The 141,520-nt window shown below is 40.8% G+C and overlaps 1 protein-coding gene across 1 annotated transcript; it reads left to right on the forward strand.

The window, feature by feature from the left end:
- Window positions 1-8,296: 8,296 nt before the first annotated feature.
- Window positions 8,297-111,409, forward strand: ASXL3 (ASXL transcriptional regulator 3). The gene is made up of 12 exons (XM_035125483.3): window positions 8,297-8,606; window positions 27,608-27,690; window positions 68,421-68,529; window positions 69,650-69,761; window positions 76,542-76,663; window positions 87,225-87,342; window positions 88,275-88,394; window positions 91,149-91,312; window positions 99,883-99,979; window positions 101,001-101,106; window positions 102,507-104,415; window positions 105,521-111,409. Exons 1-12 carry the CDS (start codon window positions 8,553-8,555, stop codon window positions 109,160-109,162), a joined length of 6,636 nt encoding a protein of 2,211 aa, XP_034981374.2. The 5' UTR covers window positions 8,297-8,552; the 3' UTR covers window positions 109,163-111,409.
- Window positions 111,410-141,520: the final 30,111 nt, after the last annotated feature.

Raw genomic sequence — 141,520 nt, forward strand, 5'->3', positions numbered from 1 at the left:
ATCACAGGAAAATGTTGTGTATGGGGGTGTTCTTCACAATGGAATTGAACGGTAGCTATGATAAACATTGAGCTTTGTGATTATAGATGACTTTGGAAATGGTGACTATGTCATCTAATTCCTGGATGAGAAACATTCAGGGAGTTAAAACATATAATCTTGATACAATTTCCTTATGTTTGTCATTGTATTGGCTTTTTTATTATGTGTTTCATTGTAAAGTTAATAATAATAACAACAATAATACAGTGGTACCTTGGTAGTCGAATGGCTTAGCTCCTGAACAAATCGCCTCCCAAACGCCGCAAACATTTTTTTGAAAGTCGCCAGTAGTAGTTGACACTGCGACAGTCTGCCTCCTAACTTTCCAAAAAATGTTAAGCGCCCTTTCCTAAAATATGTGCCCATGTTGTGAGTGGCTGCATAAGAGTAGCATGTAAATTAGAGCCGACCTGAGTCAAGAGCCCTTAAAAGCTGGAATATTGACCACATTCTATTGTCCCCTTTTGATCCGTCATCCTGCATTCAACTCCTGAAACTACCAATGCCAGAGAAGACCACAGAGAAAGTTTTTCTATGTTACTGTGCCTAGTGTAGGATCAGTTAGGCCACTATTCTAGTTTACGGGTTGTGTTTCAGTTTTTATTGTGCAGCATCTCTGTTTCTTTCTCTTATCTCATTTTCTATACACTGGTACCTCTGGTTACGAACTTAATTCATTCCCGAGGTCCGTTCTCAACTTGAAACCGTTCTTAACCTGAGGTGTGCTTTCACTAATGCGGCCTCCCGCTGCGCACGCCACGCTTCCAATGCGTGATTTCCGATCACATCCTGGGGCAAAGTTTGTAACCAGGAGCACCTACTTCAAGGTTAGCGGACCTCATAACTTGAAGCGTTCGCAAGAAGGATGGTTCATAACCAGAGGTATTACTGTACTTGTTTTGAATAGACTGCTTAATCTGATTTCTGAGCTGTCCTGGTTCCTAGGCTGGTGGTCCTCTTCCATTGCCACAAGGGAATGTTATACCCCTTGCCTTAGATGACAAATAAGTGAACGGTGGCAAGCAGTGAGAGAGAAATAGGATGGGCTGCCCATTACTAGTGGACTACCCTCTAGGAGTGTGATGCTTCCATCTGCTACACTGAGTGTATAAAGAAAAACCCAACAACCAGCAGCCATCTTCATGATAATGACTGTACTTTGATTAGTTGCAATAAAAATGGAACAACTGTACCTATAGCCATGTTCAGGCTGGTTGATAGTATTTATTTACCCATATGCATAGCAATGGCCAAGGGCAATTTCAAATGTATAGCCAGCATATAGTTGTTCGCTGTCTATGCCAACCATCATAATTCATTATCCTTCTCAAAGCAAATTACAGTGTTAACAATATTATTATTGAATTTGATATTCTGGAACTACAAATGAAATTGGGCAAGCATCTAATGTGACCTTTCAAACTTTTAAAGAGCGCTTTTTCTGACAGAGATTGCTATAATGGTGCTTAAGGGCCCAATGAGAACGGTATATGACCCTTCTCAGAAAATGGTGGTGGGGTCAATTCTTCTCATGGAATCTTTTCAGAAGGTCCTTGTTCTAGCAGTTTAAGCCCTACTGCTTGTTAATAGGGCTTCTTATGTTTGGCAGAGAACAAGTGAGGGATTGTAAAGCAATTTGGAGGTTAGTAGGGGCAAATCTCTGAAGAACAAATGTCTAGAACGCGCGCACACACCCAGAGGCAAAATTACATAAAGTAGTATCATTTAATCATAAACAGAGTGAGATAGAAAGTGATCAGGGAGAGGGCTGGGTGCTTTCGTGATGGGGAACTTGTTGACCACCAGACCTTGTTGGATTCCAACTCCCATCATTTCTGACCATTGCGAATGATGTCTGTGACTGATAGGAATAGTAGTTCAGCGACATCTGGAGGGTCAAAGGTTCCCCATCCCTGTTTTAGATGAAATATGTTTGTCACTTCTCTTATTTTAATCTTGTAGATTATGTCATTTCTTTAGAAGTGTCAAATCAGCACATGGAACTTACAATTCTGTTAGGCAGATACAGATCAAAAGTTAGAATGCTAAAGAAAAGAAACGTCAGCTATAATTAATACATAAATTACTCTGTGACAGTGTCACCTTTTATTTCGGAGCAACAAGAATATATTAGGTGATATTAATAATGTCTTCAGAAGAATAGCGTGTCAGCTGCAACCCCCACATTCCCAAATCAGGAAACTGTTTGGCTTTGAAATGAAATACATGCTTCTCTGAAACAGAGCTTTTCACAGTTTGAGTCAACAGATTCTGAAACATACTGAAGCAATTAAAGAGGGAGAAAATATACTGTGAGAATAAGATTCTGGAAAGCTATTAAAACCTAGGCTTTGGGTAAAAAAGAAAGGCAAAAGGGCAAAATCTTTATTTTCTATATGAAATATTAATCGGAGAATGGAAAATTGCCAGTGTAACAAATTGAGTAATGTTTGCAGTGCTAAAAGTAAACTGAGAGTCTGAATTTTAAACATAAAAGTGCCAAAATTTTATTGTGTATATTATTGTGGATCACATTTCATCTGTTGTGTTTTAGTACAAATTACAAAATAAAGGGGGGGAAATACCCATGAAAATGAATTGTTGCATTGCTGCCACATGCGCCTAACTTGCAGCTGTGCTGCATTCACTTCAGCAGCTTTGTAGTGGCATGGTAAGTGTAGGCGAAACTGCGCAACATGTGTCAAAAGTTGTGTGAATTCCATCACTCAGTCACAACAGTTTGGCCATGCAAAGTAGCTCTTACTTCCATCTAATGTTTTAGGGATTGGTATTCGAAAGAATACTGGTATGCAAAGGATCCTTGCACTCATTTTGTTTTACTTGCAGTATGGCATGGCAATAATTTACTATCTTAAGTTGATAACATTATATTAATAATTTATTATCTTAAGATAGCACACTATGAATATCTTAAATATTTATAAATATGTAAGAGAGTGATTTTAGTACTATTTTCTCCATAAGATACTCAATTTTGCATGCTCTTTCCTTGATACAGATAGACATTTGGTCTTAATGAATTCAGAGCAGACATGAACCATGAAGTAGATTATTTTTTTACTGTCCATTTTTAATAATTATGTCTGATACACTTTACTTATCATAAATGATAGCATAATTGAGGGATAACAAAATAATTTTAATAATTCCAACTTGCCAAATGAGTTGACAAAGCCAGGAGGCTATAAAAGCAATATTATCTTTTTTAATAGGCATTAGAAATCTTTTATTCCCCAAAACAGCCTTTCTAACAGGTTTTTATTCTAATTAGTGAGTCTAACCTAATAGCCAGTTGTTTGAATAATTGACCTATAAAGCCTACAGCCCACAAACCTTTATTACTTGTTATATACTCTCTTACAATATACCTTATAGTTTTGTCTTCCTGTCCTTGCTATAACCCCTAAGACCCTAGAAAAGGAATCATATAATACAATCACTGAATTGTAGCTTAAGCTGCTACATTTAAAAACATATTTTTACTGGCTGATATAAATTGTTACCATCAAAATTGTTTTAATAATTATTCCAAGTGAAAGACTAACTTTATACAAATGTATACAATTAAATGTTTGTATTTATATTTTCTTCGTGAAGCAGGTAATACACTAAACATGTATCATTTGAAGTGTAATTAAATAATGGGGTTGACTATACCCACGGCCTTCCTGCAGGGGATTTACTCTAAGACCCCTATTACTCAGCGTCTATGCCCATGCACAATGAATGAAATAGAGGACTTCATACATTTCTTTTTCTACTGCCCCATTTATGAGCCAATAAGATCTAAGCTCCTCCTCTTGATCCCGTCCACCATTACATCTAAGGAAGACTGTTTGAAATCGCTTCTTGTGGACGCTAATCCCCAAATTTCACGTGGGGTGGCAATCTTCATAGTGCAGGCTCTGAAACTCAGGGCTACCCTGACAGGGTAGTGTGTCCTATGCCTGGACCTGTTTTAATGCTCTCTTTTATATTTTTAACTCAATGTCTCGAGCCTATTTTGGGCTATTTTATGCTTCACATATATCCGCATATTAGATTTTTGGCGCTGGCACCTAAACCTTTGCATCATTGTCTTAGGGTAATTTAAATGCTATTACGCCAACAATACCGCCTTAAATTATGTTTCGTTGCTGGTCTCTGGCATGTTTGTATTGTTTTATTTTGCTATGGCTGTATGCTAACGCAATAAAGATTTGATTTGATTTGGGGTTGACTATACAAATATACAAAAATGATACTGTGTCTTCACAGGTACAAGAAGTATGCTTTCAAATGTAAGTTCAAGTTGTTCAATTATATTATATTGAACAACTGCTGAGGACTAAGGCATTGGTTCCCAACCCCTCCCCGCTCCCCAGTCCACTTGAAAATTGCTGAGTCTTGGTGGACCACTTAGTGTTTTCTTTGCCTGTTATAGCAATTGTAATGTGTAGTGCTAGGTGCTGTGTGATTTTTAATTGTATTTTTATTGCTTCTTTTATTTCTTACATTGTATTTTACTGTACTGCAACTAGAATTCCTTAGACTTCGTTAAAATTCAAATTGTAGCTGTTTTCATGAGACACATTGCGAACCACCTGAATAAAGCTTGCCATGAACCCTAGTTTGGAAACCCCTGGGCTAGGCCATACCAAGGAAGACTTGTAGAAGGTTGGGGGTAATAGTCACATTTCTTATTTACATCAGCAGACATGCTGCTTCTATTTTCTAACTTTTTGTCTGATATCTGAAGTAACGCAGTGGGGGCTCATTAGCCAAACAGGCCAATAATAATAATCACATGTTTAAAGGTAAAAGTAAAGGACCCCTGACTGTTAAGTCCAGTTGCGGACGACTCTGGGGTTGCAGCGCTCATCTCGCTCTATAGGCCGAGGGAGCCGGTGTACAGCTTCCGGGTCATGTAGCATGACAAAGCCGCTTCTGGTGAACCAGAGCAGCGCATGGAAACACTGTTTACCTTCCCGCTGGAGTGGTACCTATTTATCTACTTGCCCTTTGACATGCTTTCAAACTGCTAGGTGGGCAGGAGCAGGGACTGAACAACAGGAGATCACCCTGTCGCAGGGATTCGAACCGCCGACCTTCTGATCGGCAAGACCTAGGCTCAGTGGTTTAAACCACAGCGCTACCTGTGTCCCTTCAATAACATGTTTACACAACCAAATTAATAAAGACTTTTAGTTCATTTTTAATTGTATTTTTATTGCTTCTTTTGGTCAAACTCATGTTTGTAGCTTCGAGAACACTGTCCAACCATCTCATCCTCTGTCGTTCCCTTCTCCTAGTGCCCTCAATCTTTCCCAACATCAGGGTCTTTTCCAGGGAGTCTTCTCTTCTCATGAGATGGCCAAAGTATTGGAATGGAGGCAGTAAGAGATTTTACTTTCTTGGGCTTCTTGATCACTGCAGATGGTGACAGCAGTCACAAAATTAAAAGGCGCCTGCTTCTTGGGAGAAAAGCAATGACAAACCTAGACAGCATCTTAAAAAGCAGAGACATCACCTTGCCTACAAAGGTCCGTATAGTTAAAGCTATGGTTTTCCCAGTAGTGATGTATGGAAGTGAGAGCTGGACCATAAAGAAGGCTGAAGAATTGATGCTTTTGAATTATGGTGCTGGAGGAGACTCTTGAGAGTCCCATGGACTGCAAGAAGATCAAACCTATCCATTCTGAAGGAAATCAGCCCTGAGTGCTCACTGGAGGGACAGATTGTGAAGCTGAGGCTCCAATACTTTGGCCACCTCATGAGAAGAGAAGACTCCCTGGAAAAGACCCTGATGTTGGGAAAGACTGAGGGCACTAGGAGAAGGGGACGACAGAGGACAAGATGGTTGGACAGTGTTCTCAAAGCTACGAACATGAGTTTGACCAAACTGCGGGAGGCAGTGGAAGACAGGAATGCCTGGCGTGCTAAGGTCCATGGGGACACGAAGAGTCGGACACGACTAAACAACAAAAGTTCATTAACTAGGGTGCTTTAATTTATTACTATTTAGAAGACCAATTAAACAATTAAAGATTGAGTACTAGCAAATCTCATTTTTGGATATTTGTAATAAATTCTGACCCCAGAGATCTTGCTCTTCTTCATTCTTGAAGGACTGTATCCATATGGTGCTAAAACTATTTCATACTGGTGGGTGCCATATCCTCAACTCTCCCCATCTTTCACATAGGAAAAGTCAAAGCAGGCACAAAATATAATTTCTTCTGCCAGCCTGTTGAAGGTTGAAACAACTTCCAATAGGAGGAGCACAAAATCAAAGGAGCTTTGGTCAAGTCGTCCCAGTGAAAAGGTGCAGGGATATCCAATTGTCCACCCCTTATTAGAATAGGGTTGAAAGCATTGATCAGTTAATCAGTGAGATTAATGCTATGATTGGAATTTTAAATACAAACTCCAATCATAGCATTAATCTCACTGATTAACTGATGAATGCTTTCAGACCTAGCATAACCAACTTTTTTCAAAAGCTAACAATCAGTCCTTGCGATCCATTCCATTGAAATTATTATGCCCCCACAGCATTTGGCTGTGATCCTAAAAGCATTTACTCATAATTACAGCACACTTCCTCAGCACTTTTGTCTGACATGGATTTCCACACAGCTCAATTTTCATATATGTTTAATTTTTACTTACCTAGTCTTCAAGGCAATATATAAAAACAAATTGCAAAATTATCTAGCATTAAAATGTTTATGTAAAAGTTGCTGCTATAAATATATCTACGTATATAGAAATAACATTTATTGTGCAAATGTATAGGTTTGGATGTGCTGCAATTCCTTTGTTTACCAATTACCCTTGTATTGGGCTGTTGACTAGGCACCTTTAGGAAACACCTGGTGTATAAGGAAAAGCAGTGGGAAGCAACCACTAAACGGTGACTGGAATGGCACTGGAACCGCCTCTGATAAGTGAGTAACACAGCACTGCCTTGACACATGAGAATGCCCACTGAAATGTATTCATCACAGGAGGGCACTGAACTCTTTCAATGCAATACTGTACTGGGATGTATTAAGGCTTACTAAAAATAGGGGCAGGCAAGGGAGAGGAATAGAGATAAGCACAGTAAGGAAGAGTGAATGCCAAGAGAAAAAGGCTGGTTCCGTGCAAATAAGGTACGTACAGTAACTGACTTTTCCCTCCACTTTTGCTCCAAGGGACGAGGGAAATGTTTGTGATCTTACTCTTCCCACAAACACACTAAGCGACTGTAGGGCCGTTGGGGGAGGAAGCTGTGGCAGAGCATCTGCTTTGCGTGCAGAAGAAAAACCCCTGGTTCGATCCCTGCCATTTCCAGGAGAAAGCCCAGGCAGTGCGGACACAGTAGACAATACTGAGCAGAATGGACCACTGGTCTGACTCAGTAGAAGGCAATAGCTTCCTATGTTCCTAGAGTAGCTGGGGGCGGGGTAGGCACCAAGGCCTCCCCGGGTCTGCGTACGCGTGTCCCATGCCAATGTGGCCAGCAGCAGCCCCTTGCAGCTGGAACCTGCTCCTTGCTCCATCCCGCTTCTGCTCACCTGTCCCCTCCCTCAGGACGGGGTTCTCCGAGGGACCGCAGAATCGTGGCGGCTACAAGGAAGCTCCTGTCAGGGGCAAGGGGGGTAGCCCCCCGAGAGCTGTCCCAAGCGTCGCGCCACCACGAGAGAGCCAAGAGTGCCCAAGTGAGCAGGCAAAGGCAGCGGCCGCTCCTCGCAACGGCTCCTCGCAACGGCTACGAGGCGAGGAGCAGCCCCCCTGCCTCCGCCTTCTTGCCTGCGCTCGCTTTGTGGGCGGCCCGGCAGCTGGGACTACCAGGCTCGCGGCGCAGGGGGCGAGGACGGAGGGACAAAAACCCGATCCCGGCTGGGACTGGGAGCCGGGAGAGCTCGGTTTCTTTCCGACTACAAATCCCGGGATGCAAGATGCTGCCTTTAAGAACAAAAGGAAAGGAAAACGTACCAAGAGCAGCCGCGGTGCACCTTGGGACATGTAGTCTTGTTTCCCGCTCTATGTGCAAAGCGAAAGAGGGCGGGGGGAGCTTGAAAGGGAAAGCGGCGGAGGGGATTGGGAGTGGGTCGAAGCGAGGGTCTCCGGCAGCTCTCGCGAGATCTCGGGCAGCCCTTTCTTCCCTGTGCGCGTCTCGTGCGCTTTGCTCGCGAGCTCGACGGCCTCGGCTGGGATGTTTTGTGCAGTCGCCATTCCCTGGCGTGACGTCATAGTGCATTGTTGTGACTTGCGTAGCGGAGCATCCCTCAAGCTGTCAGCTGTGTCGCCGCCGCCGCCGCTGCGGGAGCGCGAGCCCGAGCCTGCCCAGCCCCCCGCCCGCTCGCCGTCCCCGCGCCCCTCCCTCGGGGGTTCTCGGACTCCACGTCACCGCCTCGTTGTCTGTGCGGGACCCTCGGGCTCCCCCGCCCTCCCCCCGCCCCGTCCCCGCACGTTCCGTCCCGCCCCCGCCCCCCCTAGAACCATCTCAATGAGATGCAAACATGAAAGACAAGAGGAAGAAGAAGGACCGCACCTGGGCCGAGGCTGCCCGCCTGGTAGGTGCGACCGGAGCTTTGTGCATGCGGGGCCGGCCCGTCCGGCTGCTGTTCCTGCGGGCGAGCCGGGAAGGCGCCTGGCGCAGCCAGCCAGCCAGCCCCCCCTCCCGACCCGAGCGCCTTCACATTGTTGCCGTCGGCGGCAGGGGATGCTGCGCTACGCGCGGGGAGTGTTAGAGACGCGGACGAGACGGGAAGCGGAGGCTGCGTTCTCGTGGAACAATGTTCCGTGCAGAAGAAGTCTCTGCGGAGCGGCTGTGCTCGGGGAGCTACTTTGTTCGTGGACTGCCTGACTGCATGCCACGTCCCGTAGTGAGTTAGTCTACCGCCAGCCTGGAGGGAAGACCCTCCTCCGTCCGGTGTAAGAAGGCCGTACGGCGAAGGGCCACAGGCGGGCGGAGAGGGGATCTACGAAACACGCACATTACCGGACTCATAGTTTCTGAATAGAGATGTCGAGCTTCTTCCGCCTGCCCCCTCCCCACCTCACTTGGTCAAGCCATAAGCACTCCTGGTTATTGATGTAATGTAACCTCACACTGATCTGGAAAATTGGGGAAGAAGGAGAATTTCTTCCTCACCTGGACAGTAACTAGAGCGAGGGGCAGTGTCTCTCACCCCGTTAGAACTCCTCCATAGTGCTTCTTTCATTCATTATCGTCGGGATTCGTGTGTGTCTCTGTGTAGTTGACAGCCTGCAATAGATGTACTCTACTTCATTCTTAATAATGGGTATGAAAGCTGTGATCATTTAATTTGTATGTATGTGCAAACAAAACCCGATATTTTTCGTGGGGCAACTCCCTTTGTACAGCACGTGTGTAACAGAGTAGTGTTTGTGTGTGTGTGTGATGGTCAGAATTTACTTCCATAGCATGTATATGTATTACAAGCAGTGTTTACTGCTATATGTGTATGTGTGTGACTTTGGTTAGAGAAATTTCTCCATGTGTATGAAAGTGAGAGGAGAATTGAGAGTCCTGTATGCACTTTTTCACTCTGTAGAAAGAGATAGTATGCTGCTGGCCAAAATGTTCCAAGAATCTTCCTCCCCACGTTATGTATTAATGAATTTAAGTATCAAATGATTGTACCTACATTTTGGCATGCTTGTGTTAAATGTGAGGGGTTTGCTTGTGCACCGTATAGTTTCCCATCCACCGCTCTTAGAAAATACCTGATTATACTATTCCTCAAAAGCCTACTGTGTTTCTAAGGACACCAGTATTCATTGGCAAAATAAATATTTCTATTCCTTCCCACCCGTTTCTGTGTCCACTGTACTGTTTTAGTGCACATTTTTAAAAATCCTTTCCAAGCTTTGAATTGTCTGTGTTTTGTAATCTTGCAAATTAAGACTGCATTTACCTGGAAGTAAGTCTCATTGGACTCGATTGAGCTTGCCTCCGAGTTGACATGTATAGGATTGCATTGTAAATTGGCTCTGCAACATTGCTGCATGCAGTAAGATGTGTGTTGCTGTACAGTATTGTGTATGTATTTTGTGAAGTTTCACACTCTGTTCAGTGCAGCAATGTAAATGTCTGTGTGGACTGCTTGAAGGACTGGCTGCTGGCTATATAGCTTGACTTTTGAATCTGTTTTGCTGCCTTCTATTCGATACTTAATTGGTAAATGTGTCTGCGACTATGTTCATTTTTTGTTGCTGTTTCATGTCTGCTGCAAAGCACATTCTTTTCAAAAAGGTGGTTTTGTACTGTGTTTGGTGGGACTATAAGGCACTGCCACTGTAGTTTGATCTTCTGCACATAACTCATATAAAGACAACAAAGTATTGTGACACTTTAAAAGCTAACAAATTATTATAGGCTTTCATGGACTCAGGTCTGCTTTGTCAAATATATGAGCAGTTATCCTGAACTGCTGGAGCGTAGTATCTCTCTCAGTGTGAAAAAGCAAACAATGAGATCAGAAGCAAATTAATTTTAAAATTGTAACTTATGCTAAAATTACTTATGCTATTGACAGTGACCATTCTACAAGGCAATGTTGGTGATTACACAAACACCCTAGCATTGGTTAACTAATTAGCAAATGTAGCCTGAGAGGAATCCCTGATCTTGATTTGAGCCAAAAGTGATACTATTGAACCTTCTGATAAATTAAATCAATGGTTTCACACTGTAGCCTCAGTTTTGAAGTTTCTTTGTTTGGGAGTAGCCACTTGGAGGTCAGTGGCAGAGTATCCTTGGAGACTGAAAGGTTCCTTTATTGGCTTTTGAATATTACCATATCTGAGGTCAAATTTGTGTCCACTTATTCTTTTGTGCAGAATCTGTAAATGTAACACTTTAGCAACTGGTGTTAATACAGTGTATACATCATGATATAAACTTGAGCTTTTGTATCAACCACAGTAAGTGTATAGAATAATTGCAGCACACCATTTGTTGCAACAGTGAAATACAGTAATATATGACGCCATAAAACATAGGAAAACAGGAAACACTTTGCTCAACTCAAAATGCTTAAGATTGCAGTCATACGCTCACCTACCTGGGAGTTAGCCCTGTTGAATGCAGTGAGATTTGTTTCCAAGATGGATAGGGTGGATTGTATCATGTGTTTTTCCACTATGATACTATGGATCCTTTCCCCAATGAGTGAATATGTAGTGTTCACTAACTGCCATCTCTAGACTAGGTGAAGCAGCCCCCAGATAGGGACTTTTGAAACCCTGTAACAGAGATAGGAAACACGTGGTCCTTCTTCAGAGTTTGCTGGTCTACAACCATTATTCCTGACCATTGGCTGTGGTGGCTGGGGCTGATGGGGGTTGTAGTTCAGCAGCCTCCTGTTCCCCATCCCTGCACTATAACATATTATCAGTATTTGGTATCTGAAGAAGTATGCATGCACACGAAAGCTTATACCAAGAACAAACTTAGTTGGTCTCTAAGGTGCTACTGGGCAATTTATATTTTTAAAAATACATTTCAATATTATCAGTAGAATAATAATAATAATAATTTATTATTTATACCCCGCCCATCTGGCTGGGTTTCCCCAGCCACTCTGGGCGGCTTCCAACCAAATATTAAAACAGTACAGCATTAAACATTAAAAACTTCCCTAAACAGGGCCGCCTTCACTTGTCTTCTAAAAGTAAAATAGTTACTTATTGCCTTGACATCTGCTGGGAGGGCGTTCCACAGGACGGGTGCCACTACCGAGAAGGCCCTCTGTCTGGTTCCCTGTAACCTCACTTCTCGCAATGAGGGAACCGCCAGAAGGCCCTCAGTGCTGGACCTCAGTGTCCGGGCAGAATGATGGGGGTGGAGACGCTCCTTCAGGTATACAGGACCGAGGCCGTTTAGGGCTTTAAAGGTCAGTACCAACACTTTGAATTGTGCTTGGAAACGTACTGGGAGCCAGTGTAGATCTCTCAGGACCGGTGTTATGTGGTCTCGGCGGCCACTCCCAGTCACTAGTCTAGCTGCCGCATTCTGGATTAATTGCAGTTTCCGGGTCACCTTCAAAGGTAGACCCACGTAGAGCGCATTGCAGTAGTCCAAGCGGGAGATAACCAGAGCATGCACCACTCTGGTGAGACAGTCTGCGGGCAGGTAGGGTCTCAGCCTGCGTACCAGGTGGAGCTGGTAGACAGCCGCCCTGGACACAGAATTAACCTGTGCCTCCATGGACAGCTGTGAGTCCAAAATGACTCCTAGGCTGCGCACCTGGTCCTTCAGGGGCACAGTTACCCCATTCAAGACTAGGGAGTCCTCCACACCTGCCCGCCTCCTGTCCCCCAAAACTAGTACTTCTGTCTTGTCAGGATTCAACTTCAATCCGTTAGCCGCCATCCATCCTCCAACCGCCTCCAGGCACTCACACAGGACCTTCACCGCCTTCACTGGTTCTGATTTTAAAGAGAGGTAGAGCTGGGTGTCATCTGGATACTGATGGACACCCAGCCCACACCCCCTGATGATCTCTCACAGCGGCTTCATATAGATATTAAAAAGCATGGGGGAGAGAACGGAACCCTGAGGCACCCCACAAGTGAGTGGCCAGGGGTCTGAACACTCATCCCCAACCACCACTTTCTGAACAATATTCTCCAGAGGGCTGCCTCCCAAAATGTTGCATTATTAGATCTCATACAATCTATGAATTCCACGGAAGCATGACTATTACTGGGTTCATCAGGGATTTGTATAGCTGAAAGGGAGTTGCATTGTAAGGCTAGAGGTGTTGCTATAACTTAGTGGTACAGCATGCCCTCGGCATGTATGAAGCTCACTTTGTCAACAAACTCTAGCTAGGGGATGTGAGTAGAAGAAAGGGGATGTACTTATATCAGAAGTACAGGAGCAGTCTGGGAGATTTTATGGCTTTAGGCACCTCATATGACCACCACTGCACCCTGCCATGCTGCCCTGCCCCCTCCTCCTCCACAGGCATGCCCTGCCACCACATCACCCCTGGTGCTGCCTCCTCCGTGGGTGCCCCCTTGCCAGGGGCAGTGGTAGGGCCCACCCATGGCACAGGAGAAGGCAGAGCAGCAGCAAGCAGTGTGTCCTTCCGGTCAGATCTGCTGTCTGCGTCCATCGCCTCACCTTGCCTCTGGCCCTGTAGAAGTATATCTACTGCTGCCAGTCAGGTTCAAAATTTGGGTCTAAATGTATGGTCTGCAACAAAACACCTAGTGATCTTCTATTCCCAGGTTAGTTTGAATCTACAGAACAACAAATAATGTGGTGTGGACTTCTAAACAGCAGTGTGTTACATGGAATTTAACAGTCTGATCTCTTATTCAACTCAAAGGCAAGATCCTTAATATGCAATACTTTAGACAGAAAGCAGGAACAACACATATCATCGCTTCCACTGGCTCTGGTATTGTAGTTGAATTAGAGTTTAATCTGAAATCTCTCAAGGCATGATGACGCCACAAAGTGTTCACTGGTAAGCATTTCGCCAGTTTGTTATTCTGCTCTCTTGGGATTCATCAATATTTTATTTCTGGCCTTACTGAATCAATTTCAGTGACAAGCAAACAGTTGAGACCTAATATGTTCTCAAGCAATGACTCCTGTGATAGCTTGATCAATGTTCACACTACAGAATTCCATGAGTACTGAGTTACCAAATGCTTAATCTGCCATGGGCAGGGCAGAGTAACACAAATATTTAAACCATTCATTGTGGCAATGTCATCCCTCAATATAAAGCCACCGTATACTATTAGAGTGTAAAAGGATGTACAGTAGAGTACTCAGAAATGGTAGTTAAAGTTGTCAGTGCAGGTATAACTGCCTTTTGAAGTGTGGCTATGCATATACATTTTAATACATATTTTAATATGCAGGTTTTTCTGCAGGATCTCTTACACAAATTGGACAACTGTTGAACATTAACTCTGTTTGTAGAGTAGAAGAAAGGGGATGTACTTATATCTTGTCTTGTTTGCACTACACCTCCCATTGACTAATAAATGTTTCCCTTTTATTCTCTTTCCCATTGTGCTATTTGAAATAGTATCAGTGCATTGCAGATAAAAATAGGTTTAGCTTTACAGCTTTATTTGAATTATTAGTTACATTTTGTATATACCAGAACTGAGGCAAAAATTATAGGCCTTGTATGAGAACACATCCCAGTCCTTAGAAGACTTCTGTATCTTTAGGAGGCACTCATATATTTACTTGGGGTGGGGCTGTAGCTCAGTGGGCACAGCTCCTGCTTTGCATGCAGGAGACTCTTGGTTTAAACACTGGCAATTCTAGGTAAGTTTAGGAAAGATGTCTTTCTGAAATCCTGGAGAGCCACTGTCAGTCCATAGACAATACTGACCCAGATTGGGGAATGATCTGACTTGATATAAGGCAGGCAGGCATGGCTATAATAATCACACATAACCCTAATGTTATGCTAATAAGAATAATTAGCTTCACCTTTAACTCCTAAGACATGAAGGAATCAGGGCTCAACAGGATGACAAATGGGGGAGGAAATTAAAAAAAATGTTTACGTAAACTAATGTTTATTAAAGATCCCAACGTGTTTCAAGCCCCCGTTCTTTTAGGGGACAAAAATCTTTTAAAATAATCTGTACATACGTACACCAGACATGTACATTAAGTGCAGCAGGCCTTACTTTTTGTACAAAGATAGTTTTGCTCTCTGGATATACTCAAAAAGGAGAAGCAGAGGTGGTCTGTTTTTAAACAAAGTGTTCTTCTTTGGGTTTGGGGTGTTAGGTTGTTTGTTTGTTTGTTTGTTTTGGTACAATATGCATCTCTGGATCATGTAGGGAAGCTTTTTAAATTATTTCCATGAAGAACAGCTGAGGCTTAAGGTCCTTAGGATCTTTTCATAAACATTAGTTTGAAGTATTCTGTATGACATTGTGATTCTCTATTGTCCCTTTCTCATATGTTAATTCATCAATTGGTGCTCAGCTCCACTTTATTCCGTCAGGCAAACATCCTTCAATTTGTATTGTTGAATGCTTTGGAAACATCATAGACTGTACATCCCAAACATACTATTGCACACCCTATATTTCTAAGGATTATGAAGCATCTGTCATTGGTGAGCTACTGTGTGACTCAGAATGCTCAGTTGCCAAAAGTACTAAACAGCTCAAAGTCCAATTTCTGTGAGGGAATGGAAGGTTGTCCATTTGACTGGCATTAAGAGTGAGACCATGGGGCCACGAAGAGTTGGACATGACTAAACGACTAAACAACAAGAGTGAGACAATTGGCCTCTGCTGGCTGATAGTCTTACCTACTCATGTTCTTCCAACATACCACAGACTATGCTATTGGGAGAGACAGCTGAATGAGCGAACAGGCAGAGATAATACTGGCAAAGGTCATGTGCTCTAGTACGTATTATGCAAGCACTACTAATCAACATGATGCATGCCAGTACTGCTTCTGCTCAATTGTACCATTTGTTTGAATAGGCAGAGAACAGGTGCCAGGTAGAGTGGTGAGTGAGATCAATGGCAACTGTAGGGTTTTTTTGTTTTGTTTGGAAAGGGGGTCTATCTAGTGTAAGCTAGACATTCTGACAGGGGGAATGTTAATGCTAAGATAATCAGCTTTTAATAAAGCTGCTGAGCAAACATACTTGTTTTCCATTCCATACAGTATTTTATGGGCAATCTATAGTGTTTTAAAAGGTTAACCTGTATATGCTGACTCAGGCAATCAGTTTGAATACATAACTAAAACTTGACTATATGCAATCTGCTGAACTGTGTCCATGAAATAACATTTTAAATATAAAATAAGATGGGTGCCTTAAGCTGTCTGTGTTTGCATAGGATGGTTAGGGGGGAGAGGCCATATTGGTGCAAGGAGAATGTAAGCCACATGGGACTCATGCACAATCTATATTGAGAGAATTATGGGTTGTGTGCTGACAAAACAGGCTGCTTGAAGGAAGGAGTAGCTCTATACATCATCATGTCTTTTCTTGTGGGTTGCTTTCTGCTCTTTTGGCATTTTGCTAAGGCTGGAATTGTGTGGGTAAACATACTGTGTGGTTACACCCTAATTGGTTGACTTTCCCTAGGGCAGTAGATTTTAACAGATTTACAATCCATTGTTCTCTTTAATTCTCAGTGTGGCTTGCAGTTCTGAAAGGTGACAATAAGACCAAACACTGAGCAATAAATAAAAGATATTCTAAAAGCAGCAGTAGGAGCAAAATATAAGTAAGCAGGTTTTAGCAAAGGCCCCATGCAGCAAAAATGCTTCTAACCTGGTGCCAAACAATAACAATGTAGGTGCCTGCAGTGGCGGACTTGAGGCTCTCAAATTTCAGTGGCACCCTGTGCAGCTTTAAAACTATTGTGATCTGTTTGACACCATTGTTGCAGTGCCCCCCTGTGGTACCCAGTGCAGCCAAACTACCCTAAAATGACCTCTGGTGCCTGGTAAATAATCACTGGGAAGGGTGTTGCAAGGTCTGACACCATTACATAAATGGCTTTGCTTCTAGCTGCTACTGGTGCCTAAATTCCAAAGCAGAGATGGGTGTGGGGCATCAGTAAGAAGAAGGTTTCCAATGGTAGTGGAAGGGCATGTTTATGCAAGAGATGACAGTTCAGACACCCAAGACCCAGATTTTTAAACACTTTATAGGTCAAAACCTGCAGTACTAATATTCTCCAGTAAGTGAAAAAGAAACAATGCTCGCATGTCAACCCCACACTAGTATGATATATTTGAGCTCCTCAGCTTAGGATCAGTCTAGTACCTACTGGAGTTGCTTATGTTGGTTTCTGAGTACATGGTGACAGCAGCAATTCCTGTCAAGACATCAACATCTGAAGTTATTGGTGTCCAAACATTCTTTTGTTGTCTCATCTTCCCAAGTATCTTTTGGCATCTTTGTTATTTGTTTGTTTCGCAGATTTTTGTTCTGCCTCTTCAACACAGGGGTTCCCCAAGTGGTTAAAAATCAGAATTGCAATAAAAGATTAGAATTGGTGAATAAAAATGGTTGAGAACAACCCAGGAACAAAAACAGCAGAATATGGTCATAGGAAGTAGGAAGCCCGAGGAAGTCATAGTGTTAATGACAGTGTGTCCATCAAATGAAGAATATCAGTTATGGGAAATTCCAGGTTGTATGTGTATGATTATTATTATTTTTGTGCCCCACCCCCAAAAGTACTTCTTCAAAAATAAAATAAAAGCTCATTGCAGACTATTTCTGCATGGCATTATAAGGCGGCCATTTGAAAACAGATGTATGCAGCCCCAGCTGCTCAGTGACATGGGTGGGGGTACAGCAGGCACCCCCAAACTTCGCCCCTCCAGATGTTTTGGACTATAGTTCCCATCTTCCCCAACCACTGGTCCTGTTAGCTAGGGATCATGGGAGTTGTAGGCCAAAACATCTGGAGGGCCGCAGTTTGGGGGTCCCTGGGGTACAGTATACCTAGATTGCAATAACTGCTTCTTTCCTCGTTCACATGGGGCATGTGTGAAGAGGAAAAGGCATGGATAACCTAATCAAAGATCTGGAATAAATCTGGATTCAAAGTAGCATGTTGAAGATGATCGTGAACGATTACAGTTTGAGTTAAAACTAGGTTGGGGGTTGTATTTGTATTTGTTTTTGCTATGAGTGGATTAGCAATTTAGGAAGAAAAGAGGGGAAATGGGTTGGGGGACGTCCAGTGAAGTTATCTATCCCTACAAGGCAGAGCAATGAAGATCTACAAAGCATGAATGGCTGTATGCATGCATGTGCTTCCACCTCTGCCCACCACACTTTATTTATACACCTTGAGATCTATCCTTGCACTGTGCTCAGTTTTGACAAATCTTGATGTACATACTAACAATAGTATCTCCTTCAGTAGACCATGAGCAACATTCCATGCAATGCAGCAGAAAGCATGTGATTTTCATTCATGATTAAAGTACAGTAACCTGTAACTTAAAGATACCCATTATGGTTGATAAGCAGTTTTTAAAAAACACTAATTGCAAGACAGAGAGACAGAGACCGGCACATTTACGAGTTAATATATCTAGCTTTTCAAACCCAAATGCAATTTCCTCCCTTCTCTGTTTTGCTGAGATAGTTGAACTAAATCATATAGTAGTGAGGGAATATTTCACGCTGTGTCTTCATATTTGAAGGCCACAAACGACACCAAAAATCAGTATCATAACTTATGTATAGCTAGAGCTTTGACTTTAATCCCTTTGACTTTTATCTCAAGTGTTGACTCTTGCTACTATAAATAGAATTTAAACTATTGTAGAAGAGTTTCATGCTGTTATAAAATAGGGATTTGATTTGACTTTGTTTAACTACACTAAGGACTTCTTTGTGGCTGGCTTAACACAGACCTTCCATTATTTCCATATTTGTTCTAAGTTAATTCTCTTTTAGACATGTAGAAACGCTGCTGCTTTAGGAGGTTTTGATGGCCTTTCTCTTTGATCCGCAATCAAGGCAGCTTTGAAGAGCTGTATTCTATTTTATTATTGTATTTTTTGCCTCAGGGTTTCCCCAGATTTGTTTTATAAGGCTATCTTTGTATTTGTTTGGCATGGTAGTATGTGTGTTATTTCTTTACAATGCATAGCTGAAGAAAGACAGAAATTCTTGTTTTGTAATAATTGAGTTTGGTTTGTGATGCTTTGAAGATATTTAATCTGAATTGTGACATATAAGTAGAAGGGCCATTGAATTTTGTCATCTGTATATGCGCTCCAGATCTTGACTGGGTAAAACTCACCTTCCAGAAAATAATCAGATCATGTCCTATTTCTTCTGTATGAATTTGTGAGATGCTGCTGTAGGTACGACTCTTTTTGAAACAGTAGTTCTCAAACATTCTTGTAGTGAACCATTTTCAGTTAAATGGGTTGGGGACACCCTGTGGTATTTTAAGCTAAAGGAGGAGGTACCCTGGTAAGGGGGATAACTAGAGCAAAATAATGATGTCTCATTAGCTGCCTAAGTTCACGTTTGTCCCATAGCTGGAGGCTGGCAACCTGAAAGCAAAGATAATGAGTTGGATCCTGTGGACTTTCCATATGATTAAAAGAACACGAATGAGGGATCACAGGAAACAGTCTGATCAACCCCCCCCCCATGGACTTCTGATTGGAAAGAGTGGGAAGGGATTTGAATCTGCCCTGCTTTGTGCCCCAGTTCAGACAGGAATCTTTCCCAGCCCTTTCTGCAGATGCCACATATTGAACCTTCCTTTTGCATGCAGATCATGTGCTCTATCTACTACAGAGCTTTAGCCCTTCTCTAAAAAGCACCTCCACCACACACTAGTTTCAGGGATGGTGCAAAGTATTATATGTAGTTTATTGCGCAAGATTTGTATCCCAATTTTCCATCCAAGCAGAAAAGTCAAAGTAGATTACACCCTTAGAAATCATCAGCATAAAACACAATGAAACAGTGCATTAAAACAAAAAACAGAAAACAAACTTTATAATAGAAATGCTACTTCCTTCTGCTCCTGGTCTTGGATATGTGAAATGTGTAATCAAATTTCATATCGTTGATTTTTTAAAAACAGGGACCATGATCTGAATTAGGGCTGTGATACAGGGAAGGGAGAGTTAAGGGGCCCCATGTCATTTCTGCTCCATGCTACTATTTGCTTCATAAGGAAATCTACTATTTGGGCCCATAGCAGTTCCAGTGTAAGGCAAATAACAGCTTTTACACACTTAGTGTTGTGATCTCAATCTGGCCCCTATACAGTTTGGAAATATTAAGAGATGAAAAAACAACTACACACTTTATGTACACACCAGTTTAACCCCTTGAGGTTTTTTTTATTAAAAAATCATTTTATATAGTGCCTTTTAAATTATCAGTCCAGTCCTGGAAAAACACTAGTTGTGTGGATGCATTGCATGCTTACATCTCTTCTACCTTCATAAACATTTATATTCATCAACACATTTAGAATCTGGCTATAAGTGGGTTTCTTTCCAAGATGTGCAGCCCTTGCCCATGTTTTATGTGCCATGCCATTCTACACAAAGAATGATGCATGTTTTGTTAGAATGATACATTTTAATGGCCTTCATTTCTATGATAAAAAACAGTTAAAAGGTTGGAAGAAGCATGAAAGGGATAAAAGAGCTGAACTGCACAATCATGCAAAGCCAATATACTTTGACTTTTTAAAAGTTAAGATGCTACTTTTATTCCTGCTTGAGAACTAATTTGAGTAGTTCACAGCTGTGTGTTTGTGGATAATGCATTGGTTGCAAACATAGCTACTTAGAGGGTATGGCTATGCTTTGGGATGCTGTCTCTCATTCCATGTACTGTAGATACTGATTTATCTCCTATGACATTAATCGTCTCATAGCAAGCGATGGAATAACTTGCAGATGCCCTTCCTCTCCTCATTTATGAAGATAAATGTCATAACATGATGGCTGATCTTTGTTATGACACTAACCATTATAACATTTAACAAACGTAGCAAAAAATACCACTGACAGCAAGCAAGAGCATCTGTGTATGTGCGGAGTGTTCTTGCCGCTCGTGCCTCTAGCTCAGAACCCTGACTTGTCATGTTTAGTTTCTGGAATACTTTTAAGTAATAGATTTGGTCTGAGTCAGCAAACAAATATAATTGACTGGCGATACAGTGTTACAATTATATTACTTAATGACCAATAGTTCAATGGTGCTGTGGCTCGAGGGCATAGGAATGAGAGAGAAGACACTCTAGGATACTGAAGAGAGGGGAGAACAGTGGGTCTGTGCTTTTGAGACATCAGAAGTATGGCTTCCATAGTAAGCAAAATCATGGCGCAGCCTTAGCTCAACACATCTGGTTGGAGATGAAATCCAGACGTTTGTCTCACAAGATAAGACAAGCAGAAGTGTAACCGTACGAAGAATCTGCGGGGAAACAGCAGCTATAGCCCTACATATTATATATGTGGAAGGGTCTCTAATTTTTTGTTTTGTGCTCAGATCCCTCCCACAAAAAAATGGCCATTTGCATCTGTCTCATTTTGGATGCCCAGAGAATACTTGGATCAGGCAAAAGGAGGAAAGGGAGTCCAAAGTGATTGTGAACCCTGCTCCTTTTATCCAGAGGGTCTGGGAACATCATAGCCTGAGCAGTTGCCAGGTCTGCATCTGGATCACTCCAAAAACTGTCTAGCATTCATGTTGTATGTTATGAAGCAAGAAACCAAAAGTATTCCCTCCTGCTGGTATTCCAAAATAGAACAACATCCTTTCTTAAACCGGAGGCAAATATTTCATTTCTTTGTGAGCAGATCTTCCTATTTTCTTCTCATGGTCCATGGCTAATGCCCATGAGAATAAAAAATGAAACATTTGTTATCATCATCATCATCATCATCCATAACAGGAAGCTTTCCTTCTAGTTTCAGTTTCTCTCCTCACTGTTTTCATATGTAAATTAGGCTTTTCATATAGACAACAAACATGCCTTGGATATCAGTATTTTCTGAGGTGTTCAAATTAAGTCTTTCTTCACAGTTCACTAGCAATATTCCTGCTAGAATTGATCAAGACACAGAACATGTCATGTTTTATGAATTAAGTGAGTAACCCCAGTCCAGAATTGCTATTCTAACAAGCCCTATTTGGACGTTCATTTTATACTGTACATGTGTAAACAAATGCATGAAGGGGGAGTGGTGGCACACTGCCAAGACCCAACCCTCTTGGTCCACCTTTTAACCCTTCACAAGGCTCAGGCAAAAGTCTGAAGCAGGGAGCCACATTCCCATGTGATTTAGAATTCTGTACATCATGGTTCTTCTGTACAGCACAGGGAACTTCCATGGATGGAAGAGGCTTCCTGCTTCAGACCTTCACCCTCCAATCTATGGAGTACTGAAAAGAGGGTGAAGGTTATGCACCTTAATGGGTGGTGCTTAGTAGCACTCCACCACTCTCCATCTGTTCACAAGTGAGTAAACTGAACACCAAAATAGGGCATATAGTAGGGCATTATTTGATATTGCAGGGATGGAAACTCCCCCAATTGCTGGTTATTATTATTATTATTTTAAATTTGTATACCGTCCTTCATCCATAGATCTCTGTAGACTTTTTAAAAAACAAACAAACCAAGATACAGTAAACTACGGATGTGTTAGCTTAACTTTAGGTGAATTTGTAGAAAGCCAAGAATGAATAGCATTTCTCCACTGAAGAGGAACAGTAGACAACAAAAGGACTGGGTCCCCTGCTAACATGTATGCAGAAGAGTAAAGGTGTGATTTATACATGTGCACTTTTATAATGATTACAAACCTTAATTAAGCAGCTTTACATTAATGATGACCTCTACATTCTGTGATCTAGAGATGTAATATATCCTGCAATTTCTGTCCGTGATCAGCTAGCAGCCCCCACCCGCCACTCAGGTGAACATTGCTATACTCCTGATTCCATTGCTGTCCTTAATCTTCTGGAAGTAGTAGCATATGGAAATAATTTTTGTAGGCATCCTCTGATTTAGTAGCCTGTGGCCCTTTCTCCCACATTCAGCACCATCATTATTGCATTTGATGCCTTCTGATTTGATGACTGCAAAGTTCTTAATGTGGGGAGTGCCCTTGAAGACTGTTCAGAAGCTTCAGATAATGTTGAACACAGCTGCCCTAATTTGGCAGGAGCACATTGCACTGTTGCTTCAGAAACTGCATGGACTTCATATGGTATTTGGCCCACACTTCTAAGTGCTGGTTTAAATTTCTGAAATCCTAAACAACTTGAACCCAATATACCTCTGAGACTGACCCCTTCCTTGTTTTCCATACTAAAGTGACATCTCAGTGGTAACCTCTGAATGGCAGCAGTCTGTTCTCAAATCCCCTTCCCACCCTCGCCCCAGATTCCTGTGGTCTTACACTAAATGTCTTCTGGAATTAATATAAAATCTTTTCTTCTTCTATGTGAACATTTTTGTGGGGGTGATTGGGGAGTTGGCGGGGGTTTTCTCTTCTGTTTCTTGTATGAGATGTTGTGTTTGGCTTTGGATAAGCATGCTGCTAATTGTTTCCTGATATATGACTTTCAGGAGAGAATAGGCTAAACATCCAAGTAATAAAGTCTATTGAGGTTGAATATAAGAGTTTTGGTACAAGACCCAAACTCTTACAGTTCAGCAGCGATGCCATGACAGTGCATTTGTGGCTGAAATATAAGGTGTTCTGCATTTTTAGTCATTATTCTCCACTGTGGTTCCTCCAGTTCTTCAAGAAAGGTCTGAAACCTAATGAGTCTTTTGGTAGGGACACCCTTGAAGTTTCAGGAATTACTTAATGTAGTACACTGTACTATAGACAGTGGCGGAGGAAGCCGCTTGGGCGCCTGGGGCGGCGCACCCAGGGTTAGGGCAAGCCGCCCATAGGGGGCTTCCGGAGTCTGCCTGCCTCCTCGCACTCAGCCACCCTACAGCTGAGGGGGGAGGGAGGCAGTGGGTGGACCGTTTGGGCAGTGCAGAGCCTGCGTTTGCCCAAGCCATTGGCTCGGCACGCTGCAGGCTCTGCGGTGAGTGCCGCCCGGCATTTCTTCACCCCCCTCAGTGGTGACACCCGGGGCAGACTTCACCTACCGCACCCTCTTTCCTCCGCCCCTGACTATAGAACATATAGGGCACAGACATGAGCACTGAAAACTGCCATCTCCTGTCCCTTAGGGAAAAATTATATTTACTGCTTGCCCTTTTAACACTAGTGACAAGATTTGAAGTTGTGAGGGTACTAATTTGTCTTGCTTTTTGAAACTTTTTATTTATTTATAAAAATTATATTTATTCAGCATTGTCAGGATTATCGTTATTTCATTTATATCCTCAATCTGACTGGGAAGCCTTCAAAATGGAAGTATGCTGGCAATTTTTTGAAAGTGGGGGATGCATATTTTTTCACTCTGTTTTACTAAATGTAGGGCAACATTTTCTTTATCTCACCAGTTTTTGTAGTCTAATGTGATGCATTTTAGCTAGTCATTCCTCATTTTAGATTCAATAAAATTGAAGGGAAAGGGTGCTGGAAAGGGGGAGGTAGGAAGTGCTGTGACTTTTGTTGTTGTTTAGTCGTTTAGTTGTGTCCAACTCTTCGTGACCCCATGGATCAGAGCATGCCAGGCACTCCTGTCTTCTACTGCCTCCCGCAGTTTGGTCAGACTCATGTTCGTAGCTTCGAGAACACTGTCCACGATTGTCTTTGTCCATTGAGTTTTCTTGGCAGGGATACTGGAGTGGCTTGCCAGTTCCTTCTCCAGGTGGATCATGTTTAGTCAAAACTCTCCACTATGACCTGTCCATCTTGGGTGTCCCTGCACGGCATAGCTCATAGCTTCTCTGAGTTGTTCAAGCCCCTTCACCACGACAAGGCAGTGATACATGACCGACTTTTAGTATCAGACATCTGGCCAATATTGTCCTGGTCTATCTTGCCCACTTCAACACCATTTGAAATATCACTGAAATGTCTTAAGCTTTTATTTTCTTTCATAAGCATCTTTTTAAGCTACGTAGATGTTTCAGTTCTCTTTAAAAAGCTGTCTCACTTAATGAATTATATGAGTTGGCTCAGATTACACACAACACTGAGCAAACCATGGGTTTTTTTTGGGTGTTTTTTGGTGAACATGTCAGTATGCAGGTTCCCAGGAAGATTCCCAGAAGTGTTCCCAAGTGGTTTACCCGCTGCCTCACTATATGAGACTAAGCCATGGTTTGTCTGAGTATGTCATCCTCATAAAACAATGAGCTGCAAACCAAACAAAATTTGGTTATAACTTATGGTTTGTCTGGGCTTAGTCTTGAATAGCTTGGTAGCAAGAGGACTGGGGGAAGAGGGCAGTGTATGATCTCTCCAAGAATCTGCACACTCCCATATTTGAGCTAAGCCATGCTTTGGCTTAGCATTACATGCAAACTGGGTAACCTTTGTTCTTTCCAAAGAAACTACATGACTCCAGGTTGTTTTTTAAAATGTTCAGAATCAAGAAATGACTCTTGCTGTGGGAAAGCAATGCTTCCCCCTTTCTTTCTTTCTTTCTTTCTTTCTTTCTTTCTTTCTTTCTTTCTTTCTTTCTCTTTCTTTGGCATGGGTGTGTGTGGAAACTTTTTTTTAAGGATTGGATGAATAAAATTCACAATTCAGCAAGATATTTGAAACTCCTGCCCACACTAGTGTATGCAATAACAAGTAATTGACGCAGCACGCTATTAATTTGCTCTTTCATATTCAGCCTTTGTGCATCCTGGGATACTGTTGAGTCCTGCCCTGTTTGTTTCCTACTGTAGTGGCTGTAATGGTGCCTTGTTTGATCAAAATCTGTGTGCCGTGTGTGTTGCTTTGTTAGCTTGATTTTTGTTTTGTGCTGTGTTTTTTTGTAATGATGCTATTCCGTCTCCATCCCTATGTCTACCCACTGTTTCCTGCACCAGTTCAGTGCAGCTTCTACCCTACTTCTCCCTTTTTCATGGCCAAGGTGGACATGAGATTGCCTTTCCCTTTCCATCCAAATGTGCTGTAACACCTCACATTACAACTTCCTCTAGAGAATAGGCTGTGATGTCATAGAGAAGGGGACAGGGCTACCCAAATTCTCTCAATTTCAGGGAGGAGCTGCCCAGGTGTGCTGAGGGCCCATACGCGGGAAGAGAAACAGGGAGTCCTCCACAGTGAGTAACCCCACCTTCGAGTGTACCCAATATCCTTCATAGCCTTGTCCAGTACAGTATAGTTCCCTCCCCTCCGTGACCATTTTGAAGTCTATTCAGTTTAAACTCTGGAATATTTCCAGTTCAGCTTGAGTTTCTTTCTTCTTGCCTTATCCTCCATTTCATCTTCCTTCTTCTTGTTTTTCTTCTTCTTCTAAATCTTTTTAAATTTTACTGAGGTCTTAAATCCACTTTATACGTTTACTGCCCGATCTGCAACTAACCTTTTTTGTTTTGTTTTATTTTATCTGAAATTTGTTTCTTTGGAAGCATGGTTTGGATCCCAAAGCTTCTTGTGGTTTTTAATCTCTGGATTTCACTCCTCTAATGGGTAAGGATCCAAACCGTGATGGGATACTATGATGGGCAGTGGATTGGTATGTGGTCTTGTGAGTTGAAAAGGGGAGAACAGGAAATTTTGAAAAATAAAAGAGTAGCTTTATATATCGGAATGGAATGAGACTGCTTTGTGGAGGGGCGGGGGGACTTTTACTGCAGCCAATATTAAGGGGGAAGTATTGTTTTCATCTGCAATTTCTTTGGTCTCTGATCTTCAAGTTTTGGAGCACAGCTGTTGCTGGGGAATTGCATTTGCAGCCTTAACAATTCATTGTATTGTAACATGACACACTTGCGAAAGCTCAGCATGATTGGCATGCATCTTTGTAAAATTGTTATACTAGGGCAGCAGTGGAGGACCTGTGCATTCCAACTCCCATCAGCACTAGTCAGCATGGCTAATGATCAGGAATGAGGGGAGGAACACAGATTCTGCATCTCCCGCCATGCAGGGACAACAGACATGACATCTGGAATATGGTGGTTGTGGTGGATCAGCAGCACTTCCTTGAGTAATTGGGGAGTCATAGTCAGTACTTGTTTAAAGAAATCCCTGACCTCTTCTCCAGTTATTAAAGTTCAGTAATTTTTGGTATGACACCATTTATTCCTGGTGGGCAGCTGTTCTAATGATTGTTGTGACATTCCCGGGAGAGCAGCTTAGGAGTGATTGGGTATGGATGATGAGCTAATTGCCTATTTCTCATTGTAGAAAGGCAAGTTATAAAAGTGCTAAGTTGGTAATATCCTTAGATACAGTCTATATGCTGTCACCATTGCCTGTACTTGGTTGATTGAATTCCTAGGACCGGAAGTATGACTAAGAAGAAAAATATGGAGGAGGGCACCAACTAGAAGGATAGTAAAAGAGGCAGAAGCCTTCATACCAGTTAGACGAAATGGAAGAATATTAATTGGGACTTCATAAAAGGCAAAGGAGTGAAAAACTTAGCTGAACTGGAAAGTATATTTCAGCAACCAATTATGATGGTTTCTGACGCCTCATTTTCCCATGTTAAGAATTTTTTCATTCTTTAACATTCTGAAATCTAGCATGTTCTTCTAAGAGCTCTACAAATGGAAGGGTTCCCTGAAAGTGCACTATTAGTGACGATAAACAGTCCAAACAGTAGCAAAATTTACCACCCTTCTCTCCCCACCTTACAGGAAATTGTTTCTTGCATTTGTAATAATAAATAATAGGACTTGTTCTTCTAGTTCTCTGCCATGTAAGAGTCTGTGCATTTTGTGAGGTTTTCACCCATGATTATCAGTTTAAACCTGTTGTTAGCTAAGGTTGCTTGTTCGGCAGTTGATAAGAGACCCCAGTCTTGACATGACAACTTCCCACTTTTTACACAGCATTATGCAAAGTGCATGACACAAAATCATTTAAATGTATGCAATAATGATTTTTTTACCTTCTTACACATATATTTCTTTTTAGGCACTGGAAAAACATCCCAACTCACCAATGACTGCAAAGCAGATATTGGAAGTTATTCAGAAAGAAGGGCTGAAAGAAACAAGGTCAGTATTTATATGATATTTGACTTTACAATATTTGCCTTTACAGAAACAAAATTTAAGGAAAATATCTAAATTGAGGTTGGTATGTTGTTCATAATTCAGTAAATAGCACTCTGTGTTTGAGCCTATGATTACAGAGGAAACCTAAATATATAATAAATAGATATTAGGAGGGGAAATCAGAGAGAACAATATGGCTGCAATGCTATACATTGGAGTGGAGAAGCATTTATTTTGTCACCGTACCAGATTCCAATATAGTCAACACTTAGGCCATTTTTAACATTCTGCCACTTTTGTAAATTTAAACTAATTTTAAAACAGAATCTCTAACCCCCATAGCAAATCAATGACACACTCTCCCAGACCACCATGCCCAGATTGCTTTGCTCTGAGAAAGGACCCCTGTTGCTCAGAGCAAGACAGAGAGGAATGTAGGAAGTGGACTAATAATGGCACATCTAGGTCAGCATTGTCTACAGCAGGCATAGGCAACCTTGGCTCTCCAGAACTACAACTCCCATGATCCCTAGCTATCAGGGCCAGTGGTCAGGGGTCATGGGAGTTGTAGTTCCAAAACACCTGGAGAGCCAAGGTTGCCTATGCCTGGTCTACACTGACTGAGAGAAGCTCTCCAGGGTTTCAGACAGGAGTCTCCCTTAGCCTTATGTAGAAATGCCAGAAACTTCTACTTACAAGCAACTACTCTACCAATGAGCTGTGGCTCTTCTACAGGACAGAGGTGTAAAGCCCTGCAAGAGTTTTGTGTGGCTGCAGCAGCCTCAGCAGTAGCCAGTGAGAGAGATTAGTGAGCAGGGGCCCATATAGTGCTAATCCTTTACATTCACTGCCTGATACATTTGCCCAAGTTTCTCTCATGGAACTACTGGCCCTACTTGTGCATAGCCAGAAAAGCCAACTTCATATAAAAACTATGTATTTGTCCTGTCCTCTCCTTGGCACAGGTCATTAGCTGCAGCACCACGGATAGCTCCGAGTGATCAACTTGCTCCAAAGAAGTCAAGAGTGAACTGAAAACCTTTTATGCTCACAGGGCCAGATTACTTGGAGCCTAGAACTCCTCCTTTCTGGCAAGTTTTTTCATGTGAGCTGCCTGTGTTGATGTGGTGAATTGAGAATGTGAGCTTCAGATGTGGAGGCAGTCAGTTTCTCAAGGAGTGCTGGCTCAGAGGTTACAGACTCCAGAGGGCCTGCCTCTTGTGGTCTCAGATTCCAGAACCTTTGCTTTGTTAGGCTTAGGCTGTGACTCAGCCTTTGGCATGATATGGGGGCCTGGATTATCCTTTGGTGCTGCTGGACTAACGTATCATGTTGGCCTGTCTGAGTCGAGACCCAGGCTGCTGCTCCAGATGCCAGCAGACCCAACCATTTCCCCATCTTTGAGTGTAGACTGATACTTTGAACAGGGGTCCCGAGAGCTTTATAGACGTATGGAAGAATATGGGATTCCTTCTGGATCCCGGCAAAGAAAGGATCACAACCTCCTCACCAGTTGAAGTTGGTAGGACTCCTGTCCATCTGCTGCTTGCAACCTGTATTCAGACACAGCAGTTGATTGCGAAAGCCTTACTAGAGGCTTTGTACTACCTACAAGCCACAGTGGGTGATCCCTCAAGTGTCTGGCGATTAATGTCTTCCAGAAATCATTATAGCTTTTAGCTGAAGCCAGCAGTGTTCAGTTTGTGTGTATGTGTTGCCCCATTCATGGGACACAGGTACATAAGAAGCTGTCTTCTACTGAATCATTGGTCCATCCAACTCAGTAGTCTCTGCTCTGATAGGCTGCAGCCTTCTACAGCTCAGATCTGGATCTTTCTCAGTCCTATCTGAAGATGCCATTGGGTAAATAGTGATGGCCTACATGAAAAACCTATTCTGTACCACTTCTGGGCAGTTCTTCTCAAGGCTTGAGTTCCCTCCCTCATTAACCAGAAGAAATTAACAGAGAGAGGTAGAGAGAGAAAGTGTGTTGTGTTTGCTTTGCATATAGCACCACTTTCTAAGAAAGAATGCAGATCATTTGCAGTTCTACTTGTATTCAGTATAGGTGTGTGTAATAAAATATAATGGGTGAGTTCCTAGAAGGCAACTAAGCACTGTAAGAAGTCACAGTTGTTATATATAGAAGTAAAGATAAAATTGTGCCAAGATTCTTAAAATAGAGTCAGTATAGACAGATGCTTGGTGCAAGTGCCAAATAATTTGGGGAAGAAAAGTTCAGCAAAAAATAATAATAATTAAAATGTAGCTACTGAGTTATAAATAAGCAGACAAGAAAATCAAATGTTGTGCCACAATCATTTCAATTGTTTTGAACTCTTCTCCACTGCTGTTCCTTTCTTATGTCTTTTGAAGTGATTGAACTCTGACTTCTGATACTGTTATTATTATTCATAATAAAAAACAGCCCTCTTGATTATTATACTGTCTTCATCATATTTATTCCCACAGATTTGTATTATTGTACCATTGGAGAGACTGGGTAGTGGAAAAATGGCAAAAAAAAAACCCCACCAAAGTAATTGGAATAAGAAATAAAGGAAACCTTTAACTTTTTTTTTCAAAGAAAAAGCCTCTAGAAAAAAAGCACTGCAGCTAGCTTAAATGGCCCATTCTGTGCTGTAAAAAATGAAAGATAAAAATCAATGCAGTGGAAACGCATAAACTGCCAGTGACAAGTGTAAAAGGAAAAACTGTTTACTCTTGCATGAATTGTATTATAGTGCACTATTGTGTTGTAAACTTGTATACAAATGTATCTGTAAAGTTCAGCACTTACTTTAAGAAATGGTGTTGCTGGATAACTCTGAGATAGAATGGAGAGATTTATGTTTGAACTGAAGAAGCAATGAGGTTGTTGCTATACTAGAGTGTTTTAGCACTGCTGAGGCAGTGCTTTTCTACAATGAGCTGGTTAAAATGGAGGTTTCACAGCACTTTAAATAGTGCTATATTATTCAAAAATTCCCTTGCCTATGGCCATTATCTTTCTATGATGTTTATTCATAGGTGTCCTGTTAAACAAAGGCCCCTTCCAACATTAATTAGAAGTAACCTGCTTGCATGTTCTGACCACTTAATAGTTTCATGTTGGGTGTGGCAGTGGAATTATGGAAGCATAACTTCTTAGCTGCTTCCTGTTGTCAGTTTCCATTCCTGTGGTTGGGGGAGGCTGTAATCACCTAGTTACTTTTTACTAGTTTTCATTTCTATAAAATAAAAGAGCAGTATTTTTCAATATAATAATTAAATGGAAAAAATATTTACTAATATATAAGTAATTAAAGTTTGTCCCCTTGCCCTAATACAGATACCGATAATAAGGGACAATTAAGAGAGCTGTTTCAATAGGAAATTAACAGGCTATTCAGCAGTAATCTTACTCTGCACCTAACAAGAAGCAATAAAGCCGGCAGAACCTACAAACAGGAAACACTTAATTAAAGGTACAAAAGCCTTGAAAGATTTGTTCAATAGCCCTTTGTCTGTCTACACAGGACAGGCTGGTGCTACAATTGCATTTAAAAAATCACAAACTTAAGTTTGAAAAAAACACAGGAGGCCAGTGCAGGAAATAGTGGAACACAATTATTTGTCCATATCTTTGTCTGAATTTTCTATATACAAAGGGTGACTATTGTATTGTATTATTTAAGGCATTTATATGCCGCTTATTCAGTAGCATTTTTAAGCTGTGTGCATAAAAAATAACCATGCAGGGAATAAAACATTGAAAATTAATCATAAAGCCAAGCCTAAATTCAAACTACAGTACATTAAAATGCCTGCTGGAATAAGAAAGTCTTTATCATACACCTGAAGTTGAGCAAAGAGGTTTCCTGTCTACTTTCAGTTGGGAGAGAGTTCCAAAGGCTTGGCCCCACAACACTGAATACACAGCTTCTAGTAGTTTTGAGTTGTACACCTGACCCTTGGGGGACTATCAACAGAGACTCTCCCAAATATCTCATTGATTGGGCGGGGATATAAGGGATCAGACAGTCCTTAAGATATCTTGGACCCAAGGCCCTTGTAAATCAATACAAGATCTTAGAATCTGCCCCAGTAACAAAAGCCAGTGCAAGCTCAGGTCAATCACTGGAGTCCGTCTGGAGCAGCCAACAAGCAATATTGTTCAGAAATGCGTCTGAAGAAAGGAGCAAAAATGAAACAAAGGGACTGGAATCAAAGAGACTGAAGTGGGTGCAAGGAGATGTCTAAGTCTACTCGCACCCACTTCAGCCTCTTTGGTTCCAGTCCCTTATCAGCAGGGAAGGAAAGCAGTAATAGGGTTCCTTACATGAGGCACCAGAGCTTGAGAAGCTGGCCAGAAATCTACAGGTTGACATTTGTCTGTCTTAGGAGTACGACCGTGCAGCAAGACAACTATGTTGTATTAGAGATGCATGTCTACTGTACAGCTAAGGTCAATCAAGGGAACATACAAGAGTCTTATCTGGAAAAGGATCCCTGATTCAAATCATAGCATCCCATTCAGTTTTCTCTGCACAGCAAAGCTGCCCATTATAGTGGGTGACTGGGGCAGTCCTTGTGGGCACTGGGTAGCTCTCAGAAAGTAGCTCTCAAAGGAAAAATGCTACAGAACAAAATGTTTCGCTTCTTCAAAAAGTGAATTGTAAGGAGGGAATCAAAAAGCTGATTGTAAGGAGGCCTGGGTTTAGGCAGACTCTTGACTGGAATGTGCCTGGAAACAACTCTGCTGTGCAAGAAGGATAAAATCTAGCTTTCAGTTTGCTCAGTGTTATGTGTATGAAATCTTCAAGAACTTCCTGCAGAATTTGCCTAGCACATACCCATCTGTCGGTCTATCTATCTCTGTGTGTATACACACTAACCCCCCAACCCATGTGTGTAGTGGGGGGGGCAGCAGGGTTCATAGCCCCGGGTGTAAATTCAGAAGGGTGCAACTAGGCCACAGCGGTCCCAAAGGTGCCATGCATCCACATCAGTCCTGTAAAATTTTAAACAGCAAAAATGTAGCAGCCCATGAGTTCATTAAGATGTGTGAAACCATTATGTGTGTAGAATTTTAGGAAATTAAAATTGCATTACACTTCCAAGAAATAAATGTGATGGAGGACAGGTTTTGGGGGGCTTTTTTATTTGGCTTGTTTCTGCCCTACAGAAAGACTTTAAACAGGGGTTCAAAGAAAGCTATGGTTTCCATAGTACAATTGGTTTCATACAGCCCGGATATGAGATTCAGCTTCACGTTGAATGCAAGCTTAGAATTTGTCTATATGGGAATATTAAGTAATCCTCAGGCAATAGATTCCTTTTTTTTTTTAGGGAGGAGAAATTAACTTTGAGAAACGATTGCTTCTACATCTCTGTTGTTGAATGTCTTATTCACATTCTGCTCAAAGAGTAATGCCACTGGCTTACACACTAAAATCAAAACTGAGGGAGGGAGGAATGACTTGTGCACTATGCAGGACCAGCCCTGCCATTATGCAGAGTGAAGCAGCTGCCTTTGGTGGTAAATACTAGGAGATGGGGGTGGTGTTACCCTCCATTGGTTCTCATCATCCTGAGCTGTGTGCTGGCAGTGGTGATGCTTGCTTTTTGTTGTCCTTGGCTGTCTGGCTGTCTCATCTAGTCACATTTTCCCTCATAGGCAATACCAATGGAAAAGGGCTCTGACTGAGTGGACAGGCAGGGGAGCAGCTATTCCAGATCATTCATTCCAGGAGGCACTGCATATGCATGTACTGTATATTCCTGCGTATAAGACTACTTTTTAACCCAGGAAAGTCTTCTCAAAAGTCGGGGGACGTCTTATATGCCAGGTCGTATTTCTTATATGGCGAGTATATCCCAAACTCTATATTTTAACTGGAAAAGTTGGGGGGCGTCTTATATGCCCAGTTGTCTTATACGCCGGAATATAGGGAGACACGGATGGCGCTGTGGTCTAAACCACTGAGCCTCTTGGGCTTGCCGATTGGAAGGTCGGCGGTTTGAATCCGTGCGATGGGGTGAGCTCCCGTTGCCCTGTCTCAGCTTCTGCCAGCCTAGCAGTTCGAAAGCATTCCAGTGCAAGTACTGTAGATAAATAGGTACCACTACAGTAGGAAGGTAAACAGCATTTTTATGAGCTCCAACACTTGTCACCGTGCCAGTAATGGTTTAGTTATGCTGGCCACATGACTCGGAAAGCTGTCTGTGGACAAATGCCGGCTCCCTCGGCCTGAAAGTGAGATAAGCGCCACAACCCCATAGTTGCCTTTGACTGGACTTAACCATCCAGGGGTCCTTTACCCTTGACCTTACCTTACATTGGTCATCTAATGCACTGGCATGATGGATGCTGAATGTGATAATGCCAGAAGGATAGTGTCATTATGCAAATCTATGCTGAAATCACATTTTTAATATTGTGTACAGTTTTGGATCCTGCACCTTAAAAAGGATATTGTAGAGCTGGAAAAGAGGGCAGTGAAATAACCAAGGGCTCAACTATAACTCTCATAATTGAAGACCATTGGCCAAGCTGGCTGATGAAGACTGGAATCCAACAACATTTATAAGATTATAGGTTGCCCGTCTCTGACTTAATATTTAGAAATGCAATTCAGTGTAAGCAAGTGCAAAGTGATGCACAATGGGGCAAAATTCTAACTCCACACATATGCAAATATGAATTTGTGGTGATTGACCAAGGAATGTGACCTTTGGATTGTAGCGGATAGCTCAATGGGGATTTTGATCCAGTGTGCAGCACCTGCGGAAAATGCAAATTCTATGCTAGAGATCAAGGAGCTCCTTCTTGGGCTCCTTGATCACTGCAGATGGTGACAGCAGTCACGAAATTAAAAGACGCCTGCTTCTTGGGAGAAAAGCAATGACAAACCTAGACAGCATCTTAAAAAGCAGAGAAATCACCTTGCCGACAAAGGTCCGTATAGTTAAAGCTATGGTTTTCCCAGTAGTGATGTATGGAAGTGAGAGCTGGACCATAAAGAAGGCTGATCGCCAAAGAATTGATGCTTTTGAATTGTGGTGCTGGAGGAGACTCTTGAGAGTCCCATGGACTGCAAGAAGATCAAACCTATCCATTCTGAAGGAAATCAGCCCTGAGTGCTCACTGGAAGGACAGATCCTGAAGCTGAGGCTCCAATACTTTGGCTACCTCATGAGAAGAGAAGAATCCTTGGAAAAGACCCTGATGTTGGGAAAGATTGAGGGCACTAGGAGAAGGGGACGTCAGAGGACAAGATGGTTGGACAGTGTTCTCAAAGCTACGAACATGAGTTTGACCAAACTGCGGGAGGCAGTGCAAGACAGGAGTGCCTGGCGTGCTATGGTCCATGGGGTCACGAAGAGTCGGACACGACTAAACGACTAAACAACAAATGCTAGAGATTGTTAAGAAAGGGATTGAAACCAAAACTACCAATATTATAAAGATATTTTACAAATTTATGTTGAGTTTGCACTTGGTATACTGTGTATAGTTCTGGTGACCTTACCTGAAAAAGGATATTGTACAGTAGGAGAAGGTTCAGGAAGGGACAGCCAAAATGATCAAGGGGAAGAAGAAACTCTTCTATGAGTAAAGGTTACAAGATTTGGGGGTGTTTAGTTTAGGATGCATCTAAACTAGAGGCACCTCTTTTGCTGAATTTATATTGTTCTCTCCATTTTGAATGGTTTTATAATTGTGATGGTTTTATCTACTTTTATAATTTATATTTCATTGTAACCCTGGAACCTGGAAATTATACAGAGTGTGGTGAATATGGATCGAGAGAAGTTTTTCTTTCTCACACACAGGGCTATCTAGTGAAGCTGAATGCTAGGAGATTCAAAACAGATGTAATTCTTAGTTAAAACTTTAGAATTTGCAGTTATTATGCTCTTAATATTTATTTGAGTGGGTAGTAAACAGGGGGGGGGGGTTGTGAATGAGCAGTGATAAGGTGTTGGGAGACAGAACTACCTGTGCTATATAGCCTGCCCTGTGACCTTCTTAGGTCACCTTCTGCCTTTGGGTGTGATGGAGGATGTTGTCCCATCACCCGTGTTGAAGTACAATTCACATGTCAGTTCAGCTGGCTTATGTGTGTGGAACTGGTAGAAGGAACTGTCCTTCGCCTCTGGAGGCAAAATATCTTAGACCTCCTCTTGGGGAACAGACAACTACTTGAACCTCTTGAAGGTCTTCATTTGCTGGCTTGGTTGTGAAGCGAAGGAGGAGAAACTGAGTTTAGGGATAAGACATGCAATGAACATAACCACTAGACCTAAAGTAATGAAAATAGATCCTAGCACAATTCAAATTCTGTTTTTAAAAGGAAATAAAAAAATTCCTTCAGTAGCACCTTAAAGACCAACTAAGTTTTTAAAAGGCTTCTTAATTTTTTGAAAAATGGTGGATTGACAATCTCCAAAGCTCAATGTTTTGCCTACTGCATCTGTTTTCTGGGGCAGACCGCCCTCCATTTAGTACTACAACTTTAATTGTAACCTCATCATTCTATAGTTAGTTAAGTAATCATAGTGAAAAATGCATAAAGGTTAAGCCAGCATGCACTGAACATATTTGGCTTGTTTGCACATAAACCATAGCTTGGTGTTGGAGGAGCCTCAGTGAGCTTGAGCGAAGCATCAGACTTGTGCACTCCTCCTCCCTTCTATGCAGCTAGGAAGAGGATTTCTGAAAAGATTGCATTCAGTTTCAGATAATCTTGATTTAGTATTATTTGCAAATAGGAATCCTAGTTAAAAAAACAAAAAATAGGTAAACAAGAGAACTTAAAGTTGGATTGTTTAGCGACTCACCATTGTTTGTTGGTTTGTGTGTAAAGCTAAACTGAGATTCTTTGAAAGTGAAAGTAATTTTGATAGATGTCCTATTCCTATCCACACAGGTGAAGGACAGGGGATGAGGACCATATGAGTCCAACATTTTGCTTGGTCTCACTAAGTATTATCTGAAAAGCACTAAACCATGGTTTTGAATTTTGTGAGAACCAGCCCAATTGTTGTCAGCAGCCGAAGGTGATCACCAACTTGTCATTGATCCCTGAAGAGCTTTCGGCTTGCATTGATTTGAAAGGTTTCATCTCAGAAAACTAATAATAGGTTTTGGTACTTTTATTCACCCATGCAATAATTTTAGGTGGGCTTATCATAGAAATCTCTCCCTAACTATATGTTATCTTGGCTAAAGTTTATTCACTGTAATTATTTTTAAGAAGCTGAAGGTCCCAATTTTAATTTAGAATAATTGGGCTTAGATATTAGAAATTACATTATTTTTGTTCAAAGTCAAATTGTAGCATGAATCTGCCAGACTTTATGGTTCACAAGTTTGTTTCTCTCTCATATCATTAAAGCATTCAGTTCCTCAGATGATTGATTCTTTCTCCATGCCTCAAATATGAGTGCAGCAGGGAGAAAATTAAAAAAGAAAAAAGACTATAAGCCAAAATAAAACCCATACATTAGCATGGACATAATATTTGTTGGAAAATGCACACACATGATAGATCTATATTGTCTGAGACACACGTTTCAGGTTGTGTTGTTGTTGTTGTTGTTGTTGTTGTTTTAAAAAATATATTTCCTGCTGCGACAATCAGTTGTAAAAAGATCCTCATCTGGCCAATTCTCTTCTCAGTATCTGGAAAGAAAAACAGCTTTTAAGGTAAACAGTTTTGGGACTATAAAAGATTGGTGCTCTTTTTTAACTTTGCAAAAAATGTGCTTGGAATTTGAGAAGATGGTAAGAATGAAGAAAGTTCTTTGTAGAACAGATCAGGTCTACCAGGTTCAGGTCTACCAGAGTTCAGCTGTGGAAAAGGAAATGCTGGTAATTTACCTGGCACAAAGTATACAGTGGCCCGATCCTGCTAAACTTCAGACAGCCATACTTCCAAACAAATGTGTATCAGTCTGGATCATAAGTCCTGCTGAAATCAGCTGAAGAACTTAGTTGTAACTGATGTGTTCCATTGCTTTGAATGGGAATTTGTCACAATTAACTAGCATGCTACGAACAGTGTGTTGCAGTGGTAGAAGACTGGCCGGTCTGCCTGTGTGCTTGGAAGCTCCTTCTGCCCATATCATAGCTGCCAAGTTTTCCCTTTTCTCACGAGGAAGCCTATTCAGCATAAGGGAAAATCCCTTTAAAAAAGGGATAACTTGGCAGCTATGCCATATTCATCTGGATGTGACCACAGCACAGCAGGGTTACACTGGCATCTGTGGCTCTGATAGGACCAAAAGGACCACTAGATACTACACAAATAAATCCTTAGGACCTCTACTGCTGCTTTTTGTGCCATTACTCCGTGACAACAAAAGTAGCAAGAGGCCCACCTCAGTGGCATGATTTATGGATATGAAGCAATCACGTATTTCTATGTGTGGTGAAAAAGGCAGAAAGTTGTGTAGCTATTCTTGTGCAAATATTAAACTGTACAGCTCTGAAAGTATGGACTATATTATAGTATGGAGTATAATGAATCTATATGTATCTATTTGTCTTAGGTGTGTGGGTGTGTGCACGTGCATGTAAAATTAAAATTTGATCTATAGTCCATTATATATTAGAGTGATCTGATTTATGTTTCAGCTTTGTAGACTTATTATGCTACTTCAAATCCATGCTCTTCAAGTGACTTTTGCTTTTTTTTTGGTTGCATTTGGTTAATAATATTTGTAGCAGCAAAAGAACAATCATACTGGCATTTCATGAATCCTGTAATTGTCAGCAGCACAAATTGCTACCATTACTATTATTGCTGCTCCTTTCAAGGATGGGTTTTTTCATGATTTTTTTTAAAAAATATACTTCAGAAGAAGGGGAAGAGAACCTAATATCTGTACGGTGCTGATGGGCCAATGTCGGGTGAATATAGCACAGGGATCCCCAAACTTCGGCCCTCCAGATGTTTTGGACCACAATTCCCATCATCCCTGACCACTGGTCCTCTTAGCTAGGGATCATGGGAGTTGTAGGCCAAAACATCTGGAGGGCCGCAGTTTGGGGATGCCTGATATAGCACATGTGGTATATTATAGTATTTGGGTACAAAATCTCGGGTACTTAAGGCACAATATTTATTTTATTTACTTCCTAATTGATTACACATTTTTTGTGAATTTCAAGGCAACATATATGGGCTTCCACATACAGGGCAAACTCAGACCTGCTAAGGTTTAAGCAACTTGCTTCATCATGCACATTCGAGTTCTGTGGGAAAAGGATGATAATTGATAGCTGCTATATGGTAACTTTAGTAGTTGCATGGTTATTTTATTGTGACAATTACAACATATTTCTGAGAAATGTTAGCCAATGCCATCAAAATTAACATAACCACCAACTATCTTCTTGGTTGCTATGGAGGGTTGAGCATATGAAGCTGGCATGCCAGTTCATTTCTCTCTCTAGCCCATTGTTGTCTACTCTGACCAGCACTCACTATCCAGGGTCTCGGGAAAGGGTTTTTCTCAGCTCTTCTACCTCTAAGAACCATTTAACTGGAAATGCTGGGGACCATATGCCCATGTACTGTACTGCTGAGCCAAGACCCCTCTGTGGAAGGTGAACACAAAGACAAAAAGAGTAAGAGTTGTCACTACGTGAATTTCAGATGCTGGCAATATTTTCAGGCTTTTCTTCTTGCTATCCATTTCCTCTTCATTATTAAAGCAGCAACCTGTTTTTACTTTTTCATAATATTTTTTAAAAAAAACCTAATACTATCTCAGAAACCAAGAGGGACCACCACCCTACAGATTTGGGGAGGCAGCCTGTTGTTTCTGTTTGGTTCCTTCCTCCTGCTTTGCTCTGTATGTGGAACAATGGTGCAAGATAATTTTGAATGCACACTCTTATTAATTATACACTAGTGGCCAAAATTGTGGAAACCTTTTGGGAAAAGTGTATTTCTGAGATTTGATGGCTCATAACACCTGATTGGCTCTCTAAACACTCATGCTCATCGGCTACATTCAAATGAAGGAAAGCCACTGCATATCATCCTAAGCATGTTGTGTTTCTTTTTTCTGGTTATTTGGGTATAACTTTTGATAGAATTGAGATAATTGAACAAACGTTGTTGCATTGCATTCGTCATTAAATTATGTTTCCATTGATATATAATTATATGGTACTGTATTACTAAAAAAAAAAAGCTGGTGTTATGATCCACCAGACCTCGGAAATACACTTTTTCAAAAAGGTTTCCACAATTTTGGCCGCTAGTGTATAATCTTTTGAGTGGTCACAAGAGATAAGCAATGTCTAAATATTATATATTCTCAGTCTGCAAAATATCAGGTGATAAGGTGACCTGGTTGGTTCAGTGAATCTTGGAACAGGTTGCCCTGATATGATGCAATAAATGAAGCTCAGTGCTGTTCCATGTGGGAAGCTGCTTCACAGAAACACTTTCTCCATGGTGTTATCCTCCCACACAGTTTAATTTTGGGGGCATCAATGCACAACAAGTGAGCATATGAATTTGGGTTTAAGGTCTATTATTTTAACCAACCAAAGAGTTTATTGTATTAACCAAAGGCGACAACAATTTCATTACAATTTGCCAAACTGCAGACCATAACATGCAGCATACAGCAATTACATAATACAAGGCATCAATGATTTAAAGAAAGGGAGTCAGAATTCATAAGTATTGTCTGCTACCTCATCCCTAGCTTAACTTCCTTAGACCTCTGAATCTCCAGCGCAACTTATTGCAATATCATCTTGCTCTCTCTTTCTAATCTTTCTTGCAGCCAGAGCATTAAGCACCACTTTATGTGTCATAAATCTGTTTGGGTCGCACAAAAGAAAGTGAAAGTATTCCTGCCATAGTAAGCCTGCTTCCAGGAATTAGCAAAGGTTTCAGGAAACAATCTCTTGGATCCCCATTTAATGGGGAGATTAGCAAGTAATGTACAGTGTCTTCCACTTGAGGTTGGCCACATATGCAGAGTCTGTCATCATATGGAACCTTATTGTAGCAGCCATCCGAGATGCTGTGGGCATCACTTGGAATATGTGCTCCATAAAGGCATTTCTTAATGCAGCTGGCATGAGTCTGTTCAAATAACATGCTCTGAGATGCTCCATTTTCAGAAATGGGAACCATGACAAGAATCTATAATTCCTGATTAAATGCAAATCCCTTCTGGATTCTATCCAGAAGAGCCAATCCTGAAGTTGTCTCTTATTCATGGTCAGAGCAGAATTCAAGTCTCAAAAGTGATAACTATAAAGTTTTGACATACGGACTTCCAGTGTTGATTTTTACTCCATTTCATATAAAGCAAAGGCAGGAAAATGTTCAGTTGGAAGAGTTGCAATTTGCGGTAACTTAGGTGGGCACAGTCAGCTCTTGCCTTGATTGTTTCCCATCCAGATTCTGTACATGAGAGAACTCTGGAGATTGCTGAAGGGAAGGAATTGTTTCAGAAGCCATGTCTATTATTCAGATGAGGAGGGTGGGGCAGGGTGTGTGTTAAACCTTGTAGTGATGTGGGCTCCTTGTGTCATGTGGAAGAATGTGACAGGTTTGAGCCAGTTAAAGTGATTGTGTTTCGAGATAATTGCATGAAAAAGAAAGTGTAAAGAAGCTTGGGGTTGACCCAAGAAAGCAGAGAGTTTTATCCCATTACCAGTTCTGATACAGCTGCTGAATCTAAGGATGGTTGGGGACTCTGTGCCCCATCTGCTTAACTTAATCATTGATTGATTTCTGAGCTTTTATCTGTTTCAGATGTTTCTTGATATCCAAGGCAGCAGAAATCCTTCAGAATTGCTTCAGTTGAAGAAAACTTACCACATTTATGATAAGTCTCTTGTGTAGGAACTATTGAAGACAGCAGCTTAAATGATCAAGTTTACCTAGCACTAGGTCAGGCACCGGCAACCTCCAGCCCATGGAGACCGTTTATCTGCAGAAAAATACTGTTTAGCTGTTTAGCATTTATCAAATCCATTATCCAATGCCAGGTGACCCACAAATATATTTTAAGGACTTCTACCAGAACTGTGTAAATGTGTTGTTCACACACACAAAAATTAAAACAAAAATGCATCCAAGAAGCTATGACATACATTAATACAAACTTACTTTCTATAATGAAGAACAGTTGCCAGAACCCCACCAGATGCATAACATGGAAGAAAACAAAAAAACAAAAATCTAGTTAGACAGTACTGTATTTCAGAATTCCTTCCTAATTCTAAATAAGTCATCAACTTATCTGCTGCAATCATATATTTCTCAAAACCTATTTTAATTCTGAACTCTCTTCCTTTTAAATGATCTGCATGCCAGGTTCCTACAAATAAATGCACTATTCGTTTCAAGCTTTTGTTCATGCTTCCTTGCAGAGAAAAAAAGCCTGTTATATATAGAAGTAAAGATAAAATTGTGCCAAGATTCTTAAAATAGAGTCAGTATAGACAGATGCTTGGTGCAAGTGCCAAATAATTTGGGGAAGAAAAGTTCAGCAAAAAATAATAATAATTAAAATGTAGCTACTGAGTTATAAATAAGCAGACAAGAAAATCAAATGTTGTGCCACAATCATTTCAATTGTTTTGAACTCTTCTCCACTGCTGTTCCTTTCTTATGTCTTTTGAAGTGATTGAACTCTGACTTCTGATACTGTTATTATTATTCATAATAAAAAACAGCCCTCTTGATTATTATACTGTCTTCATCATATTTATTCCCACAGATTTGTATTATTGTACCATTGGAGAGACTGGGTAGTGGAAAAATGGCAAAAAAAAAACCCCACCAAAGTAATTGGAATAAGAAATAAAGGAAACCTTTAACTTTTTTTTTCAAAGAAAAAGCCTCTAGAAAAAAAGCACTGCAGCTAGCTTAAATGGCCCATTCTGTGCTGTAAAAAATGAAAGATAAAAATCAATGCAGTGGAAACGCATAAACTGCCAGTGACAAGTGTAAAAGGAAAAACTGTTTACTCTTGCATGAATTGTATTATAGTGCACTATTGTGTTGTAAACTTGTATACAAATGTATCTGTAAAGTTCAGCACTTACTTTAAGAAATGGTGTTGCTGGATAACTCTGAGATAGAATGGAGAGATTTATGTTTGAACTGAAGAAGCAATGAGGTTGTTGCTATACTAGAGTGTTTTAGCACTGCTGAGGCAGTGCTTTTCTACAATGAGCTGGTTAAAATGGAGGTTTCACAGCACTTTAAATAGTGCTATATTATTCAAAAATTCCCTTGCCTATGGCCATTATCTTTCTATGATGTTTATTCATAGGTGTCCTGTTAAACAAAGGCCCCTTCCAACATTAATTAGAAGTAACCTGCTTGCATGTTCTGACCACTTAATAGTTTCATGTTGGGTGTGGCAGTGGAATTATGGAAGCATAACTTCTTAGCTGCTTCCTGTTGTCAGTTTCCATTCCTGTGGTTGGGGGAGGCTGTAATCACCTAGTTACTTTTTACTAGTTTTCATTTCTATAAAATAAAAGAGCAGTATTTTTCAATATAATAATTAAATGGAAAAAATATTTACTAATATATAAGTAATTAAAGTTTGTCCCCTTGCCCTAATACAGATACCGATAATAAGGGACAATTAAGAGAGCTGTTTCAATAGGAAATTAACAGGCTATTCAGCAGTAATCTTACTCTGCACCTAACAAGAAGCAATAAAGCCGGCAGAACCTACAAACAGGAAACACTTAATTAAAGGTACAAAAGCCTTGAAAGATTTGTTCAATAGCCCTTTGTCTGTCTACACAGGACAGGCTGGTGCTACAATTGCATTTAAAAAATCACAAACTTAAGTTTGAAAAAAACACAGGAGGCCAGTGCAGGAAATAGTGGAACACAATTATTTGTCCATATCTTTGTCTGAATTTTCTATATACAAAGGGTGACTATTGTATTGTATTATTTAAGGCATTTATATGCCGCTTATTCAGTAGCATTTTTAAGCTGTGTGCATAAAAAATAACCATGCAGGGAATAAAACATTGAAAATTAATCATAAAGCCAAGCCTAAATTCAAACTACAGTACATTAAAATGCCTGCTGGAATAAGAAAGTCTTTATCATACACCTGAAGTTGAGCAAAGAGGTTTCCTGTCTACTTTCAGTTGGGAGAGAGTTCCAAAGGCTTGGCCCCACAACACTGAATACACAGCTTCTAGTAGTTTTGAGTTGTACACCTGACCCTTGGGGGACTATCAACAGAGACTCTCCCAAATATCTCATTGATTGGGCGGGGATATAAGGGATCAGACAGTCCTTAAGATATCTTGGACCCAAGGCCCTTGTAAATCAATACAAGATCTTAGAATCTGCCCCAGTAACAAAAGCCAGTGCAAGCTCAGGTCAATCACTGGAGTCCGTCTGGAGCAGCCAACAAGCAATATTGTTCAGAAATGCGTCTGAAGAAAGGAGCAAAAATGAAACAAAGGGACTGGAATCAAAGAGACTGAAGTGGGTGCAAGGAGATGTCTAAGTCTACTCGCACCCACTTCAGCCTCTTTGGTTCCAGTCCCTTATCAGCAGGGAAGGAAAGCAGTAATAGGGTTCCTTACATGAGGCACCAGAGCTTGAGAAGCTGGCCAGAAATCTACAGGTTGACATTTGTCTGTCTTAGGAGTACGACCGTGCAGCAAGACAACTATGTTGTATTAGAGATGCATGTCTACTGTACAGCTAAGGTCAATCAAGGGAACATACAAGAGTCTTATCTGGAAAAGGATCCCTGATTCAAATCATAGCATCCCATTCAGTTTTCTCTGCACAGCAAAGCTGCCCATTATAGTGGGTGACTGGGGCAGTCCTTGTGGGCACTGGGTAGCTCTCAGAAAGTAGCTCTCAAAGGAAAAATGCTACAGAACAAAATGTTTCGCTTCTTCAAAAAGTGAATTGTAAGGAGGGAATCAAAAAGCTGATTGTAAGGAGGCCTGGGTTTAGGCAGACTCTTGACTGGAATGTGCCTGGAAACAACTCTGCTGTGCAAGAAGGATAAAATCTAGCTTTCAGTTTGCTCAGTGTTATGTGTATGAAATCTTCAAGAACTTCCTGCAGAATTTGCCTAGCACATACCCATCTGTCGGTCTATCTATCTCTGTGTGTATACACACTAACCCCCCAACCCATGTGTGTAGTGGGGGGGGCAGCAGGGTTCATAGCCCCGGGTGTAAATTCAGAAGGGTGCAACTAGGCCACAGCGGTCCCAAAGGTGCCATGCATCCACATCAGTCCTGTAAAATTTTAAACAGCAAAAATGTAGCAGCCCATGAGTTCATTAAGATGTGTGAAACCATTATGTGTGTAGAATTTTAGGAAATTAAAATTGCATTACACTTCCAAGAAATAAATGTGATGGAGGACAGGTTTTGGGGGGCTTTTTTATTTGGCTTGTTTCTGCCCTACAGAAAGACTTTAAACAGGGGTTCAAAGAAAGCTATGGTTTCCATAGTACAATTGGTTTCATACAGCCCGGATATGAGATTCAGCTTCACGTTGAATGCAAGCTTAGAATTTGTCTATATGGGAATATTAAGTAATCCTCAGGCAATAGATTCCTTTTTTTTTTTAGGGAGGAGAAATTAACTTTGAGAAACGATTGCTTCTACATCTCTGTTGTTGAATGTCTTATTCACATTCTGCTCAAAGAGTAATGCCACTGGCTTACACACTAAAATCAAAACTGAGGGAGGGAGGAATGACTTGTGCACTATGCAGGACCAGCCCTGCCATTATGCAGAGTGAAGCAGCTGCCTTTGGTGGTAAATACTAGGAGATGGGGGTGGTGTTACCCTCCATTGGTTCTCATCATCCTGAGCTGTGTGCTGGCAGTGGTGATGCTTGCTTTTTGTTGTCCTTGGCTGTCTGGCTGTCTCATCTAGTCACATTTTCCCTCATAGGCAATACCAATGGAAAAGGGCTCTGACTGAGTGGACAGGCAGGGGAGCAGCTATTCCAGATCATTCATTCCAGGAGGCACTGCATATGCATGTACTGTATATTCCTGCGTATAAGACTACTTTTTAACCCAGGAAAGTCTTCTCAAAAGTCGGGGGACGTCTTATATGCCAGGTCGTATTTCTTATATGGCGAGTATATCCCAAACTCTATATTTTAACTGGAAAAGTTGGGGGGCGTCTTATATGCCCAGTTGTCTTATACGCCGGAATATAGGGAGACACGGATGGCGCTGTGGTCTAAACCACTGAGCCTCTTGGGCTTGCCGATTGGAAGGTCGGCGGTTTGAATCCGTGCGATGGGGTGAGCTCCCGTTGCCCTGTCTCAGCTTCTGCCAGCCTAGCAGTTCGAAAGCATTCCAGTGCAAGTACTGTAGATAAATAGGTACCACTACAGTAGGAAGGTAAACAGCATTTTTATGAGCTCCAACACTTGTCACCGTGCCAGTAATGGTTTAGTTATGCTGGCCACATGACTCGGAAAGCTGTCTGTGGACAAATGCCGGCTCCCTCGGCCTGAAAGTGAGATAAGCGCCTTCAGTAGCACCTTAAAGACCAACTAAGTTTTTAAAAGGCTTCTTAATTTTTTGAAAAATGGTGGATTGACAATCTCCAAAGCTCAATGTTTTGCCTACTGCATCTGTTTTCTGGGGCAGACCGCCCTCCATTTAGTACTACAACTTTAATTGTAACCTCATCATTCTATAGTTAGTTAAGTAATCATAGTGAAAAATGCATAAAGGTTAAGCCAGCATGCACTGAACATATTTGGCTTGTTTGCACATAAACCATAGCTTGGTGTTGGAGGAGCCTCAGTGAGCTTGAGCGAAGCATCAGACTTGTGCACTCCTCCTCCCTTCTATGCAGCTAGGAAGAGGATTTCTGAAAAGATTGCATTCAGTTTCAGATAATCTTGATTTAGTATTATTTGCAAATAGGAATCCTAGTTAAAAAAACAAAAAATAGGTAAACAAGAGAACTTAAAGTTGGATTGTTTAGCGACTCACCATTGTTTGTTGGTTTGTGTGTAAAGCTAAACTGAGATTCTTTGAAAGTGAAAGTAATTTTGATAGATGTCCTATTCCTATCCACACAGGTGAAGGACAGGGGATGAGGACCATATGAGTCCAACATTTTGCTTGGTCTCACTAAGTATTATCTGAAAAGCACTAAACCATGGTTTTGAATTTTGTGAGAACCAGCCCAATTGTTGTCAGCAGCCGAAGGTGATCACCAACTTGTCATTGATCCCTGAAGAGCTTTCGGCTTGCATTGATTTGAAAGGTTTCATCTCAGAAAACTAATAATAGGTTTTGGTACTTTTATTCACCCATGCAATAATTTTAGGTGGGCTTATCATAGAAATCTCTCCCTAACTATATGTTATCTTGGCTAAAGTTTATTCACTGTAATTATTTTTAAGAAGCTGAAGGTCCCAATTTTAATTTAGAATAATTGGGCTTAGATATTAGAAATTACATTATTTTTGTTCAAAGTCAAATTGTAGCATGAATCTGCCAGACTTTATGGTTCACAAGTTTGTTTCTCTCTCATATCATTAAAGCATTCAGTTCCTCAGATGATTGATTCTTTCTCCATGCCTCAAATATGAGTGCAGCAGGGAGAAAATTAAAAAAGAAAAAAGACTATAAGCCAAAATAAAACCCATACATTAGCATGGACATAATATTTGTTGGAAAATGCACACACATGATAGATCTATATTGTCTGAGACACACGTTTCAGGTTGTGTTGTTGTTGTTGTTGTTGTTGTTGTTTTAAAAAATATATTTCCTGCTGCGACAATCAGTTGTAAAAAGATCCTCATCTGGCCAATTCTCTTCTCAGTATCTGGAAAGAAAAACAGCTTTTAAGGTAAACAGTTTTGGGACTATAAAAGATTGGTGCTCTTTTTTAACTTTGCAAAAAATGTGCTTGGAATTTGAGAAGATGGTAAGAATGAAGAAAGTTCTTTGTAGAACAGATCAGGTCTACCAGGTTCAGGTCTACCAGAGTTCAGCTGTGGAAAAGGAAATGCTGGTAATTTACCTGGCACAAAGTATACAGTGGCCCGATCCTGCTAAACTTCAGACAGCCATACTTCCAAACAAATGTGTATCAGTCTGGATCATAAGTCCTGCTGAAATCAGCTGAAGAACTTAGTTGTAACTGATGTGTTCCATTGCTTTGAATGGGAATTTGTCACAATTAACTAGCATGCTACGAACAGTGTGTTGCAGTGGTAGAAGACTGGCCGGTCTGCCTGTGTGCTTGGAAGCTCCTTCTGCCCATATCATAGCTGCCAAGTTTTCCCTTTTCTCACGAGGAAGCCTATTCAGCATAAGGGAAAATCCCTTTAAAAAAGGGATAACTTGGCAGCTATGCCATATTCATCTGGATGTGACCACAGCACAGCAGGGTTACACTGGCATCTGTGGCTCTGATAGGACCAAAAGGACCACTAGATACTACACAAATAAATCCTTAGGACCTCTACTGCTGCTTTTTGTGCCATTACTCCGTGACAACAAAAGTAGCAAGAGGCCCACCTCAGTGGCATGATTTATGGATATGAAGCAATCACGTATTTCTATGTGTGGTGAAAAAGGCAGAAAGTTGTGTAGCTATTCTTGTGCAAATATTAAACTGTACAGCTCTGAAAGTATGGACTATATTATAGTATGGAGTATAATGAATCTATATGTATCTATTTGTCTTAGGTGTGTGGGTGTGTGCACGTGCATGTAAAATTAAAATTTGATCTATAGTCCATTATATATTAGAGTGATCTGATTTATGTTTCAGCTTTGTAGACTTATTATGCTACTTCAAATCCATGCTCTTCAAGTGACTTTTGCTTTTTTTTTGGTTGCATTTGGTTAATAATATTTGTAGCAGCAAAAGAACAATCATACTGGCATTTCATGAATCCTGTAATTGTCAGCAGCACAAATTGCTACCATTACTATTATTGCTGCTCCTTTCAAGGATGGGTTTTTTCATGATTTTTTTTAAAAAATATACTTCAGAAGAAGGGGAAGAGAACCTAATATCTGTACGGTGCTGATGGGCCAATGTCGGGTGAATATAGCACAGGGATCCCCAAACTTCGGCCCTCCAGATGTTTTGGACCACAATTCCCATCATCCCTGACCACTGGTCCTCTTAGCTAGGGATCATGGGAGTTGTAGGCCAAAACATCTGGAGGGCCGCAGTTTGGGGATGCCTGATATAGCACATGTGGTATATTATAGTATTTGGGTACAAAATCTCGGGTACTTAAGGCACAATATTTATTTTATTTACTTCCTAATTGATTACACATTTTTTGTGAATTTCAAGGCAACATATATGGGCTTCCACATACAGGGCAAACTCAGACCTGCTAAGGTTTAAGCAACTTGCTTCATCATGCACATTCGAGTTCTGTGGGAAAAGGATGATAATTGATAGCTGCTATATGGTAACTTTAGTAGTTGCATGGTTATTTTATTGTGACAATTACAACATATTTCTGAGAAATGTTAGCCAATGCCATCAAAATTAACATAACCACCAACTATCTTCTTGGTTGCTATGGAGGGTTGAGCATATGAAGCTGGCATGCCAGTTCATTTCTCTCTCTAGCCCATTGTTGTCTACTCTGACCAGCACTCACTATCCAGGGTCTCGGGAAAGGGTTTTTCTCAGCTCTTCTACCTCTAAGAACCATTTAACTGGAAATGCTGGGGACCATATGCCCATGTACTGTACTGCTGAGCCAAGACCCCTCTGTGGAAGGTGAACACAAAGACAAAAAGAGTAAGAGTTGTCACTACGTGAATTTCAGATGCTGGCAATATTTTCAGGCTTTTCTTCTTGCTATCCATTTCCTCTTCATTATTAAAGCAGCAACCTGTTTTTACTTTTTCATAATATTTTTTAAAAAAAACCTAATACTATCTCAGAAACCAAGAGGGACCACCACCCTACAGATTTGGGGAGGCAGCCTGTTGTTTCTGTTTGGTTCCTTCCTCCTGCTTTGCTCTGTATGTGGAACAATGGTGCAAGATAATTTTGAATGCACACTCTTATTAATTATACACTAGTGGCCAAAATTGTGGAAACCTTTTGGGAAAAGTGTATTTCTGAGATTTGATGGCTCATAACACCTGATTGGCTCTCTAAACACTCATGCTCATCGGCTACATTCAAATGAAGGAAAGCCACTGCATATCATCCTAAGCATGTTGTGTTTCTTTTTTCTGGTTATTTGGGTATAACTTTTGATAGAATTGAGATAATTGAACAAACGTTGTTGCATTGCATTCGTCATTAAATTATGTTTCCATTGATATATAATTATATGGTACTGTATTACTAAAAAAAAAAAGCTGGTGTTATGATCCACCAGACCTCGGAAATACACTTTTTCAAAAAGGTTTCCACAATTTTGGCCGCTAGTGTATAATCTTTTGAGTGGTCACAAGAGATAAGCAATGTCTAAATATTATATATTCTCAGTCTGCAAAATATCAGGTGATAAGGTGACCTGGTTGGTTCAGTGAATCTTGGAACAGGTTGCCCTGATATGATGCAATAAATGAAGCTCAGTGCTGTTCCATGTGGGAAGCTGCTTCACAGAAACACTTTCTCCATGGTGTTATCCTCCCACACAGTTTAATTTTGGGGGCATCAATGCACAACAAGTGAGCATATGAATTTGGGTTTAAGGTCTATTATTTTAACCAACCAAAGAGTTTATTGTATTAACCAAAGGCGACAACAATTTCATTACAATTTGCCAAACTGCAGACCATAACATGCAGCATACAGCAATTACATAATACAAGGCATCAATGATTTAAAGAAAGGGAGTCAGAATTCATAAGTATTGTCTGCTACCTCATCCCTAGCTTAACTTCCTTAGACCTCTGAATCTCCAGCGCAACTTATTGCAATATCATCTTGCTCTCTCTTTCTAATCTTTCTTGCAGCCAGAGCATTAAGCACCACTTTATGTGTCATAAATCTGTTTGGGTCGCACAAAAGAAAGTGAAAGTATTCCTGCCATAGTAAGCCTGCTTCCAGGAATTAGCAAAGGTTTCAGGAAACAATCTCTTGGATCCCCATTTAATGGGGAGATTAGCAAGTAATGTACAGTGTCTTCCACTTGAGGTTGGCCACATATGCAGAGTCTGTCATCATATGGAACCTTATTGTAGCAGCCATCCGAGATGCTGTGGGCATCACTTGGAATATGTGCTCCATAAAGGCATTTCTTAATGCAGCTGGCATGAGTCTGTTCAAATAACATGCTCTGAGATGCTCCATTTTCAGAAATGGGAACCATGACAAGAATCTATAATTCCTGATTAAATGCAAATCCCTTCTGGATTCTATCCAGAAGAGCCAATCCTGAAGTTGTCTCTTATTCATGGTCAGAGCAGAATTCAAGTCTCAAAAGTGATAACTATAAAGTTTTGACATACGGACTTCCAGTGTTGATTTTTACTCCATTTCATATAAAGCAAAGGCAGGAAAATGTTCAGTTGGAAGAGTTGCAATTTGCGGTAACTTAGGTGGGCACAGTCAGCTCTTGCCTTGATTGTTTCCCATCCAGATTCTGTACATGAGAGAACTCTGGAGATTGCTGAAGGGAAGGAATTGTTTCAGAAGCCATGTCTATTATTCAGATGAGGAGGGTGGGGCAGGGTGTGTGTTAAACCTTGTAGTGATGTGGGCTCCTTGTGTCATGTGGAAGAATGTGACAGGTTTGAGCCAGTTAAAGTGATTGTGTTTCGAGATAATTGCATGAAAAAGAAAGTGTAAAGAAGCTTGGGGTTGACCCAAGAAAGCAGAGAGTTTTATCCCATTACCAGTTCTGATACAGCTGCTGAATCTAAGGATGGTTGGGGACTCTGTGCCCCATCTGCTTAACTTAATCATTGATTGATTTCTGAGCTTTTATCTGTTTCAGATGTTTCTTGATATCCAAGGCAGCAGAAATCCTTCAGAATTGCTTCAGTTGAAGAAAACTTACCACATTTATGATAAGTCTCTTGTGTAGGAACTATTGAAGACAGCAGCTTAAATGATCAAGTTTACCTAGCACTAGGTCAGGCACCGGCAACCTCCAGCCCATGGAGACCGTTTATCTGGCCCACGGGCCGCCCATGAACCGAGCCACCCGCTCGGCAAGTCCCCCGTGCGCTGCAGCAAACCGGCATAGCACGGTGCGGGGACTCGCCGAGCAGCGCCGGAAATCGCATCTATGCAGCCGCAGAAGTGATTTCTGGCGCTGCGGACATTTTGGAAATGGACAGCCAGCACCGGAAATTGCTCCTGCGCAACCGGGGACATGCGCAGAAGCGATTTCTGGTGCTGCGTTGCCCATTTCCAAAATGTTCGCAGCGCCACCGGAAATCGCTTCTGCGCCTGTGCGGCCCATGTCCGGTCTATGGACGGTAGTCTGTGGGAATCCTCCGACCCACAAGCAGAAAAGGTTGCCAATGCCTGCACTAGGTCATGATTTGAGAAAGACTGTTTAGCTCAAACTAGAGGGTCCCTGCCTGTTGTCTTTGTCCATGGAGTTTTCTTGGCAGGGATACTGGAGTGGCTTGCCAGTTCCTTCTCCAGGTGGATCACATTTAGTCAAAACTCTCCACTATGACCTGTCCATCTTGGGTGGCCCTGCATGGCATAGCTCATAGCTTCTCTGAGTTATTCAAGCCCCTTCGCCACGACAAGGCATTGATCCATGAAGGTTTTCCCAGTAGTGATGTATGGAAGTGAGAGCTGGACCATAAAGAAGGCTGATCGCCGAAGAATTGATGCTTTTGAATTATGGTGCTGGAGGAGACTCTTGAGAGTCCCATGGACTGCTAGAAGATCAAACCTATCCATTCTTAAGGAAATCAGCCCTGAGTGCTCCCTGGAAGGACAGATCGTGAAGCTGAGGCTCCAATACTTTGGCCACCTCATGAGAAGAGAAGAATCCTTGGAAAAGACCCTGATGTTGGGAAAGATTGAGGGCACTAGGAGAAGGGGACGACAGAGGACAAGATGGTTGGACAGTGTTCTCGAAGCTACGAACATGAGTTTGACCAAACTACGGGAGGCAGTGGAAGACAGGAGTGCCTGGCGTGCTATGGTCCATGGGGTCACGAAGAGTCGGACACGACTAAACGACTAAACAACAACAAGAGGGTCCCTGAACATAAGATTGCAGCTGTTGTAATCCTCCTCCAGTCCTCCTGCTGCTGCTGCTGCACTGCCTTGAACTAAGCCATAATTTGACTTAATATGTCATCCAAACCTGGGCTCATGCTTTATCTCCTCCAGACAAACCATGAGCTGTGGTTTGCCTGGAGTGAAACAAACCATAAGCCTGGGTTCTAACAGCATGCTAATACAAAACATGTTTAGCTTATGTCAATACAATGGAACCAGAGAAAGGACTATATTTGTGTGTGTTAGTGTTATGCCATGGCTTTGGCTTAGCATGATGTGAGAACCAAACATCAGCCTCATTTCAGTTTCCTGATGCCAGGCATGATCTGAATCAGCTGCTGCACAACTCACTGGCACCAGCCCTCCTCTGCATGCTCAAGCAAGCAACGAGTCTTTGGTGGTAAGAGCTGGGAGACAGTGGTGATTACGGTAGGTTGCTGGGCAGTGATGGCAGCAAATATTTTGTAAGGGGCTGCAGATTACTCACTTGACAAGGAGGAAGGAGCAGGAAGGGAAACAGGACCAGTAACTGCCAGTGCTGTCTGGGGAAAACAGATGTTGAAAAGCAGAGAGCCGAGAGACCAGACCAGTCCCATAATGGTGGTATTCATCCCTGCTCTTACGCTGTTGTGGGACGACATGAACTGGTGCTAGGCCCATGCAGAGGTGAGAGCAGCCAGGTACACTTGCCCCAGGCATTGGAGTACTAAGCTGGCTGGGGGAGGGGGTGCTGGATTTATGCTGTCATGCCAAGAATGCTCCATGCTTCCCAGCCAACCAGGGACTTAATGGGCAAAATGGCCATGGGAGATATGCCCATGCTTGTCTGTATGTACTGCAAGGCTTTGATAGTAAAATGTGAACCTGCATTATTGCATACTAGTGTGCAGAGTTTGATCAGATTAGGTGGCGGTGCTGCGGTGCTGCATCTCGTGAACAAGACTCTCTCCAAGCCTCGGACAAGCTTGGCATGGGCCTGTCTGATGCAGTGGGCTTTTTTCATGTTCTTATGTTCTTTTAATTTCTTTTTTTAAAAATAAACAAATCACTAATCCCAGAGCAGTTAACTTTCAACAATATTATGTACAAGATGGAAAAGCCTTGTTTTTATTTTAATGTCCTTTTCAAATCTACAAATATATAGAGAAGTGATGTAGTACAAAAACAAAACAAACCCCAGTTGTGGACTAATAAAATTGTGGGAATATTTGCAGTGCTGCCCCAGCAGATTTCTTTTCTCCTCTTGACCAGATTTCAGGACAAGGAGTGCTAGACCTAATTTAATCATGGCCAATGATTTTGATAGGTCTACTCTGAGTAACACTAGCATTGAATAACACCCTAAGTAAATGTATAGGACACACACACACACATATGAATGACACTGCGTTGTGAAGATGTGACCTTAAAAGTAGCCTGGTAATATAATAGATAGAATTTTAAAAGATACTAAAACCCTACCGAATCCTAACATTTAATGCAGTGAATGGAAATGTAGATAAACACTGAGTTGGATCTTGACTTCTCTACCATTGAGATGGTTCCAAAGCAATGGGAGGGGGTGTTGTTGTGAGGTGCAGGATGGGGGGCAAGATATGAAATGGGAGGCAGTTCCAAATGGCAGGGGTCCCCACACAAAATGCCCAGTTCCTAAATTGTACACCAAAGGTCGCCAGTCTTTTTTTAGCCAGTGGGCACATTGGTGCCAGTCACAAAATAAAACAAAATAGCTGCCACACCGAAAAGAACAGAAAAGGAGATGGGAGCACAAAATGGTGCAGGCATCCCCCCGCCCCATATAATGGTAAATAAGGCAGCTACACCAGCCACTGCCACACTCGGAAAGAGAAGCTCTTTGCATCTCTCCTTAGTTCATAATAGAAAGCAGGGTGGGTGACCAATCGTGGAATCAAGTGAAATGTGGACATATTTCAGAGGGTTCTGTACCATGTAGGAGAGGCTAAGCCAGTGGAAACAGGGACTGAGCAGGGAGAGCAAACAGTGAGAAGAAACAGTGCATTGTAGATTTTTGAGAGGATATTTACAGAAGTTTTATGGGCAACATAAGAGCCAGTGGTGGACACACTATTGTTTGCAGGTGCTATCCTGCAGAGCACATCAGTTGGGTATATAAGAGGTGAGACAATCTTTTAGTCAAGGGCATTGCGTCTCGTTTCACCGCTTGAGGTGAAACGGGAAGTACCGTCCTGCCCAGCCACTGCCACCACTGCCCTCTCTTTGCCTCCTTTGGAGAAGCAGTGCTAGCATTAGCACTGTTTTCCTTCCTGTGAGATCTCACTGATTTCCAGCAAGATCTCATCTCACTGAAATCTCACAAGATCTCGCTGGAAACTGGCGCCAACGCCAGTGCTGCTTTCCCACTGGCACCATTTCTCCACCAGCCCCACTTCTCCTGCAGTAGAGGTGGCAGGGCAGGCGGGCCTTCTCAAGGGCTTCTGCCACCTCAAGGGCTTCTGCCACCCTGCCTTATGGTTGGGCTGGGCCTGCTTTTAGGTATGATAACAATATTTATTAATTAAAAGAAACTTCTAATTGATTTTCTTGATCTGTAGATCAATCAACAGTAAAACTGATTAGTGTGAATAAACTGTGATATTTTAAATATATAAACATGCTCCCCCCCCAAATTTAGGAAAGTTAAAAACTAAAAGGAACAAAATTTAGCTCATTTTAAAGGTTTTAGACGTTTAAAGCCTTTCTTTACAGAATTAACTTTAAAAATGAATGCAGGACTGCTCAGCAAAAGGATATTGATATGGATGATATGCACTTCCAACTTTCAGCGTAAATGAGACACTTTAAATGCTTGTTACATTTAAAGCTTGCTACTGGGGATATTCATATTACTCCCTGAATTTTACAGCTGGTTTTCTTTCTTGCTGTGAGATCAAATTGCTGTAGCTTCTCTTTGCTTATTCTGGAGCGGGAAAGCATTGCTGAGAACTTGCTGAGAACAATTTTCCTTAATTCTGTGCAGGATATTATTGGAAGCAAGTAATTTTTAGATGAACTGTGTAGAAATCTCCATCTTTCTTGTACAGTGAACAGTTTGACATACCTGTTGCATCATTTTAGTCTGAACTTTTAATTTTAAAAAGTACTTGGGAAACAAAGGGGTTAGTCCAACAGGCAAAAATGAAAACATCCTTCCTTGCTGGATAATACAATACCTTGATTCTACACCCATAGCTGCTTTAAACTTCATGTGCCTTAGAAACAATAATTCACTAATCCTGAAAAGAAATATATAGCTTATTATTACTGCTTATTGGAGTGTTTGAGCGTTGGATGGGGAAGATGTTATTAAGGTCATTGCAAGTTTAAAAGACACTGTAATATATCTGCTACTGATAAGTCAAACAAAACTTGTTGAACTGGAATATGAATTAGATATCTTACTTTCATATACATGCATACTATTCATCTGAGTTTTACTTCAGCGGCTTTGTTCATATAGCCCACACCACCCATCCAGCCCTCTTGCCAAAATTACTTCCCTCCCCTTAGAGTTCACCCAAAGCCTCTTATTATCCTCCTTCTCCTCCCCTTACCCATGCGGAAGTGTAAAGGAGAAGGGCAGGGAGGAGCATGAATAGCTTAGACTTTCTTGTGGCAGCTGATTAGAATAGTCAATCTTGCAGGAGGAGGTGCAGGGGGGAAGGGAGGCCGCCAGAGGCAGTGTGGGTGAGCCAGTGGCGGCAGCTGCAGCAGTGGACGACCAGATTGACCGGCTGCCGCTTCTGCCCACTTTCACCATTCCTGCGCTTTTACCTTCCCGCCGCAGCGGTTCCTTTTTATCTACTTGCGCAGGTATGCTTTCGAAGCACTAGGTTGGCCGAAGCTGGGACAGGGCAACAGGAGCTCACCCTATCGTGTGGATTCGAACCGCCGACCTTCCGATCAGCAAGCCCAAGTGGTTTAGACGACAGCGCCACCTGTGTCCCTCTGAGGCAAATAGTAGCACTGGCCAGTCTGGGGATCTGGATCCTGGAGGCAGGAGCCCCAGGGCTGGCTGACTGGCTAGCTGGCTGAGAAGCCAGCGGAGCTAATGGGGCAGGCTGCTGCAGCCTGTTATGGCTTTTCCTCTGCGACTCACCTGGGCTGCCCATCCACCACATCTTGTCACTCTGTAGTTTGCAGTGCCACCTGTCTGTGGTCAAGCAAAGTGCAGCATGACAGCATTCTTGCATTTTTATGTGTGTGGAACGACAAAGGTTCTGCCTTGTAAATGAATCAGTGTGCATGCACACAAAAGCTCATACCAAAATAAAAACTTAGTTGGTCTTTAAGGTGCTACTGAAGGAATTTTTTTATTTTGTTTCGACTCAGACTAACACGGCTACCTACCTGTAATCATTAAGGTGATAGTCTTGCTCAGGTGAGACCCATTTAAGTTCCTTAAGCCCAGTGATTTCAACTCTGAGTATGAACACTGGATACCAACCCTGGGCTGCAGTCCTTTCAGCTTCATTTAACTCAATTAGACCCTATGATGAGTAGCCACTGTATAGGGTTGCATTGTTCAGCTTTGCAGACAATAAGAAATATTTCTAGCAAGTTTTAATGGTTTTTTTTTGGGGGGGGGTTGCTTAAAATATCTTTCCGTAGTATTAGAAGTTTGGGTTAATCTCAGGAAGTATTTGTGCTGCTTGAATATTCTTAGTTTCATGTAAAGCCAGCTGCTTTCGGTGTGAACTAATGAATGGGCTCACAAGTCAGTGAAGCACCCAGTGACGTGAGCATAGCTGAATAGAGTGTGGCAAGGTGTGTAGATTAAATTGGAAAGCATTGTGGATTATATGCCTGGGTAAAGTTTTGGCTAAAAACTCTGAATCAACCCTCCTGAAATGAATCCAAGGTTTTCTGGTCTTTGAAAGCCCTAAGACGTTTACATGGTGTTTAAAAAAATGAAACAGTAGGGGCACAGCCACACAAGTCTCTCAACATAGCAACATAGGGATGTGCCCTGTACAAAGGCTGACCATTGGTCTATCTAGTTTACCTTTACCGCTGTGCTGACTGGCAAGCAGCTTTCTAGGACTTCAGACAGGAGTCTTTGCCAGGCATTCCTGGAGATGTTAGGAATTAAACCTGGACCTTTTGCATGCAGAGCATGTCCTGTACCACTGAGTCCTTCCCCATAGACTCCAAATACTCCAGACAAAAGAAATGCTTTCTATTTCTCAAAGAGAGAGATTTTCCTGGGGGTTGGGGGAGGTTAAGAAAAAAAGAATGAAATTTTGTAAACCTAAGGTAGAACAGAACAGCTGTTTTCTCATGGGCTGCTAAGCTGAGCAGTGTAGCAAAAGGGGGTGGGGAATCTGCTTGATTTCATCTCCCGCATTTGGGCTTTCAAAACGTTTGGTTTTGAAATCGGTAGAATAACCTTCTAGATCAAAATGCTGTTTCACCAGGTAAAGCACTTATCTTAACTAATAGGATTCAGAATGATGAAAGGTTTAGGAAATTTATCTTGGCATGTTTTCTTCTGATGTTAGGAAAATGTTAAATGCCTTATCTGATTTTAATCCGTACAGTACAGCATACTAATAACAGGCTAGGCTGTGCAAGCCGAGTGACTTCATTACAGGCAGATTCAATATATCAACACTTAAAAGGAAAAAAAAGAGCCAATGTACAATATATCCCTTCTAGGTATATTTCTCTAAGGTACTTTCTCCATCATTATATGAAGGGCTACATACAGCTGAAATGACAGGAAGGAACAGCTGATCTTGCTTCTCACCATGCCATCAGCTGGTTCCGTTACAATACAGAAGAGATTCAGGGAGCGGTCTCAGCTCTGTCAGAGGACCAGGAGATTAGAGATGAGATTGGAAGATGAGGGCAACATGTGTCTGTGGGCCTGTGGCAAAGATCAAGATGAGGCAGAAGTGATTACTATAAAGCCTATGCAGGAAGCTGCTCTAGTTTGGGAGACTATCTTCAGTTTATTTTTCTGCAGTTGGTGAGCATTGAATTTTTTTTGGGAGACAGAGACCTGATTTGCATGTAATGCTAAACCAAACCATGGCTTTGTGTGGATGGGCAAAGATATGGGTTCCTAGAGAGAAGATCACATCTGCTTGCCTCTTTATCTGGTCTTGTGAGCTAAGTTGTTGTTTGCCTTCACATTACACAAGGATCCAGGCTCATGGTTTATCTTGCTCCAAACAAAGGTTTGTTCTATGGCTTACCTCCCATGGTTTGTCTGGGGGAGATAAGCCAGGTGCCTGGGTTAGGACACAATGCTAAGCCAAACCATGGTTTGACTCACAGCAGTGTGGCAGCAACAGGACTGGAGGAAGAGCAAAACAACCATGATCTTATTTCTGAAAACCTGCATGTTTGCATGATCACAACAAAGCATGGTTTTGGCTTTGTGTTGTGTATGAAGTGGGCTAGAATTTGTGCTGGGGGGCTGACCCTGCCAACAGGAAGATGAGTCAACCTGATCTAGGCAGCACCGTGAGGAGGGAGAGGTAAAGTGATGTCTGAATGGTGCAATGAGACTTTCTAAAGCATTGTCTATCATTTGGCAAGGCATTTGGGCTCTGCTTTAGGTAGCAAAATGCTTTGCTGGGTTGGCAATGCTGGCAGGGGCTTCCCTTAGCTCAGCCTAATGTTTTCTGAGGAAAAGGTAAGAAGAGATAAAATAAGGATGCATTTGCAGTTAGGTATATGTTGCACAATCTTTTTGTGGTTTTATGTAAAAGATTAAATGCTCCCTATTACAGTTTACTCTACTGGTGCTTATTATGAAAAGTTGCTGATGCAGACAAGTGCTGTTACCTATTTTCCACAGCTTTGCTGCTGCTGCTGCTGCTTTTTAAACTGGTAATGTGAACAAAAGCATTTCACAAAAATACCTCTGGTACAGTGGGATTGCAGTGCAGTAACTTTTGGTATTCTAAACGTTCTGTACAGAAACTAGCTATGCAATTAAAAACGGAGCCTTTGAAATGAAAGTAGCATGGATGATTTTTAAGCATTTCTTAGGAAACTAATTTCTAATTTTGCTTATTATTAAAAAAGCAAGAAAAGATGCTTGGAAGTTACTTCAGCAGGACAAACAGTGCCTTTTACTGTTTTGCTAGCAAAGCCTTTGGGGACTTTTCAACTTTATCGTTCTATAAAACCTCATTTAATTTAATTTTCAAATGGCCACTGTAAAGCATTCTTTACTGCTTTTTTCATGCTATGTATAATAGCAACACTTTTGACTGCCAAGAGTTTATGTTGTCAAAGGGTTCTCTGTGCTCATCTCAACAATAGTCATTTATTTTCCCTTGTTCTGTTTTTACCTTCTGGCAAAAAAGGGGCTGCCATATCTTTTATAGTGCTGTTTCTGGAAACCATGCCAAACACAAATAGCATTTTGTGGAAATTATCACTTGGATCTTCCCAAAGCAGAGAATGAGAGAGGTGAATAGAATGGATGTTTTAAATATTTTAAAAATGGGCATTTCTCCAAAACCATATTTTTACTTATTTATTTATTTCTAAAACATATACTCTGCCTTTCAGCATAAATTAGCAGGGCTGGGCTTTGATCCTTCACATTTCAGTGGCGATTTGCACGAGGCCAAAATTCCGTGCTGCTCTGCCTCTCACTTTCTGTTCTGCTCCCTTCACTCTGTCATGGTTGCAAAGCCATGTGGTGCCCTCTAGGCTCGGCACTCAGTGCTGCAGAACTGGTTGTGTTGCCCTAAATCCACCTCGATAAATTAGCATTATGTAAATTAGCTTACAATTGACCGTGTACTTGCTAATATTAAATCCAGAAGATTAAAGAGCATTGTTAATGCAGTTTTCACAGTAGAGATTGCACTGGTTCAGTTCAGGTGATTTGGAGGTCCCGTCACAACAAACAATAATAGATTGCTGCAGTGGTGGCTGATAACATTTTGGTTTGGTAGGCTGCAATTTTTCACTATGCTGTTTTCATCTCAAGAGCACTTATTTAGAAAAGTGTGCCATTACATGTTTTACAGATTGCCATTGTCTCCTCCTTTCTAATCCCCCCTCCCATGCATTATTCTCTGCACTTCTAGGGACAGGTAAAGAGTTTTCATGAAACAGGGCCCAAGTACAGTATGATTTTCAGACAAGATTGACTCCATACCTCTTGTTTAGAAATTAAGCCACACCATATGACATAAGTTTTTCAATCCATCTGTTGCCCAAAAAACTAAAGACACAAAAACTTTTAAAATGTGATGAAAACTTGCTTCCACTTGCATAGGTTTCTTCTCTCCCAAAAGCAATTTAACTATTCATTATTCAAAATAATTCTATTTTTTCTATTTATTTTTAAGTTTTCCAAACCACGCCTCCACCACACACCAAAAAAGATTGTTTAATTTGAGCCATGGCACATCAGAGCACATCAAAACATATTTGAAATGCATAGCTCAGTGAAGTTAATGATCTCTATCCATGTGGAGAGTTAATATCTTCCAGGTGTGGATAAGGATGTGGAGTCACATTCAGATAGGCATAGAGCCCAAACATTTCATTGTGGAACTTTTCCGAGAAACTCACAAAAGAGCAAGGTAGAAATAATTGTGACGTCATTTCCCAACATTCCTGCACATTCAAAATACATTACCCACCAGAGGTAATAGCTCTCCAAAAAGCTAGTCATGGGTTCAACCAAAAATTCCACCTTGACTCCAAAAAAGGTAACCAACTAATCCCAGGCTGAAACTGAGGCAAGGGACAACAGCTGTCTGTGCAAAGCGCCAAATAAGCCATGGGAGGCAGGCAGCCAGGCCTTAAATAACTAAGCGCTGCCACCCACCTAATGGACCAAAAGGCTCCATGTAACAGGGGATGCTAATGTGTCCCCTGTCAATTGGTCATTCTGACTTTGATGGGGACGGGGAAAACCTATTCCTGCTTGAGTGCAAAGAGACAGCAATGCTAGATTGGCAGGGCCTTTGGTCTGGTCCAGCTGGTCTCTTTCTTATGCCCTTGGCAAAATTCGCCACCCCCTTCTGCAGCAGGAGTTTCAATAGTAGTACATCTGCTATGCCAAGTCCCCCCAACTCCACTTATGATCGCTCTGTAAATAGAGGTTATTATTGTATGGTGGTGATAAAGGTAAGGGTAAAGGGACCCCTGACTGTCAAGTCCAGTCGTGGACGACTCTGGGGTTGCAGCGCTTATCTCGCTTTACTGGTCGAGGGAGCCGGCGTTTGTCCGCAGACACCTTCCGGGTCATATGGCCAGCATGGCTAAGCTGCTTCTGGCAAACCAGAGCCACACACGGAAGTACAAAAGCACTATTATTCAGAAAGCCAATAGGAATTATGCCTTGCTAGGGATTTTTTTAAAAAAATAGGCAGCTTATCCAGTCCCTGTTTTGTTTAAACATCATTTACTGTGATGATTTTTGACCAATACAAACCACACACATATAAAAATAATAATAATCTACCTGCTTCTTCAGTTGTGAGCATAGATCAGCCCTGAAAGATTTCTAGTGGCTGGACGAACCATCCCAGAGGACCCCTTTTTTTTTACACTTTAATCATAATTGTAATACTAAAGTAACATGTTTATGTGTATATTTAGCAAAGTCCACAATCAACATACCGGTACATTCTTGTGTCTACAGATGTGCACACAGCCTTTCCTCCTGCTCCTATACGTAGTCCTTCCATTCTCAGGAAATTTTAGGATTATAAAAATATTTTAGTTTTGATAGATTTTAACATTAATTTTATTTTAAAAGAACTGGAAAGCCCTTCTTTTTGTATCACATGTAAGTCAATGCCTTTTTAAGAAAATGATAAGCATTCAGTGATTTCATGAAGCACAAGCTGTTCTTAGAGAACTATACTATGCATATTTACTTGGGAGTGAGTCCCACTGTGTTCTTTGTGTCATTAGCATGTGTTTAGGATTGTACTCTAAGCCCTGTAAGTGATCTCTTGTGTACCAAGAGCTGTGGAGCATTATTTGTATTGCACAGGACAGTGCAATTTCTGGAAAGCTGTGTCTTCAGCGCAGTTAAGTAGAAGACTTTAATCTGCTGATAATTTTTAAAACAAGGTGTTGGGTACACTGCTAAGCGCCCATTAAGATAAAGAGGGATACTGTAATTAAAAGTACTATAACACCTTTGAACAAAATTCTGTCCTTTTTTAATAATATTTTTTATTGATTTTAATAAAAACAAAACAAGGCAAAACATAAAATGTGTACTCCGTCCCTCTATAGAGGAACAAAATTCTGTCCTAATTTCCTTACAGTGCTACTGGAAGGAATTTTATTTTTATTTTTTATTATAGTATTTTTCATTGTGTGACCCATATAAATAAGTTCTGTTTATACTGATTTCCTTTCCTTTAGTTCTTTTATATTTCCTTTTAAAAAAAATGCAGTGTAACTCAATTCAGGAAGCCTGGTTCCTGCCCTGCTCCCTGTTTTGATTACCTTAATCAGCTCCTGCTGCACAGCCCAGCAGAGGGAGCTCAAAGGCACCAGATGCTAAAGGCTTTTTTTCTCTGCAAGGAAGCATGAACAAAAGCTTGAAACGAATAGTGCATTTATTTGTAGGAACCTGGCATGCAGATCATTTAAAAGGAAGAGAGTTCAGAATTAAAATAGGTTTTGAGAAATATATGATTGCAGCAGATAAGTTGATGACTTATTTAGAATTAGGAAGGAATTCTGAAATACAGTACTGTCTAACTAGATTTTTGTTTTTTTGTTTTCTTCCATGTTATGCATCTGGTGGGGTTCTGGCAACTGTTCTTCATTATAGAAAGTAAGTTTGTATTAATGTATGTCATAGCTTCTTGGATGCATTTTTGTTTTAATTTTTGTGTGTGTGAACAACACATTTACACAGTTCTGGTAGAAGTCCTTAAAATATATTTGTGGGTCACCTGGCATTGGATAATGGATTTGATAAATGCTAAACAGCTAAACAGTATTTTTCTGCAGAACTATGCAGTAGAAATATATAAGCTGTGTGTGTGTGTGTGCGCGCGCGCGCGTGCGCATGCGTGCTGGGGGAGGGGGGAAATTGCCAAATATAGGGCTGAGGCATTGCTCATGGAATATGCAGTCATCTTATTCGGGCTGTGATCCCTCAGTCCCTCAGCAGCTTCCACAGCACATCCCACATTCTTCAAGACAGCCATCCACACTCCAGAGAGGATCTTTGAGGAGTATAGTGGCTGCATTGAAAAGAGGGGGTGGTGATTTTTTCTTACATGGATTTCCTTCTTTCCTTCTTTGTTTCCAGAATTCATATACCATCCTTTCACATATATTTCTTTTCTCAGGGAAGTTAACATAGGAGTAGGAAACAAAATGTTGTTGTTGTTGTTGTTGTAGTAGTAGTAGTAGTAGTAGTAGTAAATAATAATAATAATAATAATAATAATAATAATAATAATAATAGTGCCTTGGAAGTTGAACAGAATCCGTTCCAGAAGTCCATTCGACTTCCAAAACATTCGGAAACCAAACACGGCTCCTCATTGGCTGCAGGAAGCTCCTGCAGCCAATCGGAAGCTGCGGAAGCCACGCCGGATGTTGGGCTTCCAAAAATCATTTGAAAACCGGAACACTCAGTTCCGGTTTTTGATCGTTCGGGAGCTGAAACGTACGAGTCCCAAGGCGTTCAGCAACCAAGGTACGACTGTACAACGCTTACAACTAACATGGCAAATTAAAAACCATAAACTTAAAACAGCAACAGCCGATTTTAAATAGGTGATGGATTCAGACTGCTTTTAAAGAATGCTCACATTAGCAGATTCTAAAACCTGGGAAAACAGAAATGTTTTGCCTGGTATCTAATGATACTACTGAGCTCTATAGGTAGATCTCCTTGGGGAAGTCATTCCAAAGACCAGGAGCCAGCACAGGAAATGCTCTCTCCAGCTCTCAGCTTTGGCAGCTTCAGAATGGGTAGGCTGGTTGATATGGGAACAGATGGCCAAACAAATATCCGGGTTCTAAGCCATGTAAGGTATTGAAATTTCACAAGTTAAAATCACATAAAATTCAATTGTACTGTAACCAATTTCAAACTCAAATTTATATAATCAGAGGGTTCAAGGCTGAAGTAGTAGCACTTGGATATTAAATAATGTCTTACCATATATTTCTGTTTACCAAAGCTTTCTGTACCATACCTTGCGGCCCCTGTAGGCAATGCCGTTATTATTTGATGTGCAGAGTAGCAGGAATTCATAATCAGTGCCAACTTACAGGAGCTGAAGAACCTGGTATTATTATTATTTTTTGCCATTGGTGAGGCTTCTATTTCATGTTAACAAGCCTGAATCAACAGATGCTCATGAAAACAAGCACTTGGTTCCCCTCCTTTGGTTTTTAGGTAGTGTTGTTTGCCATGGCAGAGCCATTATCAACTCCAAAGATTTGTGTTGCTCTTTACATTCTTAGATTTTGCTTTGCACATGCTCTGAAAGCTTTGTAATAGTTCCTACTAGAGCTCTTCCTTCTGATGGTAATAAAACTTATGCTTCTTTGCAAGATATCATTTATATTGAGAAGGAAATACATAGTTCTTAAGTCATCATATGAAGTTAACGATTGTGAAAGATTGCAGGCCTGTTTTCTGTTCATAACTTTATATTAATTTCTAATTTTTGCTAGATGAGCATATTGGTACCCATGAGACATATCTTGCTATGTTCATTCATTTTGCTTTGTTTTGTCTGACCAGAAAAATATATCTTTTAACTACTAATCTAGTAAGGGTGGCAATGCAGTCCAGACGTCTTCCTGCAGCTGCTGTTCCAAACTGCTTATTAAACTCAAGTTGGGGTCTGTTTAATGAACTCAGTGGAAAAAATGGGGAAACAGTGCTAAAGCAATAGAAAGATGAAGCAGGGAAATGGGTTCATATACTGTCCAAAGAGATTATGGCAACTGCATGCATGGACCTTCTGGACAGAGCAGGGATGAGGAACCTGTGGCAAATGACAATGGCTCTCACCATCCTCAAACACAGGTGATGGTGGCTGTGGATTATGGAGTTCAGTAACAAATTATTCACCGTTGGGGTAGATCTGCATAAAAAGCCAAGATAACGAACCTTTCTGGATCAGAGCAAAGGCCCATCTAGTCCATCATTCTCTTCTCACAATGAAGGATGTGAAGCAACACAGCACTTTATCCCAGTGTTCTCCCTAGCAAGTGGTATTTGCAGGCATAATGTCTCTGATTCTGGAGGCACTATACAGCCACATCATGACTACTTGCGATTGATAGCGTTACCCTTCATGAAGGAAAAATGCAATCTTTAATGCTGTTGAGACAATCAAAACTATATATTTCATTCAATTTCACTTGTACTATGACAGCATTTGATTCATTTCCAAGAATCTGGCTTCATGATTACCAGCGCCATTTGAGATAATATATGTATGAGAGAGGGAACGGGGAGAGGGAGAGAGTATATAGTGGGCTGCTAAATACTACATGTAATTGCATGTCAGATACTCACTCCATGAAGAACATTCTGAAGGAAGTCATGTGTTATTCTGAGTTTTGCTACCATAACTCTTAAACAACGAACACATGTTAGTACATCTTTCTTATGGATACTACATTAATAATCTTATTTGATAACTAGTGTTATTTGAGTTCATAAATATTCTTCAAGAGTTATTTGAGGTCAGATATGTTCTTCAAGTGTTTTTCCCCTTGAAAAGCCAAATTTATTTGTTACAAATGAATTTTAAAGATGCTTCACATAATATCTTGCACGAGGAGTTCAGTGGTCTATAATGGAAATTGCATATGCTTGCCAAAAGAAATATATGTTCCATTGAGTTGCACACCATGAATGCTGTGAATCAATAAATTATCATAAATGCAAGGAATGTTGAACTTAGACTGGGGAGACCTAGGCTCTAATACCCACTTACCTTGAAACTCGTTGGGTAACCTTGGACCAGTCTCCATCTCTCAGCCTAACCGTCTCCCAGAATGGTTGCCAAGATGGATTAGATAATAGTCTGTGTATGCCAAGCTAAGATTTTTGAAGGAAATGCAAAAAGCTGGGGATCACAGAAATTGCTTTGTAGTGATTCCTGATAAAATTATCTATCTCAACACTCGCTCATGCATGTTTGAATAAACAGTATTTTATTTATTCATGTGTTTATTAAAGAGACTTATATCCTGCCTTTTGGATTGAAAAGGACACACAAAGCAGCTCAGAAACCAAAATACCTATTAAAAACACATTATGCAAACAACCAACCATTAGCTAATTTTATTAAATTAAGCAGCAGTAATTCTATTTTAACTCAATAGAAGAAGCAGTGTGTACAAGCCTGCTGAACAATATTGTCTAACAGCAATATTGAGTTCTGATTAACAGTTTATCAGTACACAACAATGATTCAAAATGACAAAAAGACTTGTAATTGACATGTCTGTTTATTGAATGAAACTATTACCTTGATTTAACTGCATTCATTATATATTGGTATTTGCATTATTTAATTAGAACTTACATGAAGAAGAACAGTTGAACTCCTATGTTTAATTAAATGTGAATGACTATAGTCATAATGGATAGAAATGGAGTGCTGCAAATTAATTGTTCTCTTTCCACAAATATTTTCCCCAAATTATCTACATATTGGGGAGGCGAGTAGTTTTCCTGAAGAGTATACAGGGCATTGTGCTTCATTATATATTCTTGTCCAGATTTCATGACTGGAAATCTTTTGACTTCTCCTGCGCTTAAAAATGTCCTTAAGATTCATTTGTGTCTTATACTATGTGATCATAGAAACATAGAATCCTAGAACTGTAGAGCTTTGTCGGATTGGCCTGTCTCTTGAGCAGCAATCGATCCTCATCACTTAATCTGGAAGTAAATTCCCTTGAATTCAAAGGAACTTTATTGCCAGCAAGTGTACTTAGGAAAGTTGCCCATCACATAAAAAGCTTCAGATTACTGTAACATTGTCTAAAGCATACAAGACATGCATGCTTGCATTGGCTGTGTTAAATGCTGTTCATACTTGTTCATAGCTCACACTTGCAATGCTAAATGTGTTCTTCCTGGGGTATTTGCTATTCTTTTGTTGCTTTTCCATCCTATGGGATGCAGCTGCCCTTGAACTTGATTCTGTTTTGATCATTCATGTGCAAAGCCACACTGTCTGTAACATTCTAAAAATGAGGCTTCGTGGTGTTATTTGCAAAGTAATTTCACATAAATATTTGGACTGCAGTTCTTTTTAAATGTAGAGCTGTTTACTGCGTGAAAATAGCATAATTATAATTTGCAGACTTTTTGCCTGAAGCTGAAGGGACAGATGCATATGATTAAGTTTCAACTGGCCTGTTATTGTAATGTAGATGTTTTCAGGGTTGGGAGGTTTTTTGGTTTTTTTAAGGGAAGCATGGGTTTAGAAAAAAATAAAAAGAGGGAAGAGCGTTACACGAAACAGTCCATTGCAGCCTGCTTTATTTTTTTCCCAATTTTGTTTTTCAGTGGCACTTCTCCATTAGCTTGTCTGAATGCAATGCTTCATACTAACACTCGTGTAGGTGATGGGACATTCTTCAAAATTCCTGGCAAGGCAGGACTCTACGCACTCAAAGTAAGTTGCATTTTTAGCGATGAAAGTACCCAAAGCCATGAAGACCATTTTATGTAAATCTTAATGAAATGCAAAAGTAAACTAGTTGAATTTGGGGAGGCTGTATAAGGAAAAGATCTGAAAGTTCTTTCTAGCTCTGTTCAGATGTCATTTAAAGCTACTTTACACTTCATTTAAATGCTGGCTGTCTTCTGATAACAAAAGTATATGAGCTCCTGAATTTCTCTCTCCCTTATGTGCTTAGCTGGGTTAAAATACTACCTTCTCAAAGCTTAAAAAAACTTATTTTGTTTTATATGCACTAACCTCAAAAGGATGACTGATGTTCTTAAGACATATTGGACTTGCATTTAAAAGAAGAATATTTGCCAATGTTGTATTTAGGGAGCTTTCACATATTACATTTTACAATCCTGCACTTCCCAAGGAACTGAGATTGTAAAGCCATGGTTCAAATAATGACTTTATGCAGGCTGAATAGAATTCCTTTCTGAGATCCTTAATCAAATCCATTTATTTGATAACTGGTGTGTGGGCAAAGGGGGGGGGGAGCTAATGAGTTTTATGGAGCAGGTTTACTTTACAATTTTTAATTTAAATTTATAAATTTTGAAATTGATACAATGGGACATAGACGTGCAGCAATCAATATGGCATTCATCATGCTTTTTATGTGAATTAAAAATATGTGCTTTTTGATACAAGGTAACAGAATTCAAAGGTAGGTTTTTAAAAAAATAAAAATCCATTCTTGCTATATTTAGATTTGTTTGCAGTCTAGGCAAGGTTTTTCTTTCCTGTGACTTCCAAGTTGTTGTGGAATTCAGGCAATGGCCAATGGCAAAAGAGGAACTTAAGAAGGATATGAGGATTTTCTGTGGCTGGAATTTTTAAATAAGATTGTTTCTGCTGCCTACACACAAAGATGTGAAGTAATCAGCATTTTTATGTATAAACTTTCCAGATGAATATACATTGTGACTTGGCAGAGCGGTTCTTTCTGATTTTCAGATTGTCAGCAATCATATTTTACTTATATAAGAGAGATTTATAGACATAAGATGCAGATTCATTTTTGAAATCTGTCAAACAACACCATCACATGTTTCTTCATATACAGAAGGAAGACTCTACATGCCAAGCAGATGGGACATTGGATTTAAGTTGTGAATCTGAGTTGGATGGTACTGAAATGGCTGAAACAAACAATAGCAATGGAGAAGAAAATGGAGGTAGGTATTTTGGTTTAATTATGTGTAATTGTTTGGGTTCATTTGCCATATTTTGCAATTGCAATAATGATTAAAGTAGGGGATAATGCCCAAGATGTGTGTATATGTGTGTGTTTTGCAAATAAGAATACCCTGATACAATTATTGGCAAGGATTTGGAAATCATGACATATAAAAATAAGTTTCATGCTTCAGGGCCATCTTTTTGACAGCATGTTATTAAATTTCTCTTTGGAAATAGGATGTCAGTTTAGTTTTCTACCATTTCCAGGATACTAGGAAAGGCCTACAGTTTGCAAAAGATGCTTGCCTATAAGATATTAAAGATGGGGAATTCAAACAAACACATTCATCATTGTGGATGGAACTCAATTGCTTTATTTGCATTTTAACCCTGACTTCTTAAAAAGTAGAAGTTCCCAGCTCCCTATGCCTTCAGGGATCTGGAAACATTTCTAAATCGCTCAACATTGTATGCCTTTTAGAAACTTCAGTATATAGTTGTATATAAATAGCTTAAATAAATAATAATAATTTTAATTACTTAGTACACTATTTATCAGAAATTTACTGAAACAATAATTTAAGCACTTTCCTACTAGCATGCAGTTCATTTATTCTATTTTATTGGAGAGACTGGGAAATATTTGGGTGCTTACATTATTCACTAGGTGTTGGATTTAATGAGGAAATTTTGCAGAGGAAGTATTTTTGATAATATATAAACTGGAAATGAGAATCTACAGTAAGTGAGGCACCCATACACAATAGCATGTGTGTGTGTGTGTGTGTGTGTGTGTGTGTGCGTGCGTGCACACAAACCAGGGCTAGCAAATATTTGGCCCTTCAGAAGTTGTTTGTGAAGGAGTGAAACTGCTCCCTGTTTTGTGTTCTGTCTGGTTGTATAGCTTGGGTTGTAAAATTTTTGCCTTTTGCTTTAGGGGCTCTTCTGCAGAAGAATCAGAAGCCTGTGGGTAGAAGCTTTGCCCAGGAGGGTCAAAGGTTTATTGAAGAAACTTGGCAATAAGGGGGAAAGCGCTGAAATGCTTTAAGAGAACTGGAAAATGTAGTTGGGTACTGTGGCAAGGACCTTGAGAAAACTACAAGGGGAATCCAGAAGCTAAACCAGGGGATGCATATTTATAAGTATTGGTCTCATTAGGGAATCTACATAGAAAGGTATAGCCGGATGCATTCATCTCTCTTCCCCCCTTTTTATTTGCTCATGTGGGCAATAACTACTCAAATTGTATAATTAGCATTATTCGAAAATCATTTTCACAAAAACTGTTTAACTTAATGTCTTTCTAAATCCTTAAGTGGCAGCATGCAAGTCACTGTGAATGATGGTCTATAGCAGGCATCCCCAAACTTCGGCCCTCCAGATGTTTTGGACTATGATTCCCATCTTCCCCGACCACTGGTCTTGTTAGCTAGGGATCATGGGAGTTGTAGGCCAAAATATCTGAAGGGCCACGGTTTGGGGATGCCTGGTCTATAGTCCAGCCAGAAGTCCCCATTGATAAACACATCGTGTTAGTGTGGTGCTCCCTCCAGATGTTCTTGGGCTCCAGCTCCTTTCAGCCCCAACCAGCATGACCAGTGGTTGGGTATGGTGGGAACTGGAGTCCAACAATATCCTTATGCTAGCAAATGTCAGGGAATGATGCCACCACTACTTTCATGCCCAGCAGTGCCTCTCTTTTCAGTACAATTTTCTACCATTTATAATAAAGGTCCATCACTAAGATTCAAACTTGAAGTGAGTATGTAGGTTATCTGCTATCTTGCTCATTTTAAAATCCACTGTTATTTTTTCATGCTACAGAAGTATTGTTCTGCTGCATTGGTTTCTTTTAATGTAACCATGTCATCTTAAAGATATACTGTATCCATATTATTTTTCCCAAAGGGGCACTTGACTGTTGTTAATTAAGCTGTTAGCAGCTTCTACAGAACAGCTACATAGTTTGTTTAAAGCCTCTTGTTGGTCCCAGGTGCATACATCTGTTTGACTATATAGTACAGTTTAGCTCCCTGATTGCTTTCTCTTTCTCTCTTAAAAAGAGCCAAGCTGACTGGCTGGAGAAAAAGTGTTCTGATTTTGCAGGTTAAGCTCTGGAGATCAGAGTGATTTAGATGATTATTTGGTGTATGTGTGTTGACAGTGCATGACCATTTATGTCAATGCGTATATAGATCTGTGTCACCCAAAGCAAAAGTATTGAGTTTATAAGATATTTTAAGAGGTTTATATTTGCATCCTGTTCCTATGGGTGCATTTTGTATCATCCAGGCTGCAGTCCTCAGCACGCTTATCTGGGAGTAAGCCCCATTCAACTCAGTGGGGCTTACTTCTGAGTAGATATGTGTAGGATTGCATTATTATTTTGTTGGGAATATTGGTATGTTTTTTCAGCTTTAGATAAGGCAAAAGAATAGGAAATATTAATATCTGCTTGGTAACACAACTACTTGTAGGCAATTTCCTTCCTCTTACAACAATGAAGAAAAAAGCATCTTCCCGTCTTATTCAAATCTGCTTGGTTTGAAATTGAAAACAAGTGTACTGTTACATTTATTTTTAGAGGTTGAAAAATGGAATGGTTCAAGCTTTCTTCTATACATCACCCAAAATTTGCATATTCATTTGAAGCTGGCACCTCTATGTTTTCTCTCATGTTTCCGTCTTCTTTTTTATTATTGGCAGCCTTTTGTGAGCATATGATAAAGAGCTTGGCTGATACTATGTTGGAGGAAGATTTGAACATGTTTTGCTTTACTGCATTCCCATATATTTTTAGTAACAACCCTTTTGTCTGCCTTTATACATCTTCCAGTAATGCTAGCTGCTTCTGATGTTAGAACAGTTATTGATATAAATCACATTTCAGATTACTTAAAAAAACCCAACCACTGCAAAACTGAGAAATATATATATTAGTTATTATTTTTTGTCTAGAAAAAAGCATTATGTATATTACAATTTCTTTTCTTTTTTTTACATTTTGGTCACAGTTGACAAAAACTCAATACAGGTGACTCTCAAATTATATGGGGGTTACATTCCGGTGACAGCACATGGAGCCAAAGTATTGTATTGGGTTCAATGGCGGGTGGGATTGCCAATGTCTTTATCCCTGGACATCAGCCCCTTTTCTGCCCCCTTTTAATAAAAAATTTTTTGCCAAGCACATAAATCTGAATGTGCACAAGTTAAATGTGTGTAAGTTACCTACACATCTTTTGCTTTACCTCAGTGTAGGTATGGGAGGGTGCTAATTTGATTAGGAAAGTTGCATCGAGGGAGCGGGCATTTAAACCCACCCCTGTTCTAGCTGATTCCCCTACTGATGGGAAAATAAAAGTACCTAGAAGTAGCCTCTTTTGAATGTTTTAGATTGAGCAAATGGCAGAGTGGGGAAGGATTAAAACATACACTCTCCCAGTGATCCTTCCCTGATCCAATGAGCTGCTTAATAAGAACATGAGAAGAAACTGGTGGATTAGGCCCGTGACCCATCTGGTAAAGCATCCTGTTCTTACATTGGTCTATGGGAAGCCCAAGAATTAAACAACCCTCTCCATGCACTGTGGTCCCAGAAGAAAACACCTGTCATTAATTTTTTAAACCCCCTACCGTTGTTATCCATTAAAGTAGCATTGACTCTTAGTGGCTCAATGCAAGGGTAGTGCAGCCTCTCAGCAGGTAGATAGTTTTCAAACTGGAATCAACATTTCTGAATGAATACTTCTTTCCTGGAACAATCCCCCTGTCCCACCATCACAACATCACCCATGTTTCTGCATTACATCCATTGCACTACTAACTAGTTTCCCCTCTAACATACAACCCATTTGAAACCACGTTTTCAATCTCTAGTTACACTAAATGTGATTTTTGACCATGTACATTGAATGTGAAACCATGGTTTACTGGGGGAGAGGAGAGCGGTGAAAAGTACCTAGACAAATATTCACATCAATATAACTGCTTAAAGTAAATACTGTAATATTCATTGTTCATGTATAATTAAGAGAGCATCATCTTTTTCTCTGACATGAGATCCCCATCCACTTCAAATTAGTAAAATGGTTAAATAAAACAATACATGCATTGTATACAATATTTACATGGTAGACTCAGATGGCTCCTTAGAAACTGTAATTGCCAGTTATGCAATTTAAAATCACTAATTGTTACAGATATTGGGTAGTTAGTTCCTTTATGTATTCGAGCAAGTAAAAATCCTTTTGTCATGGGAGAAATTAGCTACACTGGAGCTAATATATAAAAACCTCTGCAGAAACTATGAGCATTTTGTTTGCTAATTTATTTTTGACTGTCATACTGTGGGCTATGAAGCTACATGCTATGAAGTAAACTATGGTGGAATAAGTGTAATAATTCTCATAGCAAAAAACAAAACAAAACTGAAAGAAATTATCTCATAAAATGTGGGGAACAGGAAATTATTTTTATTTGCTTTGCAATCTGCTTTGATTGGGGTGTGCTAGACCCTGCACCACTTTGAAGAAGCCCAATTCACCTTGGGACTGAAGCTGAGCCTTGCTTTGGGAAATCTGAAGCTTTGTATGTCTCTGTATTGATGATTGGGCGGGGCGGAATAAAACATGTCTCTAAGCCCCCTCCGCCATCTTGACAGAATTGAATGACATCTGAGTGAGGTTGGTGTTGTCATTCTTACTCTAATGTACTTAGTTCTTGTATTCTTCTACTTTTTGGTGCCTTCCCCCCCTTGGAACTCAGCAGTAACTATCAGTCAATTTAGACATAATGGTAGCAGTTATATGCTGTTTTCTTATGCCTTGTGCCAGCTCTATAGGAAGGCTGTAATGTTTACAAGTTGCTTACTTGAAATAGGTTCCAATCCTGCAGAGAGTTTCCATATCAATGGCAAACAAAAATGTGCGATAGTAATGTGAATAAAAAATGAAATGATTCATGTGGCAAGGAACTTGTAAATGTTACAGGTCATGTAAGCAGCCATCATGTAGCATGCATTAACATTTTTAACAACCAGACCTTTAGTGGAGACTGGTTGCAATATTTGAATTAGCTCACAGTTGTGTGTGTGTGTGTGTGTGTGTGTGTCTGTCTGTCTGTCTGTCTATCTGTCTATCTGTCTGTGTTTTTTTATATTAAAAAAACACCTTGTTACCTTCTCTTTTTTGCCACATATTTGTAGCCCTAGTGACTGTGTAGTACATCTTCGCAGCTACTATCCCCGCCCCCCCAACTGGCAGAGGGTAGAATGAAAATACTGCTTCAGAATGATACTGCAGGCCCTTCCAGTCTGGCATTTTATTCTACAACGTGTTCTTGACACAATAATAGTGCGTGGATTTATTCCGCTCTATTAATTGTTCTGTGCTGCTTCCCAGATGATACCACATTACTGATGTTGGGGAGTGGGGCTATAGTGCAACAAAAGCAGGACAAAACAACAACCCCAAACATTTGTGTTATGAAAAATTACGGGATCTCAGCCAGAAGCTACAGGATAAGCACTGACTGGAAGTGAAGCAATATGACCACCCCAAAACCTTTGCAGTTGCAAATAGTATTGAAAGTGGGATTGCATACAACCGCCCCAATAGCATCGTGAGTGCAAATCATTACACCACAGCCTCTCGTACCTGGCTTATGTGGCGCTGTTTGTGACCTCTTGATATCTTGCCGAAATCTCATAAGATTTAAAGTGCTCCACAAGACCTTGCAAGTTTTCAGTGAGACCTTGTGAGATCTCCCTGGCCACCGGCACTGCTGCCAGCACTGCTGCTCCAGGGACAGCGAAATGGGGGTGGGGTTGCTCACAGGGGCGCTGCCTCTATGGCACCCACCATCCAAGGCGGCTACCTCACCCCGCCTTATGGGTGAGCCAGCCCTGCATAACACAACATACATGAAGTACTGTTAACATTTCAAGGTGCTGTGCTCGATCTATTTATAATCAAATTGCTAGTCAGCACTCTCACAAGATTTAGGAATAGTTAACTTTACAATGTCCTTGCCATTTGATTTAGGAACTTGAACACTGGGCAGAAATTATTTTATGTGTTGTTACCCATTTTCCTCCTGGCTGAGCTTTACCGCTAACCTGCTAGGTCAGGGGATGTCTTACAGCTGTTAAATTCTATTATCCTATTAAGTTCTTTAATGTTTCCACAAGATGATGGGAAACCTTCATGTTTTGTTTCTTGAGTTGGCCATTTTTCTCTTTATTGCGTCCTGCTTAGTTTTGAACTTCGTTGCAGAGAGCAGAGTACATTTTCAAATTGCAGTGAAAGACAGTTCACAGATGTTAATTTGTATGTATCAAGTCATTCACTGGATTTAGCATGTGTTGGCAGTACACAATTTAAAATTTGCATCTTGACAAAATGGAGCTTTGTGTGATTTCATTGCCAGTGGCCATGCAGATGCTGTTTGTAGATAGAGGCCCAGATTTGACTTGGAACAAGAAAAGATCAAAATGATTTCAGCAGGTCTTTAGTTCCCCTGAATTAACATTAGGCAAATATGTGATTGTTTGAATGGCTGTTTCTGCTTGCATCTTACTTCACAGTTGGTCATGTTCTTCCATAAACCACCCTGAAGATATTCCATGTTCTTTGCAATGCAACAGCTTTCACACATGGCAGATCAGCCCAGAGATTTTCTTTCTTAGGGTAGTTCTGTGATCTCTAAATTAAATTATAATTTGCAGACTGATTTTCCTCAGTTCTCAGTGCTTTGTTTTATTTCTTTATTCTTAGTTTGTACTAAGCAAGCACCTGAAGAAATGTCTTCCGTTCGGGACTCAAGCCTTACGAATGCACCAATGCAAAGCAAGCTAGTGTCTTCCTTCCAACAGCACACCAAAAAGGCACTTAAACAGGTAAGCTAATATTGGCTTCACTATCAATCAGATTTCTTCTGATGGGGGCGTTTAAGCTATCCTTTATTTATGTATGTATTGGGAATAAAGGTGGTGAGATTTTATGGTACCATAGCTAAGCTTATTGCCCACCTTGCTTATCTGGCATTGATGTGCTGAATGAGGTCTGATCTGGTTTGGGTCTGGATACTGGGGTATCTCCAGTTACGCTTTTGTGAGTAGTCGCCCCTTTTTCCTCTAGCAGTGAAGAGCCAGATACTTAAACATTAATGGAAATATTGTTATAAAGAGAGGGTCCTGGCCAACCCATGATTCACTATGGAAAAGGTGCAGGGAGGTGCTCTAGAAAGGACTCTGAACCTTTGAATAATCTGAGCTTGCATTTCACTTTGAGGCTTGTGGTGTTAGGAGAGCAATAGTTGGAAACATTACAGAGGGATCTTAACAATGAGATGAAGCCACACAGCATAAATTGTTTGTGGAGGAAGTGCCAGGCAAGACAAAATGACAAAATCGGCTGCAGGAGAAATCCATAAATGCAATTACAGATCCCTTGTTAACATAAAAGTTCAGGAGGCAGCTACAAATACTTGTATATAGGTAGGATAAGTGCACATGTTAAGGAAATCAATGAAAAGTTGCTCCATTTTAAAAAGATTTTGGTTGTCTGAAATGATGATTATTACAGATCTCAGGAAATAATCCTTTCCCCGTACACACAAATATTGAATGCTTAAGTCAATGTGTTGTGTTTTGGCCTAAGGAGGTTCCATCGTTCCCCACCCTTTTCCTCTTGTGCTACAGGTATTCATTACTACCAGATGCAGGCAGCTGGATTTGATTTAATGCAAAACTGTAAATCCTATCTGATAGGTGAATGAACTTTAAGCAGCAATTTTTGTTCAGAAAATTGCTGTTGGGAGTTAGTTCTCCTACTGTATATCCTCTCTCCAGACTTTCTATTGCTTTTATGGGGGTATAATGTGCTTCCATTCCACTACAAATAGCCTACAGTGCCTCTGAATACACAGAGATGTTAAGCAATTGTATGTGACACTCACCACCCAATATTAACTTACTGGATCTGTTCTGCAATAACAGGAGCTGAACCTTTAACATGTTCTGGGAATAAACTGCTTACATTGCAGAGTGCCAGAAGCAATGAGGAGTTGGCTGTATTTTCTTTTCTTCTTTTGACTTTAACATATGGATTCCTTGCAGTATAATAACTTTGAAGGGATCAGAAACCTTTTCCACTCAGTATGTTAAACAAAGGCAAACTATTCCAGGTGTTCACACTAGTGATATTTATGTTCACTTTTTAAAAAGTGTTAGATTGGGGTGAAACTAACAGGAGACAAGGTGATTTAGACTTGATCCACCTCTTTACTGGTAGTTCCCTTCACAAGCTCCTGCTTTGTAGTAGTTATCTTCAAAGTAGTAATGGAGGAGAATTTCGCTTGGGCCATATTTTTGAGCAAGGTGATCTGATTTCCACCTGTCAGATGAATACGCAGGTCGGAACATGTCCTTAGCATTTAGCGCTTGTCTGATATAGTTCTTGTTTCAAAATACAAGTTAGCAATATATATATGTTTGTAGGTGTGTGTATTGAGGTAAAAATTGAGGTAAAAATATGCATTTAAATTCGTATTTTGTGATAAAATATGTATTTGACTACATATTCAAATAAAAAATTCATATGGATTTTAAAAATAAGTAAATCACAGGTAGTGTAGAAACAGGACAAAATGGCCTTATGAAAAAGCACTTGCAAAATTGAATCAGACCAGAAATAGACTTATCCATACTTCACACTGTCTTTGAAACAGTGCAGCTAGTACGTAGGGTGTGGACTTTTGCCTTGGTTCTAGTTCCTTCCCATCCATGAAGCTGAATCGGTAGTTTGGGGTTGACCACTATCTCTCAACCGAATCTACTTTGTAGATGTGCCGTGAGAATAGAGCGATCACCCTGAGCTCCTTGAAGAATGGTGGCCTATATAAATAAATGTTTCTCTGGTTATCCTAATCAGAAGCAAACACAATGGGACTGAAGACACAAGGAAATCAGCTCTGCTGCTAGGCCTTATTCCTAGAAAGAGGGATGGGGATGGGAAGAGAGAGACTGATGGTAAGAGGGGAAGGAGATACAGTAGATATCACAGTCTCCTTCTTGGCAGCAGACTTTATCCTGGCCTTTGCCCCAGCAATAGCTGTGTTGCAGCATATAGCAACAGCACTTTGAGCAACAGGTAGAGGAGGAATGGAGAACCGGTGTCCCTCCAGCTGTTATTGGACTCCAACTCCTATCATCCCCGACCGTTAGGCATTCTGGCTGGGGCTGAAGAGAGTTGGAGTCTAACAACACCTGGAGGGCTACAGGTGGGGCCATCCTTCAGCTAGAGGGATACAGCAGAGGCAAGGAAGGATTTTCTGATTTTTTTGAAGCTGACAGACTTAGGGAAGGTGGCAGTCCTGATTTGTGGCGTAGTCACAGACTTTTGTTTGTATTTCAGCTTTCGGTGACATTTCATCAAGTAGACCAATGTTTGGTTGAAATGCATTTGGTATTTGTTGTACATTGGGGGTTTGTCATGTAGAAGTATTTTCTCTTTGTCTGTTGTTTGTGCATTGGGTATTTGATTTTAAAATACCTGTGGTTATAAAATTTTATGTATTTCAGTTGTGCCCTCATTTATACATGTGATTTTCTAACTTGTTTGTAGTTTGCTTGGTTTTTGTGGTTGGGTTATAGATATATCTCTTTGCCTTTCCTTTTGCTTTGGATTAGGGCTTAGGCTGATTCAGGGAGTAGCCATGACCTCAGGCAAGAGATGCTTCATTGAGTTCCTTCCTGAGACCCAGCTGCATTCTTTGAGGCATTGACTCTCTTGGCTGGGACAAGGATACAGTTGGAGCTCAGAGGAGCCTTTCTTCTACCCAGTTCTCTCACAGAATGAGAGTTAGACCATTAGTTCATCTAACTGACCATTAATTATATTGATTCAGACCACTGGTCCATCTAACCAGCCCATTGTATATATTCAGTGGCAGTGTTTCAGAGAGGGCCCCCACACACCTTGAGGCATACCTTGAGATGCCATGGATTGTAACCCACCATTTTGAAAAAGCAGCTGCTCAGGCCATAGCAAAGCTCTGAGGCTTTGGAAAAAACATATTCAGGGCTTTAGCCTCCTTAGCTCCTGGCTAGGGGTGCTTCTGCCCAACACAAATGCTGTCAGTTATGACAACTGGAGGTTTGTACAAGTGTTCCTGGCCACGTCTTGGTTTGCAAAAAATGAAAACAACCCATGCAGGCAATGGATTATAACTTACTGCAATGAGATTTGTTCCAACAACAAAAAATCTTGTTATTTTTACAGGAGCTTTTTATGTTACAAAATTTGCTTCTCTGTTAATATAACTTTTCACAGGAGCTTACTGTTATACAAAACTTGCTTCTTTGATAAATAATATGGATTTCCAGTTTTTATCTGTTTCACATGATTCACTTTTTCAGTCATACATCTGCAAAAATATACTTAATAACTCCCAACAATTTCCTCATTCATAAACCCAAAGACCCTAGCCTTGTTGCTGAACCAATGAGGTATATTAAATATGTAAAAGTATTGGAATAAATATTCAAGTATTCAAATAAAATTGATTGAAGTTGATACAAATCTCTTTCTATTCTCTTCTATACGAACAACGCTAACATCCACATTATATTACACAAGATACAGACAAACCTTTTTCTGTTGGTGACTCAATGAGGTATAGCTGTTTTTAGATTAACCATTATAGTAAATGGGGTCAGGGCAAAACATCATTTTTAATAAATCATATTTGGTCCCAAATATTGAGTCAAACTGGAAAGATACAGAGCTGCTCCATAAAAGCTTCAGCCTCTTGCCAAATCTACAGATATGTTACATTTTGTGGCAGGTGAACACAAAATTAACTAGCCATAATCTCTGTAAATTTGCTTTCCATTTTGCTAGCCATTTTGCTAGCCACAATCTCTGCAAATTTGCTTTCCATTTTGAAAACTTACCATGGCATCACATATGGGAAGCCAATATTTGAAGTGAGTTTAAAAACCATGATTTTTGCAAAGTAGTGTTTTTGTATGACAAACCATAGTTGCTGTTGCTCAGCCTCTAGAGCAGGGGTCAGCAAACTTTTTCAGCAAGGGGCTGGTCCACTGTCCCTCGGACCTTGTGGGGAGACAGACTATATTTTTTTGGGGGGGAATGAATGAATTCCTATGCCCCACGAATAATCCAGAGGTGCATTTTAAATAAAAGCATACGTTCTACGCATGTAAAAACACCAGGCAGGCCCCACAAATAACCCATAGATGCATTTTAAATAAAAGGACACTTTCTACACATGTAAAAACACGCTGATTCCTGGACCTTCCGCAGGCTGGATTTAGAAGGCGATTGGGCCGGATCCAGCCCCCGGGCCTTAGTTTGCCTACCCATGCTCCAGAGGCTGCTGCGCCATAGAAATAGAAGTCTGGGCAGATAGAAAATGAAAGCCCACAAGCCATTCTAAACAATGGGTTGTCTATATGTTTGGAAACTAAAACAGTGGCTTTGGTTCTCTGATTGGTTAATGTAAAACATCTGATTGGTATATGTCTGAATTGAGAATGTGTTCAATAGGCAAAAGGGATTTGTACAAAACTGCCATCCTAGCAATATGTCTAGGGTAAATATTGTTCGCTCATTCCCCCTTACCAGAAAATGTGCTACCCAGCCTGTTTACTGAACTTTGGTTCAGCACACATGTTAAAGAGAAACTAGATGGTAGTTCTCTGGTGTTCTGCACCACTTGCTTGACGCCATTGGATTCAGAAAAATGCTGTTTTGATTCTAAACTTGTTTTACTGTTGAAATAACAAACAGCAGTGCCATTAAAAGCAGCAGGGTGCAATCTGCTTCCTAGTTAGTTTGTTTGCTTTTGTGCTGTGGTGGAAGAGATAATATTTCCCCACAGGACATTTTTCAATTGACCACATTAACAGCTTCATACTAACACCCCCCCCCCAAAAGTGAATGCTTGTCCTTTTAAAAGAAAATAGAAAATATGAAGAAGTTGATATACTTTGCCTCCCTTGATGTGAAAATTGGCATGACTACTTAAATTGCACATCCAAGCTTATGCTTGCATTTTCTTTGCTCTGTTGGAAAGCTACCAATAAGTCATTTTTATTAAGATATGAGGGATTTTGTAGCTGTGAACATATGATCAGTTTTTTTTCTGTTGTAAAAAAAGAAATAAGAAAAGAAAGAAATTTCAGCTTAAACTTTTGGATATTTATATATTCCTTCACAATTGTGATAGTACATGTTTTACAGAGTAGCCAGCTATAGTTAATACAACTTTGTTTAAAAATAGGGCTAGCAATGTTTGTAAACTTTGGGTTACTTGTTGATAGATCCTTTGGGAACATGTTGAGATAAATCTATGCATTAAACCAGGGGTTGCACTTTGGAGTTTTGAGAAAGTGTCATGGTGCCAGCCACAAAATGGTTGCCATGAGAGCATTGCCTAACACAAAATCACATCATGGCCATATCAGAAAGAGCAGAGGAAGAGAGATCTAGGGTATGGTATGGAGATGTCACTTCCTCATCAATGGAAAAGGAAGGCACCAACCTCAGCCACCACTGAGCTTGCCCACAGAGAGAAGCTCTTTGCACCTCTACTCTGCTCCAAATATATAGGATGATGGGTGTCAATCCTGGCATCTAGTGCCATGTAGGCAATGTATGAGGCCATGTGCAGTGTAGAGAGGCTGAGTCTGTGCCACAAGGAACTGAGCAGGAAGAGCAAAAAGTCTGTTATGTATTGTGCATTTTGGAGGGAATAGTTACTTAGATCATCAGCCTTCATGTGGTGGCTTGGTGCAAGGTAGATCACAGCAGAAGCACTGCAACCATACAAACAGAAGGTAAAGAAAATAAAAGAAATGGGGGCCCAAATGCCTGTTTGGGTTAAATATGCATACCTGGTCTGAAATGGTTGAAGAGTACTGACCAAGACCTTTAATGGCTAGGAGGTACTGGCACCCAGGGGCACCACATTGGCAATTCCTGCATTAAATAACTTAGAATCATTCTGTACATTACAGATAATCTAAAAAGAAGATAGAGATTATATAATTCTCAACTGTAATATTTCAAACCACTACTGGAGGGGCATTCACAATATAGCATACTCCCAACATATATTAAACTAGCACATCAAGAGAGGCCTATACTAAACTCTTCTTTTTTAATTATGTAGTGTTTCTGCCTACCTCTTGAGAATTTATACTAACCTCAGGAACTGCATTGGAAGTTTTAAAACATCCTCTTTGTTAAAAGTGTGACGTTCCCCCCCCCCAACCTTCGGTCCGAAATGGTGCAGTCCAGAATTCTACCACAACAGTCTAGAATCCCACCCCTCCAGTCTCATTTTGTATGTGTAGAATGGTTCTTACAATTCAAGGCATGATACACCTATGGCCCAGGGACCACAACTGCTCTTTCCCATGACATATTGATACCATCAGAAGCCCTGGATCATATATGCTAGGCTACATGTTCATGGTGTGGCTCTTCCCTATGGCGTTGTTGTCTCAGTTTCTAGCAGGAATAATGCTAGTGCGTGGAGAAGTTATAGAATGGGTTCTTCCCATTTGGTCTATGGCCTTTGACATTATATAAGAACACAAGAAGAGCCCTCCTGGATCTTTCCAAAAGTACATCTAGTCCAACATCCTGTTTTCACACTGTCCAACCAGTTACTCTGGAAAGCCCATAAGCAGGACCTGAGTGCAACAGAATTGCCTTTCTACTTCCTGTGCCACAACATTAATAGAACCACAGAATAGTAGAGTTGGAAGGGGCCCTGAGGATCATCTAGTAAAAGTAAAAAAAGGCTAAAGGACCCCTGGATGGTTAAGTCCAGTCAAATCATCTAGTCCAACCCCCCAGAATGCAGGAATATACAGCTGTCCCATCGAACCTGCAACCTTGGCATTATCAGTATGTACCTTGCTCTGAGAACTGTAGCTTCAACCATAGCAAGATTACTTGAGGAATGAAAATTAGGGAATTAAAGCCATGAGTAAACTGATTGTTAAAGACTACATAGCAGATTTATGATAGAAATAACAACTTGAACCTGCGCCCCCTGAGTTGCTATTGAGCGTGTCTTGCCCAGAATGTGCATCAACCCTGAGATTTTCCGTTTTCCTCAATATAAAATATCAGCCAATGGCTCCTGAATCTAATACAGGTTAATATAAACAAATTCATCTTATTTCCTTGGGATTTGAGCTTTGTGTGTGGGAGGATTTTATGAAATGTAGTCAAGGATACAGATGCTTTAGTAATTTTGTAGGTCAGCATGTTTTATTACTCTGTGTTAAATAAAATGGTTGTAGCCTTGCAGACATATTCGGCTTTTATGCTTAGCACTTTGATTCTTTGTTGCATGAAACATGTTACAGAAAGTTTTAAGGGAGGAGTGGGAATTAATGGTTTTCAGACTTGAATTGATGTTGCTAAGCCAAGCTTCAGAATGTGGAATAAATTTGTGATGGTGATGATGAATCAAGATACAGTACTAGTTTTCATTTGGGTTGTGTTGGAATGATAGTAGCTGTGTCCAGGCATTCTAAATCATTTGTGTGATGCAAGAGTGAGGGTGTGTATGCGCTAGCAGCATCCTCCGCAAGTTGGAAGGGTGACTTCTGCAGCAAGGGGCCTGTTTGAGTAGAGAGCGGGTTCCCTGTTTCGGACTTTACCTCTCCAGTCTGTGGAAGGTGATGGAGACAGCAATGAGTGGCAGATCTAACACGCCTTTCCTTTCACTCCCTCATTGCATGAGGGATTTTAGAACACACGAATAGACCTATTAGCCCAAAGTACATTCTACTTACATGTAGGGAATACTCAACTATAGGCTGGAGTGGGGGCATGGTTTTAGCCCCACCCCTGATGTCAGGTCTTCTTCTTTTAACTGCACATTGATCTATACTGCGTAAAAATTTCTGCATGTAGACTTGATGTCTATGGACCTTGTCCCAGTACATAAATGGCAAGTGCAGGCTGCTATTGCTTAATATAATGAAGTGCTACATGAATGGAGATTTGGCTATTTTTATTCTGTCGTTTATGTCCCAAATGGAAGTGTATGCATTTTCATTTTATGTACATGCTGCTTTGATATAGTAAATACCAAGTAAAATGAGAGGGTTGTCTTGTTTTTCAAATCCAGATGTCAAGACGGTATTTTCTGTGGACATAATACTTGATATTTTACATGGTTGAAGTTAGATATCTGACACCCAGTAATCATCACCTTTATATCCAGGAAACTGTTGTTCATTTCTTCCATGATCTGAATTGTTAATGAGGACCTGGGATGGACTGGTATTGTTTTTGAGTGTAATCTGTTAGTGATAGTAGCACATTGAAGTGTAGTATAAATAAGTAAAATAGCATCACTCCCCTCACTAATCCCGGGAACTGTAGTTTGGTAAGGGGCCTGAGAGTTGTTAGGCGGCCCCTATTTCCCTCATGGAACTGCAGTTCTCAGAGTTCCCTGTGAAGAGGAATTGATTGTTAATCCACTTTGGGAACTGTCACTCTGTGAAGGGAATAGGGGACACCGAAGAATTCTCAGAACCCTTAACAAACTACAGTTCCCAATATTTTTGTATTTGTGCAGTAGGGACCCCGGGGGTGGGGGGGGGAGAGAGCTATGGTACAGCTTTAAATGCCTAGTGTGGATGTGGCCCTAATGAAGAAGAAAGTTAAAGATGGCCTTTCCTTTCAGTTTGTATCTAAAACTTGTAGATATTTTGCATTTCAGGGAGAAAGCACTATGATTTTTCTTTTAGCAATAACAACCACAGGCAACTGAAGCTGACAGTGCTCAGCTGCAATCAATGTCAATATGTCTTTTAAATCGGGGTCTGCCACAATACTGATGGGATTTGAACATTCACATTTGATGCAGGGTTAGGTCAGTTTAAGAGGAATATAATATATTTCAGGCTTCTAAACTGATGAAAAATAAATATAAAATGTAGCTTTCCTTTCACTAATTAATGGTAGCTTCTGTTCATTGAATGTTTACATTTCCTTGCAGTTAAGAGAAACCATACCCTTCTTTGAATATATTGAAAAAGGTTGACATGGCTTCTTTTTAAAACAACTCTTCTTTATTGTACATTGCCATGTGCCTCTAATTAACTGAAATATGCATAAAATAATCCCACCTGTTTTTTTTCATTGTACCGTAACTGAGCTTGTGCTGCAGAGTATTTTTCAATGAAATAGGAAGTAATTGTTTTTAATTCTTTTGTCTTTAGAAGTGTTGTGTGCAAAGCATTATCGTCTAAGCAGACTACAGCTGTATTGCAATTACAAAATTAACCTCACAAGTCATTAGTGCTCATAAGGAAACAAAGGATATTAATTCATACTAGGCAGGACCTCCGCTGGTGAAGCGTAGGGTTTTCTCTTAAACCCACACACAAATCAAAGATGAGAGAGTAAAATGAAGATTTTAAGCAGGTATTAGCAGCAAGCTGATCTGTTCTAACTTGCTCGGCTCACATATCTGTGCTTGTAAATTCTTTAATGGGCGAATTCTCACATTAATATATTTCCTGACCTTCCTGTCTGGGCTCGTTTACTGTACAAAATATCCTGGCAGCTATTCTGTTTCTGCTCGTGTTTTGTATTGCATTATCATCCCCGTAGCCGATCCAGTTATAAAACACACAGGGGAAAAACCCCTCCCATTTGTAGATATTTATTCTTGTATCATTTTCTCCCAGATTTGCCAGAACACCATCATGTTCGTGTTCTGAAGGTTAATGCCCAAAGTCAAGCAGACAGAAGCCAAGTGCTGCAAGGTTTTCCAAGATTAGGACCGATTCCCTTCGCAGAAATAAATGATTCCTGCCATGTGCAGTGATTTTGTGCAGCACTACTCACGGCTGAGTGAGTGCATCAATACTGTAGCCCTTACATGCTGTACATACTGATGACACTGTGTTAACTTGATTGACTGAGCAGTATACGGGAGAAGATGCACCTGCAAGAGATGTTCAGACACACATTTTAGCCTGGGTTTGAAATATTTATTTTACATTTATTTTAACTTGGAAGCCTTAAGTCTCATATTCCATGGGTTCTCATGTTTCTGCTGCTAAGGTAGAGCAAACAGTTTATGTATGCTTCTTTGTTGTCAAAATTGTTATAGAAAATGATTTGAAGGTGCATCTTCCTTTATCTTTAAAGCCAAAAGCTTTTTTTCCATTCTTATTTCACAGTGTAGCATATGATATATAACAATATATAGTATTTTTGTATATAAAATACTGAAGAAAATAGCATAAAGGGGAACTAGTATGAATCCTGGCAAACTTGCAGCTAGATAAATATATTATGGGGCTCATTTGAATAATAGGCAAATGTTTTGTGTAATTCACTTGTAAACAACATTTTGTGTTATATTTTTCTGTTTTATTGTTTCCTTTGTAGGCATTGAGACAGCAGCAGAAAAGAAGAAATGGAGTGTCAATGATGGTAAACAAGACTGTTCCTCGTGTTGTTTTGACACCATTAAAGGTGTCTGATGAGCAGTCTGATTCACCCTCAGGTAAATAGCTAAAGGACTGTGCAACACCCATTTCTAGTAAAAGAGCCCTCCCTGTGGGCGAGAGCTATAATGTGCAAAATTTAGGATGGGTGGAAATAATGATGTCATTCTCACACAGTAGATTTTTATTCTCATTCTATGACCAATTTTATTAATTCAAGGGAGGAACTGAATTCTGGTCTATTAAGGGGGAGGGAGGGAGAAAAAGGCGTAATAAAATAAAATCAGCCAGCATTACAAAGAGCCTCTTTAAAGGAATGCAAAGAAGCATTTTTGGATGCTGATTCCTAATGAGAGAACTACATACTGGCATGCAGTGCCATCAGGGGGTAAAATAAATAACCATCACAGCTCCTGTGAGAGTATGAATTACTCTTAGTTCTGTCTTGCAATATCAGTTGTCCTTTTTTTTATATGATTTTGTGTTCTGGCTCCATCCTAATCACCACTGTGCAACCCTGACCTTTAGTTTTGGCTGCTACATTCTTCGCTGTGAATAGATTGTACAGATATCTGTGTCACTTTTTATTGTAGATTCCCTGGACATGGGAGAAAATTAACTTTACAAGGGAGGGGTTTCCTTTCTTCCTTTTATTTCTTTGTCCCCCCTATAATGGGAGTATGATTATTTCGAAAGACATCCCTAAGCTATCAGAAGAGGGCTTATTTGTAATGGATTAGCAAACATCTTTATTGACTGCTACATTCAAGGAACTTGTTTTCACCACTTATTCACCACGATTTATGAGCTTTTGCTTCATCGGTTCTGGTGACAGGGCATCAAATTGTCAAGCAGAAAACATTACCTTTAAATAGTGTAGCAGATGAAGTTGTCATTCTTATGGGTGTGTTGATTTTTTTCCCCCAGGAAAGAAATTCTACCTTTGTTTTTGTTCTTCAGTGTAATGTCTTTTTTTCTTTTTTCTGTTAAGGATCTGAATCTAAAAATGGTGAAGCAGACAGTTCTGATAAAGAAATGAAACATGGGCAAAAATCTCCAACTGGAAAACAAATGAGCCAGCACTTAAAGAGATTAAAAAAATCTGGTTTAGGTGAGTATGTCTCTAAAAGGTCGGGGGGGGGGTGTCACTTCATTGCATTATATCATAGAAAATAATACACATTCTGTAAACTCACTAGAGGAAGTTTTATAGTGTGTCTCTGATGTTTTGGATTTTCTCACTTTATGTGTGTCTTCCTCGTCTGTTCCTTCATCCCTCTGAACTCTGCAGGAGTTCCCTCTTATTGGGACCTTTCCCCCAGCATGCCTTTCTGCTGTTGACCTTTTCAATCTGACAGACCCAAGCTGTCCTAAATTGGCCATTTTGCAGCCAGCTGTTTCTTGCTTCATCTTCTTCTAACAGGGAAATATTATTACCCCCTGTTACGTTTCCCCCTTATTCCTGTACGGAATAATATATTATTATGTATTTCCCTTGGTGGACCACATTATTTATAAACTAGTATATTATTTATTGCCTGTTGTTAGACATCTAAACACCATGTTGGATAGTGGTTTTTTCCCCTTATTGCTCAATTATATGCAGATATTTATCCTAGGTGACCACATGTCTCAATAAACCATTTGGAAAGGCAAGCAGTTTGCTCTGTTTCACTTAAGAAATAGGTGTTTGGATTTATTCCTTTCTTTGTCTGTTCGCAAAAGTCTTCTGAAAAATAGTAACTGAATAAATTGTTTCCTCACCTCTTAAGAGTGATGGCTACATTTAGTACTCCACTGAATCCTTTGACTTGTAATGATTTAACCGAGTAGCCATCTTGGCTGAGTTAGAAATGGACTTATAAAGAGACTGTTTATCCTTTAAAAAAATCAATTTCCTATTTTTTTCAAGTTCATTCTGAATTGTATACCCAAGGTAACACCTGTGTTCTGAAGCATACATGTTTTCCCTGATAAGAATGATCAAATGTTCTTAAAATACCATTTATTAAAGTACTTAATCTTCTCCCAATTCATTTTGATCCCACAAAAATGCCCTTATAACCCATAATCAATATTTGGAGTGCAGCTGATTCATTGTTTAGCTCAAGTGTGTTGCTTTGAACTGGAATCTTTAAGAAGGGAATGTAAATGGATGAATAAATGGTCTTTTTGTGTCAGTAGTTGAAATGCTTCATTGCACCAAATCTTTCCATAATTTTCTTCTTCTTCTGGATCAGTTGTGTAAAATGTGGAGCATTTCAGCATAAATTCCTTCAAAAGGCTAGAATGAACATCTTACAGAGCTCTGTTTAGTTGTGGTTTTAATTCTGTCTGCTGATATTATTTTTATCATATTAATATATTACTGCTGGCTGAAATAGTAACAAGAAATGATGTTTGAGAAGCTCTAATGCACTTTCTTATTCCTTACAGTAAATGCTTAAGTGAAGTTATTTATTGAATAGGCATTCTCTGCAAAATCAAGTATTCTTTTGTGTGTCCTCTTTGATTCTTAGGAACTTCATAAAGTCTAAGTTGGAAGGCAAGGATATTTGTGTGTGTGTGAAAATGTTATTTCAGACCTAGTTAGATGCATGTTTTAAAGACCAACTAAGCTGAGCATCTAAAATAGTTGAACTTAGAGATCTATCTCCATTATGAAAGCTCTGGATTGTATTTAGCAGTCAGGTAAGCAGAAGGCCACTTGTGCAATTACCTGTAATCTTTCTCCTCCCCTCCTATATACATATATATCCCTGTATACCCCTAAGTACTTTTTCAGAGAGTATGAGATCCTCCATGGGGGAATACAGTGGAGGAGAGAATCACCCAAACTTGGGCAGAGGCGGCTGGCACAAGCAACTTCCCACTCACACAAGCTACCTCTGCCCAATTTTGCACAAATCTATGGAGAATTTATCTTCCAGAGAATCTCAGCTTTCATTTTAAAATTAAAAAGGAGCAAATTTCTAGCTCTATATACAGGATTGGGAACCTACAGCTTGCTAGATGTACAAGTCCCACCACCCCTGACTTTTGCCATGCTAGTTCAGACTTATGGGAGTTGGCCGTTCAACTCTAGAGGGTCACAGGTTCCCCATTCATGCCAGAACAGCTGCAGAAAGAGAGTAGATTTGAAAGTATGTGGGTAGTGTCTCTCATATTTTTAAAAAAGGGGTGGGGATGTGAGTAGGCTATCCAGTGGTTGAGTAAATCAATGTGTTCAGACTGTGCACTTGGCCCTCTTAAAAATACCCGAGAACATGGTTTGAGGGCATATGATGCATGCATCTGACTGAAGCAAAAGGAAAGATACCAAGAACTCTGGCCAGAAATTTCAATGCTAGGAATAAATTTCTGGCCAGAGTTCTTGGTATCTTTCCTTCTGACTGAAGCAGAGCATGTCTGGGTCTGAGTAGTGTCTCCATGGGAGATCTGGGAATCTCAAATAAGGCATCTTGAGTCCCATGATGAAAGCAAGGTTGGAAATTCACTCAAGCAATTTTTGTTTAAAACTACATTTATTTTTGTTCATTTCTATGAAATTTTGCACAACAATTGAAGTTTTAACAGAAGAATTTGATGAAATAATGAGAATGGAAACTGGCTCATTCCCTTTAGTTAGTTAGTTCCATCTTTGGAAGCATTACCTTTAAAATATGCAAGGAAGAATGGATGCTGTAGAAATGCAAGAAGGAAATGATATGTATAGGCAAAAGATTTTATTGGATAAGGTTGCACTCCTCTCCACCACATTGAAAACTACTGTATTATAACAAATATAAATGAAGCTTTGATTTTTAAAAATGTTCTTGAATTTGTGGTAAAGGTAGATTTGTTTTGTTTTGTGTGTTTAATCCAGGACACTTGAAATGGACCAAAGCCGAGGATATTGACATAGAAACTCCAGGATCTATACTTGTGAACACTAACCTGAGGGCTTTAATAAACAAACACACATTTCTTTCCTTACCTCAGCATTTTCAACAATACCTCTTGCTTTTGCTTCCAGAAGTAGATAGACAGGTAAGGTTTTTTTGTTTTGTTTTTAAAGCATACGGTAATTGCTTTCATGGGCATTCTTTTGTAATTGCTGCTTTTCTATAGCTTAACATGATGCATATTGTTCAGACTCACTGACACAAGTAAGTGCTTCTCAACACCATGCATAACTAAATTATGGAATTCACTGTCAGAGGAAGTAATGAAGTGGACTAGCAAAGGTGTTTTTAAAAAGGATTAGACACATTCCAGAAGAAAATGTGTAACAAAAGCTGTTAGCCATGACAGCAAACTATGAAATCTCAACCAGGCTGTGGTGCCTTATAGAAGTTATAGCAGCGGTGCAGGGACCTTCCCCCCCCCCCCATTGATTCATCTCCCAGCAGTGTTGTAGCGTCTAAAGACTACTTAGCATATGAGTAGGGCTGAGATAAATGTATGTGTTTTTCAGCTTTCATGTCAACATTCACGTGCTTGATAATATAGAACTTCTTGCTGAACAGCTAAGCAAATTTTACAAAAATCAAAAGAATTTATTTGCTGTTTGGATATCTAACCAGTTACATGTCAGATATGGGTGTGTAAAAGCCCACAAAGTCTGATTCTGAAGGTGCAGGGAGCTAGCACATAGAGCACAGATCAGGTAACATCCTGAGCCTTGGAAACAAGGCAGTCAGAGCTTCCCTGACCAAGCTTCTTCCTTCTTCTTCTTTCTTTGGCGATCACTCGTAGCCAAGTAAGATTGTCTTCCACAAACACGGTTTTAAAAATGAGTCCGTAAGTGACTGTGGAGGCCAATTCTGGATCCACATGTCCTTCCACAGTGGGACATAGGTTTCCGGGCGGGAGTTGATCATGGTGAGAGTTTGCCAAGTGTGCTTTCCTCTTAGCACGTTTATCCCTTTCGTCCTGAGTTTGAGTGTCTTCAAATCCCATGACACCATTGCTAAAGGCTGTTCTCCAATTGGAGTACTCGCAGGCCAGTGTTTCCCAGTTGTCTGTGTTTGTAATGCATTTTTTAAGGATTTGCCTTGAGTCTTTAAAGCTCTTTTGTTGACCACCAGCATTACGCGTTCCACTTTTAAGTTTGGAATAGAGTAGTTGCTTTGGAAGACGATCATCAGGCATTCACACAACATGACCAGTCCAACAAAGTTGATGTTGCAGAATCATTGCTTCAACACTGGTGATCTTTGCTTCTTCCAGTACACTGATATTAGTTCGCCTGTCTTCCCAAGTGATGTGTAAAAAATTTCGGAGACACCAAGCTAGGGGATGCTCTGCAACCAGCTGAACAAAGCCTAGGCAGATTTCCTTTATATGCTTTCTGTGAGCCCTTCCCCAGAGCAATGTGATTGGGAGCAGCCCTGCCTGGACCTGCCTTGCCTATAGTCACATGGGTTAAACTATGTTTCAGCTCAGGTCTAGTATGGACTTGTGTAGCTGGCCCCATCCACATGATGTAAGGCCTTCAAATGATACAGCAACACTATGGGAAGTGCGTCTTATGCTACTGCTGTAACATCTAAAGCAAATAACTCCTCCTTACTCGTTCTTAAGAACCAGTAATTTTTGTTGTATTCAGCATGGCACTAAGTGGATCATTCTGTCAGTGCAAGAATGAAGCAGCAACTACTTCCCCAAAACATTGCAGGATCTCACTTACCTATGCAACACTTGCTTCAAATACAGGCAATCTAACTGGTGTTCCACTATATCTGAGGGATATTTATGTCTTTTCTCATCTGTTTCAAAGAAAATAATGATGACACCTGTTTCATACTTGTCCTCAAATGGATTGACTGCATTCTCCAAAAGTTCAAGTCCTGTGATTCATCCTGATCTGTTTTAGGAATTGGAATTATCTGACACTGATAGATCTGATGGAGGCTTACTTACACTTCCTATCAGACGAAGGACTACAGGCCCCCTCATTTCAGCTATGGGGAAGAACAATCACAATTCTAAGCCCTTTTGGTTGGACTCGCCTCCACTTCCAGGATCTTTATTAAAATCCTGGTAGACCAAGTGACTTTCCCCAGAAGCACAGGCATGAGGCAATCTCCTAGTCCGATCATCATCTCGTAACGGTAGTTCCAAGACACAGCCGTGACCTTATTGATGGGGTAACACCATGGGTTTTCATCAGTAGTACATTTTTTCCCTTATACACCCTTTTCACATAGTTTTTCTGCCTCCTGGCCAACAAATTTATATGAAGTCTCCAGAAAAGCACCTGTACAGTGAATCCAAGATCTCATTTTCAGCCTCTAGCCAGTTTACTGTTAATGATGGAATCATGTCTAGATTCCATCCGTTGGACAAATCTATACCTCAGACTGCTACAGACATTCTTCTTGAGGTACAAAGCTTCAAAACACCAACAGTCTCAACCCTGACATCCAGGTCCCACCCAGATGCAGAACTTCTTCAGATTGTGGACCTCAGAGTCACACCTGTTTGGGGGATATTCTCTTACAGGAAGCCAGCTGAGTCTTTCCGACAATAGAAGCTAACTGAGCAATAGGAGAAGTGGAAGTGTTTATCTTATAGCATTGCAAGCAATGGAGAAAGGGGAGGTGACTTTACCCCTCCACATATTGAAGCCTTTGCTAGTCTGATATTGGATGGCAATGTTGAGCAAAACACACATCTGGGTAAGCCCACCTGCTAAGCAAGCTCTACAGATGGAGGATCAAGGAACCGCCTTTGGGTTGAATGGTTTGGCTTCCTTGCCCTTACATTTTGCTCAACAGAATCCACTTTCTCAAGCAGTGCAGCAGAGCTTTGGGTGGCTTATTTTTAGACCTCACTGTAATAGAAGGTACAAAGTCCACTCTAGTCAGCTTTTTAACCAAATTTGTCTTTTTCTACTGTAGCATAAAATCTGTTCTCTTAATGTAATGGGCAAGTGGCAAGGTTTCCCAAAGCACTTAGGCTTCCACACGACTACAAATCAATATGAGTAACCAAGATACAATTTCCATCCCTATCTTTTTTTTCCAAGAAGCAGTCAACCTTCCATTAAAAAGGGGTGGGTGGGAATGGAACAGTGACTTCTTAAGTGCTTTTATGCCTAGGTAATATTGAAAGGCCATTTTTATGTCTGATATTTTAATAAATCATCCCATTACCATATATAATGACAAATTGTTTAAGGTGCTAGCTGCAATCCAGAATGTGCCAGAGGGGTTCTGCCCTTTTATTTTGGTGCTGCAGCTCCTCCATCTCTGCCTGTTCTACACTGTAAACTTCCCTTCGACTAAGATGATGAATTTCTTGCCAACGCTTTTCTGGATTGTGGTCATTATGTGACTGGCATATGGTCATTATGTTTAAGAAACTGTTTTGTAAGCCAGTCTTCTTTTGTTCCTCATGGGAAGGTGTATTTGTGATTACCTGCAAATATTCTTAGGCACATCTAGTTACTTACTCTCCATTTGCAAGTACCTTGGGAATGGTTTGCATTCTGTGCCTGCTGCTAAGTTTCAACTAAGTATGTGCTGCAGTGAGCTGTGGGGCGCAGGAATGACAACTCCATTGCTTTTCTAGGGATCACAGCTGAGGGGTAGAGCACAATGGTTTGCATGCAGAACTCAGGTTTAATTAATGGTAATCTGAGTGAACGGGATCGTGGGTGGAAAGAGCTGGGAAATAACCTACCTGAGAGTCAGCATAGGTGGTGTGTGGCTAGATGGATCAGTGGTCTGACTCAGCATAAGGCATCTTCTTAATGCTTTCATTTCACCTGTTACCTTCTAATTTTCACTCCCTTTTGTGCCTTGCAAGACAGCAGAGTTGCTGCAGTCAAACTACGCATTTTAGCCGAGTTTGGTGTACCTCCGCTTCACCACAGTGTGTGAATTGGCCCACAGTATTGTTGAATTCAGCATTTTTAGCCTTTCTATATTACCGTATTATTATTATTATTGTTGTTGTTGAAGTTGATTTAAAACACCATCTTTATTCTTTACGTTCTCATTGTTGATGGTCCTGCACATTTTATAAGCTTGCTACCTATGGCACACTAACTCTTACCCCACCTACGGTAGCATAAGATGGTTACCAGGGTACAATTAGGTTCTACTGTTCCATTTCTTTCTGAAGCCAGTTTTAAATCTACAGCTCTTGATCTAAAAACTAGATGATGAGCACTAGCTTCTGGCTTTGCAGCTCAGTTGGTTAGTGTGTGGTGCTGACAATACCAAGGTTGCAGGTTTGATCCCCGTAAGGGACAGCTGCATATTCTTGCATTGCAGGGGGTTAGACTGGACAATCCTCAAGGTCCATACCAACTCTATGATTGTATGAGATAAAGCTTCTATGAGCACCCAAATCTCAGTATTTGATTGGTTGATTGGTAGTACATGCTTATACCTTGCACCGTGTTTATTTTAGTAGTTATATTTGTATGCCTATAGGAAAATGTTCTTTTGTTGTACCTAGTTTCTGTACATTTACACTTGGGTTTGATCTACGGTAATTAGTCATGTTTTAGGCCTCAATGAAATCAGTGAGCAAGATAATCTTGTTGATTTCAGAGGGACTAATGCATTTCCTCTGATTCCAACTTATTGTACTTGTATAGTCTAGCGTTCCTACTTTCCTCTTACCTTCTATATCGGGCACCCCCAAACTTCGGCCCTCCAGATGTTTTGGACTACAATTCCCATCATCTCTGACCACTGGTCCTATTAGCTAGGGATCATGGGAGTTGTAGGCCAAAACATCTGGAGGGCCGCAGTTTGGGGATGCCTGTTCTACATCATAGTTTGTTATCCTCCTCTTTTTTTGCATTTCCAATCCTATTAAGTACTAGGGTTCCTATTGGCACACCAATGTACCGTGACCAATATAGGTGTCTCACAAAGCAAGATGAACATCAGATGTGGTGTGTTTAATGTACATGACATACGCTTCTACGTTTGCAATCTGACTTGATATATATCCTCAGTTTAATACAGTGAAGAAAAACAGCTTTTGATTTTAATTTGACTTGGAAAATCATTTCTCATATCCCATTCGGTATGTAAAACTAGCGTAAAGGTTCGTCAGTACAACGTTATGAATGCCATCAAACCTTCTTCTTAATGGCCCTGCACAGTCCTCCTTCAGGATTCAAGACAATTTATGGACCAGTCCAATGCATGATTTTGAAATGTGCCTTGGCATCAAGCAATTACAGAGCAGCTTGGACATTGATTCCCCCCCCCCCTAGCTTACACTTATACACCATTGAAAAATTTCATCTTCATGGAAGTTGCTCAGTTGAACTATTAGTATATTATAATAACCTTTTCTGGGTTTTCTAGATCACATGCTATATGGGCCTGTTTTTTGTTCTGACTTGTCAGTTATGAACACTTTTCTTTTAATTTGGTAATTTTATTTCTTGCCTTTTTGAATCCTCATGATGAAATGGTAGGCAGGCAGAAAAGGGATGTAACATGAGCCCAAATAGTTTGTTTCGCTTAATAGTAGCAAAAGTGTGGTAGAGCTATTCCATCTCTTTTCTTTCTGATGTGGATACACTGAATTAAAATTTGTAACGGCCACACTTTTGTATGACATAGCGAGCTCACATCTCACACATCTGATAAATTGGCTCCCGAGAGGTTTGTCCAAATTCTGAAGCCAAGGCACGATGATTGCTCAGCATTGTTTTACAAGCTTTTCCTTTATATCTTAATAGTACATATGCTTTTAATTTGTATGTACTATTATATCTATTGTAAACTGAAAACCTGTCAACCAATGTTTTGTCTATATTTCTGACATTAAATGTGTTTAGTGACAACCCTCCCTTTTCAAATATCTTCAGGAAATTATCTAAATTTCTCTTTATGGCATACTTCTTCAAAAATGTAAAAATGAAACAGAAGTTTAATGCTTTCTATTAAAAATGAAGAATTCATATTAAATAATATATTGCTAACTTACTGAGGTAAGCTTTTAGTGTGCTGAAACTCAAGCTTTACCATTGTGAAACAGTATAATAAAACCATATATAATTTATTACAGCCTGTGTTAATACTAGAATCCCTGCCTGTATTAACAAAATCTTTTATTTGAGAAATATACCATCTAAATATTAATTATGTAGGATGCTTGAACAGTAGCTTTTATATAAGAGCAATAGCAATACTGGTCAGGGTGAAGGGGGAGAATAATAATGGATTTAGACTGGTTGAGTTTTTCTTAATATATCAGCCATGTAGAAGTGCCCAAACACCTGTAAAATAATGATACATCCTTTCTGAAGAGCATTAGGATTTTAGTAGAAATTCTATAGAAAGTTGCCAAATTCTGTAGCATGCTGGTGCTGCAGTGGTCTTTGGAAACGAGTTAATTTAGGCATCGGTAGGAAATTAACTGACCAGGTGCTGTTCTGTTTACTAATGTTTGACATTTTCATGGCTTGTGAAAATAGCACTGGGCTATGACAAATGTTCCCCCCGTTAAATAGAACAGAAACAATAGCTAAAATGTTTCTAGTGTGAATTCTCTGTAAAATAATTGCTTGAGTTTGAGAATTAACACCTCCATTGTGCTTAATAAGACAAAACCAGAATTCCAAGCCCAACAGAATAATAAGAATAATAAAAATAATAAAATGCATTTCAAAAACATTTGTTGTTCTGGCTCATTAAAGCATTGCCTTTGTTGGACAGCACTTCTTGAAGGCCATAAAAATTAATAGTGTATTTTAAAGTGCTTTATTAGCATGTTTCTCCAAATACTAATTTAGCTTTAGTGGCTAATTGCACCATCTCTATGGCCATGGACTGTTGAAGTAAAACACCTACTTTAACACTCTTTTTTACACTATTTCAAGTAGAAATGCATCCTCTAGGGCAGGGTTTCCCCAACTTAGGTCTCCAGATGTTTTTGGACTACAGTTCCCATCATCCCTGGCCACTGGTCCTGCTAGCTAGGGATGATGGGAATTGTAGTCCAACAACAGCTGGAGACCTAAGTTGGGGGAACCCCCCTCTAAGGTATCTCTTTGATCTTGCAGGTTTTTGATTCTTTGTAGGAATTTTGTAGAACAGATTTCAATTGGATGTAATTTGGCTTATCCTTCTGCAATTCTTCTCCTCTTAGAACAAATTTTGAGAGACTAAGCATGGTTGGAAATGGAAAGTGAGAAACGTGATTTGGTATGCCTTTTAAAATGGGCATCTCCACATTGCAGATGTCCCTGCTAAAGGTGGTCAGCATTCTATAGTTCCCTCATTTGCTGGAGTCCTTACTGTTCTTTTCATTCCTTGGGAGACCAACTTAACAGTTGTTATCATGTGGGATGGCTCTCAGTGCCCCCTCAGTATAAGAAGAGAGATTGGTGGATACCAAGGCCTGGCAGCTAGGGGATAGATCTGCCACTTTCTTGATGACATTGTGGTTACTATTCCCAAGAAGTTCAACAATGTATCCTGGGAAGATGTGATTAACAAATACATCAAGAGTTTCCTTTCTTCTCATTGGTTCCAAGAGTAACTATTCTAAGACCCATCAGTTGTTGCCTCCTTTCCATGACTCACTTTCTGAAAGTCACATTACACTGAATATGTTTCCTTGATTTCTCTGTGCATCTCAGGATCATAGCTGTCAAGTCTCCCGTTTTCTCCGGGAAACCCCCGGCTGTCCCCAGCCGAAAAAATGGATTTTTTTGTTTTTCCCCAGTTTATTCTGGCACGACGGCCATTATGGAACTGGGCAGAGCATGCTCAGAAGCTTTTGATGCTGCTCTGCCCAGTTCCAAAATGAATGCAGCGTGACTTCCGGTATGCTACTTTCGGTCCGGTCCCTTATTTTTCAGAGAGGAACTTGGCAGGTATGCTCAGGATTTTCATTGGAAAGTCGATCAAGCAGGGGCACAGAGAGCAGTAGTATGTTCCTAGTAAGGTAAAGGTAAAGGGACCCCTGACCATTAGGTCCAGTCGTGACCGACTCTGGGGTTGCGGGTTATTCCTAGTACTGTGTTGCTTTACTGGCTTGGAATTTCTACCCTAAGCAATTCTGTGAATTAATTTTTCTTTTAAGGTTTCTTATATGAGATTTCTGAAGTGTTGGTCTCACTATTGGTTGCTGTTTGTTTAAAAAAAAATTCGCAGAAAATGCTACAATGAAGTAACAATTGCTGTTAGAAATTTTATATATATATACACAAACGAACAGTTCACACCATATTATCTTCTGATATTGCTAAAATTACTTTTCGCCGCAGTTTTTGTTTCAGCTTACTACTGTCATGAAAATATGTGCTGGATCAGAAACTGAGTTACATTGCAATCCCAAACATACGCTCCACTGAATACAATGCGTCTTCCTTCTGAATAAACATGCATCAGATTATGCTGTTAGAATCAGTAGTAATTGATCATCCTTAATGTAGGCACACAGATGCTGGGTTAGGCCACTTGCATTTAATATGATGACTATAATGAAAATGCTATTTAAATATTAGATTATCCCTCTTGTTATTCCCACTTTCTATCCTTCCCTTTTTCACGTAATTGGAGCTCTATTCTTATGTACTCTTAGTTGAAGCAATATCTGACAGTGTCTTCTGCTACCACCGGCTTATTTTCTAGATGGGAAGTGATGGAGTTTTGCGCCTCAGTAGTTCCGCTCTAAATAATGAATTCTTTGCATATGCAGCACAAGGGTGGAAACAACGATTGGCAGAAGGTAATTTTCTATTTGTTATTAGATTTAACAAAATAGTGATTTTCCCTCCCCGAAGAGATACCTTCTTGTGTCATGGCCAAGAATACACACACTCAAAATACATTTGTAAGATAAAATGTAAAGTGACAGGACTTAAAAATTATACACTCTAGTTCATCTTCAAATTGATTTAAGCACATCTGTTTATTGCACCTGAGTAGGGGAGGTCACTTGGGCAGCCTTTTTAAAAATACGAACAAGCATTTTCATCAGTGTCAACTTTGGAAAACTAAATGCATGTGACTAAATCAGCCAATATATTTCAGAAATGCCAAAGGTAGTGCTGCAAATAAAATATTATTCTTGGTTTCTCTCAGATTAGTTTTGCACTGAAATTTGAACAAGTAAAGGTTTAATTCATTCCTGCTTCAGAGGCTAGGACCTGAACCAATGGATTCAAGTTAAAAGAAAGAAGATTCAGACTAAGCATCAGGAAGAGCTTTCTGACAGTGAGAGCTGTTCGACAGTGGAACAGACTCCCACAAAAGGTGGTAGACCTTTCCTTAGAGGTTTTAAAGCAGAGTGTTGGATGTCCATCTGTTATGAGATTCCTGCATTGCAGGGGATTGGACTAGATGACCCTCAGGGTCCCTTCCAACTCTATGATTCTATGAGAGCTGAAATGCCCCCCCCCTTACTGCAGACATCCATGCCACCTGAAAAGCTGCTCCCAAAGGTTGGGGGACCTTCTGGAGCAGCATCCAATACAGTACAAGGAACTGCAGCTGGATGAGGATATTGAGAAAGTTGTGGTGCATGTGTGAAACTGCTTGGATATGTGCACTGGAATCTCTGGAACTTGTCCCATCTAAGAAACCTTACAACACAAATGTCCAAGCAATGTTTGCACATCGTCTGTTCAATGGCGCTTCTGCAGAGACCCCCACTCAAATCCCAACTGCACTCTTGTAAAAATCCTTAGGAACTTGTATTCAAATATTTGGGGAACCCATATTCAACCCCCCCTCTTTGTATCTTTTAGGAGAATTTACTCCTGAAATGCAGCTGCGCATCAGACAAGAGATTGAAAAGGAGAAGAAAACAGAGCACTGGAAAGAGAAGTTCTTTGAAAGATTTTATGGGGAAAAGTAAGTATCAAAGTAAAAAAAAAATTAAAGAATTGGCCTGAGATTTACATTAATATATTAATATATACATTAACATGTATTTCTTTCACATAGATCAGTTATTTGGTTTAAAAATAAACTGCCTAGTTAATTGTGGTAATAGTTTTAGCCTCACATTATTATTGGATTCTGACATGTTTTTTGCCCACTCCTGCCATTTCTTTCTCTCAAAACCCACAAATCTCACCTCAAAGACTTATCTAGAAAAGTCTTGCATGGACCATTTCAACCTTTGTTGCCTATGCTTTTCACTATGCCAGCAATCCCCTACAAACTTCTGTCCCCCACTAATCATTTATCAAACCATCTGCTGTATCTGAATTGTAAATTTACGAGCAGGGACAATGTCATTTCTATATTTCAAGGCAGGTTGTTGGAGATAAATGTGAAGAGAGAAGTGTAATTGTAGATAATTTACGGTACTGGCAGCAGCTCTGGTATTGCAAATAGCGGATAAAATTATTGCAGTATGTCAGCAGTTTCCTAAAACGCAGGTCTGCTCCAATTATATTTAAAGTTGGGATGAGCATGCAGTTTAAAGCATAAAGGGGGCAGGAGGCTGACCTTCCGGCGTTCCCCCTTAGTTTTTCTCCCCAGTCTCTTTGCCCTCATTGCTATTCTGCCAGCTTTGCTCACTTCTGGTATAAGCATCTCCCACCCACTTTAATTCACATATCATGTCCTGGTGTTTTACACAAGTTTAAACATTGCCATGCATAATTTTTTTCAAAAGTTGCCATGAAGTCAACAGCGTTCTGGTTTAGTTTTAAATTATTTTCTAATCTGTAAGACTAGGGTCTCCAATGTAGTGTCTGTGGGTCACAGTGCATGTTCTCCACTCTTGTGTTCTGTTCTCTCCCCTTTGTCGAGTCTCTCCAGGGCAGTAGCTCTGAGCAGTGAAGCCACCTTCTTTCATCTTTTCTTATCGGAACTGCCCAATGAGATGCTGCTCCAACCAACCAGAGTGAAAACAAAAAGTGGGCCATAGTCAACCAGGAGGTAGTGATAATTGTGGTGGCATTCAGCAGCAGCAAGCAAGCCCCAGCATTTCCATAGCTGGATATCCAGCCATGCCCCACTTTCTTTTTGTTCTGGTTGATCAGAGATGTGATGGAGCAGTGAGCCCCACTAGTGTCCAGTGGGAAGCCTGCTCCTGCACATCTCTGACCAACTAGAATGAATAGGAGGCAGCCTGTTAATTGGATATCCACCAACGGAAATGCTGGCTGGTGCAGTTCTCCTCCTCCTGGCTGGTGCAGTTCTGTAGTTTTAAGTTTTAAGTGCTTTTGTAGCATGGATTGAAATTAATGCTTTCTCTGAAATGTGATGATTGCATAATTAACTATGTGATTTCTGACTAGGCTGGGAATGTCAATAGAGGAATCTGTGAAGCTCACATCTGTACAAAGCAGTAATGAAGAGCCTTCCCTCTGTGGGTCTTCAGAATTGCCTGGTCCTTCAAGAGAGTCAGCGTTTGATGATCATGAGGAGAAAAGCAACCAGCTGCCACTATTGCCAGAGAGAGATTTTTGCCATTCCCTTTGCAACATGGAACATGTTCCCTCCAAGGATCTAATAGGAGAAGCAGAAGGCATTTTGATATCTGAAGAATCTGTTATTCAAGAGGAGATTGCTGAGGAGGTTGAGACAAGTATCTGTGAGTGTCAAGAGGAGAGCCATAAAGAGGCACATGTGAATTCCGAGCAACTAGTCAGCCCAGTTGGTACGAATGAAGAAACAGAAACTTTGCCACTTTCAGGGAACTCTGATGTAGTAAGTACATTGTGTGAAGTTGAAATTAAGGTGGAGGAGAGATTGGAACACCCCCAGGAAGAAATGTCAGTCATGACTGATCAGCTGGAAAACAGTTTATCACCTTCCCAGTCTGCTTCATCTGCAAACTCTCTAAGTAATATGGAAGAAAAGGATCTGGAATGTGCCAAAGAGCTAAGTCCTCATGGAAAATATTCCCCTGTCCTCAATGGTACCTTATTTACTGGTGGAAGTGTTGCTGTACATATGGAGCTGCAAAGTGACCCTGATGAACAGTCTTCTGAAAATGCTTGTATTTCTGAAAATTCATTTTCCTCTGAAAGTCCAGAGGAACCATGTGTCAGTATTGCATCTCCTGGAGGTGACACACAGTCAACTTCAGAGGAACCTTGCACACCAGTATCTCTGGAAACAGCATGCTCATCTGACATTTCTTGCACTGAAAACACGGAAGCTGATAGTCAACAAAAACCTATTGATGATCATCTAAATACATCTTTAATATCTGAAGTATCTCCCATGCCTGCCTCACCTGTAACCTCAGAAGCATCTCTCATGTCCAATTTGCCTCTGACTTCAGAGCCATCACCAGTTTCCAATTTACCTTTACCATCAGAAACCTCACCAATGTCTGATGTGCCCTTAACATCTGAAACCTCCTCAGTGTCTTCTGTCCTTCTAGCTTCTGAAACATCTCATTCAAATAGTCTGTTGTTACCTTTGGAAACATCTCCGCTTTCAGATTCGCCAATGAGTGAAAGATTTAGTCAGCAGAGAAAATCACCATGTTCATCTGAAGAATCCCTGTCACCACTGAAAGAAGAAGTGTCTACCATTGCTAATAATTCTCAAGAAGATGACCTTGCTTCACAACAGAAACAGATCCAAGGTGTACCTGAAGCCATGAAAGCTGTCACACCTGAGGCTTCAACAGTGGAAGAGTCCCAGTCTAGAAACATTACTAACCAACCATGTAGATCACATACCGAAATAGAAGAATCTTTCATTTCTTCTGTGGCAGAACACTCTTCTCCAGAAGTGATAAAAATTAGAAATCATGGTGCTCTACAAAGAACTGAAAAGAAAAGTACTGTCTCTCAGCTAGAAGTTTCTGTTCTAACAGAAACAGCAGGATGCAAAAATACTGAATCTCTTCCATCTAAATCACATGATAAAATATATACCTCATCCTCATCAGAAAAGTTGTTCTCGGAAGTGGGTAGAAGTAAGTCTCACAAACTTCAAGGGACTGCACAGAGTCGGTTTGAAAGTTCTTATTCAACAAAGTCATCAGAGCCTACAAAGTCACCTGAAGTAAGAGGTGAAAATAGGGACCTGGAGATTCCAAAGAGGAAGACTGCTGAACACCATGGTTTTGGGATCTGCAAAGAGAAGCGAGCGAGAATTGAAGATGACCAGGTACATCGTAATACATCAGCAAGTTCATCTGAGAGGGAGGCACCACCCAGAGAAGAGCCCAGAGTCCCACCTCTTAAGGTAAACTGATAGGGGAACATGTAATGAAACAAAATTGACAGATAAAGGTTTCTGTGGAGTATACTGGGATTTTAGGTAGGGTTTCCATACATCCCTGGACATCCCCGGAATACCGTGGTCGAATGTAGTGTCCAGGTGGAAATTAGCAAGATTTCCGGAAAATCTGAATGTGTGGCAAAAGCTCAACAACTCCCCCCACCCCCCAAAAAAATCTAAAAAACTTTTGTGTCTGGATTTTCACTTTTTGAAATACAGCAACCCTAATTTTAGGTAATTCAATAGAACAATTCCAGCTAGTGCACTCTTTCTTCTATAAGTTTATATTTAAAGCTGAAGATACAAAAATAAGTAACCAGCACATAGAGGAACAGGGATACTAGCAACATTTCAATGGTCTGGTACACTGTATGTAGATTGAGGTCCCTACACCCACCCACCTATACTATACTATACTATACTATACTATACTATACTATACTATACTATAGTTGGACCTCTTGTTACATCAGTCTCCGTTTGTGTTTTTTCAGGATATGAATGCGGCAGGTGTTGCCGCACATGCATGCACAGAAGCATTCTGTGCCTCTCACACATGTGCAGAAGCACTCTATTGCACCATGCGCATGCGCAGAAGCTGCACTCTAGTTGCGGACTATTGGGGGTACGAATGGCACCCCGGAACGGATTGAGTTCATAACTAGAGGTACCACTGTACTGTACTGTACTGTACTGTATACTATACTATACTATAACAAATCTGTCAGTTTTGTGTTCAGCTTCATAGGTGTGTTTGGTCCCATTTTTGGTGGCTTTTTTAAAAACACTAAAAGTTTACATTTCCCCATAAATATGCATTCTTGTATGCATTTTCCCTGCAAAACACACATCTTTGTACCCATTTATTGGACCGAAACTTTATTAAAAAAATTGGAGAAGCAGATAGGCCCCAGTCATCTGGGATTTATACATACGGGTATGGCAAATTGGGCTGCTTCACTTTAAAATGTAGACAAAATTAAAATTTGTCCTCCATCCCTACAGTATTAAATGTATGTATGTATGTATGTATGTATGACAGTTCTTTTTTATTATTATTTCCTTTTAGATCCAGCTTTCCAAAATAGGCCCCCCTTTTATCATCAAGAGCCAGCCTGCTTCCAAACCAGAACCAAGGGCTTCTCCAAGCACATCAGCCAGCAGTGGCAGGAACACGGGGGCTCGAACCCTTGCAGATATCAAAGCAAGAGCCCAGCAAGCTAGAGCTCAGAGGGAGGCAGCTGCTGCAGCTGCAGTTGCAGCAGCAGCAAGCATTGTCTCTGGAGGTTTAGGGAGCCCCTGTGAAGGGGGGAAGACCAGGACATTGGCCCACATCAAGGAACAGACCAAGGCCAAACTGTTTGCAAAGCACCAAGCGAGAGCTCATATGCTTCAGAACAACAAAGAAGCCAAGTCTCAGCATGCCTCTAAGGAAGGTCCATCAGCCCTGGAGATCTCTGCTTCTTCTGAAACAAAGATTGAAGGTTCTACTGGTGTAATTATAGTTAATCCCAACTGCAGGTCTCCTAGCAACAAGTCTGTTCACCTTCGTGAAGCTCCTGCTGTACTGCAGCAGTCGCTTAACGCCCCTACTTTACCGGAAACTAGTACTGACATCTCTGTTCACAATTCTGATGAAAATATATCTGTTTCTCATTTGTGTGAGAAAATGCTTTCATCTACCTCTGCAGAAAGTAACAGTGTGTCAGTACTATATAATAAAAATTCAGTTCCCATGTCTGTGTGTAGCACTACTATGTCGGGAGCAATTAAGGAACTTCCCTTTGCAGGCTCTCTGGAAAAGTCCTCTGTTTCCATGTCTGTTGAAAGCACGGATGCAAAACCTTGCAATGTCAACATGCTGAAATCCATCCAGGGGGCTGACACTCCATGCATTGCCATCATGCCAAAATGCATTGAGAACCCCACTGCACCAACCACAGTAGACAGCACCATCTTGTCCAATTCCATAGATGAGAAACGGTTGCCAAGCAACAATGCAAACAGTGCCATTTCCAGCCAGTACACCAGTGTGCCAGCTTCCTCCATTGCAAGCAATTTGCCAAATCACCTGGTTGGCAGCTCTGTTCTGATTCCTCCTGTGGGGTCTACAAATAGATACTCTGATAAGATAGCCATAGCTGGATGTGGTGACCCTACTTCTTTGTCAAATAGCAATTCCGTTAGGGCAGCTTTACATTGCAGTGAGACACTTCCAGTAGTGGATTCTGTTGGCAGGACTTCCATTTCAGTGTTTGCCAGTAATATGATGACAGTAAGTTCTTACGAGAACCCCACCAAAATGAGTGCTGATGCCTTGGAGAGGAATTCTGGAGTGAGAAGCCGATTAGATCTATCTGGTAAATCTTCAGTGGGTTATGCACAGGCACCCATGAATAGATCTATACCTTGCAAAGTCATTGTTGACCATACAACAACAACAATGAACTCAAACTTGTCACTGGGTATTTCTGTTGAAAACTCAGAAAACAGCACAGATATGCAGAGCAGGCCTCTTAGGACAGAAACTGCCTCACAAAATATAGCATGTCCTCAAGTGTCTGTAATAAGCAGGCCAGAGCTGCTTACTAATGAAAATCTGGAGCACAGCACTGGCTTTAACACTGTTACAGGAAAGCAAGAGGGCAAACGTTTGCAAGCACCATGTACCAGTCTTCGAGAAGTGCCTCTCATGCCTCAAGATAAACGACTTGAAGCTGTTCCCCCCAGCCAAGGTTTTTCAGAACAGTTACGTGGTCCATTGGCTTTCAAAAGTGAATCAGACAATGTCTGTGCCAACCCATATAACCCTACTAGGAGAATCTGTTGGAATGATGAGGAGGCAATGAGCACTGACCAGTCTCTGGTCAGTCATTTTAATACAAATAAGCATAAAGAATATACCGAGCAAAACTGTTTAAAAAATGTCAAAACGGAGCCTTTGGGTTTTGCACATCTAAATGAGATGCATTCGAGGAATATTGTGACAAGCATCACCATGCCTGTTAAGTCAGAAGTGAATGAATCTGACAAATGTTTTCGGATGGACACGGAAGATTTTGCAAGGCCCGAAATGCCTCTCCAGGGTGCAGAAATAGCCACAAGTGCACAGCCAACACAAAACTCCAAGACATCTGTTACACATTCCATGGAAAACTCTTTGACAACAGAAACACTAAAAAGAGTTACAAGTGCTGGAAGCTCTAGCTGCCGTTTGTCTTCAGTGGAAGCCAACAATCCGCTGGTGACACAGTTATTGCAAGGCAACCTGCCACTGGAGAAAGTGTTGCCACAGCCCAGGTTAGGAGCCAAGCTAGAAATCAACAGGCTTCCCTTGCCTTTGCAAGCTACCTCAGTATGCAAATCGGTGACATCTGAGAGGAATGCAATTGAAAACACTTCCAATTCTCCAAATACAGATGGCAGAGGATTTACAGCAGCCACCATAGCCCCACTGCAAATCAGGAAGCGTGAGAACCACCCCAAAAAGAGGGTGGCTAGAACAGCGGGGGAGGTTAAGTGTGAGCCTGGGAAGCCATCGATGGATGCAGTGGGTCCCTGTGTCATCAATTCCAACATGAGCCAACTTGGGCACGGCCAGCTGTTTAAACAAGAGTGGTCCAGCAAGCATGCCATTCAAAGCAGAATCGCACATAGCCCAGAGATCAAGCAGCAGAAGAGGCCTCTGCCCTCATGCAGTTTCCAGCAGAACTTATTTAACATTGACAAAAATGGCAGCTTCCATGCAGAAGCAGGTACCTCACACAGGCAGCATTTCTACCAAATGCCAATGGCTGCAAGAGGCCCTGTTCCTACGACTGCTTTGATGCAGGCAACACTGAAGACCCCATCTGGCTGCAGCGCCTTTGCATTCAGCAGGCACCTAGAGCAGAAGGTTTTGGGAGAGGTCAACATGTCTGCAGCACCTCACCAACTGAGGCTGGCGAGTGTTTTTTCCCCTAACGTTCAAATTAAGGAAGGTGATGACATTTCTAGTGCCTCACAGACTCTGCAGAGTAAAGCATTAGTGCATCCTCCTCCCCCTCTGCCCCCACCTCCTCCCCCTCCACCACCCCCACCACCCCCTCCTCTTCCCAGTGCAGAAGCTCCGTCTGATCACAAACAACCGGCAGTTACCATGGAAACCACTAAAAGACTTAGTTGGCCTCAGCCGGCAAGCATCTGTAGCAATATAAAATCTGAACCCGTTTCTTTTGAGGAAGGTTTAAGCAGCAGCTGTGAGCTGGGCATGAAGCAAGCATCTTATGATCAGAGCGAAGTAAAAGAACAGTTGAAAGCCTTTGCGTTGAAAAATGCCGACTTCCCTTCCTATTTACTTTCTGAGCCGCAGAAGCCTTTTGCCCAATTAACTGCTCAGAAAATACAGACTCAGCAGCAGCAGCAGCAGCAGCTCTGCGGAAATTACCCTACAATACACTTTGGTAGCACAAGCTTCAAAAGGGCAGCATCTGCAATTGAAAAATCTATCGGAATTTTAGGAAGTAGTTCAAATACAGCCCCAAGCCTATCTATTCAGAACACTCAGATTCCGGTTCAGAAATTTGCTGACAGCAGCAGTGCAGATGAGCTGGAACTGAAATGCTCTTGCAGGCTGAAAGCCATGATAGTGTGCAAAGGCTGTGGAGCCTTCTGCCATGATGACTGCATAGGTCCTTCAAAATTGTGTGTAGCCTGTTTAGTGGTTCGGTAGGATCCAAAGTAGAGATGCAGTATCCCTGGTTCAGTGGGGAAGGCAAAGGCCAGAAAAGGAAGAACTGGAATATTTTAGGCCATTTTGTATCTGGATACAAAATGTTTCTGGGGAAGCTTTGTTGAGAAATGAGTTATACCTGCTTGCATGGCTCATCCTAGTGAGAATGACCCCTTGGAATAACGTGCACAAAAAAGTTAAAACATACCACACTTTCGTTAAAGTACTTTGATAAAGAAAAACAAAAGCATTTTCATTTCTATTTATACGCACAAAGTGCTGAACGTTATTTTTTCCCATGTATAAATGTAACATATTCTTCCAGTAAAAGAATTACGAGATCCACAATTCTCCAAATTTCTGTGCATGGAACAGTGCAAGAATACAAGAGAACACTAATCGACAAAGAAGAGACAATGAGCAGGAGGAATAATATTCTGCTATCACTAGCAGGCCATTAGAGCTACTGCAACTTGGCAGTTTTTGTAACAATTACATTCCTGAAGCCACATTTGCCAACCATGGTTGACTTAATACACAGCAAAAAAAGAGGGGGGGGGGGAATGAGACACTTTGGTAATTTTGGTCCCTTTAGGCTGCTGTACTGAAGGAAATTTTAATTAAGCCAGGTATTGAGGGTTACCTGTAACAAATTGGAGTTTGCATGATTTTAGAAGTTTGGAAGTGGAGGGTTGGGTGGGCAGGGCAGAGAGAGAATTACTACAATGATTATAATATATTAATCCATTTATCTTCCCCAAACCTCATCTATCAATTTATCCTGAAGGGAGATACTCAACTTATATGCATATATGGATCATATTATGTAAGCATCAAGCATGTTCTGAGCAATATCATTTCAATAGCCTAAAACTAAATCTTCTTTGATTCTCTGTGTAGATCCAAAAGAAACAAAAATAATAATGTGTGGTTTACAGTCCTTTTAAATATGTTTACAGCTTGATATATTTTTAAATATTTTACTAAATTTACTTGTAATCACTTTTTTGTGTTAGAGAGTTCACACCACAAATATTTTGTAGGATGGCTAGAGGAATGAAGAGATTTTAAAGGGATACTGCATCTTTTAGCTCTCAGTATTGTATTTAGTAGTGGTTTATGTTGATAGTTATATTTGAGACATATTGGCCACCAAACTAGGGGAGAAGAGCTGAGGCAAATTCCTACTTCTCTTTATAAATAAGGAAAATATTTTAAAGGGATACAAATGTGGAGTTTGACAAGAGGAGATTACTGGTTATCTTGAAAATGGTTTTTCTTTCTTACCATGGAGAAATACGTCATTCGCACCCACACAGTATAAACTTACTGACCTAATGCCTTGCTGTCCATGCAAGAAAATTGACAATTCCTTTCTACTCCTCATGACAGATTTATAATGCAAGGTGCTACACTAAATTCTGCCCAGAACAAATATTTTAAAATTTGAAATAAATTTATGTTTTATTCCAAAGTATTAACTTAGTAAGGGAAATAAAACAAATATAAAATTAAGACATACTTTTCTGTTTTGCATGAGTTTAACTTTTGTTACTAAAGAATAAATTAAATTTTTCTGGCATATCTGCATGTTAGTGAGGTTCAGCTGTTTAGAAATTGTATTTATTTTCTTATTGGACCACATTTAACATGACATCTGCCACTCCCCTATTTTTATTTTTATTAAATAAACTGGAATAGGCAGGGCTTAACATTCCTTAAACCAGAAGTTATATGGTTTGACTAGATTCCTGTTTTGTTTTCCTAGCAAGACCAACAGATTGTCTTGACACTCTTCAATATGAAAGGAATAGATACAGTAATTGCCTTACCGGAAGTGGCAAAGTAATGGGATAGTGTAGCTCAAAAGCACTCATTTGTAAAAGATAAATAATATGCAGTTTCAGCACTTTCAGCTACCCTTGAAGAGATTTTGCCTCCAAAATGCCTATTTTAAAAGCATGTTTTTGTAATGTTCAAAATAGATGGCTAAATGGGGCCTTTGTTAAACATGCATGTGCTTGCATATTTAGTTAAAATTTAGAAGATTTTAACATTAGAATTGTGATATCCTAGTTAATTGCAGTGGATGAAATCCCAGTTCCAGTAAATTCTTAGGAGCAGTGGAGCAAAGGTTAAGTCCAGTTACTGTATCGTTTATCAAAATAACCATGGGCATCAGGTTTTAACTAGAATGTCTTCTACCTGTCCTAATGATTGGCAACTGTAAAGAAAGAAAGAAAATTTACTCTGAAAATATACACAGGAAATCTGGACACCATTCAGTGAAAGTTAAGCACTTAAAGCTACAACCCTATGCATTCTAACATGAGAGTAAACCCAACTTAATTCAATGATTACATCCAAGTAAGGAGACACGGGTCTCTTAGACTTACATGGAATTTGGACTACATCCTTTGTTAATCTATGCTGTGGCTAGCCTAATATTGAAAGGAGTTGTACTTTAAATTATAAATGTTGAAATAAGGACCAGGATGGACAAAACTGCAGCAGATGTCTTCATTAAAAACCTACAGTAGATGTTCCTTAATTATACAGAGGTCTGCTTTGGGAGCAGGAAAAGTGGCACATGTGTAAGGAGCTCTAAACCAGGCATCCCCAAACTGTGGCCCTCCAGATGTTTTGGCCTGCAACTCCCATGATCCCTAGCTAACAGGACCAGTGGTCAGGGATGATTGGGATTGTAGTCCAAAACATCTGGAGGGCCGAAGTTTGGGGGTGCCTGCTCTAAACCCTCCCCTGGTTCTGCTTCTTACCTTCCCATAGCCTCTGCTTCCAGGCTTACTTAATCAGAAATGCCTAGCTAGGAGAAAGGTGCTTCAGTGTGCTTGGGAGATGAGCTGGAAAGGGAAGTTTTAGCATTCCCCCCTACTGTGCCCCTTTGGCTGATAAAACACCTCTGCTTTCCGCACAACTGCAGTAAATCTGGCTCTGTACACACAGATTTGCTACTGTTGAATCTAGTTTGGCACAAAAGGCTAATGACAGAAAATTTTCTCCTCTCTTTGGGTCTGCATGGATGCATGTGTGAGGGTAGGATGGCTGTAGTTGGTTTACTTAGCATATGAGATAGTGTTCTTTAAAAAAAAGGCATGAGACAAAATGGTGCTAGACATTATTACATGTTTTTCAAAACTTCTCCCTAGTGGAGATTAAGCCACTATTCCCTGATGATCTACCTAGAACTCATTTGGCTTACTATTTAGAAACACCTGATGGTGGCAGTAGTGGTGTATAACATATATATTATCTAGAAGAAAACAAATATTCTGTTAACTTTTTGTTATTCTGGCCTTCCTTCTCATTTCTGCCCAAATTTCAATAGCGCTGGACTCTCCTGCTATCAGGCTGTTTGTGGCATGACGTTTGAAAGGTTTATGCATTGGATCTGAGATGGGACGAGACCATCAAAACTCACAACTCTGTGCATAAACGCTATGTTTGGGTATGCCTGCACCAGCACCTTTTGCCACATTTTATTTCAGATCGTCCCAGTTTTAACCTTCGTTCATTTCTTTTACGTATATGGATCCTTCCCCTCAAAATTATGGGCTCTTAAAGTAAAATAAAAAAAGAATACATGCAGCAATTCACACACTTCATTTTAAAACAATGAACAAAAACAAATGAGGTGCAGGTGGGAATGACAGGCTGTCCCTGAAATGTTGAGGTGGCATGAGACAAGGAATGGTATGTGAGAGTTGCCCAAGGTTAAGTAAATAAAGGAGTTCAGCTCATTTAATTAGATACTTAGAGCTGATCAAGATGTTGATGCAGCTACCTAGCTCCCCTGAAGTAACTGGCAGTGCTCTCACACTAGCCTCCTTGAGTATGCAGTGTAACGTCAGAGAAGAGACTCCTGGAAGACTGAACCTCCATCTTCATAATTAGAAGAGGGGGGGAATCAAGATGGATTTTCTCTCATTGCAGAGGGAGGACTAGAGATCTTCCTTGAGTCCTCACCCCAGATATAACACTGCTCCGCTGAGTAAATTGTTTGCATGAGGTTAGACGGCTTCATTAACATCTCCATCAACTCTACAAGTCATTTAGCAATTCATACCAGTGCTGCACTGAATGTTAAGTTTGCTGTTTTTATGAAAAAGTTGCTGTTTTGAGGTGAGGGGAGAATATATGTGGGGGGCAACCCTTATTGTCCAGTCTTCTGCATATATTTTAATTCCTGTTCAAAGCTATTGTTTCCCCATCTGCTGCTGCTTTGATCCTTTTTTGTACTTGAATGGACTTGGGTGATGCCAGCTAGTCAGAAATGTTACAGTATATACTAGAATATCATGGTGCCATGTAGGCAATCAGATTTGGCTACTGGATGATGGCACTGGGGGCAAAGACATTGTCCTCACATATCCAGGCCTCGAATTATTGCAGTTCAAAGAATCATAGAATTGTAGAGTTGGAATGAACCACACAAGTCATCTCGTCCAACACCCTGAAATGCAGGATATTATTTTTTTGCCTAAGGTGGGGCTCAAACCCATGAGCCTGAGATTAAGAGTCTCATGCTCTACCGACTGAGCTATCCAATAGTTTTACTCCTATCTAGCTCAAGTTACGCAAAGGGTGCATTTTGTGGGAGGAAATGATCACAAAATTTCCCATCCCATTTCAATGTGGCACTAGTTTACAGGGCAACTAACATATGTTAGCTATGAGCAACATGTTCACATCTTTAAATATCTGTGTAAGTGCACCTGCATACCCAATCCAGTTTGGGTCCTGAAGCACATGTCTATGGCCATTCAGGCACACATTTATGTCACTCATACATTACAGTGGGTGAAAAGGCACTTGCCACATAAAATGTTGAGATTCTAACTTTCACTTGAAGAACCCAGGAAGAGAAGCCCTAACCAGGAATAAACTGAGACATGAAATGGGATAGGGCACTGAGTGTGTTAACTCCTCTTGCTGTTTTCCACGACTGCAAAAATGAACTTGTGCAGAAGTATCATGTATTAACCATTATGGGGAATGAAGTTTATAGAGTTTTTTTTGGTAAATACCCACAAAAATTTTTCACCTTCATTTCAGCACTTTTTGAAGGACAGAATCTTCCTCCTTGTGTTCTTCTGTGTACTCTCATATATTTTACACATATCCCAGAAATCTGTACGTAATTTTGGGGCTTTTGCTGTGTGCATTTTGTGTTCCTACAAAGAGTTTTCTAAATCGAAATACCCTTGTCCTGTTATGGACATAATGTAAAGATTTGGTAAAGTAGGCACTCCCCAATTTTGCATTCCATTTACCTGCTATGGTGTAGTGCATGAAATTAATCTGGGGGGGGGAGGTTGAGCCATAAAGCAAATATGTATTTCCTCTATTATAAATCTCCCTCTAAAAGTGGTATGTGTTGTCAGGGTGAGTTACTGAATTCTATTTCAGGACCATGGAATTTCTTGCTCAGTTTCTTCTAAACTGGTGCATATGGTGCTTTATAATGCAGTTTCTAAAGTGAAATTACCTTATGCTGCAGCCCTTATAAACACGCGCACAATTTCAGAGAAGTTGTTATAGTCTCTGGTTTTGCATAGTATGATGAAGGCCCAGGATCAACACTCAAGACAGCTAAAAAATGGCACCTAATGGGATCATCTTAGCTCACGTATGTGAGGCCATGTTAGACACTGAATGACTCTGTGTGACAGCTTCAGTTCTCTACAACACTGGGGGAAAGGCCAGCAACACTTTTTTCAGTGGATTATCATGGACCTGTGTAGCTAAATGTTTCTGAATCTAAGTGGGAAATCCTGTTGTCTTCGGTCATCATGCTTCGTCATTGTAAAACCAACAAAATAGTATTTTTTGTCTAATTTAAAGGAGCTGCTTCTTTTATAGCACATATTTCGCTTTGTACTATATTTGATAGTTAAAAAATAATTTAGCCTGTAGAATACTTTGTTGTATTTGTACTGTTCATGAATGTTACAAGAAAAGTGCTTTACTTTGCTGCCATAATTCTCTTGTACTGCTGTAAAATTTATTCGTTCCTGCTTTAAAAAAACCTAAATCAATTGCCATTTTTGGTACCGGGTTTTGTATATGTTATTATTTTTTTTTTAATTTTGTCAGTATTTGGAATGTTTACATCTCTTTGACACTAGCCATTCAATGCCTTTTTTAGGGTAGTATTTCTCCTGCCCATGATAACAGCAATGTGAAATCAACCCATATCTGTCTTGCATGAAGAACATACATTGTGTGTGTGATAGGAAACCCCTACCATGCATAGATATTTTTCATCTGCATAAAGAAAAATAAAACCTCCTTTCAGTCCTCTACCAAAGAAAAAGAAAACTATTCCTATAGGACAAGTTCTTCAAATTCTCAGAAGGGGGAGCAGTTGATTTCAATGGCATTGCTATAGTTTACTTGTTATGCTTGCTTTATTACCTGACTAAATGTGACTGAGTGGGGGGGAAAGTTTTAACTTTTTCTTTTTGTTTTTAAGAGGCAGTGTTTGGTTTAGAATTCAGGGATCATGCTCTCTCATCAATGGTGCTGTTTGTCTTTCTTTTTAAAAAAGAAAACCATTTGTTGCATACAAAAGTAAGCAAATGAAAATATTTGTTTTGTCTACATTATTGCTCTTTACCCTTCCAGTCCCCTGAAAATAACAATTTGGGCTTCAGTACTGAAATATTCTAAAGAAAATAAAAACAAAAATAATCATGGTTTGTTTGTTTTCTTTCCCTTGCCTTTATATAGTGTGCTATATGAAAACAAGCTATTCATTGTATATGAGGAAGATAGAAACCACAAAAAGGGGGAAATATGCACATTTTCGAACTGGTAATCATCTGCATCTATGTTGTACAAACAGTTTTTCTCCTGTTCTCAAAAATAGCCCCAAATTAACTTGTGCTGTAAAATGACAGCACACGAAATGGATCTACGTACCTATAATAAGCTACAGAAATAAACAAAATGAATTGAAATGTGAAGTCATGTCACATCCACATAGATTTAAGGTCAGCTAGATATATGCTGAAGGGACGCGGGTGACGCTGTGGGTTAAACCACAGAGTCTAGGGCTTCCTGAACCGAAGGTCGGTGGTTCAAATCCCCGTGACAGGGTGAGCTCCCATTGCTCGGTCCCTGCTCCTGCCCACCTAGCAGTTTGAAAGCACGTCAAAGTGCAAGTAGATAAATAGGTACCGCTCTGGCTTCCGTGCGCTGCTCTGGTTCACCAGAAGCGGCTTAGTCATGCTGGCCACATGACCCGGAAGCTGTACGCCAGCTCCCTCGGCGAGTAAAGCGAGATGAGCGCCGCAACCCCAGAGTTGTCCACAACTGAACCTAATGGTCAGGGGTCCCCTTACCTTTAGATATACAGTCATACCTCAGTTTAAGTATGCTTCGGTTTGAGTACTTTCAGTTTAAGTACTCCGCGGACCTGTCTGGAACGGATTAATCCATTTTCCATTACTTTCAATGGGAAAGTTTGCTTCAGGTTAAGTACGGACTTCCAGAACCAATTAAACTCATACTTCGGGTTAAGTACGCTTCAGTTTAAGTACTCCGTGGACCGTCTGGAAGGATTAATCCACTTTCCATTACTTTCAATGGGAAAGTTCACTTCAGGTTAAGTACAGACGTCCGGAACCAATTGTGTACTTAAACCGAGGTACCACTGTATGCTGAAGAATATATTGGAGAACATCCAGTGAAATAACACCAGTCTCTCTCTCTCTCTCTCTCTCTCTCTCTCACACACACACACACACACACACACACACACACACAGAGAGAGAGAGAGAGAGAGAGAGAGAGCTCTTCAATATGTGACTTTGAGTGAACCATCATTGAGAGTCGGACAAGTTCAGCCACTCATGCTGTGTGCCAGTAGAAATCCCATTAAAAATGTCAATAGGGAGATCATCACACAATTGTGATGGAGATTGCAAATGTGGCCCCCAGCCTGCTCTCAATGCATCTCTGTCATACATACCCTTTCCCTCATTTTATGCTGTGCAACAGCTAGGCAACATCTCTACTTCAAAATGTGGTGGTGGTGGTGGTGGAAACTCACCAGCCAGCACAGTAGTTCCTTTAATATTACCTATTAAACCAGAATTGGGGAACAGAAGATGTTTTTGAGGAAGACATTGAAGCCTGAAGGTTTCTCCCCATAATTAATTCACATATAAATCATTAAAACAAATGGTTTGCAGAAAGAGTCAAGCAACACTAAAACCAACTCCTAAAAGTTATTAAACAAAAAGACAAAGCAAAGACACAACCAGTGTCAACTAAAGCATTGATTTAATTTCCAGAGGCATATAGAAACAAACAATGAAGAACTGAAAGGCATTTCTAAGCCTTGGGGCTATCGCGGAGAAGGCTCTTCTCTTGCTCTCTTTTAATTCTTCTAAACGAGCACATCTTAATATGCAGGGAAGCTCATACAAGAAAAAGAGTTGGGTTTACTTACATGTCCCAGGCTACAAGGAATATTGCAGCCAGCACACTGAATTGTGCTTAGAAACTATTTGGCTGCCAGTGCAGATGTCACAATATAGGTTTGACATGCTGTCACCTTCCCCTTATGGCATCAGGAGAATTGCATGCGCTGAAGTGTTCCAATTGTTTTGAAATATATATTTAAAAAATTCCAGTAGCACCTTAGAGACCAGCTAAGTTTGTTCTTGGTATAAGCTTTCGTGTGCATGCACACTTCAGATACGAATTGTTTTGAAGATATTGAAATACTTGATCTTGCTAGTTATCTGTAGTGTATCTGAAGAAGTGTGCATGCACACGAAAGCTCACACCAATGACAAACTTAGTTGGTCTCTAAGGTGCTACTGGAAGGATTTATTTTATTTTATTCATTTCGTTCCTGCTAGTTACAAATTATAGATAATGCCCTTCTCTCTCAGAATGGAACACACATTGCTTCTTTAGGGTCCAGGTAGGATTGCCTAGGATTACCAGGCCCAAACCCTGAGAGGCTAATTTAAAAACTACATAGAGGTCAGGTGACATTTTCCTCAGCTTTGTAATGTGATGATGGGAAAAGCCACATGTGGTGAAATTCTCCCTTTGTGCAATTATTGTTGTTGTTGTTTAGTCGTTTAGTCGTGTCCGACTCTTCGTGACCCCATGGACCATAGCACGCCAGGCACTCCTGTCTTGCACTGCCTCCCGCAGTTTGGTCAAACTCATGTTCGTAGCATTGAGAACACTGTCCAACCATCTTGTCCTCTGTCGTCCCCTTCTCCTAGTGTGCAATTATTAGATGCATGGAAGCTTTCAGAGGAATCCTAGAAAGCAACAATCCCTCAGTGACCAGGGGAAGGGCCTACATTTTTTTGAATTGACCAACCAGCACAGATCATAGGAGGAAGAGGAGCAAATTGTGGGCTACTCTGCTTAAGACAGCCTCACTCAAATGAAGGAAACGAACTTGGAATGGTGGACTGCAGCAGTGGCCTTGGGATCTATTTTAGTAGGAACTGGCTACTGCAAAGGCAAAACCCACTGCCATATGGGGTAGGGCAACACTGGCCTCTCAAATAGCAGCCTTAGGATTCTTTATTGTTATGCACATTTATAGATAATAGAAAAGCAAACACATAAATTCAGGAGTGAGGAACTTGTGGTCTTCCAGTTGTTGTTGGACACCCAAATTCCATTTAGCCCCAGCCAATATCCAATAAGGATAGGGGGAGCTGTAGTCACGCGGCGGCAGCGGGTCGGCCCCATTAGCAAAAGCATGCCTCATGTTAAGAACTGTTTCAGGTTAAGAACGGACCTCCAGAACGAATTAAGTTCGTAACCGGAGATTCCACTGTAACACCTGGCACAGATGAACACATAAAAACCAAGGTATCCAGAAAATCAGGATAAGTCACATCACCAGAAATGATAAAGTTCCGTTATTTTCCAGGTCTTTCCATGTCTGCTCCAATAGCAAAATAACCTAAACACAATATGAGAGGCAGAAAATCTAATCACTTTGGTCCTACTAAGAACACTGGGAGGGTTAAGCATATGTTCAAGCAGCAATCATATGTAAGCCTCATTGAACATAATGGGACTCACTTCTGAGTAAACAAACATGGGGTTGAATAACTCTCCCATTTTAAAATCAATCTAAATTAAAAGTTCTTAACTGCTTGGACTGTGTACATTGTTATCCATTGCTATAGCATGGTGGTCTCTGCTCCACTAACAAAAATGGATCAACTTGTAAGAAAATAATTTTGTTTGCCTACATGCAAGTTAATTAAAATTTGTCCATTTTATTATTATACTAACATTATTATTCAGCCAGTGTTCATTTGTTTAAGACATTTATATACTGCTTAATCATTCACATTTCTAAGCATTGTACCTCGAAACAGCAACAAAAATGACAGAATAAAAACTATTATAAAATGTAGCACTACCTGCTGGAACAAGTCTTAGGGCTTATCCACACACTTCCATGCTTTCCAGGCATGATCTGTGCTTTAAAGCTCTATATGTCCAAGTACCTCCCCCTCTTTTTTCTCTCTCCAGAGCTTTCCCTGTGAAACAGTAATCTGCAGAAAACCTTCAGAAACGGAGCTTTAAAGCACAGGCTTGTACCTGGAAAGAGTGGGGCAAAAAGAAAGTGTGGATACTCCTTTAGACATGCACCTGAAGTTCAGCAAAGAGGACACCTGTTTACTCTCAAGAGGGAGTTGCACAGACTTGGGTCTACAACAGTGAATGCCCAGCTCCCATTAGCTATGCATTGTGCATCTGACCCATGGGGGACCACCAACAGAGACTCCTGCAAACATCTCACTGATTGGTTAGGGATATAAGGGATCTGGCAGTCCTTAAAATATCCTGGACCCAAGTTGCTAAGGTAACTTATGGGCAGCCAATGCAAGCTTATGTGCTGGGGACAATCTGTCCCCATCAGCTGTCTAGCCAAGGCATTTTGTACCAGATGGAGCATCCCAACCAGAAAGAGTTCTAAATTTACGCTGGCAGGGCTAAGGTAAAGTCAACAGTATGATATATATTAATGAGGTAGAATAAAAGGAGAAATTGAATTAAATGGACATATAAGAATTATGGGAAAACTAAAAGAGGGAAGGAGAAGGAGGGAAGTGGTTGAATGTACTGTTATAATGAAATACTGTATATGAATGTTGAAATATATATTTGAAAATTATAACACAAATTATTCAACAAACAAACAAAAGGACGTGTTCTAAATTTAAGTTTCTGTTTTTCCAGTGTTTACATTATGGCCAGCTATGCAGTTTAAGAATAGAGAATACTCCCCTCCCCTTTTTTTAATAGCAAGTGCAAGATTAACTGTTGTGGCTGTGTGGCAACAAGCTCAGTAAACAATTCCCTAGTCCATCTACAATACATGTTTGTACATGAAGGTGGGTGGAGTTTTGAGGAAGAATAGGGATGCAGTGGGATGGTTTTGAGGCCAAGAACGAAATAATAAAGTGAGACTAATAGCATTTGTTTAAGTCCAAACAGACTGGGGGTATAATCCTAGTTTTATTACTACCACTTTAGCTTCGCACACAAATCTTGTGTTTTACGAGTTCCCTAAACGTAATGAGGCAATAGCGTATGTCTTTGAGGGTCATAGCTGAAGATGCCTCACTGTCCTCTCTTATAAGCTGCTGGCAATGTTTTCTGTAATTCCTGCTCTGGTAGGAAAGTTTAACTAGGCCATTTTAGTAGTAGTGGTGGTGGTGGTAGTAGTATGTATGTATGTATGTATGTATGTATGTATGTATGTATGTATGTATGTATGTCCCCAGCCACTCTGGGCAGCTCCCAATCAAATATTAAAAAGACAATACAGCTTTAAACATTAAAAACTGCCCTAAACAGGGCTGCCTTCAAATGCCTTTTAAAAGTAGAATAGCTGTTTATTTCCTTGACATCTGATGGGAGGGCGCTCCAAAGGGTGGATGCCACTACCGAGAATGCCCTTTGCCTGGTTCCCTGTAACCTCACTTCTTGCAGTGAGGGAACTGCCAGAAGGCCCTCAGCACTGGACCTCAGTGTTTGGGCTGAACCATGGGGGTATACAGGACCAAGGTCACTTAAGGTTTTAAAGGTCAGCACCAATGCTTTGAAGTGTGCTCGGAAACATACTGGGAGCCAATGCAGGTCTCTCAGGACCGGTGTTATATGGTCCCAGCAGCCACTCCCAGTCACTAGTCTAGCTGCCACATTAATAATAATAATAATAATAATAATAATAATAATAATAATAATAATAATTTATTCATACCCCACCCATCTGGCTGGGTTTCCCCAGCCACTTTGCGGCTTCCAAAGGAAAAATAAAATAATTGATTAAACATTAATTGCAGTTTCCAAGTCTTCTGGTCTTTTAATATGAGGCAGGTTTCCAGTATATTCGAAAACCAAGCCGGCTGGGTTCCAACAGTACTATTTCTTTTTTTCATAATAGCTGTTCTTTTGTCTACCCTGAAATATTCCGTTAGCTAGAATGGATGAACTAGAAGAATGGATGTTAGGTTCTCTGAACCAACTGTTTGCCAATATAAAAATACACTTTCTAAGGGCCAAATTATATGTGAGGAGGGTGTTTTTTGTTCCCAGGGTTGTCTTGTTCATGTATAGAGTGAGAGGAGAGAGAATAGAAGATCACATTTTTACTTGAAAAGGATTTTGTGGATGGTGGGGAGCTTTCCATTTTACTTCCCTACACTCCATCACCCCCAGGCATTTTTCCAGCAATGCAGCTCTGAGGGAAATGTCTGAAATAACAAACTGAGGAGATAAGGAGTATATGTGGAATTTGTTCTGTTCACCCATGATGTAAAAATTAATCACTCCATATACGAATGAAGTAGGCATATGAATAAACAAACATGGCTGCCCTCATCACATTCAATCTGGCTCTCAGTTAAGTAGGTTAATATTGAATTAGAATAGCATTTTATATCTTGAATAATGTATATACACTGACAGAAAAGCTTGGTGACTTTGAAATCACTGTATAATTTCCAACTTGAAATAAAGATCAGACACTAATCTTCTGGGGAACCACTTTTATGTGTCAAGTTAGCCAATAATTAATGAATAATTTAAAATTCATACCAGGCTTAGAGGATTGAAGCTGCCTAAGATGAAAATTTAAGGGAAAAATTGAATTGGGTGTATTAGGGCATCCTCCTCCCACCCCACAATTTCTGCTTTTTCTGGCAGGAATTCCCAAGGCAATATGCTGACTTTGTCTTTGCAAGCTGTAAAAGGCATCTGAGTTAGCCCTAACTAGAAGAATCTTGGCTCATTTTAGCTCTTTCAAGACTACTGCCTCAATCTTTAATCCTCCTTTGAGAAAATATGTAGATTTAAAACACCAAAGAATGAATTCTGTATTATAATTGCAAACACATCTGATTTTACCATTATCTGAGCTATAAAATTAATGGAGTTAGAGGAACGGAAGGGGAAATATCCTAAGAATGACTGGATATCCTGTCAAATAGCCTGGAAAACGAAATGTTACATTAGGGTTTTTTTAGCATAACAAGTTGTAGCTAAATATTCTTTCTGACCCACTGCCCAGTCTGAATGCTATTGCATGTGAAAGTTCATTATATTGTAACAGGAAGAGATAATCCATAGGAAAAGAGAGCAGAGTAGTTTGCTGCGCTTAAAACGTTTATACTCTGCACCAGTTTTGATCATGAGTGCACATTTAAAACTTTTATTGATTAATCTCATCTAATGTATCAACTTTGTTCTGCTTTTTATCCACTGGGAATGCCCTGTGTGGCACTAATAATAGCATGTGTGCCGTCTCAAACACATTAATTTAAATTATCTTTATGCTTGTTTGAATGTTAATCAATTGAGGCTTGACATTCGTATTTTGCCATAGAAATAACTAATCAATAGGGCCTGGTATTATTGACTGGATTGTTTCTAGTGTTGAGAGCATGGATATCAATATAAAAGGATCTATTCAAATATCTAGCTGAAAGCATGAAGATTTCAACTCAGTGTGTTAAGTGATGAGTAGGACACCAATCATTATCCTGATATTTAAAAAGAAAATCCAGAAGGAATTTCAGATGGTTTGATTCTCTCTTTGAAGCAAAAATGGGAATATTGCTCTGTTGACTATCTTCTGGATAATGTAACTTTTAATTCTTTATTTTTAAAAAAGCAACTGTATTTAAATGCATTCACAATTGCTAGTGTACAGATCTCACATATGGCTTTCCCCCAGCTGTAAAACTATGCCCTGTCTTCAGCAAAGGAACCCGTCCAATGTGTAAGGACAGGATATCACACAACAGGCCTTGTGTTGAGGCTAATGCGGCTATGTTGCTAAAGAGGATTCAATCTTCTAGAAAAGCACAACAGCCTGCGTGGCTTCTCAAAACTGTTCCTTCTACTTGAGTGATTCAGCTGAACTGGAGAATCCCATGGAAGTTTGGAAGGTTAGGCACACCAGACAGCCACAATACAAATCTCAATTGGATAACTGCAGGGCCCCACTTCCATTCCTCCTTTTATCTAGGACTTTTGCATGGCTCCATATTCATTGAAGTTTATTATGATTCACAGACTGAAACAGACACAAATGGTCTGCAATAAGGACCTATGAGGTCTTTGAGTCATAGGTTAGATAGCAAGGAAGAGCTTCACATCTTTACTGGAGAGGGAAATTATGTGAGCAGTGACATACAAAAAGTTGTATAATTTTACTGTCTTTCTTCATATCTCTTACAATTATCATTTAATTTTCCTTGGCTGTCTTGAAACAGGCCTCTTAAATTTCACTTTATCACTTTTTTTCTTCTCTTTTCTGAATTGGTGATCCATTTTATATTTCTATAATGATTTTCTGGCTGCTATTGCTACTGCTACTGATTTCCTGCTGCAATTCTATTCCCTTCCCCAACAGTTTAAAAAAAAGGTTTTTCATTTCTGCTTTTCTTGTTTCTATTATTATGCTTTTGGGGGGGGGGGGGTAGGCTGTTTGCCTGAGCTCCCTTCTAATTCCTGGATCCAGCACCAATTCAATTCTTGGAATAGCCAAGCTAGCTTCCTGGTGAAGTAAGGGCCTAAGTATGGGTTGCTAAAGTACAAAAATAAGTGGCTCAATGCTAGAGCAGCGCCACCTCTCGCAACTTGCTGGTAGTTATAAAGACAAAGGCCAGGGGGGGGCTTCCGGGTTCAGCGCCAGCGTCGATCGGCGGGGCTTCGTCTCGTCTCCGAGACGGCCCGTCTCTGCTAGGAGTGGGGAGGGCAGCGAGAGCGACGCTGCGCCCCTTAGAACCTCGGGAAGGGCGTCCCGAGGGCAATTTGCTCGGCACAGACCCAATCCGGACTCCCCAACTCTTCGGCTAGCTCTAATAAGAGCTCCGGAGCGAGGAGGGTAGAAGTCGCGGGGGCCATTTTGAGCGGCAACGTTATTCTAGCAGGGAGAAGCTTCAAGCCGAAGGCGGAGAGCGCTGGATTCTTCCGAAAATAAAACGATTGGAAAAGACTGTAAGTAACCTCATGATTTGGATTATTATAAAACAATTTGGATCTGGGAGAGAGGGGAGAAAAGAGGAAGCCACCCCCCCCCACGGCAACAAAAGAGACAGTAAATAGAAACCCGAAGCCATAAACAGAAGATTTACAATTCAAAGGATCCCTCAAAGGCATCAAAGAGAATCTCCCCTTTGATGCAGGGTGAAAAGGGGAGAGAGACTGCGGTTTATGACTGCCCTGCAATAAGAAGTACAGCTTAAGAAAAAACCTTTCCACTCGGGAGCCGGCAGCCCAGACAACCCAGTGAGTTGTCAGGATTTATAAGTCAAATTTTACTTCACTTTGTATTTCTGGACTTTGTGGAATTTCTTTTTTGGCCTAAGTGTTTGTGAAATGTGAGTTCGAACTTTATTGTCAATAAGACTTGAAGAATGCAGCCAGCTTGTTAAAATGGAGTCGAAAAATAAACTGTGATCATATTCCACCCCACGTGACAAGTTTTGACCTTGGCAGGACTGAAATATGTCAACAAAAAAGTGTTCCCCTGAGTTCCAGCGGTCTGTTTTGACCTTAATGTGGGAAACAAGAATAGAGTTATGTCAAGAGGAGACACGACGGCAAGAGTTACAGGAAAAATTCCAGGAGGTGATGGCGGAATATGATTTTTTAGGAGATGAAGCTTTTGACACTGAAAAAGATGAATGTGAGAATGACAATGATGGGGAAGGAAAAGAAGAAGATGAGGATTGTGATGATTCAACACAAAATGAAGCACACCACGAAAAAAATGATGACTCTACTCTACAAAAAGTTGGATGGAGTGCCCTGCTTTTGAGGGGGGCACGATTGGTATCATTGGAACTCCAGAACGCCCACAGGGAAGAAGGAAAAAATATGCAGAGAAGAGAAGAAATTCAGGGGTCCTGTATGGTGGCCTGGATGACAAAAGACTGTAAACAGGGGGTGGGGTGAAGGGAAAGTGATGTTGTGATTAAGGATGGATTAACAGGTTTATAACTGGTCTGCTGATTTTGGAATTTGCTGGATTGGGGGGGGAAGCCGGCAATCGGGGATGTAAGGTTAAATTGAGAATAGTTATAGTTTTAAAAGTGAATGGATTTTGGAAAATGTGAAAATATGGAGGCTTATAGAGGGAGAAAAAACAAAAAATTAGGCACGGGAAGAGAAAATGGGAGTTTGATTTCTCAGTGATTTGAATATTAGATGAAAATGTTAACAATTGATTTATAAGTTGTATAAGATGCAAAGGTGTATTTTTATAAAGTAAGAAACTGTTGCAGATGATAAAAAAGGGATGAAAACCGGGGAAGGGGGGGGGAGGGGAAGCCCACAAAATATGGTTTTACAACTATGAATGCAAGAAAATTTTTTTGTTTTGTATTGTTTTTTCTTTTTTCTTTTTTCGCCCTTTCTTTTTTTTTCCCCCCTTTTTTCCTATTTCTATTTTTCTCTCTTTTTTTTTTTTTTTTTTTTGGTATGACAATAGATGGTTGGATGGATGTCCTCCTGCGTACTGCCCTGGTTTGCTGGAGCTCCCTGGTGGCAGGGGGGGGCTTTGGGGTCAGGGGAGGGGGGGAGGACAGAAACCCAAGCATAAAATGGACCATCTCTGACTGTTCACATACATGGGATACTTCTGTGGCAGGGGAGGACCCATGTGGGTGGGTAGGAAGGAGGTGGAAAAGGGGTTTAAGTATGTACCTTTTTTTTTTGCTTTTTTGTATTTTGTAAAATTAATAAAAAGTATGTTCAAAAAAAAAAAATAAAGACAAAGGCCAGAGTTGAGGTGTATAAACTACTAGAAGATAGAAGAAAAGCTGCAGGCTGGAAAGCCAGAAAGAGAGTCATGCCTGATTTCTGTTTGGGTGTTAATGCTGTGAGCCTATCCATTGTAGGCTCAGGTGGTGTGCAACACTATAATAATACTAAGTTGCTTACTATGTTTATGCTGATAATTATACCAATGTGCATGTTCCAATAGCACAGGTTCCTTTTGTATGTGAGAAAGCAGGTTCTGTCCATAGGATAGAACATGGGTTGCGGAAGGGCTAACAAGATATCCCAGAGCCTGGTTGGGTGGGTCAGTTTGGATGACATCTGGTATCTGATTGGAGGGAATGGTTGTTGCTGGGGAATTTAGCATGTTGCAATTGCTTGATTGACAGCCCTGGCAATATAGAAAAAAATTCCTTCAGTAGCACCTTAAAGACCAACTAAGTTTTTATTTTGGTATGAGCTTTCGTGTGCATGCACACTTCTTCAGGAAGGGCTTCTTCAGAAGCCCTGGCAATATATATGCATACTGAGCAGTTTGTGCCACCTCTTTGCTGCTCGCATTGAATCTCCCGCCCGCCCTCCGCTATGTTTAGGCCCATTGCACTGACCTTGCGGCGCCTGTCATGAGGTCGCCTGTATTCAGGGGCCTAGTAGGAATTTTGCCACTTGGCTGATTGGCTGGTGCCAGGTGGTTTTTGCCTACTACGCTGCAATTAGTCACAACTTGTAAGGTTGTGGTTAGGCATTGGTTCAAATAAAATGGACGAGGGGTATGGATTTTGGCTGGGCCTGACCCTCATTGATTGCTGCTGCCATATAGAAGTATTCCGTTAAAGGAATCCTGGGGCTCCACATGTTTGTCTGTTTAACCCCGCTAGGGGTCAGGCCGCACATGAGCCTCGGGGAGCATCTGGGGAGAGGACAACAAGAAGGGTGTGTGCCCCCTGCCCCGTCCTCTCTCAGGGGGTGCTTATTTACTGGCTCCCCTACTAGGCTAGAGGGAGTCAGATCTGTCCCAGGCGGGGGACAGATGGCTGGGGAACCAATGCCTAAGCAACCACTCACATTATTATTTGTATTTTAATAAAGTTGTGGCCAAATTTAATGCCAAAAACCTTAAACTAAAATTACGTGTTTGGTGTGAGTTATTGGGGGGATATCTTGGTGCCTCGGCATGCAAACAACAGGACTCATCAGATTCATTATTTATTTGCTATCCAACCTTTCTCCCAGTGTAGGACCCAAGGCGTTTCACAGCATAAATTAAAACAGATGCAAACTAGAGCTATCTTTGACTTCTAAGAGCAGCACAAACAACTTGACTGAAACAAAGTCCTGATTACTGGTTCTCTGGATAAGAATCACTCCAGCTTTTTTGCAGAGTAGCATATCTAACCTTCCACTCAGGCTTTGCATCCCAAAGTGAAATCATTTTCTTCTGTTCTTCTCATGTGGCCTGCTGGCCAGAGGACTTGTGGACTTGCTACTTAAAGAGGAAGTGCTTAACAGTTCCTATCTTAAACAGGTTGCAATTGAAAATTCAACGTGGTAAACTGTTGGGAAAAAATTCCTGGAAGCGAAGATCCAGATTTGAGGCAGCGACTCTTCAGTGAGAGAATCTTAGCGGGGATTTAATATGGCAAAACATGCAACAAAGAAAGGCATGGGGAAATTGGCTTTACAAAATGCCTTTTCCAGTAAATTCCCAAGTATCCCACTTTAGAATCTCCTTCCAAAGTTTCCAACTCGCCCCCAGCACACAGATAGGCCACATGTTTGGTAAGTTATAAAAATGGCTTACTTACAAACTCTTCAGAGGTCAGGTTCGGGTGCTCTTCCATACAGCAGTCAGAAAAGATGTGCAGACAGTAAAAGGTTGCATGGTTGCAGTATGGTAAAAGCTCCTAAACTATTAGTATAGGAAAATGCTAGTTTCAGACTTCATTCTTGTCTGAAACAAAAGAGGTGTGGTTAAGGCTATGTGGCTGGAGGGAGCAGCTCAGGGATCCTCACACTTGTGGACTGAGGGAACAGGTGCTTGGTTGCCTATTTCCTCCCAAAGTGAGGGGAAGTGACATAGGCTAACCTAGTAGAACAGCTGACTCTTTGGTATTAACCCTTTCATGCACTAATAAGTTTCAAGCATGCTGGTTATGTGAGGAAGGTTTAGCCTACAGAAACAGCAGAAGAAGGGGAGGAGAGTGATAGCAGAAGTGAGTTGGAGAAGAATATACTGTTATTTCAGTTATACACAGAGGGAACTCACATGAACTCAGTTCCGGCACCTCTCAGGTGAGCGCTAAGAGAACAAGGGAGGTGTTGAGTTCTGGCACCTCTTTTTCTAGAAAAATAGCACTGCTCACGACAATAAGGCAGGTTTAAAACCCTGCACCCACCAACATTCTAAAGAAATGCCCCCTGAGAATGAAACAGAAACACTAAAAGCTCTTTTAACAAGGAATAAAACTTCTGTGAAAATGCAGGACAAATTTTCACATAGCATTGCCTGCTTCTAACTATATATTGCCACTAGCTGGATCACTCTCCCACTTGTTTAACATACTCCATGATAAAGAACAAATAATATCCACCAGAGTATTGGATTGTGTTTTTATAGGTATGTCTTACTCAGAATATTTCACACTCGTCTCCTGTTACATATAGAGTTGCTAAGGATTAAACAAACTGTAAGAAGGAATAGGTAAAACAATAATATTTCAAATAATATAACTCCTACATTTTCTGTAATGCTTAATGTTACAAGTTTGTTTTACAGTATATATCATTCAACCAGGAGCTACCGGTAGCAAGTAGGGATTAGCATGTATCTGTCTAGCAGATAACCTTTTTCTTATTGCGTCTACTGCAGATTTTTGCACCCTTTGAAGGATCAGTTTTCAGGCACTGGGCAAGTTTGGCTTAATCTGACATTTCTAATATTCTGAAGGAATCACAGTTTTATTGTCAGCAAAGCTCAGATGCCTTTATGTGGCTCTGAAATTTCACAAGGTGGTTCTCAACGCAATGCTAATGCAGTAAATTTTTTAGGAGGAGATGTTAATCTGATGCAAGTGAGTGTTTCTTGTTTTGTTGACTTCAGTGCCAATTTAACTTATGCTGTCTAAAATCCAAGGCTTTCACTTGCTTTGCTTTTATGTAATAATATCTTTCTGGCAACATTTCTAATTTCTACACTGTGAGCTAGTGTGGTGTAGTAGGACTAGGAGCTGAGAGACCAGGGTTTGAATCTCCACTCAGCCATTAACCTCACTGGATGACCAGTCACTGCCTCTTAGCCCAACAAGGTTCTCTTGGGGATTAAATGGGCTGGGACGACACAATGTATGCCACCTTGAGCTCCTTGGAGAAATAGGTGGGATATAAATGCTAATAGTGATAATAAAAATAAGCAAGGATCCTCATGAAGATTTGCAGCTAACTATTGTTTCTGTCCTTATTACCATTTCAGCCTGTGTGTGTGTGTGTGTGTGTGTGTGTGTGTGTGTGTGTGTGTGTGTGTAAAATAGCAGGTGGAATTGGCCATAATGCAGAATTCTAATTAGTGGTGTTTTTACTCCTCTTGCCTGAATAGGCTTCTCTCAAGAGAGAGGCAGGGGAAATCATAGCAGAGAAAGGACAAATCAATGCTGATAGACTCCTACTAATCCCTGAGGCCATTGTGTGCTAGGGCAGGGAAGCAGAGTTACCTGGCTGTCACCTGTTTGGTAGAGAGTGAGGTCAGGGTTTGTTCAAGCAGGTGCAGAAGCTGTTGTTTACTTAGCAAGGTTAACAGCTGCTGGCTCAGAGCAATTAAATAATATGTTCAGGAGGAGGTTGCCAGGTGCCGGCTGTCCTGTATGTTATGACAAGCAGGCCAAAATTTCATGTAAACACCTGCCAGCATCCCAGACAAACCTCAGTTAACGGACTGTTATGTACCTGCCATTAAACCATTTGTGGGTTTAGCTGACAGCTTTGTGAGTTCACTGGCTGTCATGTCAAAAGTTTCAAAAGATAAGAGATGCAGTGGAGGGTTTCCTTATTTTTCAACAGGTGTGAGAGGAGAATGTTTTTGAAATCCCATGGTAATTGTAGACTTTGCCATTTCAGTGTGATGAAGACAGATGTTCAGCTGGTTTGAGCCAGCCAAACACCATTAACTGAAGTGGAACGACACCAGTTTACACCATCTCTAAGTCTAGCAGCAGCTAGACTTAAGGCTCTCAGCCATTTTCTTAATTTTTGTTCCACTAATATCAATTTCTCTGCGCCCCACCCCCACCCCCACAAAAACATTTGCAGACCAGATATTGTTTCTTATTGCTTCATAGTTCTCCAAACGCTCACATTTTAAGACATAGTCTCAGCCCCAGCTGCTTATCTGCATTATGAGGACGATTGTGGCACTTAGTTGTAGCACTTATTTCTGAAATGATGCAAGTAAGAGCTTTGGACATTAAAAAAGTGATTAATAACACTCATCTAGCCTTAAAAGGGGATAACAACAATAAGACCACCCCCTCCACTTGTGAACCTTTTGCTTTGCATTTCACCTTTTAAAAGATCGTGTAAATAGTTATACAGCTATTTATTTATTACAATTATTCTCTCCACTGACAGGCTACCGCCTTCCTTAATTAAATATGAAAGTAGTAGGAATCCATGAGTTGGGGTGGCTCTGTGGAGCTACTCTCCCCACACTGATGTGGCTGCAGCTTACCTGGATGGGGAAGTAGGATATCAGTGCTGTTTTTGTGTGGGTGCACCAGCAGAGCCACTACAGTGCATCCACACATCCTTGACCTTGCCTCTATCCTGCCTGCCACCTCAGCTCCATCTTCGCAGCTCTGCCTCACACAGCCTGTGCCCACTTTGGTTTCTCATTGGGGATTGTTGGGACTATTTTGCAAAGGCTGTTAGTGTAGTTGGAGTAGACATTCACTGATCATCCTGATCAACCCTGGTAAATCCAGTTTGAGGTTATACACCCATGAAAGCAAATCAAAGCTGTGTGCATGATTCCTCGGCCTAAATCAGAGGAAGATCACTTATATTCCAGCAAACGGGCTGGACTTCTGCTGATCAGCTCTTCAGGGATTTATGATTTCATGCATTTCATTTTACACATCCTTACCAAATAGCTTACCAAATAGCTGCTTTGTAGCTTCTTTTATCAGACTATAAAACCTGATTAAAAACAGATTATGCAATTCCCCCCCCACTCCCAGATACAGATGTCACAAAAGCGCAAAAGTATTTGAGCTAACAATTGAAGTCTTAACTATTCACACAGGCCTTTGGTCACCACATTTCTGAATGCATATTCTGACTTTATTTATGCTTATATGTTTTATTGATAATGTGATTATATTTTAGTGACATAGTATCTCACTTTGGTAGTGAAAAGTAGGTAATAAATTTCATAAAAAATCAAACAAATATGAACTGTGCTAAGACTGAGGCAATTAGCCTGAAGACTCATTGTGCTTTGTCTCCTGACACTCTGGGGGGCTTGCCCAACAAATTCAGAGACAAAGCACATTCTAATAAGGAGGGAAAGCCTGACATAGAGAATGTAGTTGCTCTGAAAACCTTGATTTATTCCTGTGGGTGACACCAAGGGAAACTTTGACTCCTATTCATTATCACTTGTAAATTACTCTTATAAAATATACAAAGCTTACCATGAGACAGAAACCTATGTGTGTCACTGAAAAACTTTATTAAATACAAACCCAGATTATATGCTGATATAATTCGCAACAGCACTGGAACAGTTAGAGTGCCATACCTGGCTCTTTACTGTCTTCATAAATGTTTATAACAGCCTAAAGGCTGCTCTGCACTCTGCCAGATAATTGTTCTCAAGGGGGACACCCACCAGCTAAGAAGAAATGGTGCACAATAAAGTGTATTTGGCTACAGCTCCTCAATCCCAGCCCAGCTCCTATGCTGGATGAGTTGCATGGCTCGTTGGTCTAGGGGTATGATTCTCACTTAGGGTGCGAGAGGTCTCGGGTTCAAATCGCGGGCGAGCCCTACCTTTGGGAGATGCAGATGGCACTGTGGTCTGAACCACTGAGCTTGGGCTTGCCGATCAAAAGGTTGGTGGTTCGAATCCCCACGACAGGGTGAATTCCAGTTGCTCTGTCCCAGGTCCTGCCAACCTAGCAGTTCAAAAGCAGTGCAAGTAGATAAATAGGTACCGCTGTGGTGGGAAAGTAAACAGCGTTTCCGTGCGCACTGGTTTCCATCACCATGTGCCGTTGTGCCAGAAGCAGTTTAGTCATGCTGGCCACATGAGCTGGAAAGCTGTCTGCGGACAAACACCGGCTCCCTTGGCCTGAAAAGAGAGATGAACATCGCAACCCCATAGTCGCCTTTGACTGGACTTAACCATCCAGGGGTACTTTACCTTTACCATGGAGAAGTAGCTGATAAGAGTAGAAGATAATTTTGTGACATATGCTACTTAAACATACCAGACTGTTTTCACCACACCAATTATAGAAAATGTCTTTGGTTGCCATTAATTCCAGCAAGACACATTTGATGTCAACATTTGACGCAGATATTCATTATGTATACTGTTGCTGTTTGCACAATCTTTAGATGTACTAATGTGACACAACTGCTGTCTCCTGAATATATTCAGCCACTGTTGGGTGGCCTGTTTTAGCTCAGTGTGGTGATAGTTATTCACCAAAATCTGAAATCCAGCAAAGACTATGAATCTAGCACCACAAATTTAAAGCCAGATGCCCCCAAAGCAATTTGCAATTCATCAACAAATGTCATTGACTGGTTGGATGCAGAGGAAATGGTGGGAGGAACCAGCTGGGGAACCCCCAAGGGAAGAAGGCTCAGAGCCCAGGGATTGGTGGTGGGACAATGATGAGTTGTCAGAGAAAGAAGACTGGGGGGAGGAGGTGTTAGAAGTTGAAGAGGTAACAAGGTTTGGTGGGAAAGGAGAGTCTGTGGCAGAGAGAAGTCCAGAAGCAGAAGCAAGACAGTGGGGTGAGGGTGGCAGGAAGCACGGGGGTCTCCCCCTCCTGCTGCAATAAGCTCCTCTCCTCCCTGGTCTCCAAGGACCCAGAAAAGCATGAAGCTGGAGGAGCAGAGACAGGCACACAGGCAGTCTCAGATTGCTTGGGAAAACCCTGGGAGTGGAGGGCACTGATGTCTCCATAACTGCCTATAAGGGCAATACTTCATTAGGTCTGGCACTCCTTTGCAGATCCTTTTTTTCTAATAAAGAGTTAACTTTACCTACTCTGTGATTTACTGCTGCCTCACTCCTGACAACAGATTGTGGAGGTCCAGATTTTTGGTATTTGGTATTTGGCATTGGAAGATTTCAAATCCATGACCTTAGTTACAAAACAAATATGCTCGTGCAAATTGGAACAATCTTTTTCTTTCTCCTTCAATGAAAGACCACTTTTAAAACCCGAAATCACGCAAAGGGGTGGTGAATGTGTACAGGTATAAATAAACCCAATGACCTATGGATTTTCCAAGAGGGGAATTGATTTCTTGCATGTTTTTATTATTTCTTATTAAAAGCACTTTTCTACCGCTCTGAATTTTCCAGAAAATACCAAAGAGGTTCCCACACAGCATATTTCAACAAATCTTAGTAACAATATCACAGTAACCAAAGACAATAGGAACCAGCACTAGCAGACTTTAGAAAGCCTAGTTAAATGGATACATTTTAATTTTATGGTGGAAACACTTCACCTGGGGTGCCAGCCTTATCTCAGTACTGTACAGAGAGCATTCCATCTGATGGGCACCGGAATGGAAAAGGCCCTTTTCTGGAAGATCCTCACAAAACAGACATTTGTTGTGAGGCAGCCGGAGTATTCAAACATGCAAAGTCTGGAGAGTTATTTTTTAGGAACGGTTTTCGTTTGCAATGAGTTGTCTAAGAGCAGGTTAAACAAGCATTTAACCCATGAATTCCTCGATGTAGGAAACTTCAATTCTGGGTGTATGTACAGTGCCGCCTATCACTGGAGATGAGCTTGGGTATCTTCTGACAATGATTCCTGGTTCCAGGGGTTGGGGAGTTAGGTATGATGACCCATGAGATCCTTTCTGCTTCCTGCTTTTTCTAGTTATGTGACATTAATTATACACTACTGAGGATTTAGCCTTCTTACAGTCACACCACTTGACCTTGTTGTTGGCATCTGTCTGTCTCAAGAAACAATGGAGTGTGCCTCAAGGGGCTAAGCTGAAATTCTGTGTTAGCAGCACCAAAGTGGCCTCCCCGGGATGCAAGCCTGGGCAATGTGTATGCATGTCCTGGGCTGCCCAGGCAACAAATGTGACCTGTTCCACAGATAAAAGGGCATGTCTCTGAGTTCTGCATAGAGCAGCAAGCAGTCCAATATATATTTATCATCAAATTTCATATGATCCAGTGCATATTATGTTTTGCAGAGCTCTAAGAAAAAAATGCAAAAGGGTTCCTTTTAAAATATCATGGGAAGAAAACGTGAGGTAAAGTGCTTCCAGTGCACAATTTACGCAGCTAAAATGATATTTGGCACTGTGGCCAAAATTACCTTTCTATGGAAATGTTGCATACCCTGCTTCTGCCACCCTAGCTATAAAAGAGATGTACAATGGTCAGCTTCAGGAATGGCATGTAATGTCTCCACTCTCTGTTGAGCAACTTGGCAGACTTAGGTTGTCATTTTCACTTTGTACATTTGAGCATGGGCATTTCATTTTAGGAGGAAGGAAGCTCTACTTCTAATTGTGAGAGAAACTCTCTGTAGGAAGGATGGAAATTGGACAATCAAAGAAAATTGGCCTTTCAGCACTGAGGAGGTCAAATCTGAAACTTTTCTTGGAGGTTTGTATTCTCATGGCTGATTGAAATGTGTGGTGTTTCAGAAGGAAACATCAATTCCACTCTGCTATATGTTTAGTTGTAGATGTACAGCAAAAAAAAAAAAAATCCACTGGCAGGTGTAAAAACTAGCCATCAGAGAATATCAGCATGGCTGACAGCAAAGGCCTGCAAGAGGTTAAAATGAAAGGAGAGGCTGCTGGTTGTTAGCAGATGCAATGTTCCTCTGGGGCTTCTAAAATCGACTATAGTTTTGGTAGAACATAGTCCTAGCATCAGAAGCAGATGAGGACCTCTGCCAAGAGCGATCTGCTCCTCTGTTGACAGCTTGCTCTTGCTGGGAGCAAGAGATAGAAAGACAAGAGGGTGTCAGAGAGAAAAGAGGTGAACTGACCTACTTTAGGCTCTGGCCCCACCCATTGCCAGCAGACAGACCCTGAAAGGAAGTGGCCTCTTGGCAGAATTATTTTCCCTTCCTCCTACATTACAGACAGAAATTTGATCAAGTTTGAGCTGAACTTCAAATCCCAGATCTGTTGCGAATGCAAGCTCTAAAAAAGTGACTTCAAGACTGTATCATGATTTTCCAATGACAGTTTCACCTTTTACACATTTAGGCAGAACTGTTTAACGGCAATAATACCACAGAACTAGTCCCACATGTCCACAATCTTCCATGTTTGTTCATGTGATGGAAGTCTAAAGACAAGTTGCTCACTTCAAATATATGTGTGTGTGTGCAGGTCATGTTTGCAACAGGTCATATAGCATGGGGGGCATCTGGCTTGACAGCAGTACATATAAAAAGGATCTAAGGGTCTCAGTAGATCACAAGCTTAATGTGAGTCAACAGAAGCCTAGTGGTCAAATCAAGGGAAGTCATGGTACTGCTCTATTCTGCCTTGGTCAGACCCCACCTGGATTCAAATTACAAGAAAGGAGATTCCCACTAAACACCAGAAAGAACTTTTTGACAGGAAGAGCTGTTTGGCAGTGGAACGGAGTACCTCAGAAGATGGTGGACTCACCTTCACCGGAGAATTTTAAATAGAGGTTGGATAGCCATCTGTCAGGAATACTTTAGCTGTGATTCCTAAATTGCAGGAGGTTGAACCAGTTGACCCTTGGGGTCCCTTGCAATTCTACAGTTCCATGATTCTTGTTTGGTTAAAGCAAGCCCCACTGTTACATGCATTTGGCATCAAAGACAAAGATGAAGGAAGATCAAGCCTCTTACCGTGTGATTTTGATTCAAGTTCTGCTCAGTTCATTCAAGCCTGAAAGTTGCTGGATCAAAGATTGTTAGTCTTATTTCAGTATCTGTTATATGCATAGCCTCTTGGTTAGCATCTCCCTGGCCTCTGATGCCCCAAATCACCACTCTTCTCCAGGTCTTGGACACTGGCCTCACTGCTTTCAATGAAGTTGTGCTAAAGCCAGCTAGGTGCTCAGCACCATCCTGCTTATTATGATGCAGCTGTGATGTCACAAGGTGTCATCTCCATAGCAACATCCCTGAAACTCAGGAAAGAGTTATGGGAAAGTTGGTTAAGCATAAAATGAAAATGCCCTTAGCTGTAGCTTTCATAGCTGCCTGTCAAGTCAAAAGTAATTTTAATTTTAAAATGAAGTCTTGCCAAACCTGTCATTTGAAAATCAACAGTTTGCTATCTGATGTCAAGTTTTGAAGCCAAAATCCAATTGTGTCTTTAAACTTGAAATGTGATGGAATCTGATTGAATGTTTCTTTGAACCGGCTCAACAGAGCAAAGCCAAGAGCACGTCATATAAGTTAATACTGGCTTTTGCTATGAAACTCTAATATAGATGATTAGTATAAATACTGAAAGTAGTACCTCAATCCTGTGATTTTAAAAAAGAGAGGCCACCTTCCTCTGCAGCCAAGAATATTTCTTTTTCTTCTCATTAGCCAGGTAGTATACAGTTTAGGTCAGCTTTTCTAAGATAGGTTTCCTTTAGATGTGCAAATTTAGGTATTTTTTATATTTTTATTTTATTTTATTGGGTTTTATGAACAAGAATAATTTCTTGTGCTATTTTTGTGATATACAAATGACATGAGAAAACTTGTTATACTTATTTGCAAATTTGGGTCTTTGAGAACCTGTCACCCCACATTTACAGGAGAAGAAGGAATAGGAGAGAATCGTGCTTCAAATGAGTCTACTTCTGCATTTGAATGCCTTTGCTCTAAATTAATTTGCACTTACAGTTCTTTCAGTAGCTTTCTTTTTCATAAATTACCCCTAGCAAGCCAATTCTTAGTGGACTAGTTTGGCTCATTCTGTTTACCAGAACTACCTTCTTTAGATAAAATAATATTCAGAAACCCCAGTAATTCAGTTATGCATATTATGTTGCATTATGTGAGTCATTTTCATTAAGCTAATCCTGTTCTTTTGTATGGGATTTGCTTTGCTGGAGTGTTGCAAAAGTCTATCTGTCTTCACTTGTATTCAACTTGTACACTGTAAATATGTTCAAATATTCCAATCCACTGGAGGTATTCTGAGACTCTTCCATTCAAAGGAAACCTGGGTAAATGCTACACCTATAGAACTTTTCACTGCTTGGGAAAGGTTCTTTTGTTGGCATGTGTTTCTATCGACAAACAGTGGAGTGCGTGCGCCTCCAGGGGTGAAGTCAAACCACTGGAGAATCACAGCACCTGCTGTGGCTGCAGAGGCCAGCAACTTGTAACTGCTGCCTCCCACATTGCTGCATTAGTAGCACTGAAGTGACCTCTCTGGGGCACAAGCCCGGGCAGCATGTATGAAAGTCCTGGGCTACCCAGACAAGAAGACCTCCCCCACCCACCCCAGCTTCGCTGATGTGATCCAAAAGAAAGCAGAGCAATATATTTGGCACCAGCCTGGCTGCAGGAGTTGTTGGAAGGAGGCGTACAAGATGCCATTTAACCATCTTAGGGCCTCCACTTTGGCTTTGTGTAAAGTTTGCTCCTTAGTCATATCTTCTCCCCAAGGTGTCCCAAAAGGCAGCAGGTATGTATTTTTCCTCAAGATTTACCTTATTTTTCATTCCATAAGACACACCTTTTTTCCTCCTTAAAAGTAAGAGAAAATGTCTGTGCGTCTTATGGAGCGAATGCATGGTCCCTGGAGCCAAATTGCCCAGGGGCTAAAGGCAGATTGTGCTTGCTTTTTGTTTTGTTTTTTAAGAAAGAGCTAAAGGCTAACAAGAGGGAAATAGAAAGGAACCCGCTCAGCAGCTGATTGCAAGAGATTGGGGAGGGAGATAAGAGAGCTAGCTACCTTCCAGGCCCCTTGCCTAGGCCTCAGTTGTTGTCTGCAGAGGGAGACATGTGACTGGCTGATTAGATTATCTGTCTGGAAACTGTAGAAATGGGTCCCTTTCCTAGAGAAGTTGCAGAACTGTGAGTTGAACCCCATAAAAACAGGATTTTTTCCCTTTGCAAGGAAACTCAGCAACTTTGAGCTGATCCTTAAAAATGGAGCTTTCCCCCTTTGCAAAAAAAATACACAACTCTGAGCTGACCCCCGCCCCCAAACGGGGCTTTTCCCATTTGCAAAAAAGCTGCACAACTTTGAGCTGATCCAAAAAAATGGAGCTTTCCCCCTTCCTCAAATATTTAAGGGGGGGCAAAGGCAACTAGGCCTCTAGGAGTTGGCTGCTATGCCTAAGACCAGTGTTTCTCAACCAGTGTGCCTCCAGATGTTTTGGGACTACAACTCCCATCATTCCTGACCACTGGTCTTGCTAGCTAGGGATGATGGGAGTTGTAGTCCCAAAACATCTGGAGGCACACTGGTTGAGAAACACTGCGCTAAGACAATTCAAGAAAGCAAAATATTTTTTCCCTTGTTTTCCTCCTCTAAAAACTAAGTGCGTCCTATGGTCAGGTGCGTCCTATGGAACGAAAAATACGGTATTCCTGAAGCCTTTTTCGCAAATGAATTTAGCTGCAAGGCAGTGGAAGTTTAGGACCGATTTTCCTTCTCCTTCCCAGGTTGATGAGCCCCATCTACCCCTCATTTCCCTCTACAGCTTGTGCTTCTTGACCCTTGGACCCACTATTTGCCTCATCTGCTCAATCTGCCAGAGCCTGTGTCTTCACATGCAGGGGAAGTCCCAAACTCACTGAAGGCTTGAGACCCATTGGCCACCCTCACCTGGTTTTAGTCCACTAGTCAAAGCCGTTTCCTGAGTGTGGCCACTGATGCATGCTGACAACTTCTAAGAGCCACAGGTGAGAGCTAAGTGCAGGGTGGGGACCAAAAGTGGACTAACTACCCCATCTAGTCCAGCATCCTGTTCACACAGTGGCCAGCCAGATGCCAGATAACATGAATGTAATGGTACTTTCCTTACTTGTATTCCTTGGCAACTGGCAGTCAGAGGCACACCACCTCCGACAATTGAGGGCGTGCATAGCCATCATCACTGGCAGCAATTGACAGACTTGTTCTCCATGTCTATGACAATCCTGGATATGAGAAGCAGTGTTGAAAGATTAAGAACATTCAGATAGTCACATAACTTCTGTCACTGTTAAAACTCAGTGTCATGGTACTTGAAACAATTCAGGCCTACCCACACACCTGTCACTCAATGAAATGTTTTCGAGTGACTGTCCACATTTGCCAAGGGGACCTGTCATGCTGGCAGCAGATTCTAGAGTAGGCATCACATAATCAGTTTATTAACACTGCACAGAAAGTGGGTTTCCTGGAGTCTCACGACAGAATGAAGAGGCATGCATGCCTTTTTATTTATGCCAGGTGGTTTTCAGCCATACACATAGCAGAACTTGCTTATCCTTCTCAAAGTCTGCAACTGAAAGGGGGATCAGCAGCTTCCACCACCAGAAAGATAAAAAGGAAAGCATCTGGTGGGGTGATTTATTTGCTTCCACTAGGTCTCTGAGGGAAGGAAACATGGGGAAGGAAAGCTCCAGCTACCCATCATTACTTGATGATTCTTCATCATCAAGTAAACAACATCTGCTCCAGCCCTTAAGACCCTTTATGCATTTGAAGGGGTTCTACATGATCAAGCGGGAGTGGGATTATGCCACTGGCTGCACCTCTTAGGGTCACATTGGCCCCTCCAGTGATGTCCAAATATTAGACATGAATGCCTGCATGTGGGGGCTGTGGGGAGCCTATACACATAGATTTCTAGGATTCCTTCCTTGCAGATATCCGTGCTTAATTCATTAGTCCCAAAGGTGGAGCTGGGTGGAGCTAGACAATATTGAGAGCGGGACAAGCATTGCAGCACCACTGCCCCTTAATCATGTGGAGAGCATTGGTCTTTGTAGAATTTTTAAAAATCTTCCTTCCATTCATTTTCCCCCTTGGCAAAGGCAGAAGCCAGTCTGTTTCTCCCAAAACTTTTCCTTCACACGCCTCTTCAATTTTTACCTACTCTTGCCACTAACAAGTCCCTCCACCTCATTAAGTGCCTCTGGGTGGGACTTAATTGGTCACCTAGGGTACAGGACCCCAGGCTATCACCAGTTAAGAATTTCTAAGCTACAGGTACACCAAATATGCCATGAGCTGCTGAAAAGACATTGGTTACACAGAACTAATCATGTAGAACTTCACAAAATGGCACTTCATTTGACTTCAGTAGACAGTGAAATAACTGGCCAAAGATTTCTTGCACTATAATTGGCATATGACTGACCTTTGGAAATGCACAGAACATAACTTTAAATAAACATCTAGAAGTACCCAATGAAAGTATAATAGAACAAAGATTGTTCCAGCCAGTCAGACCACACACACACACACACACACACACACACACACACACACACACACGATTGCAGAGAGCAAGAATTACTGTCTTTGCATTTGTCTTCACTGCACAGTAGATTCCTGTACCTGAACTAACCTTCTCAGGAAGGCAGTATGAGGAACAGAAGCAAGAATTCAGATGTGAAATTGCTGATCTGCTTCTTGAGAAACAGAAATTTAGTCCTCCTGTTTTGATTCATTGAAGGTTGAAAGAAAGGCATGAGAGTTTTTTATATAGAACTGCTAGAGAAAGCGAAGGAGCAGAGCCATTTCTATTTGTTTAGGTATGGATATTAGCAACTACTTCAAACAGCAGAAGGCAGCAACTGAGACCTGGACACATTCTGGAGATCCTGATTCATCAGACATTGT

This window comes from Zootoca vivipara, chromosome 8 (genome assembly GCF_965207765.1).
Source record: "Zootoca vivipara chromosome 8, rZooViv2.hap1.1, whole genome shotgun sequence".
NCBI lineage: Eukaryota > Metazoa > Chordata > Lepidosauria > Squamata > Lacertidae > Zootoca > Zootoca vivipara.

Coding starts and splice junctions, on each gene's coding strand:
- ASXL3 (XM_035125483.3), top strand. CDS start 8,553: ATGAAAGACAAGAGGAAGAAGAAGGACCGCACCTGGGCCGAGGCTGCC. Junction 68,530..69,649: donor CAGGACTCTACGCACTCAAA/GTAAGTTGCATT, acceptor CTTCATATACAG/AAGGAAGACTCTACATGCCA. Junction 91,313..99,882: donor TTCCAGAAGTAGATAGACAG/GTAAGGTTTTTT, acceptor CTTATTTTCTAG/ATGGGAAGTGATGGAGTTTT.